General features: G+C 39.5%; 1 protein-coding gene across 1 annotated transcript; it reads left to right on the top strand.

The window, feature by feature from the left end:
* The first annotated feature begins 978 nt into the window (after positions 1–978).
* On the top strand, positions 979–116,592 carry LOC122516591 (homeotic protein ultrabithorax-like). Its single transcript, XM_043634527.1, has 4 exons — positions 979–1,654; positions 45,225–45,266; positions 99,554–99,958; positions 116,150–116,592. Exons 1-3 carry the CDS (start codon positions 979–981, stop codon positions 99,865–99,867), a joined length of 1,032 nt encoding a protein of 343 aa, XP_043490462.1. The 3' UTR covers positions 99,868–99,958; positions 116,150–116,592.
* The last annotated feature ends 27,587 nt before the right edge of the window (positions 116,593–144,179 follow it).

A 144,179-nucleotide genomic window follows, 5' to 3' on the forward strand; every position in this document is an offset into this window, starting at 1 on the left:
TGCGGCGAGCAAGCAAGGGAACGAGCGAGTGAGCGAGAGATGGACGGCGGCGGTACAGAGTGGCGGTACACGGGGCGCGAGAAAAGCGGTAGTGTGCCGTGGACCACCGCACTGGCATACCGTGTTTCGTTACGACACTCTTCGATACGCTCTCCTACGTACTCGTACCACGTCGACTTTCAAACACTTCCCGAACGCACACGGTGTCTCTTGTCTCTCCCTCGTATTCAGTCGATTTCGAATCGCGTCGTTACGACGACGAGTGTTAAGTGTAGTGTGCTGACATCATCGAGACTTACCTTACCGTTGTCGTTACTTATTAGCATCGCTTTTTTAAAATAGAGACGTCGCTAGAAACTTTTCTCTTTTCGTCGCGTGCCACCATAAAGAGAAAGATTGACAGAAGGAGAGAGAGAGAGAGAGAAACGGCCACCACCGGCCACTAACTTTTATAGCCTCGTATTATTACCCTCCCCCTGCTTTATTGCGTCGTAACTATTAAACGATCATCCTTTCGAAGGTGTTCGAAAGCACAGATTGAGTTTAGCGAGATCGCTCGGCTCCTCGACCGACGCGATGAATATCGTTCGGCGTCGTTTACCGCCTACGGCTTACTGACGTCCCGCGCGACAAATACATCCCCTCTTCTTTTCCTCGATGACTTTTACGAGACCCTAAAAGCAGTTTAATGCTACTTCTCTCGTTTAACGTCGTCCCGACGTCGTCTTGCTTTTTGGCGCGAAACTGGCCACAACGGGCTGGTTAAGGATATCTACTGATAGAGAAAGAAAGAGATAAAGAAAGAGGGAAATAAAAGATAGAGAGATTCTCAGACTTTGAATCGTCGTTTGAGTCGGTAGAGAAAAAAAGACTAGAGATAAAGTAGCGAGCGAACGAGGGAGAAAAGTAGAGATTGGGAGAGGACAATTCTCCCGAGTGGCCGTGTTAAAGTGCAAGTGATTCAAAATACCCGGGATAATGAACTCGTACTTTGAGCAGAGCCCGGGTGGCTTCTACGGAAGCCATCATCATCAAACCGGTGCTGCGAGTCAGCATCACGATCCCGCGACAGCGGCAGCCTATCGAAGCTTTCCTCTTGGGTTAGGTATGTCGCCGTACGCTTCCAGTCAGCATCATCATCACACGTCCGGTACTTTGGGTATACACCCAGGAGGTGGTAGCAACACGAGACCACCACAGGATTCGCCGTACGACGCGAGCGTCGCGACGGCTTGCAAGCTCTATTCGACGACGCCAGAGGCGACCGGACACACGACTTCCTCCTATTCGACGACAGCGAGCAAAGATTGCAAACAACAAGATCAAACGACGGCCCATCAGAATGGGTACGCCGCGGCGATGGCCGTGGCCGCCGTCAAGGACGTTTGGCAGTCGGCGACCTCTGCTACCAACGGTCAGACCAATTCGGTTGTACGTCCTTCCGCCTGCACGCCCGAGGGCACGAGGGTCGGTACCTACGGCGGCCTCGTGGGCGGCGATCCGGCATCGAGTCCCGGCAACAACGGCACCTCGAGGTCCCTCGCCTCCACCTGGAACACCTGCAGTCTCAACTCGACCGCGAGCCAACCGGTCGCCACGCAACTCCATCAGCAACCCGCCAATCATACCTTCTACCCCTGGATGGCTATAGCAGGTGAGTCCCTCTCGTTGCCACCAGTAGCCACGTGCTCATCCTTTGACCTCGTTTAACGACAGACGAATCCTTTCCATTCCCGTTTCCCGAATAAAACACTCTATGCGTGATGAAAATGGGACGAGATTTTTTCGCCAGCTCCATTTGTTCAACGTCGATTGAAATACGACGTGTCCGTCACCGAACGACGTCACGATAACGAATTTATACCTACTGACTCCCGGGAAGGTCGTTGGAAATATAACACGACTGTTGTTCTCCAGCAATATCACAAACTCAGCGACGACAAGCACGTTCTTGCGTTACCTCGATAGAGAATGTTTCAACTCGTTTGCTAAAGTTGGATTCGTATTGATATCGCCGTTAACTTTCTAACGTTGGGACCACAATGTTGCCTTTATATCTGAAAGTAGAATAAATTATTATCATATAAATTTGAATCGTATTAAATAGTTTAAATAGAATAAAAAAATATACGAGTGATTATTTAATATTAATTGTGACATCGTGACAGATATAGTAAACAAGTAAAGAAAAATTGATAAAGCATTTATCTCACCATGCCTTTTGGAATAAACTTTTATCGTACACCTCGGCTTTGTCTGCTAAGAGTCGGAGAAAAAGAAAAGAAATAAGGGAGAAAGTAGAAAATAGAAAGAAAATAGAAGAAAAAATAGAAAAGAAAAGAAGAAATAGGTCGTGTAAACTATAGGAAGCTATATACATCCGGTAGATAGGTAGAATGGAGTCAAGTGCGTGTAAAATCGTTGGGTGCGCTGAGTAGAATGAGAGAAGGGGGAAAGGCCTGGTTCAGTCGGGGGTTCAAGTGCCTTCTCGTCGTCGTACTCACCCCTCCGGAACCCCGAATTCCGGTAGTCAGCTGTTTCTAACCGTGTCTTTGTCCCACTCTTGTGTTGAGAGCCTTTTCTGATATAAAACATTCTCTTTCTCACTCGTACTTCTCTAGTCGTTAGTAAATATATGATGAACGTAGCTTCCAAAAGCTTCGTCTCATTTTTCGATTGCGACTCTTTCAACAGACCAGCTCTGGAGTCTCTCTCTTTCTTTTTTTTACTATATCTTTTTCTCAGTCTATCTATCTGCGGTCTCAACCCTCTCCATCGCACGATCTCCTCAGTCCGGTTTTAGGTCCGCCTACTTTTTTTTCTTTTTTTTTCTTCCTCATCTTTCTCCGCGACCACAGAAAGATCCACCTCTCTTTATGCATACAAAGGTGTAAGGATTACTTTATGAGACTTCGTGACGTAGGAAACGGGCTTATTCAAGCTCGGAGAACGGTATTTTACTGAATGAATTCTGTAAAATACCTTACTCGAGAATTACCGGGTTATCGAAAATGTGCTTCGTTTTAAATGTAGCTCTCTCTCTCTCTATATATATATATACATATACCTAGGATATATTAAGCGATGAAGTAAAACAACCCTTTGATCTTTTTCTCTCTTCATCTTCTTCTTCTTCCTTTTTCTTTTCCTTTACTTAAGAAGAAGGAGGCGTAGAACCAGGCCGAAAGTTAGTTAGTTCGTGAACTCTCATCGGTAGGGATGAACTCTCTTCTTCTTCTCTCCCTCTCTCTTTCACTTTCTTATACTTGGAACAACTTGGAAAGGGTCGATGCGAGGGCCCTCGAAGAATGCACCGATCGTAGGTGGGATCGTAGGGAATGAGAAAAAGCAATTGATCGAGGTACATACTCTTTCTTTCTTTTTATTTTATTTTATTTTCTTTTTTTCTCTCTCTCTCTCTCTCTCTATCTTCGCGCGCAAGAAACAGGTTTCATGTACTTGCGAATCGAAAGTCGTTGACTCATTTCGCACGACTCACCGCAAGAGGCAAGTGTTCGTTGGTTCTTCTCAGCCGGCGGTAGGTAGATAGGTAGGTATATGAAGCCGATAGGCCACTCGAACGCGATCCTAGTGAAATTTATCGATACAGGATTGTGGATTATTTCGTCATATATTAAAGTCCGCGGTGCAGAGCAAATATAGAGCCATCAATGACCGCCGTCACTCGTTACCACGATCTACGATGAATAATTTTGCTTTATCGCGATGCCCGCACGATTCCAATCCATCCTTCCTTTCGACTACCGGCGTGCTGTTCTGCATTAATGTATCCCCCATGGAAAGCAGTGGCTTGTCTACAATGAAAAAGTGAGAGAGAGTGAGAGAGAGAGAGAGAGAGAGAGAAACAGATGATAATCATGCTTTATGACATCGTAAGAAGAAGGAAAGTTTATCTCGCTAGTATACCCTTTCTATTGTTTAATACTGTATAAGTATGTGAGAATTCCTAAGACACTATTCTTTTCCACTCACCCACTCGCAATGACATTATTTTTCGAGTCTATCGAGCGAATGACGTTAACGACGGACGAAAGGATTTCAATAAGATAATCGTTTTAAAAATTATATTTTCCTTAACACGCGATAAATATGTATAATACAAATATATATATATTTACTATTTACTTTTAAACATGAACGTTGAGATACATTTTTGGAAAGTCTCGTGAAATCTGATCAAGTAATTTCCTCTCTTTCTCTCTTTCTTTGAACAATGAAACTATCGAAGAAACAAATAGTGAATGTTTTGTCTAGACTTAACAAACGAAGAGAACGATCTCCTTGACGTTCCTTTTCTCATTCGTGATTCGTTACGAGTGTAACGATCTCTCGCAAAGAGTATCGCTGCGAGAATCTCTGTCTATCGTATAATTTATGATGTTTGGAATAGAGAGTATCTACCTATGTAAATGTGTATTCTAAACGTGTCGCGAATGATGTACGATCGATTATGCCTCGATGTTGGGCGATCGAATGGCTCAGAAAGCCGACGGCCAACATCGTCGCTTATATCGTTTAGTTTTGTGTGTCGGTAATGCAACGATGTAAACGGTAACGAGATCGGGCGCGCGAGACTCGATTAGTCATTAATAATCCGTGCACGGTGAAAGAACGAGACTAGAGAATGCAAGAGAGAGGGAGAGAGAGAGAGAGAGAAAGAACGATTGCACGCCGGAACCGTACTAATGACGCGTTTGCAATAAATACTCCTGCGAAATATCTTCTCGTCGAGCTTTTACTAAACGATTACTACCACCGACATTATCGCAACCGCTTCATTTATAAACATTCAAGTTAGCATAATCATGAACACTTTTGTTACGACCTTATCTGGGAACATCTCGATAAAGATACCGTAGAACATTAAACTCGAGACTACTTTTCTTCTTGAATTCCGTTTAAATACGGGGAAAAGTGTGAGGATAATTTTAATTATTATTATTATTTTTTATTTTATTTGATTTATATATCGTTTCTAATAAATCTTTAGTTGTATTTTTATGACTGATCGATTTACGAAATTCTTTAGAGTTTTAAAGGAGACAGAAAATACCTAAACAGCAGCGAGTTTTGTTCCTCTACCCGTAGATAAATTCAAAGTCTTACCACCCGCTAGGAGATACAAAGCTTTACTTTCTTTCACAGTGGATCACTTTCTCCTGCTTTCCCAAATGCTACCGAAATTTACGACCCTCTTCATTGAGGGTTCGCCGTGTCTATAGGGTAATTAGAGGGCGCGAAGGTGTAGGCTCGAATAGTATATATCCGAATGCCGCTTCGATTCACCCCCGTAGAAAAGTGGCTGTTTCGTTGGAGTGGTCCTTCGAGTATACCTTTTTAAAGGGACATTAAGGGTGGCCGATAACTCGAAAACGGGAAAGCAGACGTCTCTCGGTTTAGATTCTTAATTTTCCTTCAACGTTCATCGTTCTTTTTTTACTCTTCCCCACCCGATTAAACTCATAATTTAGAAAGATAGATAAGAATGATTCTTAAGAAAAGTCTTTTGATATTATTTATCTTCATTTCTCTTTATCTCGAAAGAAAAATTAGTTGGCTTTTGAAATGACTGTATTTCTATACATAGAGTCAGCCCACGTGATTAGAATAACCAGTTGTATATATCACTCGTAGCATCGGTAGGAAAATTATACGATCGTGTTTTAGATTTAAATGAAGAAAGTAGGAAGAGAGAGAAGAAAACGAAAGTGATTCACGTTTCTACGTCGTTGAAAGGCACAGAAACGTCGTCTAACGATCGTTCGGTTTGTAGAAGTAAAGGAGTAAAAAGTAAAAGACGGCTAGTCTTCCCGCGCGAAAGGATCCACGTGGATATCTGGAGTCTGGTAAGCGACGAGAAAGAGAAAGAGAAAGAGAAGAGAGTAGTTGGAAACGAGTATGCCGGCTCGGCAATAGGTGTTACGTACCTCGGGGAGCAAGCTCATTCAATATAAAGCAGCTACGAACAACGCTGTAACCGTAACGTTGACGTTTACGACGACGAAATCGTGGTTTTGCTCGTTTACCCCACCTCCTTTATGCGCCTTCACGTTTACCGCTATCGCCGTTTGCGAGACTTGCTTGCGAGCCAGCCGGTAATGCAGGACCCTACCCTACGGCACGCTCCTTCTTCCTTCGTTCCTTCTCTCCCACTCATCGACAAAGATCCTCTCTCCTTCCTTCCGTTTTCTTCGTGTGGGGTAAGAATGGTCCACCCGGTCAGAACTTCTTCGACCGAGACTCGTGTTCCGAGATACGATACTTCGTGTGGAACGATCGTGTCGACGTAAAAGCGGATGGTGTTTCTCCATGAAAGAGAACGTCGATCGTCAAGCATATTTTTTGTCTTCTTTCTCTTTCTCTTTTATTTTTATCGTATTCGTCAATCTATCGAAGATTTATTACCCTTTTGTTACACTCGATCTACGAATTAGAAAGACGATATTACAAATTTTTATTTCAAACGTATCGAAGTAATCGTAAAGTTCATAAATATCTAATTAAAATCTGTTATACAAAAAATTGGCTTGACTTAAAGCCTTGATTAAAAAATTTCATATTCTCTCTCTTTTATTTTCTACTCTTTTCAAGCAACAAACTATTTATGCACATATCTTATAAAGTATCACGGGAGAGTTTGGCTCGCTTGAATGCGTATCAAGGCGTTAGTCGTAGGCAGTATTACAGATAGGTTAGCTAGAACGAGCGCCATCGGCAAAGAAGCTAAAGAGGCAGCCCCGAGTGGGTGCGTTCTTCGCTTACGGAGGGCCGTCGGAGTCCTTTCCATGTGTTGTTGCTCCGTTGGCCCGGATGGAGAATGACGTACGAGCCTCTCCGTATGACTTACTACGCCCTTTTCCCTTCTCTCCACGCCCGCCGCTTCTGCGTACTGTTCGCTCGAAAAACATTCGGTGCCTCTCTCTCTCTTTCTGTCTTTCCTTCACTCTCCGAAGCAAATACGAGCCTACTATACTCTCTACCTTCTATTTTTTATTTTTTATTTTTTACCTTTTCTTTCCACGACAACGAGGACGACGACGAAGACTATGCCACGAGTTCTTCTTTCCAATTCCCTCGCGAATTCACCCCTTCCACTTCTCGGCATATCCGCCTTCTCGACATATAATTCCTGCATAATTCATCTTATCCGCTCCTCCGACTCGCTGAAAACAACGAACGAATTAATTGTTCCTTTCTTCGCATCCCTACGATATTTTTCAATACTTACAGGTATATATATATATCTTATATCTATCCACTGTTACCTTGGAATATATTATTTCGTTATTCACACTATCGTATGCATCGTTAACGAACTCTCTTTTCTCTGCTGCTGTTGCTGCTTCTGCTATTATTTTTTTTTGCTGTTGTTTTTTTTTTTTCGTCATTTTTTATCGGCAGTGGACCTTAACAACCTCTTCATGATCCAACCTCCGACGTCCTTCGACTTTCAAAGAAATTGAACGATCTCGTGCTAAGAGAACTTGATATCATTAACTTTTAATAATAATCGTACGAATAACACGTTTTCCGCGGTCTCAATTTTTAACGGTCTTACGAAATTATTTGGAAAAAATATTTCATTATTCACAACATATTCTACGTCTTGCATCGACGGCTTCCATAGAAAATGAATACCCTCTAGGTAATTCGTGCGTCAGGTAGCTATAATAATAAGCGAGCTAATAAGTATGCGAATCTTGATGGATTGTAGAAGGTTGGCGAGAACGAACGAACAAAAAAATAACGTAGCAAGACGGAGCAGGAGGCGCAGGAAGAGAAGGAAGAGACGAAAGAGGACAAGAAAAAAATAGCAGTACGATATATCGTTGATATCGAGAAGGTTCGATTATGGCAAGGCAGCTGTTGTAGGGGGTCTTTGGAACGTACATAATTTTCATAATCCTTATAATATAATTCTGGTGTAACCCTGGTAGTCTAGATATTAGCGCTTGATCTTGCCAAACCTGACCGTTCCTTCTCGAAACACGTAAGTTGCTTACACTACGTCCTATCTTCTGATTAGATTTTTCCGTCAATGTTTTTTTTTTTCTACTTTTTTCTCTCAAATTCTAAACCTTAGCTGGTAATTTTCGATTAGATTACTGCGACTACTCTTACGATTCGCGTTTAGAACATTTTCGAAGTATTGTGCCATTTTACGTCATCATTCGATCTTTCCTTTTTCGTATTTTATTCGTTTCGCGCGGATCGTATTGTTCGATTAATTTTCTTTTTTACCGTCGTTCCGTGGGGTAAAACAAAAAATTCATCAAATAACGTAGACACCAATGACAAATATTATTTATTGCACTATTCAATGATTTACGATTGGGTTGAGTTATAAACAAAAATAGAAAAGAAGAGTTCGAACGATGCTCGTTTTGAATGATTTTTTAAGCATAAAAATTCGTAGCAACATATAGGGGGCGTAAAATTGCAAGTCGTTCATGCATATACTTATCTTGATACATTACGCACGGCGTGCCTCGAATATTCATGTGTTAAGGGGATAGATACGTGGGACGATAAACGAGTAACGCTTTGTAATTATAATGGAAGAGAGTTCTGGTGCCCTTCAGTTTTTTAGTAAGAGTAGAATTTTTCGCGAGAAAGATCCGAAAAGTTCTTTCTCGATTTCATTTAATCTACCTTCAAAGATCATTAGTGAGATCGAATCGCTGACGTTATCAGTAGGCACGCACTCGGTAACTTTGTTTTAAATTTGTTACGAACGCTATTAATAGTTGAAGGTAATTTAACGAACGATCGTTATAAATATTTGAAATTGTCGTTAAATGTGCAAGTTGGAGGTCTGATGAAAATTGGAAAACCAGTTCGGCGACGACAAGAGTTTAGTTAGTAATTATGTAAATCAAATTGAGACGAGACGTCGAAAAGTGTAAATAAAATTAACGACGAGTACGTATCGGCCAAAAAGGACTTCAAGTTTCTCGGTGCAGTTAAAAAGGATATATACGTTAGGTAATTATACACCAATACGTACGCATACTACACATCATTTAAATTATTATTCCTTTTATCCGTTCGTCGACGTCTTTTAATAAGATTTAAATTCATAACTCGACGAAGCGAAGCGTCGATAACGAGTACAATTCGCATGTTCGAAGAAAAGATATTAGCATAATTATTCGATACCGAGCAATATATCTACGATCATCAATCCCAACATATTAGCGACATATAACTATAAAATACTATTCTTTCTTGCTTGTTTCTCTGAGGATGTGTCGATTGATATTCAATTTGATCGGTTCGTAACATTTATTGAGAAAAAAATTGACTAAATTGACACATTTGCATACTATATTTATACTACCTATTAATTATTTAGCTCAGGTATGTTGCTGATCGACGAGAAAAATGGTGGATTGTCATATAAATCGGTTATTTGTGATGGCAAAGATCAGGAAGACGTGAGTTTGTCGAGGAAAATCAATTCTACGGGAGTAAAGGGTTAAAGTCGTATAGATCGGTAGGGAAAGAGAGAGAGAGAGAGAGGAAAGAGGAGTGAGGAGGAAAAGGGACGCGCGTGCCTCGGCGGTGATCGCACCGGTGGTGTGCAGGGGCTGCCTGGCAGCCTTCTCGATTTGATGGACGAGCTGTTCGCATGTACGACTCGTGCGTCGCTGTTGTTGCTGCTAGCTCGGCTTGATACACACCGACAACATATAGTCTCGACTATAACGCTCGGCTATCTCGCACTAGATGTTTTGCAAATTTCATGCGGCGAAGAATTATCGTTACTCTACTCAGGATTAAATTTCTTTCCCTCTGTCATTTTGTCTCTCTCTCTCTCTCTCTTGTTATTATTTTTTTCATTCACTATAGAATCTACCATCCTTCTCATTATGATCATTGTCTCCTTATTTTCTTTCTACTCTTTTTTCTACAATAAAACAACTCTCTTCTTTATTTAACTAAAGTCGTTAATTACTTTTTCGAGATCATTCGAGACCGTATGAGATTAAATTTGCCCCGTGGTAGGGAGAAGAAATTTACAACGCGAAATTGACGTAATCGATCGTATCGAAAGCATCTTAATGTATTGCTAGAGGAAACATTCGAACATCTTAAGCATATATTTTCTCTAGGGAAGAGAAGTCGACAAGAGATAGATAGATAAAGAGAAAAAAAGAGAGGATGTATTACGTGTATTTTGAAGATCGAGAGAAACGAGTGTCGCGAACATCGTCGAGTTCATAAATTAATGTCTTCCTCGAGGTGATCGACGGTAACTTTCGTTTGGCAAATATATATAGGTATATTGTTGGGTATATGTAGTTAGGAGGTACGCTAATGGATGAATTAATGAAAAGCACGAGCCAGAATAAGTTTTATAGCGATCTTACGAACGATTACTTCGTTAAAGACAAGAGTTACGAGCCAAGAAAGTAGACTTACGGACACCTGATAGAAGACATCGCTCTTTGATGAGACCAGGCCTCCAAGCTGGTCTATATACATACATATATAGAATCTTTCGTTCATGTTGCTTCGGGCTGAGATAATATGTTCCTTCGATCGGACGCGCATCCTAACCACGAGGCAACGTGTTTAGGTGCTCGAAACGACTATAGCATCGAACAAAGGATATAGGTAGATACCTACCTGATCATCTTTCTTCTTAGGAAAAAGAGAAAGAAAGAGAGAGAGAAAGAGGGAGAGAAAGAATAAGCACACGAGGGAGAATAGAATAAAGAGCGATGATAATAATATTATTCAAAAGTTTGTTTATATTTGTATTTTTCTTAAATATTTTATTTGTTCTACTCTCGCATCAGATGCCCTTTCACCTTTTCCGCGTAAAAGAAAACAAGCCGTTTCTTCTCGGTAGCAAGGAAACGACGATGATTGCTTTACGATGTGCAAGAAATGCGGTTTAGTCGTTTCTCAGGTGAAGATCTTCTTTATAGCAATTTTATGGATGATCACCGTTCGAGGATTTCAAACGATGCGACGCGAGTATGTGAAACTCGTTCAAATGCGAATTGTACTTACAGGCTCTATGAACTAGAAACGACTATTCCTATTACCGACACTTCGATAGAACTTGAAAAAAGCCAAGAGTTATCATCTCTTCTCTTTTCTTTCGTCTATTTCTCTACTATTCCATCTCTCTCTCTCTCTCTCTCTCACTCTCGTCACGTAGGAAGTAAGTAGAAGACCATCTGCCCGAGACCGTCGGCGAGTCCGAGTCCGTTGGCCGTATTCAATTAATACGCGGACGACGTAATTGGAACCGTTTATATTGCGAGTACGCTCGGACGTTCATAACTCACAGGAAGCTTTTTGCATCGATGTACCTGCCCACAGTCCCTCCTTTCTCTCTCATTCTCTTGCTCTTACTCTCTCTCTCTCTCTCTCTCTTTTTCTATCTCTCACTCTCTCTCTCTCTCTCTGTCTTTCTCTCGCCCTATCGTTCTATCGCTCTCGCCCTGTTCAGTCCGCCACGATGGGCGGCCATTACGAACAGCACCTGCCATCCTGACCACAATGCTCTCTTACTCCGGTCTTCCTCGTTCGCTAAGGAAACCTCCATGTCTTCCATGAACGTGTTGACTTCTTCAACGCATGAGGATACACCTTGGATGATGAATAAAACATAAGTATATACAATATATTCATAGAATATTATATTTTATCTATTATTATATCAATCGTTTGTTTTTGGATTGGACACGTTCAAGGCATATTTAAATAATCGAAAAAAATGTAAGTGTATTTTTATATTAGATAGGTATTTACAATTACCAACGGCGAATTACGTTGGTGGAAGATTAATGCTCGTTCTCGATCATCGTCCATTTCTCTTTCTTTCTCTATCTCGCGACGAATGTTGTCCTTATCGTCGAAAGTCAAATAATGGGTGGCTCGATCGTAAAAATTGATCGACCTTGAGGATCTCGCGCGTACGCGTTCGAGTTGCCGATCGAATCGTTAAAGGCTTAAGGTGAAATCGTAAATCCCGATCGCGTCAAAGGGAGAGCCTGTAAAATGGAGAGATTTTCATTCGGCCGCGGCGACGTCGAGGCAATTATATTAAAAGGTCAAGAGAAAGAAAGAGGGCGAGAGAAAGAGAAAGAGAAAGAGAGAGAGAGAAAAAAAGAGAGAGAGAGAAAGAAAGAGAAAGATAGAGAGAAGGTTCCTCTCTTACATGAATTATGTCCCGCCGTCTTTTCCAATCGCGCGGCGAAGCTATACGGGAAAGAAACAAACGTCTTGCAACTTGCGTTGCCCCGTAGGATTTATACTTGCGTCATTATACAGGCGAAAATATATATCTTTCGATAATTCGAAGGATGCTGGGACGCGAGACCGGTCGTGGCTTACGGTAACTGGGCTTGAAAATTACTAAAATCAAACGAACGTACCGAGATACGTTAATACATAAGCTCTTAGATTAGTCGATATTAAGTAGAAGAAACCTTAACGATATCTTTATCGATCTTAGTTAATAAACCAAAAATGTGAATGAATAACGATCGGAAGACTGCCGCTCGATCGTTAATTTTCATCCAAAACTTATAAAATCGAATGAATTTATAATTTCAACTGTAAAAAATGACAGTGATAAAAAGGCACCGTTTAAAGGAGAATCGCCATAAATTAGAATGAAATTGTCGGAGCAGCGTGAAACTATGAGCAATGATACGATGAAAGTGCAACGAGTCAATACATCATGGTGTAGCATAGATTCAAATAAGATAAATGTACAAGACTGAAGAAGTAGAAGTAAAAAAAGAAGAAGAACGAGAACAAGAAGATAGAAATGATGATGATGATGAAGAAGAGAAACTGCGGAACTCTTAGGAAGAGAAGAATAGAAGGAGGAAGAGTGAAAGAAAGAAGTGAGAGAAAACAGACAAAAGAGAAAGAGAGACAACACAGAAAGATGCACACACGGTGGAGCGATTAAACAGCTCGGTTAAATTCAACGACATTAAGCCTCGTTTCTCTCTCTCTCTCTCTCTCTCTCTCTCTTTCCTGCTCTCTTTCTCATATCCCCTTCTCAGATATAGGGAAGTCTTCCTCGACTCCCTTCGTATGTTAGTTCGTTGGTTCGTTCGTTCCACGCTCAGGATCGCGACGCGCGGAAAAGTTATGACGTACTGCCCTCGCGACATATTTATTAAGCACCACGAATGATATTAGGCCGGTGCGAACGGACATTACGGGCGTAGGTGCCGACGAGCGTTTGTTGTGCGCCATTAGCCCGGTTAATTTACGATCGCCGTGTTGCTTGTCTCGAAGTAGCACTCGACGCGAACGCTCGCTACTCTGACGGTTACTCGCCTACGCTCGCACTTTTCTCTTCTACGTTTCTCTACCTCTATCCCCTCTTTCACCCTCTCCCTTGTGCCCCTCCTATCCTCCCACCCCTCCTTCCTTCCTTCCTTCCTTCCTCCATTCGTTCTCCTCACGCGATCTTTTCGACATCCGAAACACAACGAAGCTTTGTGTACTTTTTTCCTTTCCTTCTTCCAACTATTTTTGTCGTTAATGTTTTTTTATTTTTCTTTCTTGTTTAATTTATTTTTTTTTCTTTTTTATTTTTATTACCAATTATAGATATGAAAAATTATTCCAATTTATATATATATATAATAACGTTATTTATAGTTCCAATAAGATTATTCATATTGTTTATTAATTTCATTAACCAAGTATCGGCTATGTTCATAAATTCGGATCGTAATAGCATGCATCGAAGATCACGTTTATAGCTCGCACGCTTTATTCACTAGAAGCTGGTCCATATGTAATAAATATTCGTTTACTTTCTCTCTTTCTCTCTCTCTCTCTTTCTCTCTTTTACTCGTTCTTTTTCTTCAAACGCATACTCGCAATTCGCACGCTTCGACGAGCTTACTTGCGATCATCGCTGGATATCTATGCCGGTTGATGTTACAGAAAATTCGAGAGAAGGACGTTTACGTGCCGTACAGAATACGATGTGATAATCTTATCGGGAAATTAGTAGCAACCTTTAAAATTATGAATCAGCGACTCGGCACGTTCATCGAACCGTTTTATCATTCGGATTTATTAGATTACAGGATAGATACGTATTATCTCGAATATGATATACGACTCTAAAGTTATAATGAATTTGTAGTTTTCTATTATAGCAAGGTTAAATTTGTGTAGGAGTAGGAATAAGGATGTTAACTGAACGACGCTTCAAATGGTCGAGATTATGGCAATGGCCTTGAGAAACATTAACCCACGAAATTCTCTTTTCAAAATGGTTCGTCACGTATTACGAGATAGACGTTTGATTTGCTTTATTGTTAGTGTCGAACGTTCACGAGTAGTATACGCATAAAGCATATGTTGTATATAATATATAATCTGCAGTTAAATGCAAGACCGCTTTTAACATTGGTCATAGATCAAATAAACGACTGCGCGCATTCCTAGAGAAAACCTGCTCGACATTAGAAAAAGACTAGCAGCTACTCCTATCCTCCTTCTGTTTCTAATGATCACTTCTCTTTCTCTTTCTCTCTCTCTCTCTCTCTCTTGCTCTCTCTCTTCGTTTCTCCGGTTTGTCCACGTTCGTTTCTCCGTTTTTATGTTTCAATCGATCCCGTCCTATTCCAAATCGTAGATCTCACTTCTCACGTTTGGATCGCTTGGTATTGAGTTCTGGAATTCTTTCTAACCCAACATAGATCTTTCTCTGTCCCTCTCTCTCTCTCTCTCTCTCTTTCTCTCCTTTTTTCCTTTTCTGTTTTTCTATCTCCTTTTATTTCTTTTTCTACAAGGTGGCAATTTGCAGGGTGCGATTATGGCTCGAGTTCGACGAAACTTTCATTTGAAAGTCGTTCTATCCGGTAGCGAATTCAGGCGAGATGAAGAAATGAAAATTATTTCTATGAATTTAATTCAATAAGGTTAAACGAGAACGAGCAATAAACATTTCCATTCAATTACCTTAACTGTTTCTCTTATTTTAAAGATTTAACGTGTGAATCATTTTTCTATATGAAAATTATTAAATATGGGATGAAAAAAAGAAAATGGATAGGAAAAATATTAAGTTGTAGAATAGAACGAATCCTAATCCGTGACGAATCGATATCTTCTCATAAATTTATCCGACAAAGATACTTACCGTCATCTTTCCCATCGTTCGTTCTCTGTTCCTTTATGATTTGTTTCAACTAAATTCTCGCGTGAATACCGGTAGTCTAGCGTGCTTAGTTTATCTTTTTCCCTCTCTCTCTCTCTCTCTTTTTTTTTTACGAATCTCTCGGAGAAGTATAGATTTCAACAGACATGAACTTGAGGTAGTCGTGAAGAGTATAGCAGGACGAGAACCGCAATTCGGTACGGCCGGTAATAAAACTAACTGGACAGAAGCGTAGGGTCAGATTTTCGTCCACCAGCATAGCCTCTTCGCACGAAATAGAAAGATCTCCGTCAAAGAAGAACGTCCTCGCAGAACGATCCTACCCTAAAAAGTGAGACTTTTGCCGAGCGGGGCTATTCTCTCAAAGAATGAAGAAGTACCGTTAACTTCTTTTTTGAGGAAGATGTCATAAAATGGTCAGGGACGATGACAATGAAAATGACCGTTAGTTTTCAACATTCTTCTAATGTCGGTTCTTTGAGGACTACTCTCCGAGCTCCACCGCAGTTGGGCTCGATCCGTCGGTTAGAATCGACGTCTTATCGTAACACTATATCCGATTCTGATCTTTGCAATTTTGTGATTTGAGTCACTTTCACGGGATTGCGCGTTCGATAATATTGTTCGAAGATTAGTCTAATAGTCGTCGCGATTTATTTCATAAACTTCTTCTTCTTTTTCTTCTTCTTGTATTTGTTATATTATTTTTGTGGTTTCATCGATCGTACAATAGAAGTGTCTTGAGAAGTGTTGGATGTTCGATAGAAGAAAAAAAACGGCTAGGAATTCTCGAAGGAAGTCGAATCGCTTCTATTCCTGGACAACGTTGAGGATGTGAACGAAAGAGAAAGAGGACGAGAGAGAGGGCGAGAGAGAGAGAGAGAGAGAAAGAAAGAAAGAAAGAGAGAGAGAAAAGGTTCTCTTTCTCTCTCTCTTTACCGCGAGCTCCGCCCACGAAGATTTACTACTGCGCCCTGTGCTCCACGGCACGGCATGCGAGTGCAGTTGGAATCGCGAGCAACGGTCAACAACACTCGCGCGCACGCGAATGAGAAGTTGAACTACAAAAACGGGTTTTACAAACGAGATTCGAATCGCGCGTCTCGACGCGCGCTTCTTCTCTTCGTTTCTTTTCTCTCCTCTCTCTCCCTCCTTCTCTCTTTCTCTCTATTTTTTTCTCTTGTTTCTACCATATCTTGGACTCGAAGTTCTCTCTTCTCTTTTCTCTTCCGACCTCGAGAACGATGATCGGTTATCGATTTCGAGGATTCACCGATTTCTCTTCACCGTGTTATCCATCCTTTGGGTGGTCCATCGAACGAAAACACCCTCCTCCGAGTCGCGGAAACGAGGAAGATCCTCCCTCGAGATGGTACGATAAAAAAATCAGTAAGTCGATCCGTAGGAGGAAAAATGAAAGTACTTTATCTTTGCCCGAGGATCTGACGATCTCGCTTGGTAAATCGAAACTTTATCGCGATAAGTTAATTGATTTCGACTCCTACTTCCCTTCTCTCTACTTCAGAGTTTCTCTTCAAAGTGATGGTGCTTTGTAATTTTCTTTTATTCCATTTTTCTTTTTGTTTAGATCTTTTTTTTCTCTAAATAATAACATTTCATTACGTTAGTTACTAGCTCGGAAAACGAACGTTCGTTAAATAGAGTCGTGGTTGGAAAAAAATGCTTATCTTTCCAAAATCATCCCTTTTCCTTGCGTAGGTAATTTCAACAAAGTCACGTTCAACCTATAAAGAATATATCGTTTCCGTGAGAATCCGTCTTCTTAAGCAATCATATACATGTATATACTATGTACATGTATATATGTATATATCATATAGGTATACACTTATATTTTGTACGCTCGAAAGAGATGCTTCACGCTTCGCTGAATACACGTTGGTCGATCCTTGATGTCTAGCAGCAGGAAAAAGGTTGGTAAGAAGAGCGTAAATTCCGCCATTTTTCTCATAGTTCCCCATCCTATCTCTCTCTCTTCTCTTTCCTACTCCTCTTCTTCTTTTTCTTTTTCTTTTTCTTCTTCTTCTTCTTCCCTTTCTAAATGATCTCCCCTTTTTGATTCGTTCGCCGAATTCTCTCGTGCCATCGTTCGGTTCAGCGGACTTAACAGACCATCAATTTAGCCGCAGAACTTGAAATTTGCGTGAAATCAAACCGCTGCTTTCCGTAATTCAAATCGCTCGTAAATCCTCTTCGTTGGCCATTCCCCTTTTGTTCTACGCTTGTGTGTTTATATTCGGATAGTTAGTTATCTATGCTTGTTTCAATTGAATCGAATATTTTTGTAGATATTCTCGTTCATTATATTCTTATGATTGTTCTTACAAATCTTTTGTATCATTTCTTTCTTCCTTTCTTACGAGATTTGTTTCTACTGTACGACGACACTTCTTTCGCAAAAAATAAAAAAGAAACTGAATCAAACGCTCTGCGACGATGAAATGTAAACCAGTTAGGCGTTCTACGCCCTTCGGTTAAACGAAAAGCAAGTGTTTTTATGGCTCCGATCCGTCTTGCGGTGCTATAACGAGTTCGTGACTCGACATAATACGATAACCCCTAAATGCGTTTGGACTCGCTGAGAATCGCGGGAGCGAGCTCGTAGAAACGCGTGTGTCCAGAAGCAGAAAGGGAGAAAAAGAGAGATAAAGATAGAGGAAGGGAAATAGGAAGAACGAGATGAAGAACAGAGAGAGAGAAGAAGGAGAGAATGAAAGAGAAAGAGAGTTAGGACAGGGTAATAAAGAGTGCGTGGCGTAAAAGAGGACGAACCGCCGACAGTCCCTCTTACTCCTCTTGCAGGAAGAAAATAGCGTTGAATAAACTATCGTCTGCAGGCCGTACTTCTCGTCCCGGCATTTCGCTTCTCGAATTCCGCGAGATTCTACCAGCAAACTGAATTTTGTTATTCTCGTTCTTTGTGCTTGTCCTTTGTCATTTGTACATATGTTGATAGCAACTATGTAACATCGAATTTGTACGATATTTGTTACATGATTAGTGTCATTGTAGCATTACGTTTAAACATAATGGAAGAAAAAGGATGCAGGAATATAGGAAATAATATAATATCTTTAGAAAGGTATTATTACTAAATGTTCCGTGAACTTTAGCTTACTAACTCCTACACAAATTCATAATATGGAAAGGTTTCGAAGAGCAAGGGTGTAATTATTATTATTTTTCTTGTATTATTAGCACGTAGAGTTTTATTAGATAATGATCTAAGGTAAAATCATTGAGCGTGGTTACCGCTTTAAGCACCAACCCCACGTTTTAAAATCGTTGGAAAATCTTGATTTTCGTCGGACACGAGAAGAATATTTTCTAGATATATGATATAGAATATTCGTGATAGATATGACACGCTTGAGTGCAACTAAATCATGAAATCTTGTTGAAATCTAGTTTTTATGATTCATTGACGGAACTAGATGATTATAAATCATCGTTATGCCGAACGATTTGTCCCCTGGCATGGAATATAAAGCATAACAACAAATTTTCTATTAGAGAGTTACTACGTTGCGGGTTTGTTATATAGATAGTATGCGTACACATCACATGTTGTTGTTCGAATAAATCACTAAGTCGTTGATGGCCATACGAGACACCCTGACGATTCTCGGAACGAGATGAAAAATATTTCGCTGCACGTTATGCTCACGAACGAGATCTTTGAACAGCAAAGGTGGAGAGAAGCACATCGTCGGATGGCTTCTCGCACTCTCGACGACTCGATCTTGGCTCCAAGCAGAATAAGAAACATCGCTCTGCGAGATCATTGAATAACGATGAGAGAGACTCATGCCCGGGGCTACTTTTCAGGATACCTTCACTCCCAGCACCCTTTTCTTCTATCTGCAGCTTCATACTAATTTGGCTAAAAAAACAAACGTTAGGAACGAGTTCAACTATTATTTGTATTTTTTCTTTAGAACAATCGCAGCACGGTCAATTTATACGTTTTATAAATTTCGATCTTTTATTTTGTACAACATGAAATACATTTTTTCAACGAAAACGAATTAATCAAATTAGAACTAGACATAAATTTTTCCTCGAAAAAAAAAAAAAGGAACATTTTTAATCTTTCGAATTTTGGATACTATGAATTTTTGTAGACACATGTAAAACGAGGAACGATCAGCATTTTTGTGCTGACACGCACGAGTGTTGTGGGAATGTGCGTGTAATCGGTAAGTTGCTGGTCCATGGACGCGTGCGCGTTTTACAACCGAAAGAGAAAAAGAGAAGATACCGTAAAGAAAACAAAAAGAAAAGAAAGAGAGAGTGTGTGTTTATGTGTGTGTGAGAGAGAGAGAGAGAGAGAGAAAAAGAAGAGAACACGAGCATAAACATCCTCTGGAAGATACGTTCTCGGAAGACAAAGAGAACCGACACGACGATTTTCGAGTTTTGTCGAGGGAGAAGAGAAAGTGGAGGGGAGGACGTTGAAAGAGGAAGAGGGTGAAACTTGGAAGGGATGCACGCGGTAGGGACATTGAGATGGACGGTGCCAATCGTATGCTAATAGAGTCGTCTCTTATTTTACTTTTTTATCCGAACGGGGAAGTTAACCTGCGGGAACGTTTGTTCGTAAAGGCTATAGCAAATCCATGAAGGACAAAATACCCGATCGGTGTTCGTACGCGAAGGGTCAATTTTTGTACATACCTACTTTGTAAGCCACTTTTCTTTCTCTCGTAAATTTTTTTTCCTATCCCTATTCATTGAGATTGATTGTTTTTAAGTCGATTCCTTGTTTTACGATCGATTTAATTCAAACGGCAATTTGCCGATATCAATTTATTTATTTATATTATATATCTCCCTGTTTACGCAAACGATATTACTTAGAATGTAATGTTACGAGGAATAATAGTATAACCATTGTTAAGCGAATATGTACACAGTTTATATCCATTATATCGTGAAAGTATCTTTGCACAGTAAAACAGTGTATAAGTTTTGCGGTTTACCTCGACCACGGCTCGGCAAATAGGAACGTTTTACTCTCATTATTTTGAACTATCTTTTATAACAAGATTTGCTACCAACATTTAATCTCATCGATACTTACCTTCAGTGATTTTGCGTAACGTGGATCATCGATGCGTCTTTCTTGCATCGATCGTAGTCTCGCTAAATGTAGAGATACAGGTTTCGCGGGACATAAGGAACGCGTATCATATTACGTTGGGTCACGATCCCCATTAAACCCTTTCCCTTCCTATAGCTGGACAAATTATTAGGGTCACATCATTGTGTGGCGCACGCTCACGAACTTTCGAACAAGGTCAAGCAGAAAAAATTTCTCTCTCTCTCTCTCTCTCTTTCTTTGTCTTCCTCTTTTATATGAAAGCACATTTTTCCCATCGTCTAATATCGAATTAATCATTAGTTCCTTTTTACTTTCTTCTTATCTCTTCAATACACTAATTAACACGGATGAGAGACGCGAACACGATATCAATTTGCTAGGTTCGCATCCTCACCAACTAGATGGAAGTCATCTTTTAAACTCATACCAGTGAAAGACTCTCTGTTCATAACTACGAGTTCATTCTCGCGTGTATTAGAGAATCGAACCTACTCTTAGGAAACTCGTTTCAGTGCTTTATGGGTCAAGAGCGTTGCGAACATAACCCATCTATTCTCCTTTTCTCTCATTTTCTTTCTTTTCGTGTTAAATAATTATCTGATTTTGGAAGATCTTTATAGAGGAATAACGCAAATGTTTAAGTAATCTTAACGTAAATTGTTTTTTTTTTGATAAGAACGAAAATTTTCAGCACGGCAAAAAGTTTTTCAATTAATTTTTTATCTTTTCACGGCAAAAACGTACTTAATAATTTGTATCTTACGTTTTTCACATAATGATTTAATGATCATCGTTAGAGACAAACGATAAATAACGAAAAAGCATTTAGACCATGACGAAGCTTAGATCGTAATACTGTAATAGGTATACTAAACGTACCTCTTTACAATGTCAGAAATGTTTTCTAATCGGTGATACGTTGAAGAGGAATCTTCTTGATACTGTGACGTATGTATTGGGGTAATGTTTGCGAAAAGAAATATTCACTTCTGACGCGTAAAACTTCTCTGATAAACCGAACATAGAAAAAAGGAATTATAATGCAATTGATTTAAGACGGAAAGACGTTCTCGATGAAGAAACGGGATCAATGAGAGAGAACCGGCGTCGATATCTCTCCATCCGGAATACCATTTCGGGTCTTGGAAAGTTATTGGACCGGACGAAGCGTCCTGTAGGCGAGTCGAGTCCGTCCATCACTGCTTTTCCCCCACTCCGAGGAAAGAAACGGGCCGGCCGTTCCGGCGCTCAGTTCTCTTTCTCTTTCTTTCTCATTGTAAGGCCCTTTCACCGGTCTGCGCTTCTCATAGGCTTCCCATAGTCTTTCTTTCTTTCTCCTTCTCTCTCTCTCTTTCTCTTTTCTTCATAAGAGAGAAGCATCTTCGAAGGATACCGTGCTCGAGAGCGGCCACGTTTCGCGTCTGCTACGCGTCCACCTTCGACCGTTCGTTCGACCATGGAATCGACCTGCCCTGCCTTAGGGCCCTGCCCTTATTCCCCAACTTTGATCGTCTTATCCACGTTTCTTTTTATCTCAGCATCGATATACTTATTATTATATCTTGCTTATTTATCTTCCAAAATAAAATTTATAAATGTAAAATATATAATGTGTTAACGCGTTCTCGTTTTCATGTAACATCATGAATATAATATAAGAGAGAAGGGAAATTCAGAAGCACCGAAGATAAACGATCGTGTATGATCGGTCCCGACAGAGTGGGTCCGGTAAGTGCGATAGAGGCCCCATCCATAGGCGCGAGTATCGAGGACCGTTTTTTGCATGCCGATTTGTGGTTAGCCATCTTAAAATCCATTCCGCATCTCATTATCCGTCGATGCGAACTTAATGCCCGCGCTTGCTTGGTCCGTTCGGCCCTCGGTGCAACTGCAGTTATCAGAACCTGCAATCTAAGGAATCGAGCAAAGGATCTTTGCATAATTGTAGCCGGTTCGCGAAACCTATCGTTGCTTATGATCTCTTCCTTTTATATCCTCCCTCTCCTTCCTTTTTTTTTTTTATGGCTGTTCTATCTATCGTTTCGGTAAAATATTTTTGTTAATTAAAGAGTTATTTACTTTGATCAGTCATTTTTGCACTTAACTGGTTTTGCTAGTTTTAATGTTAAACAAATACAATACAAATCCGTAGACTTAAAATTAAAAAATACGTCATGATTAAATGTGTATTTGCTTGGGAATAGGAACGTGCTAAGAATATGTAAAATAAATGGACAATGGGATATCCCGTCGATATATTATAGTAATATGTTTTATAATAACGTCGTAAACGTGACGCAAGTCAAACAACTCACTCTCTAAGAATTTCGGATAAGCAACGTTGATGAGCAAAGGGTAGGTCTTTGGGTGAACATGAGTAGCATTATCAGCACGCGTCGCCCCTTTCTATGTATACTCACTAAATTTACGAAATAACCGGCGAAGAGCAAACGGTGTTTCGTTTAAAACTTCTATCTCCGTTTAAACATAAAAGCTATGCATTACGTTCACGAAAATTTCGTTTTAACGGCACACAAAACATTTGCGAGTATTCTAATGTAAGAATAAATCGAGAAGAAACAACGATCGATCCTCATTATCTTGATCAAGGGAAACTTATAATTTTTGCGATATATTCTCCTTTTTTACTTTCTTACTTGTAAAATATTATACGAATATTTATTTTTATTTGAATGGATGGATCACATCTAATTACACAGTTTACCGAATGTATATTATTAGTTACGATTTATAAATATTCTGACATTTTATTTCTGACATGAATTATTATAACTGACAATAAAAAATAAAGTGAAAGAACAATTGAGTTTCTTCGAATCAGCATAATAAAAAAAGCCATGACACAATGGACAATAAGTACGTCGAAGCGAAACGTACGTACGTAATATGAAACGATAGAAATTTTTCGATCTCTCGAACGTGTTTATGGATGCGATCGGACTAAATCTTGGGTAGATTAAAGTACCCATCATGGTAGGGTGTAAAGGGAAGGATGCGACGCCGGCATGTAACGTCGTGTCATGCAACGTCGGTGCGCGCTATGTTAATTGAAACGCATCGATTCTTGCGAGATCGTATATAATCTGAACGCGTTTCACGGTGTAGCAACTCCATGAGCACGCTTGCCTCTGCGTACCTCACTTTCGGCCGTTTCCACGATTTGACGTCGATATGCAAATGCAACTATCGAATAAATCGTTCTCGTACCGGCCGAGCGCGTATTGTCACCGTGGTTTCTGCGGGAAAGGATCGTCCCGAAATAAACTATCGCGTGTGATTAATGTCCCACGTTGAAAAACGACACTCGTTTTTATCTTTCTTTTCTCTTTCTCTCTCTTTTCCTCTCTTCCTCTTTCCCTTGCTCGCTTTTTTTTCTTTTGCACTCGTTATTCGTTCCTACGTACGTATGTATGTATTGCATACGTATGCATTCACGTACGTTCGCTTCGTTGGTTCGTTTAACTTCGTCGACTATGATGCTTCACTTCAAAACATGTTAAATGTCTAATACTTTGTAGTTAAATTCATGGTATATCTATACGAAAAGATAATCAGATTTCTTTTGATGTCGACATATTTTTTCGTTAGGTTAACTCCTTCGATATTATAACTATAGAAAAACAAAAGATTGATATCATATATTTATAATTGAAAGTTTAAATCGGATTTATACAATCGGTCCTATAAAAGGTATACTTGATCGATGTCGGAGAAGTTGAAACTTGAAAGTTAAATAAAAGTCCAAAGGCGCGAACGTTTTCTAGGATCTAAAGGTATACCGTTTAAGGGTCGGATACCTTATTCGGTGAATCGTTGTCAGGTTAGAGACATACATATATCACTAGGAGTGCGAACGTTTGGCCTCCCCTTTCTGTTTCTCGTACGTTCGTTTTCCTTATCTCTCGCACTTTCAATCGCGCGACGTACTTGACAGCCGTACCAACCGGACGATAATTCGCGCGTATATTCGCAAAAATCCGGGGCCATAACTCGCGCGGCCGGTATTAGCGGCTCGTTATCCGCGCTTACGATTGGCCGGGGCTTTGGTATCTGAAACGTGCATCAAATCAGCACCCGAGCTTCTCGAAGGCAACGGGCCTCGGCTGCGAGTCGAGTTCTCGGCTGCGGGCAATGCGCGGGAATGGCAAGAAGAAAAACGAGACGGAAGCGCGCGAAAGCAGCACGGTTGAAGAAGAAGAAGAAGAAGAAAAAGAAGAAGGGGAGGAGGAGGAGGAGGACGAGAAAGGTGGTGGAAGAAAAAGCACGAGGAGAGAGAATTGGGGAGGGGAAGGATTAGCAGGGATGGAGTTGAAACGCGATACGTTACTCCTTCGGTCACAATATTGAGTGCAACTTGGGTCGACGAGATTTAGGTGACCTTCCTGAAAGGAAAGGAAGGGGCTAAATAAATGGCCGTTTACAGCGATCGTATGAACTCTGCGCTAGGTTTAACCCTCTCCCTACACTTCCTTTTCTCTTTCTCTTTCTCTTATTTCCTTCCTTCCTTCCTTCTTTCCTTCCTTCCTTCCTTCCTTCCTTCCTTTATTCGTTAATTCATTTAAAGTTGACTCTATCGTTCTTCGTTGTGGCTTGACGACCTTCGATAAACTCGTTTCAATTTCTTTCGATCTTCCTTTAATTCCTCCTCTTTCGAGTTACGAATAATCGATTTACTCTCAGAGATTCGATATTTGTTATTGCGAAATAACGATAGGTAATAGCAATATTGCTTATCATTTTTCCATGTTGTATCATATTCAAACATTAGAATAACTATTAAGGAATTAAACATCAGATATTTAATTTGACGATAAGAAAAAATTCGTGTCTAAATTAATGGTTCGCGTAATGGTAAATTGATCACGAGCGGTCTACAATGAAGTAACTAAATTCACTGAAGCGTATATCGATGTTAAGAGAATATCCAATTAACGCCGATCGATTCTTGAGTTTGTTGGATTTATTACCCCTCGATCGATAGATAAAAATTCAATTAGCATTGAAGTTATTCGTTATAATGCGTGTCACGTTTCGGCCACTCCGTATAAATTTCAATTAACGACGTAATGGTAAATTGATCACGAGCGGTCTACAATGAAGTAACTAAATTCACTGACGCGTATATCTATGTTAAGAGATATCCAATTAACGCCGATCGATTCTGAGTTTGTTGGATTTATTACCCCTCGATCGATAGATAAAAATTCAATTAGCATTGAAGTTATTCGTTATAATGCGTGTCACGTTTCGGCCACTCCGTATAAATTTCAATTAACGATAGCGTATCATCCTAATCGTTTTTTTCCTCTTTACGGTTATGTAAGCGAATTAAGGATATCTTATGTTTTTCACAAACATGTAAGATCATAGACAATTATTATATCGTCAAATGTGCCCTGATTTAATTCGTTCGTGTATTTCCTTGACGTCGATATTTTTTAAATGAAAATAAAAGTAAAAATTAAAAATTGCCTTTTTATGAAAAAAAAAAGGACTAAAGAAATTACTCGAAATTGTTTTTATAATAAGCCTACTAGTAGCCACCCCCTTTTGTCTATCAAAAAAGGAAAAGCTATAATAGAGATGGAGGCAGGTGCGATCACGTATTTGACTTTTTTAAACGGTTAAAATGTTATTACGCCAATCTATATGGCGGTTGTAAAGTTCGCTCATTGGAGAATTATACGGACGATCGATGCCCAACGTAGCGCCATTACTCCTCTTCTTTTTCTTCGAAGGAAACGCCTAATGGCTTCGAAAACAATAATTTTTGCGATGGAACACGGTTTAAATTGGTACGCTAGTAGCCGCTTACGCGTCTCTCTTTCTCTCTCCCTAAGTTTGGTCGTCGTAATCCTTGAAAAAAATCGAGCGTGAAATTTCGCCGAATTTTTTTTAACTAATCTGTCGAGAAAGCTTATTACGAGTTATATTATTGCATCCGTTTTATTTCTTATTACTAATCCAAATGGCAAAGGAAAGTGTATATATCATGCGTTAATATATTCGTGTACGGTTATATATGATAGAATCAGGTGAAATAAAATTAATTCACGAGAATGAAATAAACTTTCGTGGTTAAATAACAAAGGTAATAATAATTGTCCGTAAAAAAAAAAGATTTGAAGGAAAACTGTAAAGATCAAGATCAGACTGAGACCCACTGAAGTAGGTAGTCCGTACCCCGTGAACGTGTACACGAGGTCACGTTCTTCGATTCTCTGCCACCGATTGGAACGATCGCCCTACTGATTACGGATAATTTAATTCAGTCGGTCATCATTTAATGATTATAGTGCCAGACGTTTCAACCGGAGTATTATCGTATCTTATCCCTCGTTCTTTTCTCATTCGCGGAAAATATCATCAATGGCGATTTGCCTTGCTTAGGATATTATTTCCTTACGGGATAACGAGTTTACCTTTAAACTTAAATTTAAACTCGTTACACTTAGAATTTTTCTTTCCAAACGTTGAATACTATCACGATTTCTATGTTGAAACTTGTTCGACAGAATCATTTGATTTCGATCTTAACCGAAACGAAATTCTTATTCCTACGTGAAATTTCACGAAAGCAAAGTATCTAATACGTTTAATACTCTAAACTCGCGTGGAAATTCTTTGGTTTTACCAATTTATGCGCGGGTTCCGTATGATTTACTATGCAACGCCCGCAGTTAGCCCAATTTCGCGTATCGTGGGTGTATTCATGCGCGATGGAATACGCTCGTGTGTGTCACTATGTGTACAAGAGAGAGAGAGAGAAAGAAAGAAGCGAGTGTAGAGGAGGGGGTGGAGGAGGGGGTGGAGGAGAGGGAGAAAACGCGAGAGAGATTAACCAAATTAGCCCCCAGCCGACAAACAACATTCGAGCACGGTACAAGGTTCGATCACACCAGCGTGAACCAAATTCGCTTGTAAAATATCTCTGTTACGTACGATGATAAAATAACGATAAGGACGAGCATGAGATTATTTTTCTTCGTTCCTTCGTGTTTCTTTTTTATGCGGCGGTTTATCATTCATTACGACGTACGTGACACGTTTTCATAATCTAACTACGTCTTATAAAAATAAGTAAAAAAAGAAAAAATGAAAAAGAGATAAAAACATATTTAATAAATATTTAATAAGACGATAAATCGATGAAATAATTACTACAAACGGCACTTTTTGCTTTTGAGTCATCTTGTATTCAACTTAATGCTTCACTTCTTGTATACATTCTGGTCTCTCGCTTTTTCTACATCTTTCTGAAGAAGATGAATTAATAAATAACGATCATACCGAGATATGATTGTTGCAAGGTCTCGCGCATTTTCTTGAGCGTAACAATAGACTTGAAATTGCAATATCATTTAGTTGGAAGATTAAAAATTATTTATTGTACAATGAGAAATAGTATCTATTATCTGTGCATTTGCAAGATAATCGTTAATTTATAATATCGTTTCTATCTCCTTTGTTTCTCGCTAGGATAATAATTCAGGATAATCCGATCGTACGTAGGGGAATATAGGTACTAATTGCTTTCGCGTTACGCTTGATCGAACGTCCGGCATCCGATCCTGATATTTTTGTCTTGTTTGTTTTTAATTTTATCTGTTTGATCTTTTTTTAAAAATTTGTTCTTTTTTTTCGAAAAAAGGATTAAAAAAAGAATGAACGAACACAAGCAACATGGATTGTGCGGCGAACGGAACTTAGGGCCGGTCAGCCGGCTAGTTGGCCTATAGGGCCGTGCGAGACTACGGTTTAAGGGACTATAACATCAGGAGGATATCAACTTCTCTTGGTCGGGGGCCGTCTCATTACCCGTGCTTCGATGGTACCACGCTGAGAGCTCGCAAACCCCCTATAGTTATACTCACGTTATATTCATATTCCAAGTATAGTCGCGCTTGGTCTACCTTATACGGATTCGCCACGGACAGAAATCGCTGTCGTTTTCACGTTCTCTCTCTCTCTACTTTTGTATCCCAGTATTCGAGATGACATCGGCAGATGAAACGCTCGATTGCTCATACGTAATTTTCATTTTTATGACGATTCAAAGCAAATTACAATTTATTACATTTTATACGATCAAATGATGATGATGATGATGATGATGATAATGATGATGATGATGATGAAAGTGTAATATTAAATATAAATGACAAACTTATGTGTTTGTTCGTTAATATTTAATATTTTATTTCTTTCTTAACATTGAAATTATCAATAAGAAAAAACTTCAGCCAATTTTTGAATAGATAACAAGATAAAAGAGAGAAAGTTACGTTTTATAGTACATTAAAGAAGCTTAAGAAGGAACCCATAGGCAAACGTAGAACTCTAAGGTAACGCACCCTGCGGTGGCCTTTGCTTTCTCCATCGGACGTAAAGGAAGAAGGACGAAGGAAGGAAGGATGATGCATGGCGATACACGCACGTATGTCCTCCTCCCCTCCAACGCGGACCTTCTCGCGTTCAAGTTGTCCTCCTCCTCTCTCCTCTCTCCATCCTTCTTCTACCTAAGAGAAAGAGAAAGAACTACGTAGCATCATCGGCCAACTCCACCTTCCACCCAGAACTTATAAGACCTGACCGCGGCCATCCAAAAATAATAACTATCATAATAATAAGAGTAAAAAAATCGACCTAAGTAGGGAAGGGGAAACTAGAGGGACGACTATTCCTGTTACGTTGCATTCCAGCAAGTAGAAACTCGTTGGACCACCCCGAATACGAAACCGTAGAGCGGCACCCATCGGTCTTTAACAGGAATACCATTTGTCTTTTAGCTCGCTTTTATCTGCTCTAATTGTCGACTTGTTTGTGACTTTTTTGCAAACTTTTCTTTTTATTCACTCTTCCGATGCGATCGAGTTGCATACGAATCCGTCCAGTTTGTAGATCTTTTTTAAACTCGGCTAATTTCTCGTCCTTTGATTTGTACCAGGGTAATTAATTGTTTATACAACACATATATGTTATACAACACGTAGATTTCTACATATGTAGATTTATTCACGTAAGTATAATGATTTTTTGAGGGATAGAAGTTTGCTCTAAACTCATATTCGTTCCATACCGCTAAAGTTAAACTTTAATCGTACAACAACAAGTCGATTCGGACAGAGTTTCGCATTTCCGAGGAACCGCTTGGACGTACTCCTAGAAGGTTTGGAATTATTCCAATTCCCTGAGTTTATTTATCGCGTATTTACTTGACACGACGTGCGAGTGATAATAGCTGACGTTCAAGGAATTCACGCGCAAGTCCGTCCGTGATTTAGTTTAATATTAAGCTAATAATTCGTATTTCCGAATGGAATGAATTTTTCGAAATGAGACGGGAATGACATAAGTAAATTGTCTACTTAGACAAATTTCACACTTTGTGATATTCGCGTTGGTCCGTTTTTAACGAGACGAGTTTCTTGTTCTTTAAAATGGACGAGTATTATAACGCGCTTGCCAAGTAATTCGTTGATTCATTCGTTTAGTTGAATGCGATGATTACAGGGTAAATTCGACAAGTAGAAATAAAGGTTTCCTCATGGGGAATGGTTAGATAGAACTAACAAAGTAAAATTGATTCTCGTCTGTTTTAATCGAGGTGGAGTTACTAGCGAGTGCGCTCTTCTTTGCTACCTCGAGGAAATGCTTGCTTCACGTGACAATGGTTGAACACGTGTACATGCAGAGTTCTTGAACGATATAGGTATAGAGTATGGGTATAGGTATACCAACCTTACTGGCGACACGCGATCGAGCCCTCGCGATATAAATTATTGCGATTTCTTAGGAGTTACCCCTATTTCGAGGGGTTGCGCGTCCGATCAAACGACCCGATACGGGCCGACATCAAAGGGTCTCTCTTCGTGTGCTCCTTCGTTTCTTTCCTCCGACCGGATCTCTCTCGGACGTAAAGTGCATACTTTATGCACTCTCTCTCATGAGACGCGAACAGTCGCCGAGCTATAATCTTAAAATTGCGCTACAGCTTCTTTTACCTTTGAATAACAGAGTTCACGTAGTTGCGCGTAAAAATCATCGCAAGTTTTATTAGAGCTTGCCCCCGGCCAAGATTTCTACAGTGTTTCACGAGAATATCTACGAGATCGTATGCTCTCTCCACCCCCCCTCTCTCTCTCTCTCTCTTTCTCTCTCTCTCTCTTTCAAATTGTTCTATACTTTTTCTCTTGCACCGATTTTACCTTATGATCTGTAACGATTAGAATCAGTTCTTTTAAAAGAGAAAAACTAGTTAAGGTATCCTACGTTTATATGAAATATTATATTTACGCTATACAATGTTAGGGATATAGATGTTTGTTATTTGCTACATAAAGGAATTGATTATTTTCCTTTAAATAAATAAATTCTTAAAAGAGTAATATTTTTAAAAATGTTTACATATATAATACAAAGTTTAATAAATTAATTGAATATTCTATTATTTGTAAATAACACGTTGAATTAATTTTAAATGATAAAGATTCATAATTTTTTATCGAGTATGTTGAAACGAAGTAGGAAGAAAGGTTAACAGATTAAACGTTCCGTTAGGTGATCACGAAAAGGAGGTCCACGTGGATGCGCTTGGTTCACTTTTCAGAGTTTCGGATGGTGAATCGGCAACGTGGAACTGGCAAGATAAGAGCGAGAAAGCGGTCTCAACGTGATGGATTAAAACGATAAGCTTTCCATGAAAAAAAAATGGTACTAGTAAAGTAACTGCACGCATTTTTTCTCGAGGCTACAAAGATCGACAGATAGAACGAGTGGAATCTTGTTTATCGAATTTAAATGAACTTCTGCTGTATAGTTGCTCTCCGATACATTTCAATGATATACGAGCTGTCCCTGATTATCGTTGATTGTTGTATAATCACTTTCTTATTTCCTTAAGATCCTTCAGATGATTTTTATTATTTATTTGTTTTTTTATTTATATAAAACAAGAAAGAAAAAAACAATTATGACTAATCCTAACTAAGAATAAATAATAATTTTATTATTAACAGTTTATATAGCTTGATTTCTAATCAAATTTCTATCCACATTTTTCTCAATTAGGTATCATAAAATAATTAATCGAAGCATCGATCAATAAGAAATCGTTAGAATACGTCGACGCAACCGTTTCCTTGGTCTCCCTAGTGGAGTTAAATCGATATTCCTGAGGGACCAAACCGTGTCATCTCCAAAATCGCTAAACACATACCTTCGATGCTATCGATTGCAGTTGGTTTCGAAGGTTAAGGTTGAATACGTAAGGTTAAATGAAAGAGAATCGATTTAAATCGATTAGAAATTTACAGGGAAAGGAGTCAATTTAAGTCATCGTTAGAGTGAATATTTATGTTTCAGTTTCGAGCTGTAAAAATCTTTCGTGACAAAGGACCATTAAAATTTCTATCTGTTGTTAATCGTCTCGTCTCTGCGATGGTGAAATTAATCACGTCACGAAATTACGGTAAATACCGAAGGTAAAAGCGTTGCTGAGGTTCGCTTGAAGTACTGCTGCTAGCAGCCTTCCTCTCTCGTGGCACTGCGTTTTGACGAGTGAGCGCGAATGTTTTTAAATCTCCCCGGAGTCCGTGGCCAGAGTGCGATTTATCGTCTCCACGCGAGAGTCCCTTCGTAGTCGAAAGCGTGCTCCGCTTTGTTGTTAATTGCGAGACACGAAAAACCGAGAGAGAGTGAGAGAGAGGGAGGGAGAGCAAAAGAACTGGAGAAAAAGGAGGAGTATGACGACGCTTCTACCAAACGATTTGCACTTTTCGAGGGGTCATGAACCCTGTGGAATAATGGCCAAGGTCATGGACATCTAGAAAATCCAAACTAACTACCCTAACTATTCAATGTACTTGGATTCTATTTTTTCGTCTTATTTAATTAATATTATTGCTAATGTTTAAAATAGACTTCAACGTTCAATTACAAAATTCATTTAATTTATGTGACATAAAGATTTCTTTTTTATATGAAGACCTTGAAAGTAAGAAAACTTTTGGTAATATCTTGAGAAGGTTCAATCTAGCGGTATTGGCCAATACCAATAAAATCCGGAAAGTTTTCGATCGAGCAAGCGTTAGATAGGTAGATCTTCGAGCGTACAGTTAATTTATCCGAAATAATCGTAAATCCGATTGCAGCGTAAAGAGCTCTCGCGCGATCGATTGGAGCACGGCCAAGTTGAGAAAAACGACTGGATGAAGGAAGGGAACGGTGCGAAAACAGAAACTATTATGTTTCTTGTGGAATCTTTGCGTTAGAGAAGATAAAGTCGTTCCAATTGGCAGTCTTAACATTTTTTTAAACGATGAAACATCTTTCTTTGTCATATATTTTCGATTAATGATAGCTAATAATTTGCTTTTTCTTTTTTTTTTTTCGAACCTATCAATTTGACGATTCTCAACGCGACGTTACTTCAACGAAGGTTGTGTGTGATTTTAAAAGTATATTTAAGAACGCCGATCGAAGGTCGGAAGAGCGAATACGAGCCAAGTTGTACGTGAATGAACAGGAAAGAAAGAGAGAGAGAGAGAGAGTAAAAAAGGAAGGGAGTCGGTGTTACATTCGTACCTTGGTATGGGTGAGAATGGGCCGGACGGCACGCGGACCCAAGCAAAACTTATGGTTACTGGCATAACCCGGTATGGTCAAGAACACAGTTGCCCAACTAAAAATAATAGCATTAAACTCTTATGGATAGCCTAATTCCAACTTGTATCTTTTATCGCGACGGGAAAAAAGGATCCTTGGCAATTCGTTATCGGGGAAAGCGCGCGATTCTAGATTAAAAAATGTTCGTAACAACGTCCGTTATGCGACCCCATCAACGATTCCACGCCGCTGTAATCAACTACCGGAAGACATTCGAGATCTCCGACCTTCGATCGTGCTTCGTTAAAGAGGAGAGTTCGTTAATGCTCGAGAAAGAAAGTCTACTTTGGAACACGAACCGATAGAATATTTGCGAGAAATTTTTATCACTTTTTCTTTCCTTTTTTATTTTTTAATATGTTGACTGCCGCGCGCATTTCACGTAATTTGCCTGTGGCACTTACATGAATTTTTTATTATGGGATGCATATTTTGTTGAAGTTTCCTATACAGCAGATAAAGGGAGTTGTGTATAATTGTGTTAATGCATTATTTTTAGTGTGGTTACTGGTGGACTCCGAGGCGCTGTAGACCATTTTTATGATTATCAGTTGTGTCGAACTGTCCAAAAATGGTAGTAGATTACAATTTATGGAAATCTGTAGTTAATTTGTTTGATCAATTGACTGCTTATAATTCACCACTGCAAAAAAATGATAAAATATTACAGGAATTAAAAAATCGTCGTTACATGTCATGCATATTTTCTTTGTAATTATAAAATTATTTTTGTATGTACTGTATGTCATTACTTTCTTCAAACCCTTATAAGAACAATGGTATTATTTAAAAATTTATCAGTATCGATATTAATTCTAATTTGGTATTTTTAGTATCGGTTGTGTTGAGGTCACCGGTGACCTACACGACAGTCAACGTGTTAATCACCCTCTCTCTCTTTTTCTTCTCATTTTAATGCACCCAGCGATCTTCATTGTATCCTCGAGTTCATTATTCTCTTAGTAATGCATGGAAGCTCGTAAAACGAAAAAGGAAAACTTGTAACAACGTTTTTATTCATTAGAGATATTCTTAATCAAATTATGTATTTAAATATTATATTATTAAATAAATATGAATATGATAAATCTTTATTGGCATTCGCTCATTCCTATTCCTATAATATTCTTATAATAATATTCTTAAGAATAGAATATTATTAAGAAATTAAATTTTTATAGTATAATTAATTGTTCCGAATCTTGGATCTAATCGGATTTTGTGGATCTTTAAGAGCAATATAATTTATTTTGAAATTTTATTATTTCATTAAAATATCATAAATTTATGAAATTAAACTAAAAATAAATTAATTTACTGTAAGAAAAGAAAAAACGAATTGGGTTAAAAACGAAACGTCGTTCAGAAATGTTCACAGTTAAGTTAAATAACGTTTTCACTCGTATACGTCGTAACTAGCGTTACAACTAGATACTCGACACCGTGTCGTGTCGTCGGACACTCCTAACCCTACCCGAGAGACCAGTAGCACGTGGTTGCTGGTTGTCAACCGTGAAAAGGCTCTCGAAGAGCGGTGAACGAGCGCGAAGAGCAGTACGGGTGTGGCCTCGGGACGAGAGCGCCATCGTACGGTTATTTCGTGTAATAGGAAGTTAGTCGAAAGAAAGTTTCGAGTACGGTCGGTAAGGTTGAGCTCTACATATCTAAAGTTTATGATGTCGCGTTACAGGAGGGCGACGTTACGTTATATCATATACGAACGTGTATAAACTCTCGCGGATCGCTTCATTTTCATTTTTAATAGCGGTCGACGTCGCTGACGTTCAGGAAAATTGAATGGCCCCATTGCACGAATACCCATAAATTCACGCGAGTTACGCGCGAATTCAGGAATTTGATGTACGTACCTACGTACGTTCTCCTGTTACGAAATTAATGTCTCGAATACTAATTACGTCCAACTAATTTGTATTTATGCCTCTCGCATTTTCGATATCGGAACATCGAACAATTATTACTATTGTCCAGTCAAATCGTATCGATGACTACAATAGACGGTACCAAGTGAACGCGATCTCTCATTAACATGCTTTATGTTTTCGCACTCTCCTACGTCGTGTTGTTCGGAATTGTCGGATTAATTATTTAAATATTTATTACCGTATATCACGGAGACTTTATATTTCGTAGTAGGTAGGATTGTATATCTCTCTCTCTCTCTTCTCTCTTCTCCCTCGGGAGATATATTTTATTCAGGAATTAGGAGCAAATATAATCTTGATAAATCGTATTAACTGCTAGACACCTTTTATTACGGTACGCTCGAAGGGGACAAATTTATCAGGAGCAGGACCTTACGTAAAAGACTACGTCTATTCATTTTTACGTTTCAATAGAAAATTCTATAGAAAACAATCAAAGCTCTTCCCCTTAGCGAATATCTCACAGATAGGTAGCAATAGTAGTATCCATCGAAAAGAAAGTCGAAAAATTAAGAAGTTGAGGAGAGAAAGTAGGGAGAATCTTTTTGAAGTCCTTCACGATTCTTCTTAAAAGAGGTCATTGTGAGTAACTGCAGGAGCAAGAGAGACAGGGAAGAAAGAGGCAGGGCTCGAAATGGTGGGAAACACCCTAGTGGCCATACCCTTGGCCCATTATGGCTTCTTCCTACTCGAATGGCATCAGGCAAATGGTAGTTTGGTGCTGCCTCAAAGTTATATTCGTACAGCCTACTAACCGATGAGATTCGTAGGTTGAAATAAAAATCTTGGGACATAAGCTCGACGTAAGAAACCGTTGGAATCGTCGAGGTGAGAGGCGATAGTAGCGGTCGACAGTGCGAGGAAGCGACATGGTGCTTCGTTAGGAGGCTTGTTCTCGAGCCAACTCGATTCGATTTATACGCGTACGTTTTAAGTGGTGCGATCGACTATCGTGACCGTTCCATTATAAGAGTTCAACGGTCGACGTACACTCCAGCGTCGATGTTGCTATTACGAAACTGTCTTCGACGAGAGGAAAGGACGGACCAAGTAGATTCACCGTCGATAAATCTAACATTCTAGAAGGTAAACGATTACTCTTTGATATCTTACCCGATCTCATGTTTATTTTTTTAATGGACTATACTTGGCATCGAATTAGATGAAATTAGGCAAGAGAATGCTAGTACTTTGGATATTAAAAGATACGTATTCCTAACACGATTTAGGCATCAAAGATTTCAAATTAAATTGATAGATCAAGAACTGGGATTATTCGTTTTTATACCAATTTATTATCTCGTTTTTGACGATGTTAGAATGAAATATCGTTATCGAATAGAAATTGCATTAAATGCGTCCCGATCTCGAATGGAAAAGATTGAAAGGAATACGATGGAGTGTATTATAATGACGCGCGACGTTGAAGGAGAAAATAAAACAAACAAAAAAGCAAACAAAAAAATACAGCCAAAACGAACATCGGGGGCGTTATCAGTAGTTGGTCGAGATGATCACTCGCTTGGGAGGTCCGTTATCTAGGTCCCACTGCCCACCACTGCTTGCTTTACGAACACGCTAACTAACTAACCAGCATTTACATTGCTAATTGCGCGGGCATGTGAGTGTAATGGTACCTAACGTGGACAATGCTTCAAGGGAATTAAACCTATCCTCTAGGAGCGCCCACTCTCGAGTTCTCTGCATTTTCCGATTGGAAAGAACGATTTATCTATCGTGCGATAGACCCTTGCGATTTTCTCAACCGTTCTTTTGCTGAATTTTTCTATCCTATCAAATTTACGATTACCTTCCCAAATATTGGGAAAATTTTATTGTCTAAATCATCCAAACAAATAAAAACATCCAAATATATAATAATAATAATAATAATAAAATAATAAGATAAAATTTACACAAAAGTTGAACTTTTATTTTGTTTGAATCAAATACTTACTTCATTAAATAATTCAAAATCATTTAATCGTGTTTTCTTATTAGATATCTAAAGGAAGGAATCCAAAGAATAATTTGGTAGAACAATTGCAAACGTTAGCACAATTATGTGTTAACCCTAAGGTTTCGAAGAAAAGGGGTGTATCCGTTTCGTTCTTAATCGGAGAAGGGACGTCTGTGCCGTCGTAGGGTAGTCTAAGGACATTTACGATTTACAGAGAGACATCCATTTTCTTGCAACGTTAAATTTTACAAATTCTCCTTCGAAAGATATACGAATACCGGTAGGAAGGGACTGTCACGCGAATGACACTCGGTAGAATTCAACCCTACCCTTTGTGTACTTAACTGTCTTACTATCTGCCTAGAATTCGAAATACCTTCTCCCGTTGCTCTTTCTGAGACAATGTCGAGAAAGACGATGAAAACATCAGAAAATCGATACAAGTAGATAAACTTTAAAGATAGATATTATGAAATTCATTCTTCAACTTACTATTTTCAATATTTTTTAATAAACCAGACAACAATATCGAATTTTTCAAAATCAATGTATCCTACTGTAAAATATCAAGTATCGTGAAACGTGCTAAACACGATGACAGACATTACGATACGAACGGTGAACGTACTAAAAGAGACGAAGTCAAGGTATCGTTTAGGAAAATATCAGGAATACTAAGGAGGACGAGCTGATAGTGAACGTAATAATACAGCGGACGGTGGCGTTCCAAAGAAAAGGGGTGGTATCTTTCTGGGCTGGAGGTGGAGCGCCCGTATCCTGGGGTAGCCAAGAAGACGACTACAGTTTACGATAATGCGTAAATATCCCTGGCGTCCCCAACTTTTACAAACCCTTTCCTAGACGATTCTTGGAACGGCTGAAGAGAGAGAAAAAGAGAAGGAGAGGGATAGAGAAAGAAAGGGAAGAATGAGACGATGGTGGTAGGTTGCTGGGGGTGGAGAAGTTTGCGGTGACCGAGCGAGCCGAAGGAAAAGAGGAAAGAAGGGGGACGGGGGTACAGAAGAGGATGAGGTAGAAGAGAAAAAGAGGAGGGTGGAGAGGAAGGCTTTATACACTCCTACGAAGTCTGATGCCCAGTACTTACTTGGGTATATCTTCCCCCTTTCTGTCCCCCTTTATCCCCCTCCCTCTCTCTCGTTTTCTTTCTTTCACCCTCCAACTTGGTGGATACGAGCGTTAACTCTTCCACCGCCAGAGGCCGAGAAATAAAAGATTGCACCCAACGCGAAGAAACTTCGTGGCCGTCGTTTCTTTAGCGTTCTTTCTTCTTTTCCAGTCTTTTTCAATGCCGGTGGTGCATTATAACCGAGCCGTTGCTCGAAACGACCAACAGCTCCTGACGAAGATTCTTAATGGACGAATTCTCCGCTTCTGCTTCTGTTCCGCTTCGTTTTTATGTAGGACCCAGGTATCTAGTATTCCACTAAGAAGGCTTCGCCTTCTTTCACCATCCTTTCTTTCGTTTTTTCGACGACTTCTCCGCTTTCGATTTATCGTCCCATATTTTTTGCACTGGAACGAGAGACGTGTTTTTCTCATTCTCTAATGAGTACCATCGTTTTTCCTAACGACACCGAGATAACGTTAACTGATATATGTATGCAAGATATTTGATTTTATTTTTCCGACTTAATTTCATCAAAATGATCGCATCAATTTTATATTCAAATATTAAACATCAAAATACGCGCGCCGACGAGATATTATATTAACGAAAATAAATATAAGATGATTTTTACTGCAACTAAAATTTCACGTAGGATATGTGTATACATATACATGTATATCTACACATTATGTGAATTATCTTTTCATGAAAACTCGTAGCGACAGGAGAAGAGAGGGGTGAGGCAGAGGACGCCTCACCGGATACATTTTTGTCTACACTGGCAGAAGTTTCAGCCATTCAGCCGGCTTTTCTTTGGACTGTTGGTTGGTCTATGCTTGTTGGATATATAGGAGGAGGGAGGATGAAAGCAAAAAGAAACGTGTACGGCACTCGATACGGGAACGGAGAGACGGGAAGCTGAATGGCTCTTTGCCTTATAGTTACAGCCACCCTACCATATATGTATCCCAAAGTAAAGCGACTTTTATATACTGGGAACGTCTACAGCTACGGGTAATACACTCGATTCCCGCGGTATTACGTCCAATACCGTATCCAGTAGCTTCAACAGCGTCGACAAGCGACGACTTGCTGGCTACGCCTAAGCATCACTGCTTTCTTCATATATAGAGAACCGAACTGATCTGCACAAAACCTCGTGCCAAAATTATATCGACCCTGAATACCTCTAATGGCCGTCCATGTTTATATAAGCTATGTCTTTCCTGCCTGCCTGCCTCTTCTCTCTTTCAGACGTCCCCGTCTACGATTCGGTTCTTATCCTATGACTCATAACACTCAAGAGAAAAAACTAAGTTGCTAAAATAAATTCATCATAAACAATCACAAAATAAAAATATATTTAGATAAGATATTATTTGAATTCAAGAGAATTCCCAGGTTGACAATAATCAATAGTTCGAATAAAATTTAATCATCATTAAGATAACAACAAGACAATTTAACTTTATGTTTCTCTGATTATCATATACGTGTTAATTAACTGGCCAATTAGCTATTAAATATTCGAAGTGTTTAGAAATAGTTGATCGAGGGATTCGTTTTTATCTTTCAGTTGGAGACTTTTTAAAATTGATTTGAGGTCGAAAAAAGAAGCTTGTGTGTGTCGAAAGCGAGTCGATGTTTCTTTATCGAGATCGAAACTCGAGGAGGAGCGTGATACGAATGGAGGGTGTAAAGAGTATGCTCATATTATCGGTAAACCGTCAGAGACATAAGAAACCAACGGAGCGTACGCTTTCTCGCGTACGGGCCGTGCGATTGCGTAAATACAAACGTTAAAGAGACGTGACTGCGTGGCGAGCGAAGAAACGGCACGCGCTGCACGTGCAATGCCTGCTCGCGTATTCTCCGAGTTTTCGATGACTTTGTCGACGAATCGTACCTGCGTGTATGCTTGAATATATGTATATGTTTGCGGGTTGTGTACGTGTGTGCTTCTGACCTACAGATGAAATTATAATTAGACGCTCGTCGGACTAAAGGATACGCGAATCCCGAGTGCCGTTACCAAGGAAACTAACAGGCCTTGTAACTGTTACGTGATTCTCATATAACGTTCTTCCTTCCCATTTCCCATCGATACTCGAATAGGACAACGTAACTGTAGAATATTACATAGGTATATATAATATTTGTATATATACGTATGTTTATCTATTATATATCTTATTATTGAGAGAAAGAGAGAGAGTTTTCATTTATTTTCTAAATTAAGACGTTAACCATCTTTAGCTTTTACATGTAGATTCTATAATTTTAAATTTAATGCATTAATTAAAACATTTTAAATTAAAATAACTTTAAAATGTTATATATAAATGACTAATAAAATGTTGTATATAAATCCTAGTGTGTTACGTATACTTTCTTGATAGGATATTTCTATTGCATTTAGCGATTTTCCTAAAATGAATGACTTTCATCGTATATTATAAAACCCAAGCTTTGTGTGTCCACCGTTATTAGCGATATTCTCGCGTTATGTAATACGTATAAAACTTCCTCGGTTTACCTCCAGAGTACCACCTACCACCGTCCAATAATTTATCCCATACTTTGAACCTGTACGATCTTGATCTAAAAGCGATTAATCGACTGTACGACCCTTCGCGGATACAGATCCAGGGCATTATCGAGGTCGTTTAAATGCGCATTGAGCATAAATTTATTACCCTATTTGGAAATAGCGTGATAAAAGTAAGAGAGAGAAAGAAAAAGAGAGAGAGAGAGAGAGAGAACATTTCTTGGGAGGGTGGTGTAAAGATTCTTCTAAGGGAATGGGAATGGATATAAGGAATGACGCAGGGTGGTAGAATCCCAAGGACCGGTGTACCGCTAGTCAGCCCCTTATGAAGGGTAGGAAGCAATTATAACACTAAATTAAGGGCGAGGAAAATTTGGCAATTACGCTGCTTCCAAAGGGATAAAGTTGCAGGATGGTCGTTTTTTAGTAGTACGTTTGAATACTTCAAGGGGGTGGAACTTCTTACAAGTGTGTCCAAAAAGGAGGGTAGAAACTTTCTGCTCTCTCTAATTGGTCCGGTAAAGAACATAGGAGCGTAAGTAATTATTGCGAACAAAGTTATCCTCTATCGATATTCTCTATTCTGTTTTATATCTATTATTTTGTCGTCGGATAAATATAATTATATTCTTCTTATTCTCCCCGAGTATTCTAAAAAGAAACGTACACGCACATAGAAAGAAATGAAAGGAAATATGGTGGACACCGGAATCAGTAATTAAAACCATTTTGAAATAGTCGAGAACGTGTGCGAGCTTAATTTAAGAGACGCTTAGTGGAGTAGAGGGAAAGAGGAGTAGAATAGAGAGGACTGACTATCGATATCGTAGTGGAACGCATTCGAGGGCGCATTCCAGGCACACGTTCCAACCACGCGTAGAACGCCGATGACGACGGTTTACGGCGTTGACGCGGTGCTGTCCGTCACGAAGCGGACGTTACACAACATCGGATATACTCTGCGAGTGTGAGAGAGAAAAAGAGAGAGAAGAAAGAGAGATGGAGCTCTCACACCCTTTTAGGGAGGTGACCAAATATATATATGTATATATATATATTCGGTTGGATTACATTGGACTACCAATAGCGTATACGTACACATGGAAATCGCACGCAGGACGATCTAGACAGGTTTTAGTGTGAAAGAGAGATAGAATGAGGAGGGGGTGGGTGAGAGGAAAGGGGATGATGTGGCGAGAAACGATAGAAGAGGGCGACGGCTGCGGGTATTGCGATCCGTCAGAGCGGGTAAACCGAAAACATAAATTTAATAGGTTTCACCCCCTTCTTCGAGCTTTATGGCGCCACCGAATTTCCCATTAAATAAACAAGCGCCATGTTCATTACAGGCCAACGGGATCTCTCTCGCCCTCGCTCTCTCTTTCTCTTTCTCTCGGCTGATCGAGCCCGCCTCTATAAAGCTATGTCTGTGTATGTTCGACCTCGAGCTCTACGTTATGCAACGTGCATGCGTCTAGAGGCTTAGACCGCGGCTTGTGGTTAAGGGGTAGGTATCTGTATCTCGTCGCCGAACGAACCTCCTACTTTACCCCGCGAGTATACCCGAAATTACGTACCTACATCCTTTATGACCGAGTTCTCTACCTTTGTCGAATCGCGTGTTTCTTATTTCTTCATTTAAACTTTTTCTACTTATTTGATAATGAATCTTTTTGTTCGACCGTTTCTGATTAAGTCATGGGTTAGTTAACACTCTTTCTACGTGTTATCAAATAAATCTTCCTGAACATTGAATATCTAACGATATAATGAACCAAAGATATTCGAACGCGTTCACTATTCGCTACTGAAAATTCTTCACTATCTTTATAGACGATTTATACCTAGATGAATCCATCGATCTATCCATTAATCCATCAATCCAAGCTTCGTTCGACTCGTTTTTAACTTTTTTTTTTCCCTCGTTCGAAGCATTTCCCGCGTGCAGTTTTATCGGTAACACCGCATAGTCATCGTACGTACAGACGCGAAACACTGTAACTCCTGCTTGCTGATAATTAGCGCATCCATCAGTTGCAGCAAGCCGGCAGCTAATGCCGATCGTACGTTATCGTTATCACAGCCTCCCCATTTTGTCCCCTACCGTTTCCTCGCCCCTCTTCACCGCCTATTTTCCCTCCACCTCTCTCTTCCTATCACCCCCGAAGCTACCCTTTCCCGTCTATTTGTACGCTGTGCGTACGAGACCGAAACACCGTTCGGCGAGTACCGCCATTGCCATCAGCGACACTAACACCAGCATCGTTACTAGGCATTGCCGACAACACTTGCACTCGCGATACCAACGACGCCCAGCCTCGCCATAACCATCGGCGAACTTTCTACCCCCTTCTATCCACCCTTCAAACTCATCCCCTAGATATCGATGGGCAACGCACGAGCTGTCGATGTGACCAATAATCTAATAACCAGTCACCGGCAATGCGTCGTATGTCATATCCTTGCGGACTTTTCCTCATTGCGTATCCAACCAAAAGCAATATCGTCGTTGCTCTTCGATCATCGATTCGTCGAGACGACCTGCAACGACGACAGAAAACCGTCAGACTCAAAGTCCAATGAGAACTCTACCGATACTCGATAAAAATATGATGTCTCATATACGATTTATCGGCTTTCGTTCGTTCGTTCGTTCGTTCGTTTTTCTCTTTAGTTTGAACCTGTCCGTCAAGCTAGCTTTTTCAAATAGAGCTTTCTATCATGTTAGAAATAATCTCAATTTTTCCAGTTTATCGATCAAATTCTAACGCTATTTTTATTATTTACCTTTCTCTTCGTCTTTCGCCATTTTATCCTTTAATATAAAAGCAGTAAATATAAATGTAGCGAAGTGTTGTTAAAATTGTATCCCTCTCTCTTATCGAAGTATTTTATTGACATTTATATTCAGCTTCGAAAAACATAATTGATGAGATACAATTTAGATGACTATTACGCATTCGATAACTTTCTCCTACCACATTAACGTATACCAAACGACTATTTTATATTCATTAAACATAAACACGATATTCTACTTTATGCAAATAGTCATATATTATACCTAGAAAATGATGCATTATTTATAAATATCAAGTAGGTTTGCAATGTTGCAAATAGTTACTAAATTACAGAGACTTCGGTTCGTGAAAGTATAGGTAACACATGAATAAATTAAAATGCTATAAATTTTATCTCGGAGAATATTAAAAAAAAAAAAACTAGGGGAGAAAAAAAATATAGAAAAAAGTGTATGGAAAATCCATGGATTTCATACACAGTACGTAAAAAATAGGATCAGAAAAGAGATTTTTTTTTTCTCTATCCCTATCTTTCTCTATAATCCCAGGCAATGTTTCAATCCGCATTCTGCGATCATGATAGCGCATTGTTGTCGGTGCATGCGCGCATCTCACGGCCGCGGGCCACCAAATGATCCAGAACACCTCTGGGAATTGGTTTGGGGATGGAAGAGGAGAGAGAGAGAGAGAGAGAGAGTGAGAGAATAACAGACAGAGTGAGATAGTGGGTGGGCACGCGTGCTCGAACGCGAGAGAGAGAGAGAGAGAGCAAAGGGCCGGCGTTATAACTAACCAAGCTGATCTACGACCTGTTTAGTAGTTCTATATCAGCGCTATAGCATGCTCCGGTACACGCAATCGAATCGCCTCCTATGTCGATAATATCTAACTTAAGTAGGTAACAACCAACGCGTACGTACACGCACACATGAAATATACATACGCGTTTATGCATATGTGTATACATGCACAAATATACATAAATGCAGGCATATGGTTACGAATGGACAGCCACTCCATTTTACATGACTGAAAATATCCTCGTTATCGACGATGGTATGCGTAGAAGTTGTTCGTTAGCATTGTTCGCCGATACCGAATATACATTTAAGAGGGACTTATTGCATTGACTCCTTTCGGTTTCACCATCCTTACATGTACGCTACAATTAAAGTCTCGTGTGTTGTTGTTAGATTTTTTTAAATATTTTTTTAAATATAATTTTTAGAATTAATACGTAGATTCAAATCGTTGAATAATTTTTAATAATATCATTTTGATTTCAATGGTATGTATGAAGAAAATTTGATAGAAATTACACGATAATGGAGGAATCTTTTAATTCGAATAAGGTTTACGAGAGTGGAAGAATGTAAAACGTTGAAAATCGTAGCCTCGTGACGTATAATGGATTATTAACGGATCCAATACACGGTTATATACGCGTATTCGATAAATCGAGCCGCAATCACGCTACGGGATTTCGTTGTCGTTCCGATACTACCGAACGAAGCGCACGTTAATTTTTTAATCCCTTGGCACAGACCGAGACGATTTTAAATATGAATCCTTCATTCGAAAATGAAACTGCCTAGCGTACTAGAAATATCGTCATGTCGAAAATATCGGCGTTATACGTCACACTTTCGATCAACGTATACATACACGTACAAATGTATATAATATAATATATAGGTAAATCCATACATTAAACCGCGTGCCACTAACGAGTAACAACGCGTCGTTAATCGTATCTCACATTTAAATTCGATTCTCATAAATCGATTGTAAGTATCAAGCTCTCTATCGATATCCAATCCGATTACAATTTTTTCCAACTATTTTTCCAGGTAAGGACGATATTGCTAAGCCACATTGGACATGGTTGCAAGGTGAGTCGTGCTTCATTGAAACTTAAATCGATCTCCATTAATTATCCATTCATTCACGTGTTTGATCCACGCCCCGTTGACGAAACTTCTCAAAGTTTATAGTATTACGTTCTCGCTGATAGGGCACAGATGTTCGATGTTCCTAAAATTTCATAGAATTCACGAGATTCTGTGTGATTCACGAGAAATCTTCGAGGGTTAGAAGTCGAGGGAAGAAGAAGGGAACACATTTCGTTGGGCAATCTTTAAACTCTGTCCCTTTCCATCTCCATCAACAAATAGTAAGAAATAAAGAGGGAGAGAGAGAAACTCAGAGAAATAGAAAGAAAAAGAAGGACGAGCGAAGAACAGCTGTTAGAGTAGTGCCCTGCCACGATGTAAAATCCTTTAAAAAATTCTACGTCAGAGGAAAGGTGTGTGTGAGAGAAAGAAATCGAGGAGGAAAAAAAAAAGGAATAAGGAAAAAGAAAAATATACGAAAGGGAGAAAGAAAAAGAGAGGGAATCGGGATAGAGAAGAGTGGAGAACGATGCCTTCGAGGGTAATCAATAAATATTGGCTCTCGGGGGTGAAATTGGGGTAGCCGAGGTGGGGAAGACGAGGTGGCGGGGGTGAAAGGACAGTCGTGCTGCTGCGGTTGCCGCCCCTTTCCTATGGCACACGACGTATGGCAGATATAACCACTTGGTATAGGCAATGGAGAATCGCTCACGCTCGGTAATTCCCTCAGAGTTTCTCTGATCGATACTCACTTTAGGCCCGTTCTGCTATTGCAAACGATCGCACAGAGGCTCTTTAGAAGACTACCACACCTTCCGATTTATAAGAAAAATGTATTTTGGGTAAACCGACAGTTTCGGTCGTCTAATTTTTCTTCCAGACCAAACTTTTCCACTATTTCCGAAACTCGTAAATCCTAACTCCATGGACATGATTAAGTCGATCTCAGAAAGAAATCTTTTTCTTATTTTTAAGACTAGGAGAATCGAATTCGACTACTTGGCATCGATAATCGAGAGAAGAAGGTGAATTTGAAATTAAGAGGAGAAAGAATAGATCGAGGGTGAGGAAACTCGCTGACGGTGAATTATTCGGGTCGACGAGCCGCATAATGGGAATGTCTTGATTACCAAATCGATCATTTATGTCTTTTCGTGTTCTTTGATCACGTCTTTTATATATTTCTTTTTCTCCATGTTGGACCAAAAATGTCGAAATGTTTTACTTGACACGTAAGACATTATTGTTTGTCTTAACAAATATTTGGTAATTTTTAATGAGAATTAAATCCGATCGATGTGCAAAATTCAGTATCAATTTGGAGCTTTTAACTTTGAACATACGTTTACATTGATTAGCGAGAGCATAATTTTCAGAGCTTAGCGTAGAGTATAACAATTGGATACGGGTTCACGGTTCTTCCTTCCCACCCAACCCTTTTCTAAACAGAAATACTCGAAATCTACACGAGAGAGGGGATTTCCATGGCTTTGGCTAGAATTTGGATGAGGAAGCTGAATGCTTCCCGAGGCGTGAAATGGGTGCGTTAACCGCTTGCACGAGCACACCCTGCATGAGGATAAGAGTGGATAGGGGTAAAGAGGAGGATGCGCTTCAACCCTCCGCTAATCCTTTGATTACTCTATTGTATTCAAAATCTTCTCTGTCAGATTTCGTAATATTCTTTTCGTCATAAAATGTTTTAACTCCTATGACTGTCTTTTTAAATTACAAAAATTTTCTGCCATACTCGCGCATTCCATAACTTCAAAAAAATGTTACATATCTACAGAAGAATAAATATATTTTGGAGATTCATTAAAAAAGAACTCTTACGCGAAAATTCGATCATTGAAGTAGAAAGTTCTTGATGAAAAAGAAACAAAGAAAAGAAAAGACAAGACAAGACAAGAGGAAAAAAAATAAGAAAATAAAAAGAAAGGAAGAAAAGAAATTTTTCGATAGTCGTTTCGAAAGGAGACGAACGGTTTTCCAATGGCAACTTCGAAACACCATATTGTACCCTCCCGAAAGACATCCTCCAGAAGTGTCCGCTCGTATCCTCTGGAGCGTCGATAATGGAAAAAAGGTTGGAGATCGGAGACGAGCCCTTTTCGTAGCTAGAAATGTCGGTCTTCCGCACCCCTTCCACAGCAGCCCTTCGTTCGGCGACCCTTTTTATTTTTGTTTTCTGGGATACGTTTGGAACACGTGGATGGCAATATCGTCGCTAGGATCTCACGAGGAGGTATAAGAGAAGAGTTATGTGCTCCGCTATGCGCGAGGGAATCGTAGATCAGCGGTTGGACGTCTGCGGGGACGTAGAAACGAACGAACGCGAACGAACGAAGAACCACCATCGTCGTTCCGCCTCCCCCCAGCCTTTCCTTCTTCCCTCGATCCCACCCTACTTCGAAGGCAACCAGCCACCACCCGCCCCTGTCCAACCCTCTCTTTCTCTCTTTCTCTTTCGTTCGTTCTCTCACCCTCTCTCCCAACTCGTATCGCCGCTATCTTGGAAAGCCAGCCACGTCGTTCGTGCACGCACACCGTGTTCTCCGACCTTAGGATATATTCTCCACGTGTATGTATCTATATATACATAGATCTATATATATATGTGTGTGCTCTTGTATATTTACTGTGTGTTTGTTTGTGTAGGAGAGTGCGACCGAGCTAGATAGCGTATACATCATCCGCGTATACCTACGTAAAATGCCAAAGCAGGCGCATAAGGCGACGAACGGTCGAGTATCTTTCTACGTATATGTAGAAATGTGTTCAAGTATGTGTATACAATACTGGGTGTGGCAGCCAAGGCGAACTATTATTTCATTCGGTAGAAGCGTTTGGTTGAGAAGGTGGAGGTGTACGACTTATACTTCTCTTCGCGATCCTTTCCTTCATTGTATAGGTATTCCATGTTTCTTCCAAGTCTGAAACATCTATGTTCCATATTTAAATGTAGTAAAAATTATCATTTTCTTTTTTTTCTTGATCAGAACGATAGAAGATTTGTTATCTATCTTCAGATTTTTTCTTTTGCTTTTTATCGGAGTAAATGAGTCAATTGTTACCCTGTTCTTTTACCGTGTCTTTCGAAATGGTAAATAATGAAGAAAAGGAGGTCGATTTCCATCTCAACAGCAGCACTAGCGGGAGCACCATCGTTTCCACCTCTTTCTCCTCTTTTTCCTTCTCATTCTCTTTCTTCTCCTCCTCCTTCTTCTTTCTTTTTTCGTTCGTCGTTGGAACGCGAAGTGAGTCGCCTCGCTATCTTCGGTCCTCACGTAAATTACAGCAGCTCCGCCAGAGAGAAATGGTCGCCTCCTCTCTTTTTCCCTACGCCGCCTCTTTCTGCTTTATTTACATATAGATACGAAACCCATTGAGCTGGCAAGAAAGTACTTCCCTTTTTTATGGCTGTATTCATTCAGCATCTATAAAATTTGCCGGTCTCTCGCATTATCGTTTTCGAGTTCGCGCGTCGAACGTGCGAATTCTACGCCGATCTACGAATATGTTTTTATTTTTTTTTTTTCTTAATGATGTCGATGGCCTTTTTCTCTTTCTCTCTCTCGTATATCAAATTTCTTAGTAAAATGTACTGTAAACAATGCTTAGTGTATGGTCGATGAACATAAAGTATATTATTTTCACCGATAATAGATTTTATTGTTATCGAGAAATAAAGTTAGTTGCGTAAATGCGGAACAGAATTTGTCGGTATACAGTGGTTGCAACGAGGAGAAAATTGGAGGCATTTTCGCGGTAGGTGTAATGGATCGAAGAATTCGGGCATAGCTCGAAACGTATTATGAACACACGCATAAACATCCCTTGGCGTTATCAGTTGTCGGACGCCGGGGCGCCGGATATTGTCGCATCCTCCGTTTTGCTCTCTCTTTCTCTCTCTCTCTCTCTCGCACACACACTAACTCGCTCTGTGTCTCTTTCTCTCTTATCCACTTCCAGCAAATAGGGGTTTGGGAAAACGTTCGTAGATAGAACAAAACGTAGAAAAGGGTAGGTACAGGTTGTAAGGGGTAGAAGTTAAACAAAAAAGTTAACAACCAATGCCTGAAACAATCGTAAATTCTTACGAAACGGAATTATACTCTATGAGAATTAAAGGGCAACTTTGTAAAATGTACTCGCTCGTATGTCGTCCTTTTACGGAAAGACCGAATAATCGTAAAGCAGTTCTACGTTAACTTCGAAAAAACGTAAGGGAAACTACTCGTTTGTACGAGTTTCTTCATTTTTCTTTCTATTTTTTTATACATATACGTATATTTTTTTTCGTCTTCGATTAACGATCTCGAAATATTTCCGAATCTCCGATAACTTGTATTCTCCGTCGAACAGCACGACGCAATATTACTTTCGCGAGTGATGTCATAGTACTTAAATAAAAAAAGAAAAAAGAAATAAAGTGGTAGTCTTTGATCGACACTATATACATGCTTACCTACTACTTACTTACAAACCTGTAACGATGTTTCGTAACAATCAATTTGCTCGTAATTATTACAAATATGCTACTATTAACTCGCGCACAGTAATACTATATTATATTATTTGCAACGTGATATTAGAAGCTCGTTTCTAATAAATCAAATTGCAGAGCTATTTGATCTAAGCATACTGACTCGTAAATTATTCTCTTCTCTTTGATTTTCTGTTTCCTCTCTTTTTTTCCCATGATTTTTTTAGAGTTTACCTTTCTACCATAAAAAAGTCTGACTTTCATGTTTTTTGTGACACCCGAATCGTCCCTGACCCTGTTCAACAAACATAAAAGATTTGATTGTTAAGGTTTTTCCGAAGGGTCTCATAAAAAAGTCTAAAAGAACATATTCTAAGAGAAAGTTAACCTTCTTTGAAACGTTGGATACAAACGTTACTATTTTGTAGTAAAAAATATTTTCGAGAAAGTTTTACGAGTCGTTCGCGGTTATCTATGTATTTTTTTTTTTACTTTCCCGAAACTTTCTTTTTTTTTCTTTTGATCCATCGTTCTCTGTAAAAAAGTCCTCTTTTGTCCCGAGTATAAGAGGACGTGTTCGGAGAAAGTAAAAATGAGATCCTACCTGAGAACAAATCAACTCGTAAAAAACACCATGAGACAAAATCATCCTTAGAATCCAGAAAAAAACTGCTACGAGAAGAATCCTTCGACTTTTGATCCGTTTTATACAATATCTTGGCTTAATGCAAACGCTGTCGCAGTTAACAATGATTATTACAAAAAAGAATGCTACGATGCGATAAAGTAAATACGTATGGAAACACAAAACTTGTCTACGAGCTATTGTACACAAGTCGTTTGGATGTAGTTACGGTTGAAACATTTTATTGCACGGAACAAGCACATCTTATAAATAACCTTAAAAGCCCTTGGCTATCTGAGATAGTTTTGCCTTCCGGATTATCCTTTACGATGCACAGCATCACGATTCGAGTGAGAAAATTGTAACAACGTGGTACGATAAACTTAAAATAAAAACACGATGATAATCGTTCGCGCACACACACGAGGCATTTAAAATAATATTTATTTTTTTTATTTTTATGATCGAGAAGATGAATGATTAAAAATAAAATTAAGTAATAAATAAAGCGCAAACACACAATCGATTAATTTTATATATATATATATATATTTAATAATAAAAGAGAATAGAATAACAAATTTGATATCATTCTCAAGAATTTTATAATCAGCAATTAAAAGTTTTGAATAGCAAGAATTAAGATGGCGAAACGTCGTTCTCATTGGGCGTTGGTCCAAGCGGGACTCGAAGGATATTACACTCTCGACGAATTGTATTCTCGCGTACCCTTGAAGGGTGCCGAAGGGAAACTCGGAAAGAGTTAGAACGACGTGGGGAGAATAGCGACGAGCAAATAATCGAGTTTAATTGCGAAACCGTCGGCATGATTTAATTACGCGGCGTAGCGCGCTCAGAATTAGATGTACATATATACCAAAGACGTTCATATACCTCGCCCTTCTTTCTCACTATCTTTCTTTTATCCTTCTTTTCTATAGCACGAGAAAGTATAAAAATAAACAGAATAGCCCGACGCGACTCGTGCTCTTTTTCTCATCTTTCCTATCGTTTATTTAAAATCTTTTCTCGTTGAGGTTGTTTTCTTTTCTCTCCTAGCAATAGCTTATCTCAGCTTAACTCGTTGTATAATAATTTTTCACTTAAGGTAATTGTGGATACTTAAACGTCACAACAGGATAATAAAATAATTTATAATCTATAAGTTATCAATTCGTTAATATTACAATCGTTGTTAGATAATTTGAAATGAAATGAAATAATTTTATTTAAATAAGAGAATTTTGTTATTTTGATGCTCTTTTACGAAAAAGAACATTTTTCTACAGTACCCAATACTGTATCGAGATACGGAAAGAAGACCGGTACGGTCAGTCCTCGGGATATTGGTCGGGATATTCGAAATGGCCGTAGCAGTAGGACTAGCATTGACAGAGCATAAAACTGGTCGAGCGAGCGCCGCGTCCCTTTATCAAGGCACGTTCGGTCTGGGGAGGAGTTTTGGCGTGCTCGCGTGCTACCAAGTAACGATATCAGGACGAATCTCCTGTCGCAGGTTGGTCTCGCGCGAAACGCTGGCTCGCGTGTTGCCATGCTACTGCAGTCGGACAAAAAGCAAACAGATAAGCGTTCCTCTGTCTTCGAGACTTGGAAAAGGGTGAGGAGAAAGAAGGGTCTCGGTTAAAAGAAGGGGAGGAGAGGGAGGACTCGTGAGGGCTGCCGACCAAGCCGATATACTCTTGTTTGGTTTTCGAACGTACACCAAACGAGTCCACTCAAACAAACTCGCCCTTCTTGGCATTCCCTTCTTTCGTGATTTTCTGCGATATTCACGATTTTACCATGTCTTTCTTTCTCCCTTTCTGTCTTTCTCTCTCTCTCGACACGTTAGCCAACTATAAGTCCTTCTCATTGAGATTCTTCAACATCCGTAGGTATACACCAGACAGGAAAAATTTGTCCGAGGAATGCAAAAATACTGAAAGAACTTTTTACTGATTGCTTATCGGACGGCGCAACTTTTTCTTTATTTCGAGGGAAATCGTGGGCTCGTTAACGAGCAACTGTATCGTTCTCTTTTTATACAGCAACTTTGTCCTTTTTCTTATCCTTGACTTCTACCGATAATTTCATTCTCTCTACTTAATCTTTGTGCTCTAGAAATAACGTCTAGAAACGTTGAACTTTGGAATCTCGTTGAAAGAATTTCTTTCCTCGACCTTTTTTTTCTTTCCTTTTCTTTAAGACTTACAAGTTAAACGGAAGATCGTTATCGCGTTTGACGAGGGAATCGAGTTCTCAAGTGAGTGATAAAGATTTCAAGATACCTACTACGTCTAAAAGTCAGCTGATTCCCTTGAAAGATTACTTTCTCTTTCTTCAAAAGTCCAAGCAGTAATTTGATGTTTCATTCGATGACAACGAAAAGAAAAACTTTTTCTTAGTTGGCCTTGTTGTTCGAAGACAAGGACAATCAAAGAAGAAAAGGGTGAACCAAGTTACATTGGTAAAGTTAGCGGAGAAGGAAGCGAGTTACAAGCGGGACACACGCACGACTCGGCCAACGTATTTTGGTTCGAGAGACGCTGACCTCTCGTGCCTTCCTCTTGTTCTCTTTTTCTCTCTTCCATCTTTACTCCTCCTACCATTCCCGACAACGACGACGTTCTCCTCGCCGCAACGTCTATCGCCTAGCGACGGATCCATTAGAGTATTCGAGATAATCCGTCGCACTCCTTACTATATTCGCTCAGAATAATCTTTCAACTACTTATATACGAAATACTTATCTAATTTTCTTCCTGTTAAACTTCCTTTTACTTCAAATCTATAATATTTATTTTCTACGATATCAATTAAAAGAAAAGAAACAAAATTAATTCGTACTTGTTTTTATTCTAATGTTATGAATCCAATTGGTTAATTGATCAATCTTATAATTGACAGGCAAAAACGTTTAAACGATTCTTAAAACGTCGTTATTATTCCATTCGTTGAGTATCATGAATTGTAAATATCGCAATAACGAATGGTTAGTCGTATCTTTCACGAAGAAACAAGCCTCACCGTCGGATAAAGTCATTGGTAGGAGAAACGGACCGTTAAGTAATCTAATCTCGGCACGCGCATAACTTGAACGTGCTGGTAAGTTTGCTATTATGATACGTCGCTAACGTATCCGATCGTAACCAAGGCATTAATGAAGTTCGTTAAGCTTTAAAAGGCTACCAAATGCATAAGGCTCGACGTAAAGTGGAGAACACTCGTTTTCACATAATAGCTCCTTTGGCATTTCATTGCCATTTCATAACCGAGTTAAGATAATGTTACGAACTCCGCCATTTCTTTATTTCCAACATAGAAATCTGATTTCATGGTATTCTTACCAACGAAAACTGCACATATTTTATTAAGATGTAATCTGTCTTTTTATCTTAAATTCATTAATTTTTATAATTCTCAAACCGTAATTATTATCGCGTGCGAATTTACATTACGATTTAAACGTTTCACATCATGTTAAAATCGCGTAAGAAAATAAACAAACTACACTGTTATAAATATTATTTCAAGAATTTATCGATTTAAAAACGACTGAATATTTCATTAAATTCGTAAAGTTTCTATTTCGATTGTCTCGATTCGACTACGAGGACACTCGTCTTCCTGAATATGCTAAATAATGCGTGCAACGAAATAAGAAGGAACGCGGTTACAATTGTATCTTTCTATCGTGAATCTAGATCGTCACTGTCTGTTTGAGCCGTCAGTAGCGTGACGACAAGCAGAGCACGCACTCGCTTAATTATATCCATTTGTGTGTATGCCAGTGGCAATCTCCGGCTTACTTCAACGATTGCAAACGTTATAAATTTTCAAGAATGAAAGCAAGAAACTCAATTCGATGAAAGGAACAACACTTTTTCTTACAAATTTACATTAATGTTTAATTCTATGGGCAATGAATATTCGCGTAATTCTTTTATTAAGCAAGTAAGTTCTTACATTACCATTGACCAAACAACAGTTCATTAAAGTAAAAAACAAAAACCTACTTTCGTATTACCTCAAAAAAGATTCAATTTTAAATTCGAAGTATTATAACAAGTATAACGAAAGAAGCGTTTACACGTTACCGATGACTTCGATTCTCGCAATTCGCTATAAAATTGAACGAAGTAAAATATAAACGAGTAGGTACCCTTCGATAGGATTTTTCGCCTTTCCCTCGTTATTTTCGCACCCTCCTTCGGGCCACCGAATTCCAGTAAATCGCTGCTAACGGCAATAAACCTGCGAAGCTGCGAACGTCCAGCATTTATTATTGCTCTCGCGCGTGAAGTTTGATATCCCTATGCCGGTGAACGTAGGTAGGTACGTGGTGAACATGCACGCACGCATGCGAGAACGCGCACGCGTATCGAGACGGGAGAGAGAAATACAGGGGGAGAGAGGGAGAGAGAGAGAAGCGGAAGAGGGAAAGAGGGAATGTTGAGGGTGAGGTAGGAGGGTGGGTTTAGAGAGAAGCGAGGGCGCAGCAGTCACCGGTGGTGGTTCGGCAGAGAGCACACGAGAGGGATGAGTAGACTGCGTGAAAGAGAAAGAGAAAGAGGAAGAGAGAGAAGGAGAGAAAGCAAGAGAGATAGAGACAGACGAGGGGTTGAGGAGGGTGGGGCGTGCGCGCCTGCACCTCATAAACTTAAACGCTAATTAACCGGCGCTACGGCTACTGTTGCGTCCTACGTGCGTATGCTTCTCGTTCCTGCACACGAACGCACTTTGTCCTCTCTCTCTCTCTCTCCCTTTCTCTCTCTCTCCCTTTCTCTCTCTCTCTCTCTATTTGCTATCTCTCGCTCTTACTTCCAATGTTACAGCATACTAGAGTATATCCGCGCGAGGTGGCTGGTATTCTCTAGCGAGAGACGCGATGTTTATTGCTCGACTTCCCGTAAATTAGCTACGCCGCGAAACTATCCGCTTGTTTCCATTCGCTAGTGGTAGTACCACTAAGCGTTAACTATACTTTCGAAAGACGGCATCTCGAATTTCCCCTCCTATTTGAAATCCATCGGGACCGACACGCAATTCCTTTTGTTTCGAAAATAACTCTTTGAAAATGTTTTCAAACCTATCTTAAACGTGGAAGAAACAACTGTCCCGTGAGATTAACGATCGGCGCGTTATTTTATTTTTTCAGAATTATTTATAAGACCTTATAATTTTTTTACGGTTGTATTGTTTAATGGAATTGAATATCGTATACGTGATTTGGGTTTTAAATTATTTAGAATTAATGAAAATCTGGACTTTTTGAATTTTTGAATAGATTTATAATACCTATTAGATTAATCAATGTCTAATTAATCTTTACTCATTTCCTGTTCATCTTCGATTGGATGTTTTATTTCATGCGTGCAATAGCGAACTGTTGAATGTATTTAGTTTTTCATAAATGATGACATATTTCAAGTTGATAGATTGATGAGTAAAGTCCAATATCGTTGAGAAAATATCGACATAATTACAAGTCGGTAGAACTAAAGTAATGCAAACCAAACAAGATTGTCAACCTTTTCACTTTCTGTTATTGATATAGCATAAAAATCTATTATATCTATCTTGACAATTTATGGCTGACCCATTGTTACGAATCCCACGTAAATATCTAACATACAACCCATCTCTAGTCATTATCGATAATTATATACTTCCGAAAACTATAATCGCTTTCTTTCAAAATCGATGATATTTCTTATCAAAGAGACAAACCGAAAACAAAAATAAATTAGATGAAGTACATCAATATAAATGTCGTATAGACAAATGCACACCAACACGCACACAATCTTCACGTTTATCGGCTTTGAAAAAGTTCACTTTTAGTATGAATGATCTTTAACACATGGCGAGGATTTTAAGCGGTCTAATTTCTTTACTCTTCCTTCTTCTCCTCTTTCTTTCTTTATTTCTTTCTTGTATTTCTTTTTCATTTTTATTTTTTTTTGCTTTCTTTTTTCTTTCAATTTTTTTATTCTACATCGAAGAACTCGAACGGTCGACGACGTAGAACGTGACTCGTAGCGAGGCGTCAGGCCACGCTTTGTGATTTACGATTCCGGTCTCGTCAACATTGCTCACGTACTTACTTACTTATATACATACTTATATATATATATATGTATAAATATATCTATGTATGCGAAATGTTTCTAAATGTCTTGCGAGTTGACGCACGAAAAGTCTCACGAAAAACGTCGAGGGCTGCGAGCACAGAAGGGAGGAGAGATGAGGATTGGAGGAAGGAAAGGGTTGTGGAAGTTAGAGTCGCGACTTAGATTTATTTACGGCAAGAAGAGTCAAGAGAGTCCGACGACATAGTCGTCTAGCTACTACGGTTAAATCCTTTTAATGCGAACGACTGGGTACATTTATCATGTCGTGTTTCACTCCGGTCACTTCTCTCGATCCTGGAAATAATCTCACGCAACATATTTCACGTGTACTTCAAGTTAGACTTCCTCCGTGTTCCTATGTATATACTTATAGGTATCTACTCTCTTTTAACTACGGCTACGTACCTTATATGGTTGTTCAAGAATAGAAGGAATTCTTAGACGGTTGATTCTAGAATAAGGTAAGTAAATACGAGTAGAAATGCGCGACTACAAAAAGAAGAAAAAGAAAAAGTAGAAGTAGAAGAAGTAGTAAAAAAATCAATATGGCCGCTCGTAAATTTAGTCGGATTGTAATCTTCTTATCTATCTAATCAAATAAAAGTTTCACTTTAATCCGTCGGCAGCGTATAGTAACTAATGTAATAAAAAGATATTTGTATTTTTGTATTGTCTTAAATTACCTTTTTTTCTATAGTATATTTCAAGAATAACATATATCAAAAATCGTCAGGAATCCAAAGATGAATTTTTCAAGTACAACTTAGATGCATAAATGTGGCTAAAAAAGAAAAATTAAAATTATCTTTTAATTCATCAATGATCTATTAAATAGATTGTTTTTAACTTCGCACAATTTAGTTAATACATAGTCTATACAGAATGCGCGCGCGCAGCTCGTGCATGTGCTTTCGAGACGCACGCGTGCGCGTAGAAAGAGAGAGAGAGCAAGAAGTTGAATGGCAGAAGAAGAAGATACACAGGTTCATATATATATATGTATATGTATATATATGAATGTAAATCGTTGAGAGAAAAAAGATACGCTATCTAACATATACACGTGCAACGTGTCACTCTATGCGTACATACTCGCCGGTTTGTCTAGTCATGCAACGTGCAACAACAAACACGAGCTAAAAAAAGACTCCTCTAGTCTTGTATTGTTGATCCCAATAAAGGGATGCAATAATCATGGCTGCCACGCACGTACGCGGGCGCGAGACATCTTTTATTCCAGGCTTACGCATATTTATCTGGATTCGACGCTAGTTTCAAAAATAAATCGTCTTGCGATGGAGCTTCTGGTCACTGACACGTGCTACAATACACCTGTGTTAGATTTTGACAGGTTTTGTTCACGAATTTCCTCAAATAACACACGAAAATGCTTGACGCGTGTCAAGCGCGCGAGAACAGTTCAGCGGACAACATGGCGATTCACGTCGTGCGCGCGTTCCTTGGAGCTCTTCTCTCTCTCTCTCTCTCCCTCTCTGAACTTGGCGCCAACTGAAACTCATGCGTAAGAGGAAGACAAAACGATACGCGTAGCAGAAGAGAGAAAGACAGAGAGTGGGAAAGAGAGAGGGAGCAGCGCCGTTGGTCGATGAGCCGCGTTGCTCGCAACCAACCGCGACGTGGCGCGACAGGCACCCAACTCCCATAGTGGGAGAAAGAAATCCAACATGGCCGTTCGTCTGCGTCGCGTCGAAATCCGAATTGTTGCCGTTCGAGGCACGTTTAATCCTAAATATTCGTCTATTTTCTTACATTCGCGATTCAAGACGATCGCATTGATCCTAAACGATGTCAGCATCTATTCAAATCTGGTACGTAAAGGTTACCAAAGGCTAGTCATTTATCCACAAAATTGTGAGTGCTTACTGTCTGCTTGCTCCCTTCGATGTGCGCGTGTTCGTGCGTGTGTGCCTTTATATATAACATCTCGTTCTCTCTATCTTTCTCTTTCTCTGCCTCTCTCTTATTCACCCTCTCTCTCTATATCTGCCTTTCTGTGTATGCGTCGTATGTGTATGTCCCTAGTGAGTAAGATTAACGTGACTTCTTTCTTTAATGTCTTTCGAGAATTTTATCGATTTTCATTATAACTTACTTCCAACTGCGAATTTGATTTTTTTCTTTTTTTTATAATTATTTTCAAACGATATTTGTGTTCTTTCGAAATAATTATATACGTCGTGTTTTACTGGCGTTCAAACATTCATAATATTTGTTTGATTAAAATGGTAATTTTTACTTATTCGCTAATAATGGATTTTTCTTCAATTAGAAAGTATAGTTGTTCGTGTGTTGCATTAGCTGCAAAGTATTTCGCATGGTTGACTGGATCAACAAGTGTCTTACGTGTATCATGTGTACCTACGTGCTTATCCGAATGCGTATTCTCGTGAATTTGCAAGCGCAGTCTCCGTTTAAAAGTTTAATTTCGCGTTGAAATTCTAAAGAAGAAACGAACCATGAAAATAGCGGAAAACGCAACGTTTTTTCTCTGTATCTCCGTATAGAATATTTCCACCGAATTGTTAGCATGAAGTTTCTCTCTTTTTCTCTTTCTCTCTCTCTCTCTCTTTTTTTCACCGACGCGATTTGTGTAACGTGCGTTAGCATTTTAATTGGCTAGTTATCGCCGTTGCATTCTTAAATTTGCCGATGTAAAAACGAAGGGACATTTTTTTCCTCCATTTTCTTTATTTTCTCCATCGTTACCTTTTCCTTTATTTTCTTGTAAAAATTCAATGGTAATCGCAAACGCGACATCTGGCACGTTTATCTCTTTTATCGGCGATGCTCGCACAATCACAACGAAATTAAATGAAAATCATGCCGCCACAATGCCGTATATATATATACATATACATACATATACTTATATACTTATCTATACCTACTCTTATTTCCATTTAACGGGCTGTACCTATCCGATTAGAATCGCGGTAAGTGCTTCTTGTTTCGCGCGAAATCTTGAAGCTATAAATTATGAAGTAACTATAGACGCTACTAGCGACGAGACGACCGACGACCGGAAGCTATCTCGATAAAGATTAAACGCTTTTACCAATAAAACCGCTCTTACCATTTCCTTAGTTCGTCGTTACAGACGTCTCGCGTGACTTGAAACGGTATAACGAAGTCGAGAGAATAATTTCGTAGGAGGCATGCGGTCGTCGGTTTAATACCATATCATTCTTATTATTCATGAACAATTATGACCTCGGTGAAGCGTTGAGGAACACGAGAACATGTAAAACGAACGAACGAATGAACGAATGCGTGATGTGTAAGCAGACATTGACTTGTAAACTCCCCAAGGATCGTTGGACTTGAGTTTACTTAATTAAATGTAACTCCTCCTTATTTCCCTTCCCATCCTACAAATACAAGCTTCGTAAGAAGGAGCGAATAATGATTTGCGTAAGTGCTTCAATTCTTATGTATTATAGTCCCGAAGTAGAAACGATCTCGTAGTTTGATAAAGTAAATCATTATTGATTTTTAATTTATCGATCTATAAACGATGATTAAAACTATTATTATTAACTATAAACGCATGATTTAATTATTGTGTTGATCTCCAACATGATAAACTTCTACTGACTTATGAATATGCATTTTTATGTCTATTTTTATCCTTTAATATCTGACTTACTTACACGCCTTTGCAGTACCACTCGCGGCCGTCGGACAGCTGACTTTTTCAAACGTATATTCTCCCTATCCGTTTTGATCTCTTCGATTTTTTTCTTTAATATTTGTAAGATTAATTTAAAGGAAAAAAAAGTCGATCATGGAATGATCTAAAAATTTCTATTATTCACTTATTAATTCCTAAAATATTCCAAAAGTGTATTTTCCATTAATATTATCAATACATTTATTGTAAATTGTATACAGATATTTAAAATATACATCAAATAAATATCTAAGTCAACAATATGAGTAAGTAAATGTTTATTTTTAAATTATTTTGAAACTAGAGAGAAAAATTTGAACGAGAATTTGGAAGACATCCGGCAGATTTTCTATTGGAATATTCCAAGTAGCCCTTATTCTCTGTTTTTATTTGTACAAAAAAATATTAAAAGAGAAGTAAAGAAAATTCGTGGAACGCGCGAGAAACTGTTTATGGTCGATGTTCACAAGCGATGCATCGAAAGGCACGCCTGCGGTCAGAAACCGACGCTTAATTGAAAGATTGATCTCCGTGGCGGAACTAAGAACACTCTCTTTTTCTTTCTCTCTCTCTTTCTCTCTTTCTCTCTGTCTTTCTCTTTTTCTCTATCTATCTCTTTCTTTCTCTTTCTTGCTGTAATCGCAAAGCAATGTGCAGTTGTATGTTGAACCGTCGTGTCTTGCTACATCCCCAATGCCTTGGCGTTTCTCTATCTACGAACTATCTCAATAACTCACGCACATGCGGATACTCGTTAGACGAGGAGTAGAAGAAGAAGAACATAGAGAGAAAAAGAGAGAGAAAGAGAGGAATTGCGAGTGGGAGAAAAGGCAAACGGAATAATGGATAGGAGAGAAACGTGAGGGACGTCTCGACGCGGACGAGATAAGACAGCCCTCTTCTGCTCTAGCAAGAGAGGAGGGCTTTTCCAACGACCGAATCTTCTGTGTGGTATAAACGTGTATGTGTTTGTGCGAATGTGTCTATGAATGTGTGCAGTTGTAACTCTCCGAAATCAATTTAGAGAACATTCTGAGATAACTGAATAATATACCTACCTATCGTCTTTTTCTTTATTTTTATCCCAACCTTTTTTTTTTTTTTTTTTAATTTATTATTTCGATCTTAAATGCGAAATCGTTTTTGAGTGCTCTCTAATGTTTTATATATACAGCGAAAAAAAAAATAACCATTCAGATAGCTTGGTTGATATGATGTTACTTTGAATAAAATAAATATTGTCTTTTTAAAAAAAAAGTTTCTTTTTATTACGTAGATAAAACACACACATGACGTAGTATTCTCATTGTCTTTTACTTCCAGTTAAAAGACTCGTAGACAAGCCATACGACTAGACAAGGCCGCGACGAGAATCGCACGATAATGACCCACCATTTACTTGGCAGAACGTCTGTTAGCTTCGTGGTTCGTTAAACCTTAGATAAATTAGCTACATTAAGCACTCTTAACGATAGTCTCGATCAATACGATGGTATCTTCGGAACCTTCTTAGAAATATTTATCATATCAGAGATGGCAATTAATTGTAAAATTTCTTTACTTATTCATATACTTTTTCTCTCCCTCTTTCTCTCTTTTTCTATCTTCCCCTCGCTAACACATTCTCTCTTTCTTTCTTTCTATAGATATATTACAACTCTTGATCCTTCTCGTATATACATCCAATTAAAGCGATATTAAAAGGGAGATATTAAATAAGATCTGTACATAGGATATCTATAGGAATTGAATAAGCAATTACATGCACCTTCTAACCTTTTCTTTCGTTAAAAAATCATCACACATATCTATACCTATAAATTATCCAATATAATCCATCAAACGATCGAAGAAAGACCTATGTCCGGATCACGTAGTCTCGACACATAGTTATTTCGTCTGTTTCTCTCTCTCTCTCTCTCTCTCTTTCTCTATTTCTTTCTCTTTCTTTATCGTAAAACGTGAATGAGCTTCCTCCCTGTAAGAATATAAATGCGCGCAAACAATGTCTCCCATGAGAGGGACGGAGGAGGGTCTACGCGCGCGTACATACGTATTTACGTTGGATAAAACTGGGCCTCTCTTCCTCTCTCTCCTTCTCTTTAGAAGAGGGCGAAGAGGGTAAAAGACAAGGGATAGGAGGTGGAGGAGGAGGAGAGTCAACGCCTGGAGGGGCCTTCGGGGCCTGCATTGAGTTGTAAAAGCGTTCGTTCGGTCTCGCCGCCGGGCGGCATGGTCGCTTATGTAAAGGCCGGCTACATGCCGCGTGATGAGTGGATGCTGTTCCAAGCGTTTCTTCTTTTAACTCTTTGCTCTCGCTTTTGCACTCTTACCTGTCGGTCGGTTATGTACGCGAGGGAAGATCTCGAGCTTTCTTTCTCTTTCTCTCTCTCTTTTTCTTTCTTTTACTATCTTATTTTCTTTCTACTACATATGCGTGAGTACCTATACGTACTTTTACGTACCCCTCTTTCTTTTTACTTAACCCCCTCTCCTCAATCATTCTTCGAAACCCTTTACAGTTTACAACATCGATGATCTTCCCTCTCTCTCTCTCTCTTTTTACGACTGTTTATTACACAGCCACGTTCCTTCCTTCCTCTTCTCGCGTGTCCTACCCTCATAAGCTCTGACATCAGATGCGTTATTATATTTTTTCAGACCGGAAAAATGTTATGTTGATCGTTCAAGGGGGCTAAACGATTCGATGCTCCGGAGAAAACTCCAGCAACGAGAAAGCTTCCGAGAGAAACTAAACGCGTGATCTCTAATGCTATCACGTTGAACGATTGAAAAAATATGTTGTAAAAGTTGCTATAAGTTCTTGTTCATGCTCGATTCAGAGATTTACTTAAATCGTAGATATCTAGGCGTCCGGTAAAACGAGTTTCTATTTTTGAAGCAACGCCATGATCGCTGACAGACGAATAGTATTTTCAAACGGGAGATGTGTTTTTTCACGTGGGGGAAAGAAACGAATCAGCTAACATAATGTAGCCATAACGGAGGGCTAGAATTTTTTCTTGCGAGATCTCCGATTCCTCGGGATATGACTACAAGTCCGATGGTTGACGTTGATTTTGCCGAGGAGTCAACGATCTTTTTTTTCTTTATTTTCTTCTTTCTTTTTTATTTATTTCTTTTCTTTTCCTTTCTTTCGTCTTATGTTTTGCTCGTTTTTTGTCTTTTCATCAATGTGTACGAGCTCGTTCGAGACAAGAGGTATCCTCTGGTTAGACTTTGGACATAAATCTAACGTCCGAGGACGTGAGATTTTTAATGACGAAGTTTCTCTCGGGGGACTATCCTCTCGCGTTGTTTTCGGCTTAACGGTCTGACGCATCTTGTCGAAGGTGAAGAATGCGACGCCAGACGCGAATGTATCCCTATCGCGGTATCCGGTCTTTCAGGAACGAAGCATTTCGTCGTTATCACGATGAGGAACGGCGATGTCGGTTTAAGCAAGATGCCGGGGCCCGCTTCGAATGACCCATGGTGTTTCGAACGTAAGCTGTTTTTACCTTCCCCCGACCTTCATTCTTCTTAACTCTCTTCGAATTTAACGGGTTTGGGGGAAGGGTGAATGAGAAAAAAAAATAGGACACGATTGTCGAATCCAACGATGATACAAATTTTCCTAGAGACCTGAAACGTACATACAAGTAAAGGGAAAGAAAGAGAGGATTTGAGTAATTTCGAATAACAACGGTAGACGTCGTTTTTATCGGCAATTTATCGGGTATCGAATAAAGAGTAGTTACGAGGACGATAGGACGATGGTATCGCCGGTGTCATAGTTGGGCGGGAAATTGGCGTTCTTCCTATATCTCTCCGTGCGGAGCAGGTAGGCAAGTTGGATGGTCGGTGTGGTTAGTCGGAAGGAGAGGGAAAAAAGGATAACCAGAGGAGGGGGAAGCGATGACGAGAGAGAGCGAACCGGTTATGGGCGAGGCCCTTTGGACTTTCTTCGTATTCTTGTTTCCTGTTCTCGGAGTCAGGGAAAGGGTGGGGGAGAGGACAGAGAGGAGGAAGCAGCAGTAGAAGAAAGAGCAGAAGAAAAAGAAGAAGAGAAAGGAGGAGGAGGAACGGTGGAGGGGGGACGAAGGAGATGTGGTTGCCGGAGAAGAAGGCTATACCAAGTATGGTGGCAAAGAGGATGATGGGGCATCGGAAGAAGAGGAAGGAGAGCGAGACTGAGAGCAAAAGAGAGAGAGAAAGAGAGGTAGAGCGAAAGAAAGCAAGAAAGAAAGAAGAGGGCAGCCAAGAGGATGGGATGAGGAATTCTCGTTGGCTTTCGCTTCGATGTCTTTATACGCGCGGCTCTTGTATGGCCGTGGGACATATATCTGTCTCGCGAGAGCGAGGCGCGCCGCCAAAAAATCAGATCGAGTGTAAAAATCGCATAAACTCGTCCTGCAGACTCGAGAGCTATGTCCGCCCGGTTGGCTCTCGTTCGAAGCTGAAGGGCCCCCTTTCCCCTCGACCCCGCACTCCAGCAACCCCCTTCTTCGTTCTCGAACCACCTACCCCCTTCTTCCTCCTCCTCCACCACCTTATTTACCTCCAACTCCTCCCGCAGACTCGCGGCCGCGTAGTCCTTTTTCTCAGTCTTTCTCTTTGCAGCTGGGCCTGCTACACGGGCGAGCTGCTCGCATGACTCCACCTCGAGAGGAGGCCGATCACCTCCCATATTTCCTCTTATTCTCCTTGTCCAGCGCAAACGAGAAAGTTATGCGGTTCGCCGCTCTTATGAAAGATCCACGCTCTTTATCGACGAGCAAAGTGCTCGCGTTCGCGTGCTATCATCGCGGACGGAGTACTCCGAGTTAAATAATTTCCTCTTGGCTGCTGTGTGTATCTTTCTACTCTTTCTCTTTTTCCTTTTCTTTCTTTATCGTTCTCGCTCATGCTACTTTTCCTCCTACATTCTCTCCACCTACGATGCGCGCACGTGTTAACGCTCGACGTTAATGAAGCGGTCGGCATTAATAAGGCGATATTTCAACGTTCGGATTTTATCGCGACCTTGAAGCTACCGGTCTCTCTCGTTTCTCAACTCGCACGATTCACTCCACGTCGTCGTCGTCGTCGTCGTCGTCGTCGTCGTCGTTGTAGCAGTCGTCGGATTTCTTTCTTTAGGATCCTTCGGCGACTCAGCCATTTAATAGCCCCTTCAAACGCTTTCCCACGCGACCAGAAGTATCGCGAAAAATCACGTGGATCTTCGCGTTACTATTAGGAGGTACACATTGCGATTATGCCAAGGATTTACGTCGATAATAGATAGATAAGAAAAGAAAAGAAAAGAAAAGAAAAAAAGAAAGGACAAAAAAAAACAAGTTTAACTATCATCAACGAGGACGACCAGAAGTTCTTCTTTCTCGTCCTCACTTTTCTACTTCCGGCCACGAGAGCAAAGCGTTACAAGGTAGTAGCTCGTTAAAGAGCGTCGATCGAAGCTACCTTTGAATTTAGTTTGATTCGAACGTAACGAGACCGAACGTATATGGCCACTTCCACGGAAGCCGTGCTTCTACTTCCAACCCCTGTAAGAATTCTACCTTATTCTATTTCTCTTTCTCTCTTTCTCTCTCTCTCTCTCTCTCTCTCTCTCTCTCTTCCTCTTCCTCTCTTTCTCGTTCGAGTCAACGTGCACGGCGCACTTTCCACGATCGATCTCACAGTACGATACGCGCCAGTTCCACCAGCCACCAAGGGGAACTATCGAACATTGGCGAGGGACTCGAGGCAATTACCCTTCCCAGGGTAACTCGTAACAGAGGCGCACGAGCAACGCCAAAGCATGTTCAAGTATAACTTTGTGTATCCGAGATAGAGAGAAAGAGAGAAAGGAAACGATAGAAAAAGAGAAAGGAATAGAGAGAGAGAGAGAGGGAGGGAGAAAAAAAAGAGAGAGTTGGGTCCATGGGGCCTCTCCAGCAGCGCAGAAACGCCGGCAGAACTTGCGCTGCCGTTTGCAGAAGCTCCAGCAGGATGTACCGAGGAGCAAAGAGTGCACTCGTTGCGATGCACCTCCTAACGAGCTCGCTTTGTTTTGCGGCGCATGCATGTGCATGGCGAATGCGCGATCCTCCTATAAGCCTTATGCTGTCTCTCTCTTTCTCTCTCTCTCTCTGTCTTTCTTTTTCTCTCTGTATATGTAGGTATACATACATATATATCTACCTACCGACATACAATGTATGCACATACGGAATATAAGCGCTCAGCCCACCTGTACGGGGTGTCCTATTTCGAGTCTACCCTCTGGCTTTAATCGTAGCTTCCGCGTAGGACCCATCTCCCCTTCTCCTTTTTCTTTCTTCCTCTTTGTAATCCGAGAAATCGAGACTCGCTTTGAACTGGTCCGTTTTTTATGTTGTATGTCCCTGGAAGGAGGAACAATGAGTAGGTTTAAAAAATTAATTTGTTTCTAGATGTTTTTTTAAATATTCACAAATGCCTTTTAAGGATTAAACTTAATAAGCTTTGCATTTTTATACAGAATTAAAATAAATTAAATCTATTCCCACATAAATTATTCTGTCGCTTTTGTTGTTCTCATATTGACGAAATCCGTACGTGATTTTGATCTAGAACGTTGGGAGGCTCTCTCATAAATTCTACGTTAACGCTAGTAAGAATCGAGCTTTATCCTTGAATCTTTGAAGTTGAATTTTGCGAGAAGACTTACACGATTTCTCTTCGTCACGGTATACACGTATACATACTCACGTATCTATGTATGTAAGAAGGTATAAGAAAACGTTCCTTTGCGCGGCACTTTCGTCGAAGTAAAAGAAGAAACGAAAAATACGATCGTACGTGGGCGACACCCGGTATATTCACCGCGAGTACGCTGGTGTATAGAGATAGGGAGACAGAGGGAGACCGGTTCCATACATGGCTCCCGAAGGCTTCTTCTTGCGCTAAGACCGCAAGAGAGAGACAAGCATCAGCTGCCGTTTCCCTCCGCTAATGAGATGGAATTGGACGTGGCCGAGATTTTTCTAGAATCGTTCACCGCTGCGAAGAGAGGCGAATCGAGCTGGGTCCTGGTTGCGTGCGTTCAACATACGTGGAAAGGAGGGCGGAGGGGAATCGGTTCCCCGAGTTCTAGTTCGCGACATTCCCGCGAGCCCAAGCGGCGGCGCTCTTTGATACAGATCGTTTAATTGTGCCCCATTAGCCCCCGAGTCTGACCACCCCTCTTTCCTCTTCTTTCTTGCCAATGTTGTTTCTACGTGTACGAGTGAGAGAAAATAAGGAAAGACGGGGCCCGATAGGAAGAAGAAGGAGGAGAAGAAGACGATGAAGAAGAAGAAAAGAAAGAAAGAAAAAATGAAAAGAAAGAAAGAAAGAGAGCCGGGGCCCTTTTGCTCGTTTGCGCTTCTCTTCGTCGTTCGTTTGTTCATTCGCATCGACCACCACCACCACCACTACGATTCGTCCTCAGCTTTTCTTTTCTCGTTCTTCTTTCGCCCTGGTACGCGAAGGGGGCCCTCGTTCAGCTTTTTCTCGCCAACTCTCGACAACGTAACGAACGTTCTCCTTCTTCGTCTTGGTCGCTGTTGTCTTTGTCGTTGTCGGACCAACGGCCATTGGGAATAAGGTACGTGACGAGACGCCGCCATATCCGACAGTCAAGCCCGGCCTACCACTTTTTCCGAGCTGCCCCGAATACCGCATTTCCAAAAGGCCCTCCTCGGTAAAGCCCTCTACACCCCTTTTGCGACCTTTTCAAGATGCTCATTTCTTTTCCTTCTTCTTACGCGCCGCAAGCAAAATTACTCGAATACGCCGCTTATCGTGATTCCATTCGTGTAATTAACGAACACGTAAATGCATACTACGAACTATTCTTCTTCAATAACATAATATACCTACTCTCTAAAGTCACTTGCTACTAATACAAACTATTAACTTTGTTTTAATTGATGATATCATCTAATTAAAGAGATACAAAAAATTGGATAAACAGAAACATTATCCATCTATAAAAACTATCGAAAAAAGAAACCTATAAACAGTTCCTAATAATTAATATCATTAATCCAGAAATAGTAGCAATGATCGATTTAAGCATTCCATTAACGTCGATCATGAGATTTAATCGACATTACGTGGAAAAATCGCAGTCTAAGAATCCATCATTTCTTCGCGAACGATCGCTATCGAGTAGTAACGCCTTTTCGAAACACGTGTTCGTATATACGACGATCGAATAAAAATAAGCACGTTTGAAAGTTTCTTCCTGAAACAGCAATCTCCTTCGATTTCGTCTTCGATCGTACTTCTTCGTACTCTCTCACACTCCCGTCTCTTCTTCGTTAACGACTCGCAGCAGAGCTGCCACGATGAAGCTATGCGCTGTGGAACGCGTAACGAGCGTACGTGCGATCGGTCCAGATAATCTGCCCTACTCCGTATACGTCGCATTAACTTTAACGATCGTCCGAATGGCGTGCGGCCGATCAAGACACCGCACCTGATAGTCCAACACAAAGAACTGAATACTTGATCTTAGCATTCACTTTATACTCTAAATTCTCTTCTTTTCTTCAATAACCATTAACCTTCATTAACTCTAAACGTAATGGGAAAGTATATGTAATTTTGGACAAAAAATCTATTCTTTCTTCTCCCCTTTGAACTCAATTTAACCTAGTAATTTCAACTTTGTCACGTATTCTTTCCTTTCTGTATTACTACCATATAACTTTCAATAGATGCAACTTTTCATATTTTGCTTATAATTATCGTAACAACTCTTTGCTATGTACTAACGTTATTTATTTTTTTTATTGTTACAGGTAAGGACAATTTCTTCTTGTAAAATAAGAAGAATCGAGACGACGCTATTTACGTAAGTAGGGAACTGAGTATTAATGAATTTCAACGGAATCATTTGATCATCTAATATTCAATCAATAATTAATCTTCTTGAGTAGATGAATTATTTTCAATCGATCAGATAAGGAAGAAAATCTAAGTGAAAAGGTGCGAATGAAGGTGGTTAAAGTCGAGAAGGTGGGCTTTATAAAGCGTAAAGCGAGGTATGTTCGTTGAAGGCGGCTGGACGGTAGCTAGTGAAGATTTACTGGCTGCTCTATCTTAGCACGCTTTGGTTGAACGGCGCAACACGTCGGATCCCATCGGCAATGGGATTATATCGCGTTGAAGGTGCCTCCTTGTATCGTATCAAGATAGGTAGATAGCGTATTCTTGACTCTTCTCTCTTTCTCTCTTACTCTTTCTATCTTAAATCCTCTCTGAGAGTGCACGAGCAATCCTCTTGGTTGGAAGAAGCGATGCTGAGAGAGGCAGCAGAGCTCGTGTCTTACCTTCGCTCACGCTGCATGAGTTCCGTGACGCTCATCCTCGATCTCTCTTTCTCTCTTTCTTTTTCTTTCTCTTTCTCTCTTATTCACTCCCTACTTCGCAACCCTCTTTCGTCTCCTCAAGCTCGTTGTCCACCTTCTTCTTTCCAGGTCCTTTTATTTTCTCTCGATTCTGGGAAGCATCGCGCGAACACCAGGTGGTGTGGGAAGGGTACGGAGAAAGAAACACGTACACGAACTCGTACACGATGAGAAGGATGGAAGAAGAGAAAAAAGGAAAGAAAGAGAGAGAGAGAGATAACATAGCGGCAAAATGAAGAGAGGCAGTTGGGACAGTGGGGATCTATAAAACATCTCAGTGATTTAATTGCGTCCGTACGCCTCTGAACGGTCTTTTACTTTCCAGCAATTTGCTGTCCAAGCCAGTGGGAGGGCAAAGAGAAAAGAAGAGAAGAGAGGAGTAAAGAGGAGAAAAGAAGGGCCTGACCGTTCGATGCCCTTCCTCTAACGTGCGAGGACTTCTACCGAAAATCGATTGCTTGACCGCTACTAAAAACTTGATCTCGCGTGTCTCCTTGCTCGGGACGACGATTCAATATCGATTCACCGGACGCTTAATGAGCTATCGTACATGGATCTGTCGTAATTAAGCGGTCTTTTGGATCAGATCGGATCGGTTCGTTTAATAAAAAGCAATACGAGAAAACCAATCTTGTTCTTCTCTTGAAGAAAATTCTTTAAACGAGGCACGTTCGCGTGAGTTTTGCTAAAAACTCAAACTTCTCGTATACCAATATAAAACTTACTTACCTACGTTAGATCGTAGAGAAAGAGAAATTCTATCGTATTGTATCGTATATCGAAGGCGATAATAGAGCCATTTTCACGGATCGGTATCAGTTCAATGGTGACCACGACTTAATTAACGTTCGCCGACTAAACGTTAGATCTTTAACCGCGCTAAATAAATAATAATCATTAGGTCGAAAAATGCCGGAACATCCCTCCGATGATTATCTGCTCGTAAATCCAGGCATAAAGATATCGCGGGTAAATTGCGAGTCGGAAGAAACTTGAGAGAGAAAGAGAAAGTGAGAAAAGGAAAGAGAGTAAAAGAATGAAAGAAAGAAAGAAAGAAAGAAGGAAAAGAACGATAGCTAGTAGGCGACCCAGACGCCACGTTCGGTCCAAGTATTACGATGCGGCCGCGGCTCGTTGGTATTGCGATATCGTCTATATAGACGGGGCGGCAACAGACCAATCACGCGCCGGCTACTAATTTGCTGGGCTCAAACAGCTGCCGTTCTGCCGCCTATGCGAAAGCTCAGGACTCTCGGTTTATGCTCTTCGCTATATCTCTCAACCCTTCTCGATCCTCGATCCTCTATCCTCCTGTTGGATTCGATCCCCTTCGGACTCACGCTGGGCTATTCGATCGCAGTTGTGGCCTTCCTCTTCTTGCTTCTTCTGTTTTTATTTGCTTCTCCTTCTGCTCCTCTTCTTCTTCTTCTTCTTCTTCTTCTTCTCAACATCGTTGTCATCCTTTCTTTCCTCCTCCTCCTCCTTCATCTTTTTTTTCTACTGCTTCTTCTTCTTCTTCTTCTACTTCTTCTTCTTCTTCTTCTCAGCTCGGTACTACCTACTATCTACCCGCTGCTCGGACAAAACATTTCTTAATTGGGTTTCGTTCGTTCGACCAGAGACGTCCATCCGGATCTTTCGGAGTGATCCGACTACCTCCACTACCCTCCAAGATTATTTATTTATTTTTCGTTGTCCTTGGTCTCATCGTGCGTGCGTCGTTGCCCGTCCAAGTATCGTCCTCTAACGATCGACTTATACCAAACGTCTCCTTCTTATTCTCAACTTGTATCTTTTCTCTTTTACCAATTACATATCGTATGACGAATCGTTCCTACCGCACTTTATCCTCACGATCTACCGAAATTAATTTTTTGTCAATTAATCGAAGTTGAATCAGTTTAACGTTCTTTTCTTTTCAAGGGAACTATATTAATCAAAGTAAGGATAATAAATTGAAATTGAAAATGTTAACTAATATTTTCTCGTAACTCGAAATAAATAATAATAAAAACATTCATATTGATTAAGTGCGCGTCTACTTGTTATCTATTAATTACGTTTGGGGTAGCTCCTCCTTGTTTAGTTAGTGAACATTTCTTGGAAATTTGCTAGCTATGGACTGCTTTATACGACGTCGCGCTTGTGACTCACGCGAATTGCATTTCGTGCACCGTGAACTTCGCCGCTCTATGCGATTAACGACCGTTAACAGTTTTGCGTCCCAACGTTCTCGTAATTCAGAATGTCTGACAGTAGCCCTCGCGCAACGCGAACCCACGCAAACTATGGCCGCGTGAATAATGACACCACGGATATCACTCTCGCGATATAATGAAATCCGGAGGCTAAAGGTTTCTTACCTTCGCTCTTTCTATTTTTCTTTTTCTCTCTTTCTCTCATTCTCTTTCACTTCTCTATTTAGAAATGACCTCGCTCGAAACTCGAAGGATATTGATAAATCGTTCTAAAAAAAATATAAATAATTTGATCAATATAGTTGAACATTCACCGAGTTAACATATATATATATATACATAGAAGATGAAACATACCGAAAGGTATTATATTCTATCTAACAAATTACAATTACAAAACCACAAATTCACTTTTCCCGAAATCGAGGGATTGAATATTTTATTAGAAATACAAAATGTAAATGTCGTTATTTGAATGAAATTTATTGTTCCATGAAAACACGTGTGGAGATTTCATTTATACAATCAGAAATACGTTTTATCGCGTTGAATTTGCTCCAGAGCCATCAAACGATGTTCACGTGAATTGGCAATTTTGGTACAAGCGATTACGTTCGAGTCGCGATAATAGAGGCGTGGAATACACGTTGAATTGTCAGCTGCCGTCGATGTTCAGAGTTTTGATGCGTAGAAGGTACATATTCTCGTATAGGGGGGGGGGGTACATTTATATTCCATCCTTGACCCTACCCAACACGATGGGGTTCGAGAAAGCACCTCCTCCATCGAACCAAGTCTATGGCGGCTACCATTGGCTTTCTCCTTTGTTCAATGCATTTTTTTCTTCCTTTTTTATTTCTTTTATTTCTTTCCGTTTTTTCTTTCTCTTTTTCTTTTTCCTTTTTTGTTTTTTATTCTTTTTCCTCCTTACCTTCCACTTTTTGCCGTCTTCTTAAAGCAACAACGTTCCTTGCATTGTTTCGTAACTTTCACCCGTATTTTCGTGCATGTACCTTTGCAGTTCCGAGCTAAAAAGCCGTGAAAAAGAGGGACGAAAAAAGCACGTCACAAAGGATCTTATTTACGACGATGGGTTTTGCGCGAACTCGAGAAACCGTTTCGCGTTTGTACATACTTTACTTTCGTATGACTGAATTACGGTGAGAAAACTGTGTGTATCAACTATCCCTATCCTAAGATTTCATTTTTTACTTTCTTTTTTTTCTCTAAATAATGACATTATTTCTTTCACCTCGATCGATTATCTAATATTTTACGCGTTACTTAAACAAAAATATAAAATATTCGATTTTAACAGGCATTCATAAACTTTCATTACAAAATAAACTAATCGATGAGAAATTTCGCTAGAAGAATGAACTTTATTTCAACAAAAATTAATATCGTCTATAATTTAATCGTCCGTGTCGAATCTTCTAATTTGAGTCGGTGCGCTTAATTGACGCGAAATTTCGTACCGAAATATTAGAGGCGCCTGAGGGATGCGAGTAATCCAATAAACGGCATCGATCTTCTGGACATTTAGACCATTAGAGGCGTTCGTCGGTTTATAGGCCTACTACTACACATATACCTATGTATATCTAAGGTCTCTGTGATACGTCATTACCCATGAGGATTCTCTGCTCGTCTTAGATCTTCTCTCATTCTGTCTTCCCTCTCCCCCTTCCTCTCTGTCTCTCTCTATCTTTTTTTTAATCTCTATTTCTATTTCTCTCTACTATTCAACTTTACTCAAATTATCTTTCCGTAAATACAAGTTATATAAAGAGGTAGGAACACGCGAAAGTTAGTTAACAAAGTTCGACTTATAGAAGTATAACTTCTATATATAAAATATATAGAATTATAACTACTTCTCGTCCGTAACAAAAGCTAATCCTAATCCCTTATTAAATTTTCCTTCCGTAGTACCTACCCACGTACTAACGCTTTTCCAATAAAATTCGTAGAAATAATTTACGATCGGGTTTGTTCGAAAAGAACGTCACGCGTTCGATCAACGCGAACCGTATTTCGGTTTTGCTCTGAAATATAGCCAATCTCGAGAATGCTCTTGCCTGACTTTAGACCCCTTTTCTCGCTCTCTCTTCTCCTCTCTTCTCCTCTCTTTCTCTCTCTTCTACCCTTCCCGGTGTTTCTCTATTTCGCTCTACTACCTCTTCTCTCTACCTCCCTCCCTCCCACTTTCCATACGATAGGACCACTGTACCGTAATGCTTCGCTGGATATGCAAATCAATCCCGCAGTTTCCAATGATTTATCCGCGGGATGCAATTCGTTTAAGTGTATCCTGATTCCATTTGGATTAGAGAGAACCGCTCTGTTTCCGCGTCCGCTCCGCATTCTCTGTTTCTCTTTCTCTCTCTATCCCTCTCTCACACATTCTCCCTTTAGCTCTATATCTCTATCTTTGTTTCTGTCTTTCTACACTTATTCCGCGTGCCGGTAGGCGCGAACGAAATAAGGTGAAGTTCCTTCTCTTCTCGTCCTCAAATTTAAATATAAGTAAAAGGCTCCAGTAACACGATCCAGGGATAGCTTTTCGCCTTCCAGAGGGTTGATTTGCCTTGCATGAAGCTCAGACAGACGCCGTTGAGAATTCGTTTCTCGGCGTACAACTCTCTTACTCTCCTCTTTCCAGTGATGAAAAAAAAACAAAGACAGGGACGGGAGAGATAGAAAAAAAGATGAAGAAAAAGAAGAAGAAAAAAGAGAGAATAACGATCCGGAAAAAGAAGGTTTTGAACGTAGGCGTCGCGACGTACAAACGTAGCTTTCTCTTTTCCCTTTTTGGATACTTGTGTGTGACTTTAGTCCTGTTTTTTTTTTTTTTTTTGAAATTCCTGGAAAAGCAAGCATCCTCTATCTCTCCTACTTTCTCTCTCACTCTCTTTCTCTCTCCCTCTCTCTCTATCTATTCGAATATCGAGCTTATAGTAGTACGAGCCAAACTCGAGCTCACGTATCAACGCCGTATTTGCTGTACGGTTTTATGCAAATGTAATCAGATTGTTTGCCGTTCGTTCGGGCATCGTGTAAACGACCCTTCGGACGTGTTACGTTTAACCATCGAGTATGCGCATGCGTGCGAGCGCATCGCTGAGAGACAGACGGATACCTCGATTCCTTAATCGATCCTACACGCGGCCACTCGCGAAGAACCGCCTCGATAAATTTTCCTCGCGCTAGTGCACGCGCGCAAACCTTCGATTATCGGTTTCTGCGCACGAATCCGACTACTCTCTACCGGTTTTATGCTTAGCCGATAGGCACTCTTTCGAATATTCTTGTATGAGAAAATAGGCTTGTTGGAGTAACAAGGATGAAAGAGATGTCTTTATTAACTCGTACGAGAAATCCGAAGTAATGTTCTAATGTCGATTTTAATCGTCATTTTATATTATGATACGCGGCACAGTTGATTTAATATTTATTAATGATGTAATATATGACAATTTATTGCGCTTTTTATTACGTCTTATAATTTATTTTATTACAAGCATAGTAGAAATTAAATTATAACTTACGTTTTATTACGAAGGATCTTCCTCACCGACGGCAACACGTTAGACTGAGGACATTCCGATATGAGTGATGTATTTGTTTTGACTTTTGAAACAGAACAATTAAACATGTTATTACAAACGATTCTTTCTCACCGACGGTATGCGTTGAACTAATGACTTTCCGATATGCGTGATAGACATATATATATATATTTATATATACGTTTTGATTTTCGAAGAATTCGATTCGGAGAAATTAACTGTGACGTAACCTTTATAACAAGAAAGTAAATTGAAACTGAAAATGGAAATAATATCTTTATATTCGTTAACATCGTAGCTTTATGTACATGCATATGTACGTTGTATTTTTGCTCAATCAATGACCACAATAATTTTATATTTTAAACAACGATAAATTATCCTGTCAAACAATTAATATTTTTTTTCTCTTGATGGTATTTTCGGACGGTTTTTTCAATCGTTGGTCGAAGGTTGAAAACCCCATGACGTTTACCAAGAGCTAAGAGCGTGCTTGTAAAACGCTAACGATGCTACGTGTAATTGGAATGACCCCGTTTGACCGCGATAATAGTAACCTCCCTTGATTCCGACCTCTTGACTTCGAAAGGTAGTCTAGCAACATCATAATGACACCAGTGAGGAATGTAAAAGTATCATCTTAAACTTTTATGAATAATTCTCATAAATATATTCAACCGTTATGAATTTTATGCGTTCAACTGTAGATATTTTCTTTTCCTTTAAAAAACGATTCTCGAAATCCTGTTTATCCGTTAGGGTTGTTGGTAACGCATTTATTATCAGCAATTTAACTACTTCAACGTCAGAGAACGGATCGGCTATAAATCCGAAGTACAGTAGTCGGTAGAACGATCGTTGTCGCGATAGGGATGCGCTAGATCGCGGTTGCACGACTCAGCAATGAGAGGGGAAAGAGGGGATAGTGCTGGTGTTGGTGATGGTAGTGTTGGTACTGGTGTTGGTGGGGGTGGTAGAAGCAACGGCGAGTCGACAGTACAGAGGAGGGATGAGATGTCGAAGAGGGTGGAAAGGTTGGAATCAGAGGGTGAGAGGGAGAGAAAATGGGAAGCTAGACACTGGCTACGAGTACAGTCGGCTCTGCTGCGCCCGGAGCTATACTTATATCTATGGGTGGTGGTGCATGGTATGCCATGATGGCAGTAACTCCGGAATCCCAGGGCTTAAACTCGCCTCGCACCGAGGATCAGCGAGGAAACTTCCCGTACCGCGGCTTAAAGGCTTCGTGCTTGCTGTTCCCTTGCTTTCCAGAGACCGGGGCAACTTTTCCCTATGTTAATGGGGACAATATGATCATACGTGGCTCGCTCGCGCATTTTATAGGCCGTTTCTTCGAGTCTCGCGCACGTGCGAGATCGAGTTCGGTCCTTCGAGAAAGTACTTACCTATTTACCTAACTATCTAAGTACCTACTACACGTAAGTTACGATTTATGTCCTGCCGAGAAATCAAATCTTTTACTAAGTCCATCCAACTGCTCAAAAAATTCGGATTTTTTCAAATAGATATATACGTACATTTAAACACATACGTTCGCGTAGACGTTGATTTTTTTCTATCGATAAAACGTAAAAACGTAATCATAGCATCAGATTCTATAACCAATCTAATAAAAGGCACTCGTTCAACTAGTTTATCGATGCCGCACGAGATGGAAAGTATTCGAGCTTGTCGATTACTTGGATTTATCGTTTGTTCGAATAGAGTTTTATGATGGTCATTATATTCGATCAAAGTCCAAGTACCATCTCGCTCTAGTTATCCACCTGGTTTCAACCGAGTATTTTCTTCTTAGCGATTTAGATTGATATATTTACTTCGTTTACGCTGTAGAACAATGTATCTTTGTTAGCTCAAACTTTCATGACGTTTATTAATTGAAAATAAAAATAATTGAAATTTTCAGTCACCTCTTTTACATAATCCCACCTTCTGTTTTCATCTAAGCATACTCTTATGTATTATAGTAGATATCTGTTCAATATCTCTCATATTCATACGACGATAGATCGCCCCAACCTTCAACGAGTACAACTTTCTTTTACGAAGAGGGCTCGGAGATCGCTAATAAAGACATTAATATTGACGGCAAGAGTATTCCGATGTGTTGTGTGTCTCCAGGAGGGCGAGCATGCGATTCGAGTTTGGGATAACGCTTGGGAATAGAATGTTCGGTCACGACAGAAATAACGTTTAAGCATAAAAGATGAGAGCGAAACGAGAGTATCTACTTATTGCTTATTCATACGGGACTGAAAGAATGCAACCTTCGTGCAGGATTTACTTTTACGTTACAACCTGAAGTATTTTTATGTTTTCTTATCCGTGTGTTTCGATTTTATTTTTGTTATTTCTTATAAATTCAACTACGCAGTTCATTCGAACTAGGAAGAAAAAGTTTTAAGCATCAATACCAATTCTAATCATTGTCTGATATGTTCGTCCATTAACATTCCTATCGAGCGGTAATGATGAATGTTTTTTCTTTTCCTTTCTTCTTCTTTTTTTTTTTGAAAAAAATTTGCATCGCATTTTATCATCGAACCACGTCATTTGGTCGTAAAACTTGGCAAATAGTTTTTTATAAGCGTATGTAATCTTGGCAGCATCTAAAGTATTCCGCAGTCCCCCTTTTTTCAGTTTCATCGAATCGAACGAGAAACTGTAACCATTTTGGGATAAGGGGTTCTGATCTTTTTCCAATTAGGTCGTCCTTCTAAAAGGCAGCCGCACGATTTATTTCAGTGCAGGACAGCGTGTGGTCACCATGGTAGTCGGATTCCTTCAAAATGAGCGGCAGATGTTGATGCCGGCGCCATTCTTTCGAAACGATCCAGCGGGATTTCTGTCTCCGCCATGGCAAGTTTCCACCCTCTAGAACTATCCTCGTTACGAGAAAAGCACACGAACTAAGGAAATTTGAGCCGCAATATGATCTTCTCTACGAGACGTCTTATCCCATTGGTAACACATTTTGACCAAGAAAGACGATTGGATGAATATATCTTGTCTTGAAAATATACTAACACATTATTATACGTTTCATTCGCTAAGATTTATTATCGAGATAATAGAGATATAAGATTCAAAAAATGATTTAATAATTAATTTAGAAAGAAATATTTTCCTTATCGATTTAACGATTGGAATTTTAGAAAATGTTAATCGAAACAACACCTTTATTCATATTGTCTATGTTAACATAAAAGTCACTAACAACATGATCATTTTTGTTTATGAGAAAATTCTTTTTTTGAATTTACTAGCCATTACTCCATTAAAAAGAATCAACAACAGTGTGTTAAAGCATTTACAAGAAACATATTTTTCTTCCCAAATCTGATTTTTCCCATTAAAAATTTGTTTGACCAGCAATAACTCAAATTAGGATAAATGTAAATAGTGACTTTTGGCTGTACATAGACAATATATTCGATAGTACAAGAATTTTGTATTACATAGACTAATGTTAAAAAATAAGGAGAAACATAAAAAGTGTTACAAATGAGAGACAGATGTCAGACATTTTTTCATTCACCAATAGTAAAGTTCTATATTTTAGAATGGTTCCATCGAAGTTCTTCCCATATTATAGTAACGAGAAAGGGCACGGAGGAAACGTCAAAAGTATGCTTTCTCGAGTATCAAATTTCTTTTCGAATTGTACTTACCCTCCTACATGCTGTAACAATTCTTCTGATTAGTTCTCGTATCTGGCTTACAATTTGCCAATTTGGCCGAAAAACTCGTAAACCATTGGCGCCGCGCTGTAACGAACGCTCTGCGCTTTTCGTATTGCCGCCATATGCAGGGAACATCCCTCACATATATATCTCCGTATTTCTTTCCGTACTCGTTTATTTCCCTAACGAAGCTGCTCGATCGAACGATAATATGATAAAGCTTGGCCTCGCTTACGACAATCACGAAATTGTCGCCATTTACGATTATTCGCCTTTTTTTACTTTCTTATATTCGTTGTCTCACCGAAACAAAAAAAAAATGAATGGAATAAAAACTTGCAATTAGTCGAAGAAGAAAGCGAAGGATATGATATTTTGTCACAATAACAAGGATAAATATACTTTGACAAGCGTGTGTGTTCAATCGATACAAAGTCTTGGAGAAAGTTGTACTTTCTTTCGTTACTGCCTAATACGACAACAATTTAATTGGGCAAACATTGCTAAAAACTTTGTGGAAATTTACGACTTTTATCAAAATGGAATATGGCATGGATTTCCCGTTTTGGATGAGCGGCTATAACGAGAGGCCATTTTTTAAAAAGTATGTTTATGTTATAAGATAAAAATACCTAATTATTGTTGCAATCTTTGATTATAGTAATAATGTTATAATGTGAATATATGTGCGTACTTGTATATAAATAAAGACAACGTAAAAAGTAATTAACTTACGTCTCGATCACATGAGAAATGACGAAAGATTCGAGTTAAAAAGCTGTTTGTTTGTCATCCGTGTTATAACTTAGCTTGCCGGCAATTGATTAGAGAATGGGTACACGTGCCTTATCTTCCCCTTACACTCCTGGGGATCAAAATCCCCAGTCTTGAAATATCTCGTACATCCCCGAAATTAATATTTGTTATATCATTCGCGTTGGTGGCTTATGCAAGAATCGAGTCGTTTGCAATGTCGTTGTAAATCATTCGAATTTTATCAAGGTTTTTTTTTTTTACTAAAATAAATAAATAAATTTTGTGGTTTCTGATTCGACGTTATTTTTTTTCATAATAAATTTAGTTATAATTCGTCGAATCGGTTAATAAAAACAATTAGCAAGTTCTGATCGAGGAGTTATATCGATAAAACGAACACTTCGCTTTGTTCTTCGGTAGCTCGTGAAATTTTTTTAACGATTTCAGAGTACATTTACTTTATCGAATAATCGACGATAACCTTTTCAAGATGCACGAGGTGACGCCTTCGGACAAGATCGAAGGATATGCAAAAGCTAGTTTATCGATCTTTCGATTGCGTGTCGCGAGTCTCTCTAGCGAGAACATGCAGATCGCGAAACTCATTGTCGGAACGGGATTGTTCCGAACGCTGGGGATTCCATTGTTCCCCGAGAAAATACCTTCAACGTTCGTCACGAAACATTTCATAGATCGATCGAAGTATCGAGATCTAGCACGGAGTAACTTAGCTTCATTAATCCTATTTTAATTCGTTCCTTTATCTCATTCGAATAAAAAGATCTCGTTAGAAGACTAAATAATGAATACAAAACAAATATAGATATTTAATCTAAAATTAATTAAATCCAATGGAAGTTTATTAATTATCTAAACAAAAAAACCCAATATCAATCTGTTGAAATTATTTTCAAACCAATCAATTAAAAATAACTCAAAAAGATTATAAAGAAAATAGTGATAAAATAATCGTTAAAAAATGTTGGAAAAGATCACCGGAGCGAGGAGAATCTCCGAAAAGTTGTGAACGGAATACGAAATATATCGGAAAGTTTAATAATCGAGAATGAGAAGTTGGCGAGTAGCCCTGTATTCGGCTCACGGATGATGCGACGATGATGATCCGCCATCTCGCCGCAACTTGGGAGGTCCGCTCTTGATATCCCCCCTTCTCCTGCTCCCCGTAGTCCCCTCTAGTGCCCTCACCTGCCCTTCCACCCGTTCCTTCTTCGTGCACGCTTCTCTCACCCCCCTCCCCTTCTTCTTCTTCATCGGTCGCGATACTCATCCCTCCCTTTTACCCTTTCTTCATTCTTTTCACTCTTCTTCTTCTTCTTGCTCTTGGCATCCGTGTTCCTCTCTTTTTCTTTCTATCTTCTTCTTTTCTTCTTCTTCTTCTTCTTCTTCATTCTCCTTCTCTTCCTCTTCCTCGCGCTTTCATCGTCTCCTCGCGGCAAGTAAACTTCTATTCTCCTCGTTCTCGTCCTCATCCTCATCCTCATCCTCATCCTCATCCTCATCCTCATCCTCATCGTCGTCCTCGTCGTTGTTGAGAACAAGACATGCCCACGGGAGAATCGACGAGCTCCGGTAATATTTTTTGCATCGAATACCTCGAAGGAAAATAAGAGAGCTATGAGAAAGTGGCTGGCGGTTTCATTTCTTCGCGACATGCACGATACTACTTGAGATAGGATTAAACAACGACGTTTAAAGAATATTTTTCAAAGTGATGTCTCCTCTTTGTGATAGTCGATAACTCGAGCTCCGTCACTTCATGCCTCTCATTCTATCGACTTCCTGATATTGATTTCCTTTTTGTTCGTGTCGAGAAGACGTTAAGAACGTTTTTAAACTTCGTGTTTCTCTTTCATTACCTTTGACGTTAATTATAAATTCATAGAGTATTAAGGTATAAAAGGTATTTTTCTTCTTTTTCTTCTTGTTTCTTTTCTTTCCTTTTTTTTGCTTATGCAGACGCACAAAACGTTCTTCATTTTCATTCAACTAATTCTTATTATCATAACGCTATAAAAGGTAGAAATTCATGGGTATTAAGAAGTTGAACTTCGCGTTTTCCATAATTTCATTACTCCGAAAGAACAAGATCGACGGGCTGATACAATAAGAACTCACAGGTTGCAACAACTTAGAAGCACGCGTCTCGGAACCGGCTTTATTATCTTCCTTTTTCTTCGCTTTTATCTTCATAAAGCTACGATTCGAAAGATTTCACGGCGCTGAAATTACGAACGTTTTCGCTTAAAACGATAAATTCGTCGTCGTAGAACGTGCAGAAGGAACGGGAAACGATGAAAAGGAAAACGATGACCAGTTTCAAAGAAGAAGAAAAAGAAGAAAAATAAAAAGACGAAGAAAATAAAGAAAAGTTTAAGCGAAGAATAGCAGAGAATGGTAAGATGAGAGAGAAAGAGAACGGGAGAAGAAGGGTAGTGGATGGTTTGTGGTATAAACCGTGCTAAAATGGTTGTGTTGGTGGGAAGAAAAGTGGGATCCGCATGAAAGCCGAGCACACCGCTGCATCGATAAACGTAACGTCCGTAATAACCGGCAATTTGCGAGAAGGACTTTTAGTTAGGCAGCTCGCGTACTCGGCCATTTCACGAGGGAGAGGAGAATCGGCCAAGCGAGAGGTTTGCCGAAGGAGAGGGGTAGGAGGAGTCCTGGCGATGGAAGTAATTGCTGTAAGAGAGGGCTTGCTCCTTGCTCTCTTTCTCATTCTACCTCTTTCTCTTTCTTTCGATCTCACTCTGGTCTTATCGGGGTTTTGCGATGACATTGCTCGTCCTCGGCCGAACCGTTCGTCGTGACTCGAAAGAGATGAGTACAGCATGGAGGACGTGGTGCAAAATGAAATTCGTTCGTTCGCGAGACCGAGACCTCTTTTATTCTGTCGAGGAATTTCCATCTCTTACTACACGATCGCGGCTGCCGCTTTTGAACGATCAAATGAAAAGCATTCGAGCGTGAATGCTTCTCGATCGAAATGTTTCGTCTTATTTGTTTCTTTTTTTTTTAATTCATTTTCTTTTTTTTTTTTTTCATTCCCTACATGTTTTAAAATTGCCGAGAAACCAATTGAATTTCTTAACAATAACGTCTATAAATTTCGAACGTTGAAGAAAAAACTTTGTTACAATGTAATTTTCTTACGAACATCATGACGTTCTCAATTAATGACTAATGACACGGTACTCAAAATTTAGATTAGAATCTAGATCGGCCGAAAAAATCTACTATCTCAAGTGTTATCGAATGTATTCTTGCTAATAACTGCACTAGCACCGTACGATATCGATGATTTATCTCGACGGTTATGACTATCGGCGGCTTTCTAACGTGGCGCTAATTGCGTTAACGCTTTAATCGAGGCCTTAAGCACTAACGCGAATTTTTGTTTGTTGGTCTTCGTTTTGTTTCTTATTTTTTCTTATTTTTTATTATTATAACGTCATTAATCAATGCTACAGGGGTCAACGACGTAATTCGCAAAAGACATCGCTATAAATTTCGTAATACGACGTGGCGAATTAAGAATCGTCTATCTCGGTTGAGGAACTAAACGTCCGTGAGAAATTCTTCGAGTTTCGATTTAAATTGGAGCCGGTTTCTGTTCGAATCCTCTCGTCGATTTAATGCAACCTCGAACGCATTAAGAATCTTAAAGAAATTATCCTTGCGATCCGGTGAATGTAATAATATTTTATTTTTTATTTTTTCATAATAAATGAAGTTTATACGATTAAAATAAATTGAATCGTTGCATCGATGTATAACGTGTTTTATTACGAATAAACGATTAATATCGAATCTGTTCGGTCGACGAACGACTCGTCAAAGGTAACGAATTGTTTGACGTGTTATTCCAATGAGAAAGCGTGAGAATCTCTCACGACGGAACTAATCGTCTTTGAAAAACGAAGAAAAATTCTTCATCGTTCCTCGCACCTGACATTTCACGAGTCGCGAAAGGTAACTAGAGTGAATCACGTCGATCGAAATGGTCTATATCTAAAGCCTATAAACGGCTCGATACGCGTAACCCTCGTCCCCTCTATCCACCTCGTATTTCGCAATCCCATTGTGTATTTACGATAAAGTTCGGAGTGTTCGGAATTTTTTCGAATGCTCTCGAGCAACGTCGAATTTTGCAGCAGCAATAAAACGCGCCTATCTAATCAAGCTCAGACGAAATTGATGGTCTGGCATTATCGCGGTTATGGAATGTTCTATCATCTATCATCGAGTTCGTACAGTAAACTTGCTTCAACATGGAAAAAGGATTCTCCCATTGTGTGTCTCGGATTCCCCTCAAACACCATCTCCTTCTGTTTTTCCTATTCCTCCTCTTCTCCACCCTTTTCGGTACTCGATCGACGTCTCCGAAGATCGATGGACCGAACGGATATTACCACGCTTTTGTTTACCTCGGAGCTTTATTACGTAGAATAAAGCGTAGATACTGGTGAAATTTCATTGATTCGACTATTCGATGTTACCATTTAATGACAATGAATCTATCCTTGCTACTTTTATACAGGCGAAATATAAATGATAATATTTTGAATGAAAAACTTAGTAGATCCTACCTCACTTGCATCTTTAGCAGTAATTACCGAATAAAAAAGAAAAAGTAGAAGTATTTCTCAAAAGTACGGGTATCTGCCTACCTGTACATAGCGAGTAGCAGCGTACTTCAAAATCGTTAATCAGCGGCGTAACGATTCACCGCGTTAAAATTCGATGTGTATCGGACGAAAAGCAAAGGCCTCGAAATTTATTGGCGGAACCTGCATAGCGGCCAATCTGGCTGGCAACATGGCGCGTTGGCGAAAAAGATGGAGCGACGCTGTTGGGGTATGGGGTGGGTGGTGGGGAGTTAGTTTGGCAGGAGGCGGTGGGAACATGACGGGTGGGGAATTGAGGTAGGGATGAAGGGGGAGGGTAAAAAGGGAGAGGACCGAAAAACTCTTTTTCTCTCTCGCTTACTTTCTCTCGTGACGGAGCCTGCCCCGCGGGGACTAATTTTTATTTTTCCTCTTTTCCCGCACAGTGTAGGTAAGAGCTTCGCGTCCAGCTATTTCTCATAAATTTGAATTAATTTACATGCATTTGAATTTAATACATCGCCTGTACTTTATCAAAGCAATTAAGCTTTTAAGCGCGCATTTGCATTAATCCAATGTTTACAATTACGGGTCCTACCAAACCTCTTCTTTCGGGTAGCTAGCAGCTTCCTCGCGAGAAATATCCTTCTTTCTTTCCTTCCTTCCTTCCTTCCTTCCTTCCATCCTTCGAGACGCAACCTCGCAACGACATCATCCAATGAGAGAATTCGAGGCGTTACGAGATTGGACGCGGTTGGGTGGAACGACCACTCGTTACCGAAAACGTGTCGAGGGATTCTTCTTACTCCGATTATACCGCCTCTTGCATTTTTGGTTGAACGCTCGAATTGCAAAGAAATAAGAGGGAAGGTAGTACAATTATGTCGATCGTTCTCGATCATCTTGAGAGAGAGATCGATCCTCGTCGGTCGTTAACTCCATCGATCAGAACTTGTACGTAAATTCGAGTTTCCCAATTTTATTTCTTAGACTTTGCCATTATCCTGGCGAACGTTCGAGACATTTCGTCCTCGATAATTATATCTACGCACGTTTACGTGCTAGCAACGTTCTCGCGTAGAGATAACGGCGCGCGTGTTTTACGAATCTCTCATCGGTGCACGTTCATTATCCAAGAAAGCTCCGAGAGCTAATTAATTCGAGACAGGGAAAAGGTCAGTTTGGAAATCGGTGCCGCTACGAGAGAAGGTTATCGCCAATTAGCGAGCGTGGAAAAATCGTTTAGGGCAACGATGTAAGTTTGTTAACGCGTCGAGAGCTTGGACTTACCATTGCAAATAAAGCGATTAAACGAGCTCCGAGTTAGCCGCTCGTCGCATGTGCTATCAAACGATCAAGCGCGATTAATATTAATCGTTATGCATATGCGTATTTAAATATCTATTATTCGTCAAAGGAATTTGAATATTTGCCAAGCGAAAGTTCAACGAAAAGGTCATCCTCGTTTTATAATATTTCACAAGATACCCCAGACAAATAAGATAACATAGAATACAAATAAAACGTAGACAAAATTTATAATCAAATATTACAAATCAAAAACTATGATTGGACTGAAAATTCTATACCAGAGAGAAAGAGAGGCGATGGAAACTGAACGTAAACCCCGTCCTTTCTCAAAGTGCATAATTCGCAAGCTCGATCGACGAGCATCTTTCAAAGCATAGATTTTACGCAAATTGATGGGGACGTAGAGTTGAAGGGCGATTCGAGGAGCGATTCGAGGAGCGATTCGAGGGCTCTTCTTCGGAGCCTAGAATGATCCAGATTCCAGGGCAGCCGTTTACGATAGGGAAAGAACGGAAAAGGATTGGTCCTTCGCTCGGTTACGTAGTTACAGGTTGGTCAGGCTCATGGTAAGACGAACGAGGCGGCGCGGTACGAGATCTTATCCGAACGCAGCAGCGGCCACTGAATCATCCGCTTTGAATAGGGCTTCGCTTCACTCCCTATATTATACCTATGGGTATCAACCAACCTTATACCACACCTAAGTATAAACGTATATACATATATGTACATATGATATACTTGTATATATGTACATCTATGTGTATACTTACATGTAGCTACGAACACCCTCTTTCTATCTCTCTCTCTCTCTCTCTCTCTCGTTTACTTGCTCGTTCACAGTCTCTGGAGGGAAAGTGCCCGTAGAGAATGACAGAGGACGGTTGTATAAATGCGTTATACAGGAGAAAGCACGGTTCGCAGTAAATTAGCACGCGCGACACCGTCGCACCGTTAGCGCATGGTGTGCGCGTAGCCACCTTGTGACTAGCAACTCTGTCCTACGGCGACGTACCTGCGAACCCATGACTTACAAGCAGGCGATAATGTTCGCTACCAGAGTCTTAATCAGCATATATCATAGCGACAAAGCGACGTTGACCGCCCTCTCAGATTCTACCTCGATCCCATCCTCGATGGATCTGGAACGTTCCCGTACTTGCTATTTGTTTTTATTTTTCTTTTTTTTTTTTGATCAATTTCGGATATAAAATAAATGAAATACATAAATGACGACATATGATTGCGATTTAACATATTAATTGCATAAATCTGTGAGTTCACTTATGTTAGATTTTATTTTATTTTAAATAAGGTAAGAGTTTGTGAATAAACAACACCTTCAGTTAATTGTCTGATCTTTTAATAGACATTTTTCTTAATAAAAAAAAAAAATAACAATTTCTTGAATTTTTAAATGTCCCCATTATTTGCATATAACATAGTTGCAATTCTCGGCGTGGTTAGAGATATTCATAGATTATAGATCATTTTGGTAATATAAATCTTTAGAAGAACATTCAAGGGTCATCCGCCTCTACTATGTATCAACTTTCACACGAGATCGAGCTCGTAGTTGAAAAGGGAGATTTTTTTTCTAGGTTGGTTAAAAAGAAATCACACAGAAACGAGATAAACCTATATACCTGAGTCGAAGAGAAGATTACCTCGAAAAAATGTATCCGTTCGAATGAAAGAGGGTTTTTGAATCTCGAGGTCGATTGTCATACTCGTTCATTTTTCACAAAGTGTTTTTTCAAGTAAATATACCATTGTCGATCGAGAAAATGTATGGAAAACGTAAAAATTGTAACTGGGAACGAGGCCGAATAACATGAAACGATCGGGAAGAAAATGTGAAAAATTTTCAAATCGAATTCGGATTTTTTAATATGTGCCAGTAAAGTTGTAAAAACATTTTTGGCAAAGAGCTCGCATATCGCTAACGTATCGCATGCGAAACAGAAAAAGCGAGAGAAAGAGAGAGAGAGAGAAGAAGTGAGAAGGAAGGAGAGAGTCGCGAATAGAGTAACCACAGAACTAGTAGAGCTCCAACTTTCCTGATTTATACGAGTTCATTATTATTTTCGCACGCGGCGGAATAATCGCGCGGCAAGAAGGCAGAAGAGAAAACTACATAGTGGCGAGCGTGCGTTGAATAATGAAGCTGATTTTTTCTTTCTCTCTTTCCTTCCGCGTCTCCTCGCGACTCCTCATTTCACGGCGATTATTAATGGTGGTCGCGGGGGCGGCGGTAGCCGTGGGGCGGCGGTTGGAGATAGCTTTACGAACGATTTATGATCGGCATCGTTGCCTTCCGTTCTTTTTGACGAGAAATCGTTGAGAAAAGGAAACCACGTCGAGTTCTAACGATTTAATGCCGATTATTCTTTTATTAACTAACATTATTCAAACTTTCCGTAGAAAAGAATAATAGTTTTTTGACAGATTCAAATAGATACATGATAATATAGAATAATTAGAATTAGATATATATATCCCTACAAATCAAAAAGTATAATAGTTGAACAACCTGACCACATATATGAATATTTCTCAGACATCGAGGAAGTCGAGGTGAGAATTAAAATTCACTTTTAAAATGAAGAAATTCTGAAGAACGAAGCTGTTTGGGTTTCGTTCAGCAGCAGGTACGAGTCTCATTCGAGATGAGGAATAAATTAGGTAAGACGAGAGGCTTGAACACAAATTTATCTATTTTCGCGCGACATATCGTGAACGGTGGTAGTGTAGTTAGCATACCGCCATAATGATACGACCGACGTCTCTCTTAGTTTAAATCTGACAATCTTAGTCTCTTCTCGGAGTGCATTGGGCGTTGCTCTTCAGCGCCATTACTTCGCGCCATTACCGAAACGAAGCCGTGGGCATCAGCATAATGCGTATCTCGCGTTGGTACGGACAATTCGACGAGCATCGTTGTTCGCACGAGGAAGACAAAGAAAACGAAGAGGAGGAGACGCGAAAAGTCGAAATAGTGGTCTCCTCGATAATCATAGTCGCTCGTTGAAGGGTATATAAGCGCGATGTTCGGGTCCATCGCGTTTATCTTCGTCGGAACCGGCTCTCCCTGTCTCTCTAGATTGGGCCCGTTTGACTCTTTCTCTCTCTCTCTGATAGTAGTGGTGGTGCGCGCGCGCGCCACCGGAGGCCAAGAGAACCAAACGCGAGCCCCCACGGTGTATGCACGGACGAATCTCCGAGCAAGGGGACTCACTCGGGACCCCTCGGAGGGGTCCGGTTCTCTCCCCACCAGTCCCCACTACACTACTTCTCTACACTCCACTCGACTCGACTCAACCAACCCCTCGCTTTCTCTCTTTCTCTCACGAAAGCAAAGGAAGCCTTGCCCCTGTGCTGCGAGAGAACGCGCAAGAAAGCCACACTAATCCGGTATATCCTACTCCCCGCTCGCAAATTATCGAATCATCTAGCTACAAGTTAAGTCATTACGCCAAAGCGCACCAGCCTCCAGGGTATACTAGCTTATTATATATTTTTGCCTGTCGGAAGCTGGCTCGATATCGTGTCCAACTTCGGCTCTCTGCCCCTCCTTGTTATTTTTTTTTCTCATATTTTCTATCTCTTCGCAAAGTGGAATGCCCTCGTAAATCAATGCTTTGACGAAATAAAGTCTGATATATACCTATATTTGGCGAACTTAAGCATTAGGATATATCTCTATTTATACTATGTTAAGATTCAGTCACACACACTCATGAGCACACACACACACAGAGACACACCATACACAAATACACACATACATACGTTCGATATTCACAGACGTCTCTGTTATTTCTCGAAACGATAACTCGAAAGGAACTCGAGCTCGTACGAAAGTAACGATTCGATTTCGTAGAAAAGGACATCGAGAATGCAATCTCGTCTTGGTCGTTCGAAGGAGGAGGACAAGAAGGTCGGAATTATCGGCGACGAATGGCTCGCATTTAAAATTAGGAGGTCCAACTGAGAGGAGACTTTGGCTTATCCGGAGGACAGGTGACGTCGATGGGCTCATATATGCGCACGAAGGAGCTTACGGAGGCGCAACAAAAACTTAGCGACGCGTTCTGCATTAACCTCGCGTCCGCAAGGCTCCGCACAACTCCGCATGGCTCTACTCGACCCGGTCTCGGCCCTTTGTGCCCAAGCAGGAACGCGTGCGTGTGCTATCTTCGTGGTCTCTCTCCTTCTTCTTCTTCTTCTTCTTCTTCTTCCTCTTCTTCTCTTCTCTTCTCTTCTCTTCTTCTTCGGGATCCGTGCCCATAGAGTTGGAAATAAGGCGGCAATAAAGCATATGTAAAATATATTCTGGAATTCCTTTTAGGACGCAGATATATGTGTGGTTGGTGGGTCGGTTGCCCGTTGGAAACCATGTCCCTCCCCATACCCTCACTTCTCTTTCTCTACTACTTCGTCTTCTTCTTCTTCTTCTTATTCGTCTTCGTCTTTTCTTCAAAGATCAAGAGAGAAGGAAAATCTGACCATCTACAAAACTTATGCTAGAACTTATACTCGCGAGATGAGGTAAATAAAAGAAACAATTTTTCTTTCTTGAAACTTTTTTACCGAGATTACCCACCCACCTGTATCAAACTTCATCTTTAATCAATTATTTAAATTTCTTCTTATCAATTTCAGGCTAGAAATATTTTATTAGACTTCTTCATTTTCTCCTGTCGAACATATTTTAAACGAAAGAAATAAATAATTATTAGAAATATTCTAAACGATAAAGTATAACAATTGAACTGACTAACAATAAGTCGACATTGATATAAAAAGAAGATCGAAAAGCACGGTGGTACGAAAATTTTTAGTCAAGAGGAACACGGAGTACGTTCGGGAGGTGAGAAAAATGGAGAAAGAAGAGAAAGAAACACGAAGCCGCGAGGTGTCGCCTTACAACCGGCTCGGTTCGCTTACCTACGAAAGCCTCTTTTGCATGCCATCTTCTCCACCATCTTGTCTCCCGTTGCTTCTTTTGCTCGCGGCTTCTACCGAGTAGAAGCGTCCTCCTACCTCCTCCTCCTCTTCTTCTTCTTCTTCTTTTTCTTCTCTTTTCACTTCTTCCTCCTCTTCTTCTTTCTACATACTTCTTTTTATTTTCTTCTTCTTCCTCTTCTCCTTCCTTCTTCTCTTTATCTACAGTTGCCCCGTTGCATTCGGTCTTTGCATAATTATTACAGTTACCACAAGTAGCAGCTGGATCGTTGTAGAAAAAAATACCCCCACAACCTCCTCGTTTGCTTCTACTCGTGGTCGTTGTTGTTGTTACCGTTGTTGTTTCCGTTCGTTGGCATCGATGTAAAAAAAACATGGAAAAGAAAGAAGAGCCGCGGGTGAGATTTGCATGTACGCGTTAATTAAATTTCTCAACGGACATCGGTGCTCTGTCCTCGCCGATTCTCGATGCCCCTTTATCCAAAGAGAATCGATAGCTTCGAGAAACAATTTAGACACCGTGAAATTCTTTACGTTCTTGTTATTCTTCGATTTTCGCTTCTTTTTTTTCTATTTTTTTATTATTTTTTTTTATGTACATATATCCTCGCTCGCAGACAAAATTTGGTAAACTCTCGCTATGAACTCAACGTACAGTTTAAATCCTCGTGAGATACCTACGTTGTATGAATATTTTATATCGTGACACGTCCCGTGTGTTTACTTTACGATATATGTGAATATATATATATATATACACATATATATGTGTATATAATACTCACGTAAACTCGAAGACGTCGAATCGTAAAAATAAGAAAAATTGTTTATAAACGAATTAAGTTATCTAAGTGAAGACGTGCGCGCCTCAATTTTCGATAATACGAAATGATGTTTGATTATCGATAGATAAAATGTTAACAATATTAATAATCTTTTAACTAATCTTAACTTCTAAGTATACTCGATCAATTAAATTCTTATCTAAATCGGTTCTCTTTATTAGGCAATGCTTATTCGTATATACACGCGTCGTGACTCGTTCTCTTAACGATCCTGCGTAACGTCGAATGGTTCCATAACTATATAGCTTATTATGCGAATAAGATAGTTCTTTCCATATAGGAGTATAAGCGGACTCGAGTTGACTACAGATATGAGAACGACTTGAAATATACTCGACCTTCGTACAACTCGATTTCGTCAATGCCTCCTACGTTTTGATCGAAACTCTGATTAGAATATATTGTATGTAATTATGTTTTCAATCATAATCTCGAATATTACGTAAAAATATAACTACGTTGATATTTTTCGATCTCATTAGATTACGTAAAAGATTTCTAAAATAAAGAACAATTTCCAAAATAAAGAATAACTTGGAGAAAGTTTGTGCGTCTTTTTAACGAAAAGAAAAGCAAGCAACAAGCGATTATTAACTTTCGAGCAACTAAACGATTTAAATCGAATTTACGATTGTACTTTGTACCGTCGTCGCAGTGTCGAAAACTTTATGATCGCTTTTTGCGACGAAAATTTAGGAAGCAACACGTAAGGCAACGCGAATCCCGAGGATTTAACGGATTAAGCAGGATCAAACGTAAGACCGTAAGTTATTTTTGCATCAAAGTACAAGTATTTATGGACTCGCCAACGTCTCGAAGCTTTCACTTTTTTTTCCTCGTGAGCTTTCGAGGAACAATTTTTGTTCACTAAATTATTATGGTGTAGGTACTGGTACTAATTAAAAATCGTCTCTTCAAAACTAATGTTTCCTTAGATTATTCCTTCTAAATTTAAAATCATTTTATGACTTCTTTTATTTGGATCAAATTGGATATGATTGGTAATGAAATTTTTTTTTTTTTTTGAAATGAAAAGAAAGTTACGCGAACTCTTTAGATTTTTTAAGAGGAAATTTAAAAGAGAAAAAAATGTTGTTTTTCTTTGCACTCTTTAAAGATGATTTTCACGCGTGGGAGTCGCGGTCGCCACCTTGCCCGCGGCAGCAGCCGATCGTGTGCTGAGGCGTTTATTCAAAAGTGCCTGCACGTAAAACCGATATCTTATTCCCGAACGCTCCATTCGTTCTTCTTATGGCCACGCTATATCCTACCGGCTGTGGACGACATTCTTGTCCGCGTCGCGTAACTTCTTCGTCGTTTTAGGGCTACGATCGGTCGGTCGTTCGTTCTTTCGTTCAAACGTCTTCTGACGATATTCTCAGACAGCCTCAAGCTATTCATCTGATCATCGACATTCTACAGAATAAATTTATTGCAAGATTTCGTTCATTTAGAAAAAGTAATCGAGAAAATAAATGTTGTTAGAGTCGTATGTTTTTCGACAGAGAAACAAATAATTGTACTACTGTTCGAATACCTTTTCTACTTTTTACCAAATGTAAATTTTTCGTTGAGAAATAAATTTCATCGAAAGAAATAGTAGAAAGTGTATTCTCTAGCGACCCTCATCGACGTGTTTCCTCTATGAACTTTTTCCCGGGATTTTCTGAGGACTCTTCCAATTTTCTACTCGAACGATAGAAACATGGGTTACTGATTCCAACGTAATAGATTGATATCTCCTTCGATTTCTTTTTTCGCGATACTTTGGAAACGAGAGATCGCGTAGATAAAAGAAAGGAAAAAATAAAAAGTTTGCCTTCAAGTTCCCTTTCGAAGATAAAAAGAAATCGAGTGAAACTCCGAATATAGGCGGAAAAATGGTTAGGATATTTCTTTTCAATAGATTTATGTATTAAAATACGTAAAATTAGCATGAATCATCAGTTTCGAAGCGGTGTTCACAGTATACTAACTAAGTAGATTCATTAACGATATGTTTCAAACAGTAAAATCAGACTTTAAAGGTTCATTAAACAGGCCCAAGTTGTTAGTAACATTAATCTCATTAAATTCCTAAAGAATACGGCATAGATATAACAGTACAGTAAGATCAAGCTTTTGATTCGAGACAATCATTAGGTAGCATTTAAAACGAAACGCAAGGAAGACTTAAAGCGGTCTATTTATCGAGTCAGCCGAAAGCGGAAACCGAGACATCTTTTAAACGCGGCGAATCCCATAAGACTATCGATTCTCGCGAAAGGGGACGCTTACCCCTTCCTCAGCCAACTTCTAATTTATTCACGTCGTAAAGGTGTACCCTTTATTTACGATTTTCCATAGCTTATTTTTCCTCGTGCACGTACATCCACGTGAAGTGCGCGAGAGTTAAGCAAAGGAGAGATAGAGAAAGAGAAAGAAAGAAAGAGAGAGAGAGAGAGAGAGAGAGAGAGAAAGAGTTTCTCGTCTCTCTTCGTTAGTCTCCTCCTGTACATAACTTATTAATTACGGTTGACTAATGCGCTCCAGCTGTGCCATGTTGCAGCGTCTTACGAATCGCCCTTCTCTCTCTCTCTCTCTCTTTCTCTCTCTCTCTTTCTTTCTCTTCGTGTCTTTCTCTTTCTCTTCTTGAAAAGCGAGTCAGTAACTTTCTTTCGGAGCTTTCTCGGCAACGGCAGCAGCCCCTAAGAGAGGAAAGAGAGCACCAAGAGTAGGAGGAGACGACTCACCAGGAGAAAAGAGGAAATCTAAAGAGTGAGTAAGAAAGAAAAAGAAAGAGAGAGAGAGAGGGGTGGAGGTAACAGAGAAGAGAAGAGAAGAGAAATGGCGAGGGAAGCCGAGGGAAGCCGAGGGAAGGCGGGAGATGGCGAGCAGTAACTCACGCCCCCGAGAGGATTACCTACCTTGGTGAAGCTGGAAGAGGGTATACCCCACGTTGAGCTACGATCTTGCTGCGTAGCTACGCGTTTCTCATACCAAGTGTCTCCGGGACTCTCTCTCTCTCTCTCTCTTTCTCTCTCTAGTGAGAAAGGCCTTTCGTTCTCCGTTGTAGCAACGCAAACGCCGCTACGAGCTTCTACAAGCTTGCTTGCGTGAGCTGCCTTTTCTAGCACGTTCTGAGTAAAGGGGAGAGAAAGGACGTGTCGCTCGCTAGGAGTCACCGGAAGCCCGAAACTTATGACACGTGAAAAGGGAGCCACCCGTAGGCTACTCTTGTTTCTCGACGATGGAAGTAAGCGTTCTAATTATCAAGACGACGATTTACTTCTAAGTCGACGATTGGCCGATTTTTATACCACGCTTGAAATCTACCGTTCGGTTCTTTGATGTTTATATATTTTTGGAATTATTTTTTTTTATCTGAAATATTATAATATACTTTATTTTTCTTTTTCATTATTAGCTTGATTTAACGATGCACGTGTAACATACGAATGAGGAATAAATAATATTTATTTCATTGTCACAAAAGGTTCTAGCTCACTTTTCTTAAGTTTACTTATATTAATACTATTAACTAAAAAATATTATACACGTAAAAGTTATTTAAAAAAAGCAAGAAACTTTTGGATGATTTGATATGAATAATAATCCAAGAAATTAGTGACATTTAAAATGAGCTGAACAAAACCGAATAAAATAAAATTAAAAATAAATTCTAACGAATTTCAATCAATAGACAAATTAAATTATACAGCCTATATGTAATATATCGAAAACCGAATTATCGTAAATATCTTTTGGCAAAAAATGAGAAGAGAAATGATCAACGTTTCGACCTTATCGACAAAAACTTGCATGAGGGAGCGCTTTAGAACGTAAGCCTAAGGGAACATCTTATAGTAGTGCATAAACACAGCCTGTAGTTCCTCTTCTTCTTCTTCTTCTACTTCGTGCTTCAGAGCAATTCACTTACTTTGATTTGATTGGTCTTCGCGTATGATAGGAGCTTTCGCCTATGCGAGTTTCAAACAGGAAGCTCGGAGGGAGGCCGAAAGGAGAGCACTGGGAACTCCAAGAGGGAGCTTCGGAATCGTGTTTTGCGAACCGCGAACAGAGTTATACCGCTAAATCCCCGCCAGCAATCAACGTATTGGCTGTTCTTATTAGAGTTGGCAACAACCAAACTCTCCCCATCCTCCTCGCAAAATACCATCCCCTTCGACTTTCCATTTATGCTCGAATACTCCACGAAACTCCCTTCCTACCACCGTACGCTAAGAATCCCTTTTCTGCTTCCTAGATAATTTCAACCGAGTTGAAAAAAAATTTCTGATTACTCGGCGAAATGTCATGGTCGTCCTTAAATCTTTTACTTTGTTACAAATCTTTATATTTTCTATTTTCCTCCGCCCTCGTTCGACAATCGATCGTTTCGTGTTCATTCGTCGTATTTCTTTCTTAAAGAGATATTGCTAACACACAATTCTAAACGTTTGACGAGCTATTTAACATTTTTTCAATATTTATTAAGTTTTTACTATTAAATCATAACTTTGTGGGCGAGTAATTTTATTGACAAAATTTCTTCAAAAATCGCGTTAAAAACACGAACCATTTCGACCATATGCTCGCTCGTTCATGAGGATGAAGAAGAAAAAGGGAAAAAACAATATATATATATATATATCATATATAATGATTCGTATTTCTCGTACCTCTCTCTCTTTCTCTCTTTTGCAAAAACTTTTTCGACGTAGATACGTCATCGACTAAGAAGAACAATTCGTCGGACGAAAGTTTCGTTCGGCTGAAGTTTCAGACGAAATACGAGGAAGCATTTTTCAAGAAAGGCGTGAGTAACGACCGAAATATTTTCCTTCTCCCTAAGCGCGTGCTCTTCTCTTCTCCCGTTTTTCTTATCCACAACGAACGCTCCTCACCTCTCTCTCTCTTTCTCTCCCTATACCCTTCTTCTTTCTTTGCCTTCCCTAAAGGTTCTTCTCCGGATGAAACACGTTTCACGGGCTCAGCATAAAACGTATCCACCCCAGTTGGTTAAACAGCTACGCACGCTTCTCCTACACGCTTGTACAGGAGCATGGCGAACTTAGGATTCCCCTAACTTCGTTTCATCTTCCGATATATCCCAAAGGGCCGAACGAGTGAGCTTGCGGAGCTTGATCGAATTTTGGTGATTCTGAAAGATCTGGCAGAAGAACAGAAAGCCAGACATATGAAAGTGATCCATTGTTCGGAGAACAGATCTCTAGAATGTTCAATGGAAGTTAAATTTAAGATGGGATGATAAGTTTTTCCCAAACAAAAAAATTCTAAATGGAATAAACGATCGAAAAAGGTATTTCACGTTCAAGGGAAAACAGAAGGAAGTTAATGGGATTTTCACATTTTTCGTTTTTCAAGGATAACACTAGAAATGTAAACCGCTATACCCAATAACTTCTCCGTGAATGCACGTGCGATTATACGAACGAGATAATCGGTGAGGTTAAAGAGAGAAACGAAGATGGAAATTTCGCGAAACCTCGAAACTGGAAGAGACTAGAAGAGAGAAAGGAAGGAAGGAAGGAAGGAAGGAGGAAGGAAGAAAAGCACGCGCGATAAGAGACGTGATCCTCCGAGGTTGGTAAGGAGGGTTGGAGGAAAGGCATGAAAAGCACGTCGCATTTTCTACTTTGCAGAAACGTACGAGGGCCGCTTAATTGGGGTAGGGAGGAGAGGTGGCGTGCTTTTATTTATAAGTTTGCTCGAGTCCATCGAGCCCTCGCTAGAAAGCGGTGCTTTCCAAGGAAGAAAGGAAGAAAGAAAAAGAGAAGAAAAAAGGGATAGGAATCGACGAAGGCTTACGGTCCGGGAGAAACAGTGGAAGCGTGTGACAAATAACCCTTATAAACGTTCCTCCATAATTCGAATTGCCCCCTCGACTGTGGGTTGCGAAGTTGTGCGCGAGTTGACGCGCGCAAGAACCTGGAATGAGAATATCGCAAAGTTACTCAGGGAAGAGAAATCAAGCGAGAGTTGGGAGAGAAACGGGGGTGAGTTTGGATGGTGGACCACTTGATTACCTAGCGATAATAAACATCAAGCCGATATGAACTCGGTTTGACCACTGCTCCCTCATACTATCTACTCACTGAAACCAACAGAGAGAAAGAGAGAGAGAGAGAGAGACAGACAGAGATACAGAGAGAGAGTGGACACATGAGCGCGCGCGCGCGTCTGTTGTGCGCCAGCCAACTGGCACGTAGTAGATACGTACGGGAGAACGGTCGTTTCGTCGACCATAGATAGCCGGGGATACGGTTGTAAATATGATGCGTTTATTGGCTACCGTGATTCGTGACCACCGAGAGGAGAGAGAGAGAGAGAGAGAAATGAAGAGGGACTCGAGAGAGTTGCGAGTTCGTGTCATTGCTGTGCTTTCGTACGATTAACTTTAGTCCCGATGATTTCGAGACCTATGGCCGGATTACTTGTGATCTATGAAAAGGTGACCTACATGAATCATGAAAGAAGAAATAGCGGAAAAGAAAAAATTCTAAAATAATACAAACGTCTAGTTTTATCTTCTCACCATTTTTGTCTATTTTTTACTCTAATAATCAATTATTAAATAAATCTCTGTTCAGCAATTTCTGTAAGTATTGACTGGTAGATAAGTTAACTAAATGATTTCGAAGTTTTTTTTTTTGAAAAAAATTAAAAAGTGACGACTCGTTTGCTCGCTCGTGCACCGTGTCAACGATAAAAAGAAGTATATACATGTTTTATATAGGTGCAGGTGGCACGTCGATAAACGATAGTATTATAAACGTTTATGCGACTCGATATAGACCGTATGTGCAAGAGTCGACGTAAAAGGCTGCCTGCTTATGGAGAGAAGAAGCTTGAAAGAAGGAGAGAGAAAAAAGAAAAGAAAAGAGAGAAAGAGAGAAGAAAAGCGAGACGGGGTGGGTGGCTGTTGGACGGTCGTGCCGGTGCGGGGGAGGTGAAACGGGAGGGTTTTTACGAGGCAGTAACGGCCGATAAGGTGAGCTTGCGCCTCCTTCCCCCCTTCGGAGCTTATTCCGTTACTGTACCCAAGTGGATGCTCAAAGTTCTCTCTCTCTCTCTCTCTCATCCAACTCTCTTTTACTTTCTCTTTTCTTTTCTTTTCTTTCTCTTTCTCTCGACTTTTTTGATCCTTCTCATGCTCCTAGTCGTTGTCGTCGTCGTTGTCGTCTCATGAACGACTTCACCATTGCTTTATTTAAAACCGTTTACACCTATCGCTACAAACTTCTCAAAGAAACTCCCGTTTGCGGTAACATCGACGTATCCAAGATTTTTTATCGTCGTTTTTTTTTCTTCAATGTTGTACACGTACAATTAGGTTTAGTTATGCTGAAATTAATCAATCGTCAATAATGTGAAATTGATTAAAATTAGTTCGAACATTTTCATTTAGAAAAAGAAGTAGTTTTATTGCTATTGTTTTATTGTATTATTTTAATTGTTTATTTATTAATTTATTTTATAGTGATTAATATACCCAAAATTAGAATACTTATAGATAAGCCTAAAATGCAATTGTGATTTAACAGTTTAAATATTTGTAAAGTGTAGAAATTGTTCTACAGGTTTCAAATCAAAATCACATAATCATAAATTCCGTACAATGTTTTACTAATTTGTTGTCATTCAGAGCAGGGTGTCTCAAAGTGTTGAGGTCATATGAGGGCTCATATGAGGTCGCATAAATAAGCTTGACACTCGTAGAAATTTCATGTTTAAAATATTAGCTCGTGTAAAAGGGATTGTCAAGTGGATAGATTTGAGAGGCCCTGATTAAGATTGCGAGAGGTAGATTACTGCATAATTTATATTAATTACAAATTAATTGTGCATAATTATATTTGAACATAATGGTAATAATATTAAAGATAAGGAAAGTAAATAAAGATTATATCGCTGATAAGGCCCTTTCGGTGGATGTTGCAGGAGCGAACGGACTGCGCAGGCGCGGCCGACAGACCTACACGCGTTATCAAACGTTGGAACTGGAGAAGGAATTCCACACAAATCACTACCTCACCAGGCGGAGGCGGATCGAGATGGCACACGCGCTATGTTTGACGGAACGGCAGATCAAGATATGGTTTCAGAATCGACGGATGAAGCTGAAGAAGGAAATACAGGCGATAAAAGAATTGAACGAGCAAGAAAAGCAAGCGCAAGCGCAAAAAGCAGCGGCAGCGGCCGCGGCTGCGCATCAGCAACAAGGCGGCGGTGGGGGTCCTGAGGGGGGTAACTAGGGGTACGCCCTACACCGTAGCCCCCCTGACCACCCCACCGCGAATCCACACCACCCTCTGCTAGCGCCTCAATGTACACAACTATACTAAGGTGAGCTTGATATTTATTATTTTTTATACTACCATAATTCATAGACAAATACTTCATTTTCAATTTATAAAATAAAGTAGCTACAATTTCACTTTAATAAAATACAAATTTAATATATTTGTAATAATATGAAAAGTATTAGGATTTCCGTTAAAGTTTTGTCTAAAATATGGAAGTACAATATTTTTAGCATCGGTCTATATGGTTCTCTTTTTATATCGTTTATAGTTTAACACACGATGTTGCTTTGAACATTCACGAAACAAAACGGAAAAGCCTTCGTCAAGTTGAAACACTAACCACGCTCTCGGCTATTTTCTTTTTCGTGAAATAAGTTTCCTCGGCGAATCTAATGAGAATATACCACGCGCGAGCGTGCTTTCATAATTTCATAAGTTATTCCGTTTGTGTATGCTCTTAAGAGAAGGGTAGACGCGTTCACCGGCCGGAGTAAGTCTGTATTCCGTAACGTTGTACAAACTTAATTTTTGTCACACTATTTCCCTGTAAAATGAGAAATATTTATTTTGTCTGTTTATATTCGCCGAGGAATACATTTCTACGTATTCTAAACAGGGCAATTTAAATTAAAATTGCTAAAACAAAATTTCTTCCTAAGTTTTTATTAACGTGTTTTTATTTATATTTTTTTTTTCCAAAATAAAAAAGAACATATAATTTAAATTGTCATTCAAATATAGATGTAATTAGTACGTGACTGAAAAATTCATTTCTCTATTCAATTGTTTATAGCAAGAATGTAACCTGCATATTTAGTGATACCTACATATAATATCAGAATGTTTAATTACTCGAATACACACACGCACGCATTATACGTACTCCACTAATATCTGAAATAACTTTTTGTCGGTAGAAAGAAATCTCGCATACGAGCAAATTGTATTTCATAATTTCAATTTATATTAATAATATCCGTACTTATAAACATACTCGTTGTTTGTCCATTTATAATTGATGAAAGTGATGCATATTCTTCGTCTAGACGAAATTTCATGGGAATCTTTTATCTGTCTAAACTTGTCGCGATAGTGGGCGAAAGTGAAAGTTTATTTCTGTATAGGATATAGGGGGTTGAAAAAAAGAAAGAAAGTAGAAAGTTGCGGTCAGGTAAAAAAGAATAGTAAAAAAAGGTGATGTTTTGGGTGTGCTATCTATCCTAAAGATCCATCCTATAATTCGTATTTTCGTCGTGGGGCGGCTATTCATTCTCGGAAGACGGATGGCCCATCGAATGCGTTGTTCTGTGCACACCAATATTGCCTTTAAAAAAAGGCCTCTACTTTTTTACTATTTTCACGACGTTCCCTTTTTATCCCGCGCGTGTTCCATTTTAACGGCATTTTTATGAAAATTTAACTGAAAAGAACTTTCTAAACACGATTTTCATTCTATTCTGAATGTTTGTTAAACGTTCTGTTTTTTCACGAAAATCTCGTCTAAATCTCTTCAAAATGTTCTACGATCATTTTTTGATTTATTTTATTAAAAAAAAATGAGAGCAAGTGAAATAACGCGTTCATTGTATAGAAATCCCATTGCTAAAGTAACTATCCTCAAAAAATCCTAGAAAGTTATAGAGCGGATATTCCAAAGCCGTTAGTCGATTGTCTCGAAAATAATTCTGTCGACTAGAAGGTACATTGTATTTAAATCTTACATTCTTATCCCACTCTTCGTACTCATGTCTAAATGTAAAATAGTTATCGAATAGTTAATGAAAGAGAATTATTTATTTACTCGTGTTCTCATGAACTCGATATTTCCCAATTTTCGGATCACCGAACATTCGGATAAATTATAAAATAACTTTTTGTCGATACACACTACAGATCAAAATTTAATGTGTAAATTCATGGTAATTTGGATTCTTTTCAAACTCTTTATTTGAAAATCGAATTGTCGTTGTTGTAAAATCATTCGTAACGTTACAATGTTGCTGCCGCGGGTCTTGAAAATCGAGATTTGTTCGAGAGCAACATTCTTCTTAATCTTCTTCCTTTTTCGGATTGCACGGCCAACTTCTCGCATAAATTCTCCCCTCGACCATTCGTAATATTACCCGCGGAACGATTCCTCGATTAACTTCGTGGATTGCACTGTAATTGTACGGGTCGTTCGAGCTCAATTAAATAACGCTTCGAGGACGATATTTATTTAAAACGGCCGAGAGTGTTATTTATTTAATTGACGACATCAAATTCGCAAATATACTAAGCGTTACATTCCGAGTTATCCCGCTTTATCTCGTACGGTTATATAATTAAATCGTTCGACGCTATTAAAGTTCCATTTGGTTGGTTATAAAAGGCTCCGATGATTGAGACATTGATTCTGTAATTGAAACTTTATATCGCTATTGACTTTCTACCTGCATCCACGAAGGTGTCAAGAATTTTTCGTAGTAATTGTTCTAAGTTTACATTTATTTTTTAAACGTTATCTTATATATATATATATATTTTTTGTTACAAATATCTAACAATGTATAACATTTTTATTTCCAATTTGTAAGTAGGATCATATGTATAAATTTATTTAAATTCAATGTACTTCCGTGTATCATTTTTCTTTCGTCTCCTAAAATGGAGGAATGCAAATAAATGTTTTTTCGCTTTTTTTTTCTTCCGAGTAACACAATTGAAAAATACGAGTTTAATAAAAACGAACCTTCGTTCGTAAACATGAAAACGCAATTAACATGAGTAAACCTAGAAGTTAAAGAAAAACATCGTTTTAATATGCGCATAAGAATGTGTGTACCATTGAAAAGTGTAAAAATAAATGAAATCTATTATCGCATCTACTTAATCGGATATAAAAAAAAAGCATTTGAATTACAAAATATAATACTAAACTTAAAAGTGCATAAAATCGATTTAATACAGTAAATAAAACTTTAACGAGATTTGCTTTTAATCAGACTATCCAAATTTGTATAGTGTGTTAAATATAATATGGTGATCCGTATCCATAGTATGACACTGCCATCTAACGGAATTAACGATCTTTGGTATAGTTATGGCTGCTTCACCCTCACAAGTTTGTGGGCGTGGTTAAGGCGGAGACGAAGGAAAATGACTATTTTGTTGCATTAATTCGATATTTAATTTTATCTTTCTAGAAACAATATTGTTACTTTTATTCAATAATTTTCATTAAAATAATATATTCGATACATTTTCAGTATAATTTGAATTTTATTAAGATAAGAATCTAAAGAAGATTTTCAAAGCATTTGCTTTGATGTAATACTCCGCGGGCACTACTTTTCTTGCTAGATCGGACTGTACCAGATGGCAGCATCGGTCAGCTCTATATCAGCATTTATGAGAACGCTCTACTTTACCGACTCTCAATGGGTAAGCACAAATTTACGAAAGCACTCTACCCACTAAGTTCGACAATCGAGGTTGTTAGTTCGATGATCTTCCGTAATGCGTATTGTACTTTGTTTTTATCGACGTGGTAATACAAAAACTATGAGGGACTAAAATGCATGTGAAAGAAAGCTTACACTAATTCTTAAATCTTATTCCCCCTGCGCTATCTATAATGAAAATGTTATAAAAGAAGAGGTGACATTTTTATTAGAAACAACGGATCGCCAGAATGTGATTTTATTGCCCAATAAAACGTAATTTCCATGGATCGATGAAACACTTCGGTCGTTTATCTCTTACTCTCTATCTCTCTGACATAGATGTTCGTCAAACAGTGGGACAAGCTCTTTATTGGCTGTAAAGGAAGACATTTTACGATCCATAAAAACATTTATAGCGCTAGAGTCGACTTACTTCGGTTGTAACACCCCCGTCCCACCCAGTTATATCCATTACCCCTTCCGTGGCCTTTCCAAGGGCGGCCACTGGCACGCGCGCTCTCTTGCCTTGCCTGCCTTTGAGATTTACAGGTTACGCTCCCGGTAACACCTCGTAAACTTGGTTTAACGACTTTAACCGGGCCTAACAGCTTCCTTCCTGCAATCAGACCCTGACCTATCTTTTATACTCGTCCTAGAAAAATCTTGAGCCAACTGTCATGTTTCTCTCATCGATGTAACCCTCATCATTATTTCTCGACTAAATTTATGACCTATAAATCGTTAAATTTTATCTATAATGTTTGACTATCAATTTCTTTTATAATAAACAGACTCTTTTTCAAATGGTTATTGTGCTCGTAATTTATAAATATGTTTGTGCAAGATTCTTATCTTATTTGTTATTTTAAAATGAGTAATTAAACTTGCCGATTGTTTTCTATCATGTTTCTTTAAAGAAAAATGAGCTTCTGAAGAATCTAAATGAAAAGTCTTATTGCTTTCGAGCGTATTAAATCCACCTATACAATAGGAGGCTTGTAACTCTTGAACGTGCGCTACCGGCTCAGAGAATACGGTTCTTTGCTTTATGATTTGTTTTGATTACACTTCATTACCATTTTACGCCTTTCGCTGGCAGCGTAACGGCCTGGCAATAAGTCTTCTTCGTTGATTCTATCGCGACGTTTATGGCCATCATTATTAGCTGATACCACTTGAACTCTCGTAAAGTCTACGCCTGTGCGCGATCTGGCTCGCTGGGACGCTCATCCACTTGCACGTTAGTGGCATCAGTAGAGGGGATAAATTGGAAGGGATAACCACGAAGACGAGTAAGAGAGGGGAGACTTACGAGTTGAGCGATTGTCCGCTAGATTGCGTTCTTATGACTCGGTCATGTTTATATACATATGATGGACTTGATGCATTTTTTTATCTTTCTTAATATAATAAAAATAATTTACGTTTTCTAATTATATTAATATATATATATGTACTTTAACAAATTTTTTGTATACTTAATCTTCAATAATAGTTTATTTTATTGGACGAAAATAACCAATAAATACTAATTAATTATATTAAATTTATTAATAATAATTTATGTCTTCTCTACATGGATTTGTATATTGTATAGATGGAATACAATATGATAAAAGCATCAAAGTAATTGTAAAAAAATTTATTTAGAAATTGCTTTAACGGCTTTAAATATTTTAATACGATTTCATCCAAAAATTGAAGAACTTATTTAACATTTAAATACAGCCAAGTCGGTTAACTTAAAGCGAGCATCAAAGACGCATAAAATTAATCCGAAAGTAATCCGTATCCTAGTTAGTACTACGGAACTAAACGATAGAAATAGAATGTAAACAAAAGATTTCTGTTTGGCAGTGATAATTTAACAGTTCCCTATATACTTACTGGGATCTTCCGCGAGCTACGAATATTCTGAAATCTGGTTTCGCGCGGTGGTATTAGCATTTAAAAGTGAGCAGTACCCGGCCTGCCGGCGCCATTGGTCCACATTTACACAACAATGAGGGTCCGTACTCTAAAAACTCCCAGAATCCCTGGGCTTGAAAGTCAGACGCGAATCAGTGAGAGAAAGAGATAGAAAGAAGAGATGGGGAAGAAGAGAAGCAGAGAATGCTAACGCCATCGGAATCTATCTCTTTCTCTTTCTCCCTTTCTCTGTCTTTTTTTATCTTTTTCTCTCTTTTTCTCTCTCTCTCACTTTCTCTCTTTCTCTGTTTCACTCCCTCATTCAGTCGGTTGCTCTCGCACGCACACAGACAATCTCTCACTTAGAGATAAAGTTTGGTAGAAGGGGAGGATGAGTCGTGGTAGGGAACACGGAGTGAAAAAGAAAGAAATAAAGAAAGAAAAAGAGAGAGAGAAAGAGAGAAGAGGCAACGAGGCAAGCTAACTAGAAACTCGCAACACAAAACCTAAGGTTTGTGCTTTTTTTTTATCCTGTTTTTGGGACCCGACTAGCCTCAGAGAGGATAGCATACGATCCTCTCCACTCGTCTCTCGGCCATGGATATTTCTAACACACACGATCCACCCATCCCAGTGGCAGTGATGGCGTCTGCGACGTTGCCAAATTATCTTACGTAACCACTTAATTTTCTTCCGATTCCGTGCCCGATCCGATCGGTTTAACTTTTAAAACGCTAAATTCCGATACTAACATAAGAGTAACAAAAACGGCTATCACTTTATTTACTTTTACTTAGCTACTACGTGTAACGCTGGAATAAGTAATAAAGTACGTCGAAGGTACAAGATCAACGATAGCGCCGCTCACATTTATGTGACAGTAAACTACTTTGCATTAAATATGTTCAAGCTGTATCATTTAATAACAGAAGAAAAAGCCACTGAATAAGTGATTTTAATAATGTTCGCATTTAATTATGTCTTTTTCTTATTTTTCTTTAGTTTTTCTTCATTTTTAGATACATTTACATTAAATACATACGATGTTATCTCAGTTATTAAAATTAGAGGCTATCATGTATAGATATGCAAGATATCTATTAACGAAAACTTAACTACATTACACAACTTTTATTGTATTAGTCGTTAGCATTCTAGTTATTGGATCTCGTTTATCGCATGATTACATATTAATATATCTCCAAGATTTAACATTGCTAACATGCGTCTTCTAAAGTGTGACTACTCACTCCTTTTAATGTCCCTTTCATTCGAAACGTGCATTCCGTTTGCAAACTTTTAATTAGATATGATAAAATCGAACTGAATAAGGTAAAGAAAATGACGAAATGAATCCCTGTAGAATCACTTAATCCGGTTTTGTGATCGTTTCCAGCTTCTGCGTTCATTTATTTATATGGACCACCCAAGTAAGCCTGGCATGAGTGAAATGTTCCTTGACCATGCGCCTGCGTAATAAATAAATCGCTCGGCAACTGTATTGCGTTTCTATTTATTTTAATCGCAGGCCTCGATAAAGATTTTATTCCGTACGTAGCCATTCAATCGTATCACGTCGTTAATCGCATCGTTGCATTTCTACTCATGAACAATTATATAAGGGACCTTTGCGTGCAGTATATAAAGTCATTTGTAATCGACGACACGCTGTCCTCCATCGATACGACATTGAACGTTTCACTCTGCTGTATTTTATTATATAAAATTGGAAGTATGACGTATACAAATGTTGTATATGTTATGTATTTACAGATAATATCTATTAAAATTGTATAGATCAACAAATAAAAAATAAAACATTAAATAAAAAAAACAAAAGAAAATTCATGCTAGCAGAAGAATTGTCAAGAAAAGAATTTTCAATCGATGATGAAATTCAATCATCATGTACAGTGGCAACAAATGAAAGATGAAAACAATTGAATGAAAAAAATTAAAGAAAAATCGAAATTATCAATCGATGATAGGTACGTTACGAGGGAATGTAAAATTTGTCGTGGTACAAATTTAAGACAATAAATTTTCCGACACGTCGGACTAGGCGCTACGAAGATATATCACTTCCACGGGTGTTCATATAAAGTTAATGCTGCTTCAATTATAAACGGCCAACTCTTCCTCTTTCCTCCTGTAAAAAGTTCGTCCGAACGCGCATCGAGTTTTCTTTTCGTGGCTTTCTTGGGCCATTTATTCATCGTAATATTGAAATAAGCTTTCTAAACTTTTCGCGAGAGTTTGCTCGAAGCCCTGAGTCCGCGTGGATTTTATACGACACGACGAAGGGGAGAGAATTTTACGAAGGACGAGTTAAGGGTAGGGGGTAGAAGTGTAAACTAATTGTGATACACTTCGCGAGAAAATCTACATGGACTCAGAAAAGGTGCTTCTCAAGGATACCGAAAAGAAAAAAGTGTATATTAAGCGTATTGTCTTGCGAGCTTTTCCTGGTCAACTGAAGAGGGATCATTATTCAAATGTAATTATATTACTGTATACTTAACACTATTAAAAAATATTGACATACAATGATTATAATGGATCCATTAATGCCGTGCAACTTAATGTATATAGCTTATTGGATTCTCTTCCTATCGTTCTTCGATGTAATATTGACCCTGAAATAAGTACTTATAATTAGTGAATTTAGTTACGATTAAAAATTACTAAAAAAAAAAAAAAGTGATTGGACGAGGATCGATATACTTGTAGCCACGTAACATTCTTTTGCAGTAAAGGAAAAACCTTAGCAAACCTTAGCAAAGTCGCCGCGTTTTCATCGTGAGACGTGCTCTGAGAACGGTGGGACAGCTAATTGTGATACACTCCGCGGGGAGTTGCGTTGAAAGTGTCGAGGATCTCGAGGTGGCGCGGTTCCGTACTTGCTTATACGAAGTTAAGAAGCAGAAGCGGAAAAGGGTGGGCAACGGGGGTGAAGAGGACACTACGTAGTTAGTTATATACGCTGTGGCTGTGCATGTTGCCAGTAGCGTCGGTGTGTTTTTCATTTTCTTTATATCACCCTTGACGCTCGTAAAACCATTACCCGTGACCGAGCAAATGCAACTCCTATATAAACTCTATCGGTGTGTTATATACCACGCGTACTACGTATCTTCTTCGTTCTTTGACGATACTGCCGACTTCTTTTGGTTCCGCGTTCTTTTACACCACCTTCCACCACCCTCACCGCCACCACTAGTCTAAACTCGTCGTTCTATATTTCGCCAAGACCAACTCAATTTCCTCAGCAATGGTAAACTCGACCCTTCGGCTTTTATCCAAGCCATGCCCACGGGAATGATCCGAGCTTTCTCATCGTCGATTGGATACATTCCGTTTGCTTCGTTATCTACTTGCCAAGTTTGACTTACTAGGTGGGAAGAAAAGAAACGACGGGTCACGCATCGACTTATGTAATACGTAGGTATAACATTTGAAATAGCCGGATCTTATTGTTAGTTGCGTTCCTCTCAGCATCGTTCTCTTATCCTAGTATTATTTGGAATCTTCTATTGTGATTACTATTTAGAATAGTTTTAAATTGTATTTACAAACAGGGACGAATTCTGGAAAGATTAAAAATTAAAGATTAAAGATTAAAATTAAATAAGCAAAATACGAAATACCCGAATAGGTGGAAAGATTCATTTAGTTTTAACAGGCGTTGATATAATAGAATAGCTTCAAGTGAAATATGAATTTTCAATAAGCCATTGATATTACCAAGCGGCTATTTCCCTAGATCCAAAGTTAGTTTCGCAAAGTTTAAGGCGTTCATTACGCACGAGCCACTCTGGAGGCCGTGATGTGTAGATAAGTCAGTTAGCGACTCGCTCTAGCGCGTTCCATCGTGGATCCTTTTTTGTGTAGCGCCCTCTTATTGCTCTTCCCTCTTTCTCTCTTTCTCTTTTCGTTCTCTTGCTCACACTTGTCGGGTGATTCATCATCGGTGTCGTTCTCTCTCTCCTTTCTCTGGCTCGACTGGCTGGTCTGGCTTGGCTGGCTGCTTGGTTGGCTTTGGCTTGGCTGGCTGGCTGGTTGGCTAGCTGGCTGGCTGACTGGCTGGCTCGGTTTCTGGCTTTCTGGCCCTCGAACCCGCGTACACCATCGAGCCGCTTCGTCTTCCTTCTTCTACGTAGGCATCGTTATACACGTTGCTCGTTTTACTCCCACACTGGATCCGTACCAACATGCAGTTCTGGCGCGGCAGGGCGCTCTCTCCGAGTTAACTTAAAGCCAGATATTCTTTGCATTCTTTTCGAACAGTCATATACTTGAGTTCCAAAGATATCGAACTCTTTCTACCAAATTCAAACTTTATTCTCGTCCTTTTTTTATTTCCTGGATATTTCTTAACAACTGATGTATATTGAATTTGTTTTACTAGAAAAGATAAAGTTGATTAAAAGTAATATGCGAAAGAATGTAAAGATAAATATCAATCATTTTTATCTATGATATATATCATTTGGAATAGTAGGAGAATAGTTAACCAAGATTCATGAGCGAATCCTCTTCAGAAGCCACGTGCCCTGGACGTAGAAATCTGCGGGAGGTTAGGAAGGTTTGTTAGCCGTTAGGAGCCGTCGGATCAGCACACCTTCGTTCGCGGAGATATCTCGAATACTTGATACAACACCCACTACGGGCTTCGAGTATGCGATATATCTAAAGCGATACATCACTTGGCAATATCACTCCGTGTCACGAAGAGATACGGTAATATTTTCCTTCCGACATTCGCGAACGTCGGCGTTGTCGGCGGTGTAAACACTGCGGGGGCACGAGTGCGAGATCGGTGCCAAGCCCTTTTTCTTTCGTTCGTCGTTTCGATACGTTGTTCGCTCGTCACTCGCTGGAAATCGATTATGGCGGCTTTCGTGTGTACCGCTTTCAAAGTGTTCCTCGACGATTCAATTATTCACGTACGATTCTCGCAATAACATTCTGACGATATTATTAAAGCACTGTGTCTTGTCAATGTACTTGCCTTCATAACTCAAGATTTACTTGTTAGTTCGATACTGCTCGTACCAAAATTGATATAGGTAATTTGGTATTGTTAAATGATAGAAATTCGTGATGGAAGATCAGACGTTGCGTTGGTAAAGACATTCTCTAAGTTTATGAAGATTCTTTTCGAAAGATTGTACGTTTCCAGGTCGATGGTGGCGGAAGGTGGGATTCCAGTAATTCGGTTATAGAGCGGTTGGGTACTGGAGAGAGAAGTGGGCAGGGTGTCGGACAGTGGTATGGGTCGAGTGGTAGTAAGGGTAGGGGGGAGAGGGCGTTCCATGGCGTACCCTGCATGGGGTAGCTTGCAACCTCACGCGACACTAGAGCCATCTATATCCTCAAAGATTTATGGGTTCCTGGTGCAGCGGCTGCTTGGGCAAGTACACACCGCACAATATCACGTGGTGCGGTGTTGGTGGTGCCCCCTGTCGCGACGGCCGCGCTGTCGCCCTGCGGGGGTTTACGCGCAATTCGCGCTCGTGCACTAACCTCATAAAAAAGTTGCTCCTCGATCTCAATCCGATCGGAACCCTTTCCTTCTTTCTCTTAACTCGACCGATTCTGGAAGTCCAACGATTCTCGCACGTTTGTTACTCGTGATCTAAACTGGATCCTGTTGTATCTCCAAGCCTGAATCGCAACCACTGCTACGGCTCAATCCAAACTTTTTTTTATCTTCATTTGCCTTCTATATTAAGAACTCGCTACAAAATTGTTTTGCACGCGATAGGACGACAGCCTTTTTTTTTTTTATAGAATAACTTCGTCTTAATTAATCCAATTTGATATTTGCCAGAACAATTAATTGGAAAGATCGATGGGCATCCTTTTAACAGAAATAAAAGTTCACATTGAAGTAGAAAAAACGTGTAAAATATTATTACTCTTTCCGGAAGTAATCGCGAGAGTTCTGGAAAAGGAAGATCAATGAGTGGGAAAGGAATTAAATGCTTGAAAAGAAACATTTGATGTATGTACGTATATAGGCAGGACATACATATATGTATCTGTATGTATAACAAGTGATCGCTTTCGTGGTATGGAAAGGACGGAGCAAAAGCAGAGGTTTTATAACAACCCCCTTGACACGGCCGTCAATTCGTACTTCCCACGATATTCTGCGTGAGTAGTAGCGAGGAGATAAAGAGAGAGAGAGAGAAAGATAGGAAGAGAGGGGAAGAGTGAGAGAGAGAAAGTGAGTGGGTCGTTCTAGTATTGGTAGGAGACGAGGGTGAGGACGAGGACGATATGAGTACGGGTATCTACCTACTACCTATGCCAGTGCACTCCAACCCAAGCAAACGGCCCGTTCCACCGATGCGGCCGGTTTACGAGCAACCTGTGGTAACGAGAGCGATAGATAATAACCGCTCCGTGCTTGACTCTCATCCCCTTTCTCTCTCTCTCTCTCTTTCTCTTTCTCTCCTCTCTCTCTCTCTCTCTCTATCTACCTCTTTCTACCCCGTCGGTCTGTGCACGTTTCTGCACGTACGCGTCAGCTTCATTTATTTTTTACCAAGTCCGGAATCGAGCGAGCATCGCGTCAAATGAAGGAATCCCGTCGCTTCCATCCACTCCACGGAATTATTTACATCGGCACCAAGCCCCCGAGAGATTTTGTTTGACAATGCTTATAACAACGATGACTGTCCAATGTCCACCTCCCCTCATATCGTATGCGTTAAGCCTTAATCACGTTGTTGAATACATACACCTAACTTGTACTCGGCTTCTGCTTCTACTCGATTTTACACTTTCATATAAGCTTAATTCTTTCTTTTCTTCATTCGAAAGCTTACACAAAGATGGCGTATGCCGTACACATTTATCGCTCGAAATAAGACTCGCCAGTTAATCTTCGTTATTGTTTTACAAGAGCGAGTAACGTGTCTCGTAACGAGACCTTCGTAGAGTCAAAAGATAATTTATTATAAGTTTGAAAGGAGCACTTGCGTATACAACGCTCTTGTTAAATTATTATCGGCAATGTTCTCCTCGATATACTTCATTACGATATCCGCTTGTTAACTGATAAGATTATTATGTAGCCAATGAACGGTAGAAGATAAAATTGTAATCATAGAAGTAAAATAAATACTTATACGAACAAATGCTATACACAAAATAAAATTAAAATAAAAACATCAAAAGTTGACGAAGTTTGGATATTGATAATTAATGTTGTCTTCAATCGTGTTGGAAATTTATCGATGCGATGCTCATAAATTAATACTTATTATCTGAGAAAATATGATAAAGAATAAAAAGTTTAAGCAAACTCGCATGGATCTGAAGATTTTCTCGGGGAAATATCTAATCAAACGGAATCACATTTTACGATGAACTTTCTTGCAAAGGCTCTGTTCTTCCCTTCTCGTTGTCTCTCTTTCTTCCTTCTTTCCTTCCTTCGGTTTTTACGAGATTTAAGCGTCGCGTTACGTTCTAGACGCGCAGGCGCGCACGATGAAAATTTATTGCGGCTTAAAAACTCTAGCTCCTTTGGAAATCCTGATAAATGTTCAAAGAAGCGCCGGTATTGCGTGTATACGTGTGTACATATACATACATATATATACTTATTATATATTGATGTAGATTGATACAACAGTGTAAATGTACGCATATACATGCATACACACATAGGACATTTACAATCAAAGAAACTCGGAAAGCAAAAGTAAAGGCAAAGTGATACTAGGCCGAAAAGCAAATTATATAAAATACAAGATCGTCGTACAAACAAATGGCGACGACTGAAGGCATAATCGTGCCGACGATTCTACCATTCCTCGTACGCGTCTTTAAGAAGATCCAAAAAACTTGTTTACCCCAGATTTTATCGTTCTTGTTATAAATGATAAGAATTCGGTAATCTTTGAATTATAGCTCGCTACTCTAATGCCGAAACTGGCCGTCGAATAAATTTCAAGTGGCGCAACGGTTTTACGCGTAAGCGTAAACTTTTTATTGGCGTGATCTCGTTAGAAATGAAATTGTAGAAATTCATTGATCGAAATTATTTCAATTTAGAAAGATAATTGACATACATATTTATATTGATGATATAAATATATATACGTTTTAACGATAATTAAATGTCAACAGTATCGATACATTGATATATGTATGTACATTTAAATGCATGTAGAAATAATTCATGCGCCGAGTCAAATTTCCATGCCTATAAAAATAAATTATTAAGTTCTCTAATGATACTATTCTTAAACTTACACAATACGATCATTTATGAAAATGTAATATATTTACGAGCACGACAAGAAAACGTCGATACGTCTCCTCCTCTTCGTGTGAATTCTTTTTACTACACAAAATCCAATTATTTCGCACAAAAGAAGAACGATGGATGTGGGCGAGAAGATTCGTTTTGACAAGACAAAGCGTGGACAAAAAATGGATCCACGGAGAAAAGTACTAAGGGTGGTGCCTGTAGAAATGGCTACGAAAATGGATCTCGCTTCTTCGTAAGAGAAAGAGAAAGAAAAAAAAGAGAGGGAGAAAGAAAGAAAGATAGTTTAAGATATTCCTGCTATTTCTTTTCTTTTTTTTTTCTTGTTCTTCTTCTTTTTCTTGATATTCTTCTTGTACTTTTCTTTCGCTACGCATATCAAGAGGCCCAGGACAAACAAGTTTTTCGCGTACCTTTTAAGGGTGAATTGTGGTATCTCCGCTTTTGCATAAGATATTGGTCGTGGTTCGTTTACTGCGTCGCGTTAGAATCGTGAAAGAATGAGAAAGATCGTATAAGATTCATAAAAGATAACAGAAAGATAAAAGATTGAAGATTCTGATAAACTATAATACTTTTTATATAGAGTCGAAATATGAAACTAATGAAATACCAAAAATAATTACTATTAATTTTTGATTATAATTTATTATAAATTAAATATGTTTACTTTTTTATATCAACAATATAAGCAAAAGTATAAAGAAATAATGAAAAAATATTGAATCCATAAAGATAAAAAGAGAAAGAGAAAAGTAAAATAAAAGAAACGAAAAAACGAAACAATATGAAAATAATATAAAATATTATACGAAATTAGACATTTTTTCGTATGAATTTAAAGTGCCATATAAAAATAATTATTACGTATAAATAAAATATGTTTAATTATCGAAAATTTTAATAGAAGTACGAAACACAGAGTTTCTATTTAAAAATCGGAATGACGGAAAATTTTAAATCCATATGCAATAAAAGAGATAGAAAACGAAGTCAGAGAAGCGAAAACAATGGAAGATTAAATATTATGCGAAATTTGAATTTCTTCTCATACAAAGTTAAAATATTCATTATAATTTAAAAACAAATTATGTTTACTTCCAAAAAAAAAATATAGAAAAAATATGAAGAGACGAGTTTTTGTTTGAAAATTGTAACGTTGGAAATGTAAAATCTATATAGACAGAAAGAGAAATAGAAAGATAGATAGAAACAGAGATAGAAAGAGAAAGAGAAAGAGAAAAGAAAAATAAGGAAGGGAATAGAGAAGATATCGACTGGTCTGTTAAAGCCACAACGTCGGCTCCTCTCTTCCTTTGTCTCGACCGCTTTTCTAACCCCTTTCGCTCTTAACGCGAGCTATCGATATCCGGAGATACAAACACCAGGAAAGCTGAGACTCAACGTGCGTGTGGCCGGACAAGGCACCACGTGCATTCGTTCCATTACAAAAGGAGCTGAACCAGCGCAGCACGACCCGACCCGTCGTCCTGTTCCGTCCCATTCCATCCAATGCCGTCCCGTCTCTTGTCCCCGACACGTTCAACATATGAACGTACAGTACTAGCTCGTATCTTTCAAACGATCCACCCTCTGTTCGATAGATATTTGAAATTTCCGGGTAAAAAAAAAAGAAGAAAAAAAACATCGAATTTTTCGAAATATTACTCGATGTAATTTATCGAAATGTTTAAAAAAAAAAAAAAAGAAGAAGAGAAAAAACAAGGTACGCAAGGAAATTCTTTCCTTCTTTGTTATCATCGTCGATGTTTAAAAGACAAATTGTTCGTTCTTTATTTTTTGGAAGTTTAACTGGACGTTACATGATGCAGCGCGCTTTTCCGAATTCACAACGTTTGCTAGATTGCAGTGTGGCGAGAGTGCGAGTTATATTTCTACCGTGTTGCTGGGGTCGGGGTCGGGGCCGGGGCCGGGGCCGTGGTAGAATCGTTTCGCAATTTTAATATTTCAGTTTTTCGCGAATTCCATTCTAGCTACGCCGAGTCCGGGCCGAGTCCGAATAAATCCATTCAAGAGAGGGCCACACATTGTTCGATTCTCGTGAAAACGTGTTTTTCACATCTTCCTGTATTTCACACGCTGCGAAGGTATCATCTCGTTGAATGAAGAATGGCTCGTGAAATTGGACTTTGCGTTTCGTAAAAATATCATGACTTTTTCAAACACGCCTGCTTGTTATATTTTACTTACATGAACTAAACTAATCTCACGTTCTACCTATCCTCTTTTATTTTTCATGTTGGAATATTTAACGAGATTAAAAAAAAAAAAAATATAACATAGAAGCAAAAGAAGTCGTTGTTTAAAAATCGTTCCGTTTCGTAGCACAAAACGAAGAAGTATTACATCTTCTTCGTTATTCAACTCGTTGAATCTTTACCGAACCAAAACGTGCCATGGCCAACTTTTAATTAACCTTTCTACACTCTCATTTTCTCTCCCTCTCTCTTAATTTAAATATTAAGATCTCAATTATCTTTTTCCCCCTTAACAATAAAGAAAAAAAGAAAACAAAAATTAAAAAAAGAACAACTTTGAAGGTGAAAATAATGGGATACGATTTAACAGGGATTTTGTCTGGTTTCTGTTTCAGGTGAGTGGCAGGCCGCACCCCGCTGTCTCTGTAATGCCAAATAGATGGTCGACGTGCATATCCGTTGATCGTCAATTTATCGGTTGCGGCGAATCAGATGCTGCACCGGTGAGTGACGAACCCCCCGGACCTCCCGTAGCTCACTTTGACCAATATTCTCCCAACGCACATACGTACATATACGAACACATTCACGTATATATAGACACTGAAAATGCGCAAACACATAGACACGTAGAGAAATGGTGAGAGAAAGGAGAGGAGAGAGAGAGAGAGAGAGAGAGAGAGAAATACTTGGACACGACACATAAACATGAAAACTCGATATCCAAAAGGTACGTAGAATGTACGCATCCGTACTATAGTTTAACACTGTCGTAGTTGATATCCCACAGCCAGAATCCCTCTTCGGTCTCTGTCCGTAGCTTCTGCTTTGTCGTAGTAAACTCGTAGAAATGGGCAGAGTGAGCTTTCGACACGGTCACCGTTCTTTTCACGAGACACTCTTGTCTTGATTCTAAGGCGGATCTTTCTTCCGTGTTCGCGACGTCCTTCGTTCGACGTCGTTTTCTTTTCGGCAGCGTATTTTCTCGAGATCGTTCCAAGCGAAACTTTCTTTCTAAGCAATCCGAACTTCCTCGAGATCGTCGTTGTCGTCATCGTCGTCGTCGTCGTTGTCGTTGTCTTGGGGGATCGACGAGATAGCAACGTCTTTGCGTATGCGTTGCGGACGCTGGTAACGACCGGCTCGTCCGTTGCGCCTCTACGAAACCTAAATACGTAATGAAGGCTAAACAAGTATTCGTAAGTTAGTTATAGTGAGTAGAGAGTAAACAATAATAATAACAACAAGAACAACAATAAAACTACAGATGGAAAGTTAAACTTAATGGAAAGGTCGGGGAGCAGTAAAAAATGCCGCGAAAAATAATATGCTCGTATGTGAGCACGATCGATTTTATTTTTTCGCGGCTCGATGTACAAATACCGTAGGTGTACGTTCTTCTTCTTTTTCTTCTAATATTTCCTATTCTTCTATTTCTTATCATTAACGTATTATTGTATGTACCTTCAAATTTGTATCGCCTACTTCGTTGCACGCTCGCAACTCACCCGTTTACTTTCGAATGATCCGTCTGCTAAATGATTACTGTTAACGACGATGTTATGTTTTTGTTATTTTTATTATAATTACGAAACGACACGAGAATACGTTTCCGTCGTCCGTAAATCTGAAATTGAACGCGTGTGAAACGTTTCTGTGTAATCATTGAATAAACGTGACGGACGACGTACAAACGATTCTTTCGATCGGTAAAAAATGTTATATTATGTTGATATTCGCGATAAGAAATTTGTTAATTTTATAAAAAAACTTTTATGAAAATACTAATTAGATAAAAATTCGCTTATAAAAAATAAAAAACGTATAGATAATATCTTTCAGAGCGCGTTCACACACAAAATGTCTCTTAATATTTGTTTTTCTTTTCTTCTTCTCCTTATTTTTTTATTTTTTATTTTTTATTTTTTATTTTTCATTCGTCTAACGTCGTCCTCCAAGAAGCAAGACGATTATAGAGTTATAGAGACAAAAATCTCTATATTTATATATTATATATATATACATATATATTATATAAATATATATAAAAAATATCGTACGTACCTACGTTAGTACCTAGAAAGCCTGCGAGATGAGAAGGAAGAGCGTGTCGGCGCTACCATAAGTAGTAACGCTGTTCTCTAGTTAATGTATGTATACGAATACCTAATCGCTAAGGTTGAACATTTTGCGAGAAGTAAGATTTTAGATAAACCGCAGTATTTCATAAGAATGAAAAAAATTGTAATGTTAATAAATAATTATTTATTTTGTGGATCTCGAAAAGATGGTTTGAACAAAAATAGAAAAGAAAAAAGAAAGAAAGAAAACAAAACTAGAATCTTTTATCTGCTACGCTGTGCTATAAGTTATGAATTTAGGCAAGAGTAGGCATAATTTAGAAGGGTAGACGTTACCCGCGTGCGTAGTGGTGTAGATGTATTTGTGTAAACGTTTCACGTGGCAACGATCCTTTTTTGTAATATATTAGAATATTCGTTGTTTACCAATCCGAATCCTAGATTGCGTGTGGAAGTACGAAAGGGAACGAAAGAGATAACGAGAGAGAAAGAGAATAAAAGAAAATTTGCATGCGTATATGTGTGTTGTGTAAGCATGCGTGTAAGTGTGAGAGATAAAGAGAACATGTGAAGAAAAGAAAAGAAAAGAAAGAATCAGGGCCACACCTGCCGTTTACGTATAACGTTGTAATGGAACGCTCTCTTTTAGGAGCGGTCACCGTTCCGAAGCCTGTTGTAATATTACATTGATTATACGATTGCTAAAAAAATAAATGCTATATAAACTTAATAACGAGTCTTCGCTTCTTTCGCTGCGATTTCCGTCGTAGTACAAAACCTTTCGATATTTATCTCCGCTTCCTGGATCCTTTCCTCTAATCATTAACGATAATTAATTTAACATGAAATTGAATTTGCTTAGTAATTACTTTTTTATTAACTTATTCAAAGTTGATTCGTTAGAACGATCTTATTTAAACATACGTTTCTTTGCCTTTACGTTTATCCATGATCGAGATAAAGGATAGAAAATAGAACGGATATTAGATTTGCAGCGCAAAGAGGATTCACCGAGGAAAGGATAGTTACGTAAGATCGGCTCGCACAGTGTCTAACTCTCTCTCTCTCTCTCTCTCTCTCTCTTTCTCTTTTTCTCCCTCTCTCTCGCCTTCTTTCTCTCTCGTTCTCTCTCAACATAGGTTTTCGAATTCCATCGTAAATTCCGTTAAACGTCCGCAGAATCTTTATCAATTCGACGGCAATATCCGGTGACCGGCAGAGGAACGTGCGAGTGCGGTTTTACGATGCTTAAAAGCGCTCGTCGTCGTCGTCGTTGTCATCGAGGGTGGTGGCATCGGAGGACGAGGAGGATGGCGGCTTTTTCTTGAGAAAAACCGCGCCTTTAAAGGGCCGACGTTGATCTGGGGGTCGAGTTTTCCGCGTACGCTCATAAGTCTCCAAATGCTTCGGGATATTAATATGTTATTGCGGAAAGACTCCCTCATGAAAGTCGACAGGGATCGCAGAAATATGTCGCATGCGCGCGCGCGCGCACTCATACAAAGAGAGACGCATGTACGAGCGAGAAAAAGGGATAGGGTAGAATTTTCCTCGTCGATAGTGTGTCCTGCTATTCTCCAACATAGTCGGGGCTAGCTTCAACGAGCCAACACATCCACGTCGCGTGGACCGTTCCAGTGGAATTCAGCAGACGCCATTTGTATTAATGAAGCCCCCACCTCGCAGTCCACGCCACACTCCGACAATGCTGCACACCCGATGAATTATGTACTTACGCTCGAACCGAACGAAACACCGATATCTAGGCACGAGCTATGCTTTCCCATTTCTATCACGCAAAAGTTCAACCCTGGACCTTCGGCTTTTCTCATCGTTCGACCTGGATATCTCATATTTTCCTTCTCTTTTTCTCTTTCTCTTTCTCTTTATTTTTCTTTATTTCCTTTATACCGGTCGTTCGCTAGTTCGAGTCACGTGTATTCGGACTTACTATTGGGCGATGAATCCTGGACTTTTCGGCTATCTTTGCGGCATATAGATATTTTTATTTTTTATTGCTGGGACCGGTATCTTGAACGTTGAAAAAGATCTATAAGGCTCATAATCCATTCGTTATCTCGTTATAAATGAGAGCAAACACACATAGATGGTGACTCGTACGGTGAATACTATAAAAAGATTAAGCACGACGATGGTTAAGAATTCGTGCTTTTTTCAGACAAAGGGTGCGAAGGGAGTGGCTTGGTAGAAGCTGCGTAAGCACAACCCATTATCCGAAAGACATAGAGAACATCCATCACCTCCTGGCGCGGATAAAACGACCGCTTTACTTTGGATTACAGGGGGTGCAATTTACAGCAGGCGCGAGAGCACCTGTTCGTTCTTCCTGAGATGGAAAGGTGGGGTTGTAAGGAAACGTGGAGGGTTGGATATCTTCGAAGGGGTGTAGGAATAGCGTGCCTCGCAGACGTTGCGGTAATTGAATCTCAGTAAGTCCTTCTATATAGGTGTATCCACTTAAGCAACTGCCCCACCTACCAACCTTCTCCTTTCTTCTTTGCCTTTTCGATCCTTCTTCCTCGTGATTTTCTCTTCTATATCCTTCGCTAAGAGAAGCTTTACGTTCTTGATGAGCAAATTCTCTGCCAAGCTCGACTTATCTCTCGCTTTTGCTCCTGTGAACTATTACCGGCTCGGATGGAATTTTTTCTGGGTAATCTGTTTTATTTTTACGGTCAGAAAACGAAGACTTTTAAATATAATTTTATGTTTCGTTGATCGTAATAACTGATAGTTATACTTTGCAAATGAATGAAATTAGAATTTTATTGTATGAAATTGATCGATACGATGAAAGAATTCAATTGCCATGATTTTCGTGTTCTCATCGATTCGAGAGAACGTACACCAAAGCGTAAAACCCATTTCCAATGGCCTTCCGTAGTAGTCTTCGCAGGCAAAGCTATGAAATCCTGATGTACGGTTCTCACGTTTCAGCGGCTCCTTGGCTCTAGCCGACTTGATATGAATGTGTTAGGTGTAGATGAGCCTAGCGTGCTCCGCCCTCATATAATTACTTCGCTCGCTCTCGGCGTAGCCGAACCCTCGTTCCCGCGCACCTACCATCATCCCACTCCTTCCATTCTTTCTCTCTCTCTCTCTCTCTCTCTCTCTTAGATTTTAGTTTCCGCGGTGTTAGAGAAACGAGAGGTAGCGATGGTTACTGCTCGTTGTGTAGTCGTGGAGAACTTGTGAATGTTTCGGTGTAGCGTGCAAACAACACAACTAAAGGGTAGCTCGTTTGAGAGAGAAAGAGGGCGAGGGAAGAGGGAAAGAGCTGAGGGTTGCGGACGGGGTGAGGGAAACATGGCAGGGGGAGGTTATTAGGCAACGCAGCACCTCATCCCTCATCCACGTAACCGCGGCGCAGCGTGTATTATGTAACAACACGGAAACGAAGCATGGGGTGGCTGCTTGGATGAGAGGCAACGCTGGTAGTGCTGGCTGTGTTGCTGCTACCAACTGGATGAGCTAAGCGGGGAGGGTGAAAGGATACTTGCTCAGTGTGCCGCCGCTGGTATTACATGCTTCCGTAACGGCACGCTCAAAATAAGTGTTTGCTTGTTGTAACTCTCGGACGAGCTCTATTATTTTCACGAAGATTTGATTTTTCTACTTAATCCGTTCTACTCGAGGATTGATCTTATAAGTATTTATTTTTAATTTTCTTTTTTTCTTTTCTTTCCCCTCTCTATCCTTTTTTTATTCTGCTCCGTATGGAAAGTCCGTAGCAACGAATTAAATCATACGAGTTTTAAATCAAGACGAATTCACACCTATAATTGCCTTCGCACGGAGCTTACGCTTTGATGAATGTCAGCGATGACTTCGCAAAATGATCCCCCCACAATTAGTCACGAAAAGTATATTTATCGTGGATCTAGCGATGGTTTAATTTAACGTCCAAGCTCACGCTACAATATCCCGTTTGCGAGCTTTTCGTTCGAGGATGATGGAGTTTGTGCATCGTTCGGGCTTTCCCGCATAAAGTCGAGACTCTTCTTCGATTTCTTTTTTAACTTCCTAGCTTCTAATTCCGTCTGAGAGCCTGCAAAAACGTTGAGGCTAACGTACGACGAGCTGGATTCTCAGTAACGTCTACAGAGATACCATCTCCCCTTACGACCCCGAGATGTCCCTGTTTTGCCTGTAAATATCGAATGCGACTAACGTCACCTGGATCCCACTTTGATCTGTTTATCCCGGCAGTTAAAGTGTCATGCTTCCTTATTAAGATTATTTAAGACTTTCTCGCTAACCCCTTTTCCACGAAATTCAAAAGTACATAGAAAATATACAACCTACCAACTAAATCTATAATATACACTTACGAGTACATTTAAATATAAATCTGGCTCTTGTATATTGACAAAATAGTTATCCTATTTTGATTTATTTTATCTAACGAAGCGATCGAATTTAAATTCTATTCCCTATCGAAAATAATCAGACTCATACAAAATTCAAGAACAGCCACTAACAGCTGGACTAAGTCCTTTTCTTGGATAGGATTGTCCGATGAAGGAATAATACAAATGCGCTAGACAGAGGAGACCGACCTACCCCTTACTATCTGTACACCCGTCGCCCACAAATAAATCTTTCCGCCCTCTAATTGGCCTTCCCTCCATTTCCTCGTCTCATACCCTGGTCGACCTAGTCCTTCTTCTCTTCTCTCTCTCTCTCACTCTCTCTCTTTCTGTTCACTATGCTTTCCTCCTCCTTTCATCTACCCTATCCTCGCTTCTATTCCTCTCTTTCCCCGTTCTCATCTCTTCTCTCTCATCTCATCTCGGCTTTGCTTCCCTCTCACCTAAAGGCGAAACGGGCACGGCTCCAGGAAACGTCCTCATCTCCAACCCCGACTCTCGTCTTTCTCCCACCTTCCCCTTTCTTCTCCTCTTCCTCCTCCTCCTTCTCTTTCTTCTCCATCTCCGTCTCTTTCTCTTTCTTTACATCCTCCGACACCCAGTTTGCTCAAATTATTAGAATTATTAGACGTTATATTGGCCGCAAAGTGTTCGTATCTTCGCCAAAACTCAATTATGAATGAAGTTAGCTGGTAATTTTACACAATTCCATTGTCGGATCTCGTACCAATTTTATTTCTTATTTTCGAATGAAAAATCTTGGATAGTTGACCTATCATACATCTTTTGATAATATTATGAACGTTTACATTTATTTACTGCTCGATGTCTGATGCATATGGGTTATGAATTATTACCAAGAATTGGCATAGATCCAAGCAATAAAATCGATAACACATTATTTGGAATAACCTCAGCTTCTCGAATATAACCTCATAAATATAAGAATAATTTGAACATTCTCGAGAAACTAACTCAAGGTCAACAGATCGTCACGTTTTTTAGACGTCCTTACCTTTCAAAAGGAGACAATAGGGGGAGGGGGGTTAGTCACGTAAGATTTTTAAAGAGAATAAAACCAAAAAATAGGAAATAAATTTTGTCCGAAGGCCAAGACAGGCACCTGTCCTTGTAATTTTTGTTTGTTAACAATGTCGAACGAAATAAGATCAAAGCGCGAGATTTACCTAGGAATAAGGTTCGTCCTCGAAACGACGTCGCACAAGCGTTTTCGTTAATAAAACGAAAAACTCCTCTCCACATCCAAGCGGCTTCGAGATTGTCGTAGATTTTAAACATTCATGTTGGAATTTTCGATCAAAACCGCAGAATCCTTGACTAGGAATCTTTGAAGACGACTAGAAATACCTGATACTTCTCTCTCTCTCTCTCTCTCTCTCAATTTCTCTCTCTCTTTTTTTTTTCTTCCACTTTCTTTCTTCCTTTCTTCCTTTCTTCCTTTCTTCCCTTCTTCCTTTATTCCCTTATTCCTTTCTTTCTTTCATTCTTTATTTTTTTATCTCAAGGTAATGCAGGCTGTTTTCGGAAGTGTAACAATCGAATGACCTAACGGGACTCAGGATCGTCCGAGCTCGTTGTTTGCGGAAACGGCGCCGATGGTTTTTTGACCGGCGGGCTGACTGACGCGTACAGTTTACACACGTTAAGTCTTTTATCGTCTCGTCGACCTAACAAGAAAAAAAGAAAAAAAGTAAAAAGGAAAAAAGGAGATGCAGGTCGTTTTATGTCACAAAAAATAAGAGCAAGTTAGTAGGATGGGCCAAGGACGTTGCCGTCGGATTGTCAAGCGTAGAACCAATGAAGAAACTCGTAAATCTGGAGCAGCACGGGTGGTAACTTTTTGCTTACTTATACTCTTACACATACCATATTCTCTCTTTTATTTACTTTTTTTTATTCTTTCTTTTATTCTTTCTCTTTTTTACGAGAAGCGTCTTCTCGTAGCTTCAAAAAAGCTACTTTTTAAAAGAAAATAAGAAAGAGGAATTATTTTGTTTGTTTGTTTAAGGAAGTCTCGATTTTATTAATAAATCACGTAATATGAATTTAAATGTAAAATATGTTATTCACGTGTCTCTGAAAGTCAAATCTTTCATTTTTTATAACATTGAGAATATTTAAAAAAGTACGATTAAAACACGTGATAGTAGTCATTAAAAAGCGTCTTTAAAAAATCGGACTTAAAGCGACGAAATAAAATCATTCTTTTAAACGATACGATGACTTCTGGAGTTTAATTATAAGAAAAAAAAGAAAGAAAAGAGAGAAAGGGTTCGCCAAGTCTGATTCATAGGTCAGCAATGACAAACGCAACGTCCTCGTTTCGGTAAGCACCGATTCCCGAATACGATATAGATGAGGTGGGGGAGAAAGAGGAGAGAAATAAGTAGAATTCGTTTCACCCTCGAATGTGACGGAGCGAAACGGAATTTTACATGGCGTGCGATCGCGAAACAAAGGACTAGGATAATCACGAACGATCCCACGGGACGATAGGTCGCATTCGGTGTAGGAATGAGAAGGAAAGAAATAAAGAAAGTAAGAGAATAAAAGTGAGAGGGGTAAAAAGGGAGTTCATAATAAAGCGCGAAGAAGAGTGGTACCTACGTTAATTTGTAATCGCTTTTGCGGTTGGCCGATGGGCGCGTCCGTATTGAGTGCTTTTCAGTCTTAAAAAAGGGCCGGTCCGTTAGCGTACCACAGGGGCTTCTCTTTGCTGGGGGAAACCATCATAGTTATGCAGATCAACGAAGGGCGGTATGGTGGCTGACAGCAGTATAATAACTACCTCTAAGGCTACCCTGCCGTGCTAAAATAATGCTCGAGCAAGCCGTATAACGTTTAGTCTTGCTCCTTTACTTTCCTTCTGTCTTTCTAGCAAGTATCATAATAATCACTCTGAGGCAATAAAAATAATAATTTGAAGAGTATTGTCGAGGTTTACCAAAAATTGAATTTATTCTCATTCGTAAGTTTTTAATCTGTTATATTTTCTATATGTTTAATTTAAGATGAGAAATATATATAAATCCCGTTTTTAAGTTGTATTTGGAGTTAAAATAAAAATCAATTTAGTTAGAAATAAATAAAAATGAAAGAAAAATTGAAAGACTATTTGGTAGGTAGGTACTAAGGTAGAATTGCAATGGCTAGGAACGAGTAAGATCAATGAGAGAGAAAAGAAGGCGAGACTCAAGAGAGGCAAGAAACGGAAGAAGAAGTATCAGAAGAAGAAGAAGAAAAAGAAAAATGGAGAAAAAGAAAGAGAATGAAGAAAAGAGAGAGAAAGAAACTGTGAGCGTGATGTATCGTAGCATCGAGCATTCGAGCATCGAGAGGACTTTGGCGGAAGGGTGGAGGAGTAAGGTGGGGTTGGAAGGATTCGTTCGAAAGAGGAGGAAGATGAAGGGTGAGGGGACTCGAGGGTGTGTAGTTACTCGACTAGAGTCGAAGAAGGAGGAAAATAAGGGGTTGCTCGGCGCCGCCGCCCAATGCTTGGCTTGCAAACCGACTTCCGTCCTCCGCGCGACTATTCAGACGCTGCTGCCGTTTTTACCGTCCTACGAGGAGTAACGAAAAAAGAAAGCGAAATATCCTCTCTCACTCTTTTCTTTCTCCAAAGGTATATGTAACTTACCTATATAGGGTGTTTCACAAGTATCCGTAGTAAATTTAAGAACCGATTTTCCACGCTCGCAAAGAAAATCAAATAATAAAAAGGGAAGGTATGTTTGAAAACGATTTTTAAAATTATGTCTCAATTGAAATCGTATCTTTTACTTGAAAATCAATTCGATTGTAAATTATTGACACATCTGTTAGAAAATATAAAAGCAACGTTAATACTTATTTAAAGATATTTAAGAAACACCCTGTAGGTAGGGAATAGAAAGAGGAAAAGTCTAAGCATCGGTCTTTTCCGAGGCTTCCGCGAGCTATGGTCTGTAGGAACATAGAAGTGTTCTAGGATTTTTCGTAGGTGCGCGAGGAACTAGAAGGACGCAAGGAGAAATAGAGTGAGAGAGGGGATGGAAAAAGGAAAGAGAGAGAGAGAAAAAGAGAAAGAGAAAGAGAAAGAGAACAAGCTAGTGTCCAAGAGCGTCCACAATATATCTTCGGTCTTATCTGCCGCTCGCTGTTTACTGCCCGATAGACTCCGCAGATAGGAGAGTCCTGCATCACCCGGTCCGCGAGAGCCGAGTCACTTACTTTTATATATGTTGTTACTTACGTCACCGGTTGTAAGAGGGTCGTGCTTGGCTTGCTTTGGAGATTCGGTGAGACAAGTTGGAAAATGCTGATGGCCCGGTTGAGATACGACCGACAGCAGACGGCGACGCCGACGTCGCGCCTAACCACGATGAAGTCTACTCGAGTCCAACCATCGTGCGCCTACCAGTGCTGCGATTTTCTCAGAAAAAAAAAAAACTTCTATTCCTTCCATCCTGTCGTCGTTTTGTCGGATATAATTTACGTGAATTCCGAAGAAACGTTATCGCAAACTTTCGGATATCTTATTTTTCTTTTTTGAAAGGGAAGGAGAAAGAAAGATTCAACGAAAGCTGGGAAAATGATTCAATTTGATGCTTGCGAAGGGAATCAACTTGGTTTTGATGTGGTTTCTTGAAATAAAGGATAAATCGATTTTAGAACTATAGAGAGTGTCTTATATTTTATTGGAGATCTTATCACTGTTAGAAATAGATACATTGTACGTAGATATACTGTTCGAAAAACGAATGATTAGAGAATTCGATTAGAACTCTTTCTCGGTCCTATCTGGAGTCTGATTGATCTAGAAACTCAGACAAATAGCTGAAAGTTTTCGAACTATTCTCATATATTACTAGAATTCTACTTGTAATACTTGTTCTCTTTTAAATCGATGCATTTGTAAAACATCGAATGCGTGGCAAAGTTTCTAGTCGGGTGACGTTTATCGCAGAGTGTAGAAAAACTTGATGCGCACGAGCGTTCGCCTGACGAAGAGGTAATCGCGCGTGTGAAGCACGTTTTATCGTTTGCAATACCTGTTGGACTTTTTATGTATAGCGTAACGAGAATTTCACATTAAAACAGCCTTTCGCGTTTCTGCCGCCGCTCTGCACCGACTCGAATACCATAAATTTTCAATCTGTCATTCTCGTGTCAAAGAAGGGAGAGTGGCAATTTGAAAAATCTCTTGGACGGACGATCGAATAAATTTCTGCGACACACTAACTTGTAATTAATGAATATTACCTATAGACATGTAAGTAAGTCAAATTAAATGAGATATTTTTTTTTTTGCGATTGACGATATTGTCATTGTTTTCTAATACTATTTTTAATCGCAAAAAATTCGTGGAAATATTTATTACTATTTTGAATTAATACTCAGAAAAGAAAAAAAGAAAGGTATTATAACAGGACGAAGTCCTAATAAAAAAAAGAAGAAGAAGAAGATACTCAGATAAAAAATCGTGTTTGAAATAAATCGAATTTCATCTTAACGACGATTTAAAAAAAAAATTAGAGAAAATTAAGAGAGTACACGAACTAGGCATGAAGAAAGTATTAAAGATACAGAAAGAGAGAGAAATAAAAAGAGAAAGCAAGCGTCGTTCTCGTACCGGAACTTCCTTCCTTCCGTTCGTTGATCGACGAGAAAAGTTTTCTCGTCCCACAGATATGGGTCGGGATCTTTTTCCGTGATGCTTCTTACTATCCCCCACCAAGGCCCTCTTTTCCTTCAATTTCTTTTTCAAAGAAGAAAGGAGAAGCAAGGCGAATCCACCGTAATTTCGAGGTAACTTTTTCTTAGCGTCGAGACGTATCGTTCACAGAAGCTCATGAAAGTTTGATGACGAAAGCAGAAGTTAAGAAATCGCAGGAAGCTAAGGCGAGTCGTTTCGGAGGTGTATTCACCGAACGTTTCGTTTCCGTCGCGACACGAAGAAACTGGACCGCTCGAAGAAAACCTTGTGCCTTTCTAAAGTCGCATATAATGTATTGTACTGCAAGAAATACAGGATATTGCTTACGCTGGCATTAAACGAAACTTCGTTTTATCGTAATTGTAAATGGGTGGTGGGGATCGGAGGGGGTAGTATCGCTAGTAGATAAATAGATACTTTTCAAACTACTACAAAAATAAATCGAATTTTAAATCTCGACTTTTCTGAGCTACTTTTTCAGAAAATCAACCCTACCGTACAAAATGATTGAACTGTATAATGAAGAATCGTATATTTGATAAAATATAAAGTATATAAATAACCTATTATACTTAGCATACTTCGAAAAACTCTGATTCTTAGGAAAATATAAGAAAAGACCGAGAAGGTCGGCCATCTTCGTTGGTTTGAAAAGTAGGAGAAGTGGAGGGTATAGACAAGGAGCCAGTCTACGTCGTTACGTCCCCTCGTTTTTAGCGAAGGAACTGCATGGGACAGCTGTCGACGCACGGTTTACCGTACTTTGTCGAAGTAAAACGGGCCATGGGACGAAGCCAGTTCTTCCAATATAAAATCCCCTCTTTCTTTTACCTTTCCTTTATCGTAACATTTTCAAACCGAACACCTCAGTACGCACTAGGCTAGCGAATAAACTCGAGTAAAACGCGTTCTAGAATATTTATATTTCGAGTCACTGGAAATTCATTTTCATCGGCTACTATGTCGGATAATCGTTGACAGTGTCGTAAATTTTTAACGGCAAACGACAAAAATAAAGTAAGATAATAACTCGGAAAAGAATTCGCGACACTATTGTACAAAAATTTGTGTTAATTATAATAAGAAAATAAGCCAGTCAGTTGAAATATTTCTTATCGTTGAATTTTTCCCAAGAAAAAGAAAAAAGAGAAGAAAAGAAAAAAGAATAAGGAAAAAACAAGGAAAATTCTTTTCCTCGGTATTCGGGATCCTTCGTGTAAGGGCCATTTCGCGACGTCATTAATAACGAGGCGTCCTTATGATGAAATATGGATTGCGAATATCTGAAATATGATAATAAACGTGAAATATCGAGGGAGCACGGAAAGTGGCTGGGCGGCTTGCGATCCCTCATCGTACAAAGCCTTCGATAAGGCCGCTATTGGAATCTCGATGGAGGAGGAAGGAACAGTGGGGGCTAGTGGGAGGGTGGGGGATGCTCGACGATATCGGATTTGAACCGTCTCGAGGGAGAAAGGACGAGGTGGAGCTACCGCGTTCCTGTGTCGTCGTCGTCGTCGTTGTGATGTTAAAGAAAGAAAGAAAAAGAGATGAAGATAAACGAAAGAAAGAAAGAACGAAAGAAAGAAAAAAAAAAAGAAAGGAAGGAAAGAAAGAGAGCAGAATAGTAAAGGAAGCTGGAAACGCGAGTGCGCGCGCGCGCGCGCGCATGACCGTCCATCTACCACTTCTCCGCGGATAAAATTTAGATAGATGAGCTATGGATTTATGGCAACCCCCGTAATATCGTATCTCTATGTGAAGTCGCTAGGGAAAACGCACTGCCGATGGAGGACGCGTACGAAGCGCGAAGTGTGTCCGTAGTCCGGCCCTCTGTCAACGCTACGCGAGATTTGATTAATGCCGATCGTCTGCTGATGGCGCACCGAGAGATTTATTAAAAGAGGTATTTACCGTTTCTACCACCAATCGATTCATCCTTACCAAATTTCCAACCAATTAGTATTATCTTCTTTACCTGCAAACAAAAAATATATTCATTATTATCTATGACTTTACTTGAATTACAATTGTGTGATCTTTTTCGAAATGATTAAATGATTAATATGCTTTGCAGAAGAGGAATACTGATTGCTTTTGTATGGTCAGAGTATAATACATGCAATTAAAAAGTGATTAAGATATCATTTGAGTAGTTTTGCCGTTAGACTACCTTGTTCTTGTTTTACTTCTTTTCGAATATTACCATGCAGATGTTAACTTGTGTAAAATCATTAAAGTATCAATTTAAAAAAAAAAATATACTTATAAGATAGTGTATCCTCTCTGTTGAGATACGACTATGGTTTCTTTATCGCATGGTTTTTCTCACAAACGAAAAAGAGATTCACCCTCCGGTAAATAGGCAGCTCTTGATTACCCTTGAGATTTATAGTACAATTTGTAACACTTTAAAAAAAGACGATGGCCCTTCTCGCCCTGTCCAATAAGATTCATTTCGTGGAACTAATTTTTTTTTTTTTATTGTCTTCTACGCTAATTTTACGAAAATTGTTTACTTTTATTGTTATTATTATTTTTAAAACAGAATATTTAGAAGTTATTACTACAAATTTCATTACGATATTATAAATTACAATGAAAGCAAAAGTATTTGAAATAAAAGTGGTAAAATTTAAGGCTCGTCATGGACGACCGTATTCAACGTATTAAGAACATTTTTCGTTCTCCCCAAGCAACGAATTCAAAACCGATCATAACCATAGATCTTTAAACGAATAGAAAAAGAAAGATCGCATAGATAGATAGGGTATATACGTTTCTACGTTTGCAGAATTTGCAGTTTCTTTTTTTCGAATCGTTTGAAAATTTACGATCAAAGTACGTAGATGCCAAAGCTACCGCAAAATGACGGACGTACGTACGATGAAAGCGCCCGATTCGCAAACGTCGTTAAATAACAACGAGGAGAAAAAGTATGTTCTGCTTGCGCGAGGATGCACATGTAAAGTAATATATTTTACGCGTAGATATACCAATACAGGGTGTGTCGATACATGGGTGTACTAATACATGGGTGTCTCTCTCTAAACGATTATTTCTTAACGTCAATACGATCACGAAAATTCGTCTCTTAATCATTTTCTCTCTCCCTTTCTCTTTCTCTTTTTCTCTATTTTCTTCCAATAGGAGAGAACGTTTAATCCGAAAAGTATACAAAGTAAAACGCGATTCGCATACAAAAATTTCCAAATGGTCGAATGCGAATTCTTTCAGTGACACCCCGTGCGGCTTCTATTCACCTCGATGGATTCATATACACGCCACGATCTATGCACTTTTGCTTCGCACATCGTCGAAAGAGTCGGGAAGTCATTGAAAAAGGGAGGTTTTGTCAGAATACGAGATATACCGACGAGGATTGGGTCGGAATTGGGATGAGTTCGAGAGTTGGAGGCTGAGGGACGGAGGTATAGTGGGTGGTAAAGCTGGAGGTGGAAAGAGGGTTCTAGGCAGAGGGAGGTAGTCGCGGTGGTAGTGGTGACGTTCGTGGAGTACGCCAGGTGGAAGTGGGAGGAGGACGGAGGTAGGGATGGAAACAGATATATATCCATGGCAATGCGTTACGGGTTCAGCTAAATCCGCCATGATGAATGTGTTGGCGGGAATAAATCCGCAATGCACACCCCCACCGCCTTCCTCTAGCTCCCCTACTCTCTTTGACTCCTTCTCTCTCTCTCTCTCTTTTCCTCTCTCTTTCACTCTATCTCTATCTCTAACTCTTTCTCTCTACCTCTATCTAGCCTCTTCCACACCTCGCATCCCTTACGCCATCTTTCCCATCCCCTTAACTGTTCGTTCTCGTACACTCTGGAAACGTGTCTATCTCTCTTTACTTACCCCTTCCTCTTCTCATTCCTTCTGTAGCTTTCCAACCACCTATTCCGGCATTCTCCGAGTTACTATAACGTCGGTGAGGTAGAACTACCGATCCTGGCTTGTTCAGCTGGACAATAATGTTTCAATGGAAAGGATCGAGCATACTGAAAAAGATCATTTTAGATTGTCACTAGTCAAAAATTTTGAAATATCATTTTGTAAATTATTATTATAGTATGTAAAAATCGTAAAATTAAATTATTAACGCTTTACCGAAAAGGTTTGTATTACTATTCGTAAAAATCGATCAAAGTCAAATCAAGAATTTTTTCACAAAAAAAACACAATTTTTATATCGTTTTCATTCTACTTTTTATTTAAAACATAGATAGCATATGTATAAATATATATATATGTATGTATAACCATGTGGAGAGCAGGTAGACGTTTATTAGGATTTATAGGTCGGATAATTTCACGGCTGCCGCGCGTTTTTTATCTACGCTCTCAGCGAAACGCAGCGATCGCGAACTCGAGCAAGAAGTGGAAATGAAAGAGCATCCCGATTGTCGTTCCCTCTCTTCGTCATTACGCTCGATAAAATCTCGGTCGCGAGTTTACCCGCGACTTTGGATTTTTCCAATAAATCTCTTAGGCACGTCATGCTATATCTTTTTACCCATGTCTTTTTTGAATCCTATCTTTGTTCGCAGTAATCTCGATTCTTTGAATTTCACGCTTCGGGTGTATAATGTAATTACTCGGATGAATTAACACACTTAAATGAATAAATACATTCAAGAAATGTTATTTAATAAAAAACCTTGACGAACAGATGGCTATAAATTTGACCTTACAATCGTATATAAAAAATAATATGTCATTTTATTTCTATGGTATTTAAATTTGATGTGAAAAAATATAAATGCAAAATGAATGGATGAAACGATGCCTAAATTTTGTAGGAAAGGTTCTAATCAGACTTGTCGGTAATAACGAGGAAAGCAATCAAGCTTTTTGGAGGTTCCTGATAGGATCTCGATCGGTGGTAGGCCGAGGTAGCGGTTTGTGGACGTTTCGAAGCAGATTTCGTAGGTCGAATTCGAAATCGGAATCCGAGAGCGCGCCGGCGATAGGAATATTCGAGCTTGTGGAGTGCACGCGAGCGGGACACGAAGGATAATCCTCGTGGATTATTGCGGTATCACGTGGGTCCATACGTGCTCACGAGAGGATGCCCTAGGATGTCGTATTTGTATGCCGTAGAATACACCCACGCGTTTGTATCGCACGGCTTCTCCATGGAAACCCTTGCTAGGGGCCGGGCCTGCTGCGATACCCTAATTCCTAAATCTGTCGCCATAAGTCCTCGTTACAATAAATATCCCGACACCGGTGTGTGTCCGGACTTGCGCACCTCTCTCTCCTCCTCCTCATTCTCCTCTCACGTTACATGTTATCTTTCTCTCTCTCTCTCTCTCCGTCTCTTGTTTTCCTCTTACTCTCTTGCCTAGCTTCGGATAAGTTCATCTTGCTTACGTATCTATGGTGAGACTTGAACAAGTACCTTCCGAAGAATATCTATATCTACGTTTTCTAAGAAAATAACTGTTATTAAAGATTTTTGCCATAAATCCAAAGATCTAAATGATACTTTGTCTTAATATAGGATCCTAAGATCTTCTAAAGTCACACGCATACATTTAATAAGATGAGAGCCAAGTTGATAGGACATCGATTCCTTTTTAATTCTATATAGTTACAGGTGTCCATCAAGACCGTACAGCGTGTAAGTAGTAAGATCCAATACTCAATCCTTTCCAAAAAACGAACGGAAAAGATTAACATGCATTCTTATATACCAGTTTGCTACAAGGAAAAATAAATTGTTTGCAGACTAATTAAAAAAGAGTGAATCTGAAGAAATATACATGGTTGACATGAAAAATATTGAGTCTTATAAACGAAGATGAGTTGAAAAGTTTTAAACCTTACACGAGGAGAGTTGAAAAGTATTGAGCCTACTACGAAGTGAATTGCAAAGTTCTGAGCCTATCACGGGAAGGACTGAAAGATTGTAAAGGAAAATTTTCTAAATATAAATACCTACTACAACAAAAAATTATTTCTCGCAAGTCAAACGATATTTATCATTTTAATATAATTTCAAAATTTGAACTAATTGTAAGCTCATGAAAGACGAAATTCGTTGATCGTAATCGCGCATGGATTCAATCGTAAGATCAAATCTATGTACAAAGCACATTTGAGTTTAATCGAGTTCTCTTTCTCTACTCCACCAAGTACCAAGCTCGCGTATCGCCCACGCGCGCTCTTCATCCCCACGAAAGAATAATAATTGAGAGGGTTGGCTCGGGATATAACGTAGGAGATGGAGGACGAGGGCTGACAGGATTCATAATTTCACGCGAGCTTATTGCCGTCAGTTATTTATCCTCTCGAGCTCATTCCACATGCAGCTCGCGCCGACGATTTCTCTCTCTCTCTCTCTCTCTCCCTCTCTCGTTCCCGTCTTTAACGCCGCTCGCGCCATTTTTGCGAGTAAGATGAGTCACGAGGCGTCCGAGCCTATGTCACGATGCAATTTCGAGAGTCGACAGCGCCTGGTTTCCCTTGTGCATCGCTGCGTCCGCGCAATTATAAATCGATTATCCGACATCGACCGGCGGGCCACGTATTACGGAGTAATTTATGAATAATTCCAGAGTACCGACCGATACAGCCGTAGGACAATACCTTCTTCCTAGCAGATAGGATTAAGAGAGAAAGGATAATGACTTCTTTCGTATGAGTATACCGAACGTTGAAAAATGAATAATTTTAATCACTATTTTATCGGCAATCTTTGTATCTCGTAACAGAGTCGATACATATTAAATCTTATGAGTACATATTTTAAAACTTTGATTAAAAATATAAATAGCTTTCAAACTACATAAATTATTAAATTAAAGAGCGGCAATTTGATTACATTTGTACACACTCGTCTATAATTCTTGGATACTGCTTATAAAAAAAAAGAAATATATAATGTATCGTAGCATAAATAGCACAGTTATGATGCGATAGATAGGTAGATAAGATATTTATATTTATCAATAGATAGAAAAGATTGTAAAAATTCAGTAAAAAGTTTAAGCGGAGGAAATAACGGCGTTCAAAATCGAAGCAATGACCGAAGGGTGAGAACCTTGTGGGTGAATGAAAGAAATAGAAAAAAAGGAAGAAAAAAAAAAGAAAAGAAAAGGAAGGGTGATTTGGAGAGAGGAGAAAGTGGGAGGAAAGGGAAGAAGGAAACGAGGGAGATGACATAACGAAGACGCAGTGCTGGCAGAGGAACAGAGAAGATAGGAAGGCATCGAAGCGAGCTTCGGCGAGTGGCAAAGGGGGTTGTGTCGGGGTTGAGTTGGGGGTGGTCGGTGGAGGTTGGGGTGGCGTACCGGCGGCAGGGCGCCGCCGTCGGGGCTCCGTCGAGGCGCCGCCGTTGCTTCCGCCCTCTCCTGCTCTCTCTTTCGCAACGTTCTTCGGGTTCCAGCAGTCCCGCTGGAACTCCGCCGCTTCAGGACAACTCGTGAAATCGTGAAATGCTCGGGGGAAAACCGGAGGAGTATCAGAAAAAGAGAGAGAGAGAAAGAGAGGGAAGAGAATCGGAAGAAAAAGAAAAAGTTGTTCGTAGTCCCGCTTTTGCTCCGCTTCGTTTCCCATCTCTTTTCTTCTTTTCTTTTCTTCTTTTCTATCGTGTTCTCTTCTCTTCTGTTCGCGTGTACACGCGCCAGAATCGTAGCGATTCCAGCCACCGATAAATAAATATGAGATGCACCAACTAAACAGTTCTCGGGTTGTTGATCCTACGACTCGTATAAATCAGTCTCGTTCCTTTGGAAGAGCCAGCTCGTATGATATGGAATACATATACTTGCATATAAATATATATGCATATAAGTATATGTGTACATAGATAAGCAAATCTCTGGACCCCCTATGGTGAAATGACTTTCTCGAATTCCACGACGGGTCAAACGTTCCTCCGCGAAATCGAAAACTGTTCTTTCTTCTCCGGAATCGGAACGGATCGGTTTTACAGCTCGTTTCGTTTACAATGCATAATTATGTTAACGATATTCGTTTTCGCAATAGCTATCGAAGGGAATAGATATAGTTCATTATCGAGATTATCATTCGTTTCACGGATCAAGTATTTATATTTACGTTATTATGATTAATATTACCGGGCGAATAAATTTCCAAATATATGATTTAGCTGCGCGATCGAAAATGGATAATTATATAGTTGATAATCGATTAAATATTCATAACATATAGGAATCAATTTTCCCAGAACTCCTCGGTCACCAAATTTTGTTGTTTGCGCATAAATAAATAAAGAATAAAGTTAGTTCTTTGTAGGACCGACATATCCTACTCGAGCATATCTAGCATAAGTGTTGACTTATGCGAAGAGATGCACGTACGTAGTCAGGTACGTGCGCATACGCAATTTTCCTCATCTCTCTTTCTCTCTCTCTCTCTTCCCCTTCTTGTTTCTCGTTGCTTCCTCTAGCATCCTCAATCCTTCTACTCCAGCAGTGTGTCGTTCGTAGCCGTTTGACGTGCGGAAGATTAACTACAAGCACGTAACCTCATCTGTCTATCTCACAGCGTGTAATCGCATGTACGCGACTAAGTGCATCACAAGAGTAATCAGCACCGGAACGACTTACCTTTGATTAATTGAATATACTCTAAGGAGACGTAGCTATACCGACTTACGTTTCTTAGCCACGCGCAAACTTCATCTCTCTCTCTCTCTTTCTTTATTCTTCTTTTTCTCTTATCTTCTTCCATACACGTATCTCTTATAAATCTTTATTCGTTTCCCTTCAACGTTGTAAACGAACGATTCGCACGTTTTTCACGTACGCTTTAGCTTATATCTTACAATAGCTTATATCCTTGCTTTTATTAACTATATATATAGTTAATTCTATATATATGTATATAACAATATATATAAAATACAAAAATAGAGTTACATTTTCAAAACTAATAATCTTTTCTAATAAACGTTGATAATCTATTTTCCAATCTCTATTTAACACTTTTTGTTTTAATTATCGTGTATGCATTAACGAAGAAATCAATCTATTAATGTTGAATTTCCATATCGAATAAATCATCTACGTAGTCTACTTTCTCACCCAAACCTGCGATAGTCCCTTTCCCAATTTTGCCTCGAATTTGGATCAAATTATCATGGACGAACCGCAACGCGCGGTAGAACGATTTGAAAATGATATGGCGAAGAAGACGCATGTATGTACACGCTGAGAGTATCGCGTGCGATCGTCGAACGAGCTTTAACCTCGTTTGGTGATCGGTACGAGGGGGGGTCGGTAACGTTTTGTCCGGGAGATCGCATTACGCCGTCGCGCTCGGTCGGCCACTTATTAACAGGTAATTATTTATAATGGAACAATGGAATTTAAATTAATAGTTTAGTTTCATTAATAACGCCGCGTAATTTCGCCCCCGTGCGTGTCAGTGCTAAATAAAATATATGAACCGGTGAACCCAACGCCGCATTACGGTCCGGTAATGCGCGTGCTGCATCGCAAAACAGCATCGTCCTCGTCTCCCTCTCTTTCTCTTTCTCTCTCACTCATTCTCTCTCATTCTCTTACTCTTTCTCTTTCTATCTCTCCCTCTTCCTCTCTCTCTCTCACTCCTTTACTAGAAACCCCCTCTCCTCTCGTTGCAAACCCCTCTCCCGGAGACACGCGTACCCCGCCAGGAATATAACCACTCTACGTCACGTCTGTTATAAACGCGTAAACACGTGCTGGTACCTCTGGAACCAGGTTGTCCACTATCGAGTAAATAATGGCGCATTAAGCTTTTTCATTCGCATTCGCATTCATTCGCGCGCTCTCGAATTTCTACCAACCTACCGCATGCGTACGTTTTCCTACTACTCGCTATCGAATAGCAGCGAGCTATCGCATTGTTTAAGTTTCGAAATTATTATACAAAAATATGAGCGATAAGAAATGAAAATTAACGAATGCAATTAAATTTATCTTTTCGAAGAAAAAATTGAACAATAACTAATAGAGTAGATACCAATGAGTCTATTGACAAAAAATAAATTGTCTATTTTACTGAAACTCGTAATTCATTTTAAACTTATATCATCAATATAAAAATTGATCATACAAATAGTCATTCTTATTATCTATTGGAAATAATAATAGTGAATCGATCTAGTCTATTTCCCACAAACGATAAGATCGAATTTCCTTCGCCCTGCACCAGTCCATTACAAGTCCATTAGCCGTCTCGACTTCTTCGAATTACGAATTCCTCGAAATACTAACGGAGTTCGAATTAACACGAATTTACGCTTACAAAGGCTCGTCGCGATCCAAAGCACGGAGGGTAAACCGAAGTTCCTCGAAGAAAAGGTGTATTAAATCACGGGTACTTGCTCTCGAGCCCTTCCTTTGTCCTCGACCGATCGTGAACCAAGGAACACGAAGAGTCGAGGACCTACTTATCTCCCGAAAAGGAAAGAAAGGGAGAATCCTCCCCCTCTTTTTCCCCCCTACTTTCTTCCTTTTTTTTTATCTAGTAACGAAGAGACGCGAAGAAGGAGGCTAGGGGGCGAAGCGGAGGGGGGCAGTAGGGTGGTGGTGAGCTCGTTGTGGAAGCGTTCTTCGGTTCGGTCGAAGACGGCAACGGTGGTAGCAATGATGCTGATGGTGGTGATGGTGGTGTTAGTTGTAGTGGTGATGGTGGTGGTTAAGGTACAGGGTGGGCTCTCGTTGCCGCCGGTAGAGAAGCAAGGGTGTTATCTGGCCGGCGGACGACCGAGTAGCAACATAAATATTAGGCTCCTCGTTAATGCCTCTGCTAGCTACTGGCGTTACGTTTCGCAGTAAGTAAATTATGCGATATGAAATTATTAGCGCCATTAAAGAAATTTATACTTTTTTGGTGGCACTCTTGCGCCAAGCGGCACCCTCCATCGACGGAAGACAGGCGTAGGAGGGTGTAAAGGAACTTGAGTAGATGGGAAAGAAAACACGAAAAAGTGTGTAGAAGAAAGAAAAGGAGTACCCTTGGAAAGTAAGAGAGAACCAAGACGATTTTTCTATTTTATCAGTTTTCCTTCCCTCCTCAACGATATCAAGCGAAACGCCTCCACCCTGTGGCTCCCGAACGTCATATCCCGTCTTTTCCTTCCATCCTCGTTCCTCTTTAGAGCAGTCTCCGTTCCCGTTTCTGTACCCGGTGGTGGTTCCCGTTCCATTGCGGCGGCGCGCATCGTCTAATGTATTTGCAAGAGCCAATTCTCATCGTTATCCCTCCTCTTATGATATACGATTACTGCGCTTTGATTGTCAGATATCTTCGTCGTTTGCCGCGACTCGTAAAATGTTGCTACACCGGGACCGGAAGTGTGCCAGGCTGGATGACCTACAGGTGGTAGCTTTGATTTTCCAATTTAGGGTGGGAAAATCAAAGCTACTCATCTTTTAGATAACTTCTGACTTTTCTTCCCTTCTTACATTTAAAAGCTAATCTCCAAGTAGATATCGTTCCTAATGTTTTTCGGTATATATCACTTTCGAGTAGGTACAGTTTCCTCCGTAGGTTCAGCAACGTTGTCGGAACGAATACTTCTCCTTAAAAAATTCTATCTTCAAAGGATGGTCCGATGATAATTAAAATCTTTCATTACAAATCATAACGATGTGAAGAAACAACTATAATGCAAACCTTTTTAAAAGATAAGATAAAAAGAAGATAACGTAACGAATATCATTGTACGCTTAACGTCTTGTTTGTTGGTCTCTGAGAAACATAAAGATCGAAAAAGATAATCATTGATCGTAAAAGGAAGATACGAGAGAGGAGGATTCGGTGAATCGAGAGACGATCGGTTTGCGCTACCGTGGCATGAATTTTGAGGCGGACTGTAGGCTACATTCTTGCGCCGCGGGCAAATAAAACGAGCCGACGAAGACAACATTATTACGGAGCGCTGCCAGCCATTGCTCATGCTCTGCTTCCTTACGTATTCCCATCGGTGTACGTGTGTACGAAAAGAGACGTGCGCGCATACACAGATAAATAGAGAGAGAGAGAGAAAGAGAGAGAAAAATAAAACGAAAGAGAAAGAAGCAGAGCACGGTGAATTCGTACTCCACCTCCTTCTACGCCTCTGCTTGGTATCGACAATAATTGAGTCTGCCCCCAAGTGAAGTAGCCCCATTAATTAGAAACTACTCTCTCGTGTTTCCGTCACATCTATCACACAACGATTCTTCTCTGTGTGTATCCTACGAAACACGACTCGATTCGATGCGATGAAAAGGTCGAGAACTTGCGACGACGACAACGACGACGACAACGACGACGACATCGATGAGTTTCTATCTCTCTTTTTCTAACAAGATTCTCTTCCTTGAAGTCAATCTTCGTAGTTTGGTTCTCTCGTTCAACATTCACCTGATCGATGGTTTTTTTCTGTCATTGAATCGTAATAAAGCTGATAAAAAAAGTATCGTATAAAAATTCTAAACAAATTTTTAAAAATAATTATTAAAGTAGTTATTCCTATATATATATCATTTATTTTCTGACTTCTGGAAATTTAAAAAAAAAAAAAAATAATAATAAATTATATTATACTCATATCAGCATATTTCTGCCAAGGATACTCTGCACGTCTTTATACTTTCTGCTTCTACTATCGCGTATGTTATAGCAAAAAGGACGTGGGTTTTGGCGAAGGAACAGAAAATTTTCTACAACGACGGCGGAAGGACGCGAAAAGAAGAGAGAGTAAGGAAGAGAAAGAAAGAGAGAAAGAGAGATAGAGACGAAGAAAGTTAATCTACGACGTGACGTGAAAGGATGTCAGCCGACGCCGTTATCATTAGGCTGTATAGGCCCCGAAAGTTAAGGTGCCATGGTGCGATGTACGAGCAGGTTCAGCAGAAGAGAGAATAAGGGAATAAAGTGGTGGAGGACGCTACAATGGAGTTGGCACGCTCTGCGGTCATAGAATCATGGCTGTCTATTCAATGAGCTCGAAAATAGCCTTCTCCTACAGATATCTCTAGGGGATTCCGTTAGAGGAGTATATTTTATGAAGGTGCACGACCTGCTGTACTTCTAATACCACAGATCTGTATTATTAAGTACCGATTCTTTAACAAAATAATGTCGCTTTCTAAATGTTGTACTATGTATTGTATACACCCGTAAGATTATCATAAGACACGCATAGACACCATAAGAGAGAAGGAAAATTTAACTAAAATAATAATTTACGTATATTCGTACCCGTACTTATTAGTTACATCTAGATGAACTTGACCTATATGGATACAATATTTTTCTTAATAGATAATAAAGTAAACTTGTCGTTCGATTTAAAACAATGCTAATTGATTTCAAGATTAATAATTAAAATTCAGTATCCTATAACTATATGCAAAACTGTAAGTTATAATTCGAAACGGTTCGAGCTTAATATACGCGTGTTGCGTTATCCTAGAAAAAATAGTCATGAAAGAATAAAAGAGAATAATAAGAATTGCTAGACGAAAGTGGTACGAGACGTTAAGGTGTGGATCGTGGATTGGTAGAAGGCGGAGAAGCGGAGGTAAAGGGGTCGCCTAAGAGGTCACTGCCGAAGGAATCGTAAGAGAGAAAGAGGTGGTGGCGGCGATGTTGGTGGTGAAGAAGGGAAAAGAGGGAGAGGAGGGTACAGAAGAGTCGAGCGGAGAAAACGAAGGAGAGTGGGAAAAGCAAGGTGGATGGTGAAATGGTGGAACGAGGAGAGGGGCCGGGGGAGGGAGGGAGAGTGTAAAGGGAAAGGAGAGAAGACTCAGAGAAGGGGCAAGAGGTTGCCCTCCATGAATCACGACACGGAGGCTGATTTAGAGGGCCAGAAGTTGCCGCTATAGGTACTAGCTGCCTTCTGTAACCTCCACGTGAACCTACCACTATACTCTCGAGCGTGTCCTGCCGGATATTGCGCTTGAAAACACTGGAGATACAATTAGCTCGAACTCTCGGAAACCCATTTTGACGCGTCTTTTCATTCCTTTTCTGTCCGTGGAAAAAGAGGAAAAGAGAGGGAGACAAAGATTTAAAAAAAAGTCTAAACTGACAATGACAAAAAAATGGTTTAATAAGTAAGATTAGGACTACTCGTTTATCTTATAAGTATAGTACATACGTAGATATTACGTACGTCGACATTCTACTTTGCTGACGTTACCGAACTTTCCGTATTGGGGATTCACTGGGGCGCCTATTGTACGAACCGTATTCTAGACGGTCCGCCATTTGTTACGACTCCTCGACATCCTTCGAATTATGAATCACAGTGGAGAGCGGGTGAAAGCCTGTTCAGTGGGTATATCTTTGCGATCTATCGATATTACGCTAATATAAAATTATAGCGATCTTATGACGTATGAATCTAGTATATCTAAATGATCTACGTAATTCATAGTATATAAAAGTTACGAAAACATATGTATATATATACATATATATATATAATATAATTTCATAGTAAATTAAAAACTATCGAAATTATTTTTTAGAAAAATGATGATACTTTATGAGAGTTTCCATACAAATCGAAATTTGTCATAGTTGAAACGGTAGGGTACCAGGTATATGAAATTAATTCAAGACGTTACTTTGCGCGATGAGACGCTTTTTCACGCGGCTTTAACATCTGATTTATAATATTTTGAGATCTTAAGTAAAGTATGTCTTATCTTCCTAAGTGCATTACCAGTGCCGCATACATTAGAGGCCCGCTCTTCGTCAGACTCCACCCCGGCGTGTATTAGGTACATACAGCTATGAGAAGGTTTACGAGGAGACTCCGAAGCGGAATATTTTAAATATATGCAAGAACACGTTCCGCCCTTCTCCTGGTGTGCGACTCCCGTGGAGTAATCTTCCTTTCATCGTCATGGAGAACCGAGTAATGTCGTTCGAGGGCGTGAACGCGTACGTACAGTACTTACGTTCCTACGTACTTCTGCCTTCTGTACTTTCTCTCTCTATCCCTCTCTCGAGTTCCTCTTCTAACTCTTTCCTTTAATAAAAGTATCCACCTTGGCTAGGTCGGGGTACGTAAATCTTCGAGTCTCCTGATAACTATTCTAAGGATCGCTAACGGTACTTTGACATATTTCTAAAATATTGTTAAGCGTTTATAAAATCGAGATTTTATGTAGTATACACAAAAAAAGAGACAAATTAAAACGCAAATAGTACGAATTAAGACGAGCTGATCGTTCTAGGTCCCAACTCAATAAATTAAGTCATGAGAGAAAGAGAGAGTAAGAGAGAGAGAGAGATAGAGAGAGGGAGAGAAGTTGGCGATACGTTCGCCGATTGAGAACGGCCCTGATAAATCTGAGCGCTCGTCGACGCAGACGCGAACCGCATGTATTTTACATTCTCAATTCGGAATGAGTAGATTTATTGAGCTTCAGCGAGCTCCTCTCACTTCACTCCCTCTCGAATCCCATGGCCTGTTTGGCCACGCGTACTCGCACCGATATCTGCCCTCTGTAGAATCCTACTACCGATGGTGCTAGAAGAGGAGGCTGGAAGGGGAAAGGGAGAGATAGAATTGGAGGGTTGACGTTATTCTACAACAGCTCGACTCGGCAACGAGTCTATGCCGGATTCAGTTCTATCGGTTGGAGCACGGAAACGCTAGAGTTTCGTATCTGGAGAGAGAAAGAGAGAGAGAGAGTGAGATAGAAAGATGGAAAGAGAAGGAAGAGATGAAGGTGGTAAAGAGAGAGAGAGAGAGAGAGAGAAAATCGGTACACACGCACGATGGAAGAGGAGAAGTATGAGAGTGTGCGAGTGCTTCGTTGCTTCTCCATTTCAAGCCTAAGCGCGGCCATTCATCAGGATTTCGGCGCGCAGACGTGCTTTATTACTGCTCGCTCGAAATTGCTATCCTACGACTCCATTCCGGTCTGCGAGCTTGCATGCGCTTACCTCTCTCTTTCTCTCGTTTCCTCTCACCCTCTCACATTCGTCTCTCCGCGAGGGATAATGCGTTAGAACCTTATATAAGGTTCGACCGCTTGCATACCCTTTAACCGACTTTTCTCGATCGAGCAGTAGAATAGTTCGACTATTCACCGATTTTTCTCCGAGTATTTCGCTTGAAGGACGAACCGATATTAAAGAAATTTCTAGACAATTTATGATCGTTATGGATGAGTTTAATAAAATTGAAAAAGGGTTAAATATGTCAAAGAAGAGAAACTTTTGTCGGTAAGAAAAGTTGTTCTTTTTCACTTACCGAATCTTATC

This window comes from Polistes fuscatus, unplaced genomic scaffold, assembly GCF_010416935.1.
Source record: "Polistes fuscatus isolate 324 unplaced genomic scaffold, CU_Pfus_HIC Scaffold2, whole genome shotgun sequence".
Lineage (NCBI taxonomy): Eukaryota > Metazoa > Arthropoda > Insecta > Hymenoptera > Vespidae > Polistes > Polistes fuscatus.

Bases quoted from the DNA above. Each gene is read 5' to 3' on its own strand.
- LOC122516591 (XM_043634527.1), top strand. From the start codon at position 979: ATGAACTCGTACTTTGAGCAGAGCCCGGGTGGCTTCTACGGAAGCCAT. The intron at 1,655-45,224 runs GTGAGTCCCTCT...CTATTTTTCCAG, and splicing joins CCCCTGGATGGCTATAGCAG to GTAAGGACGATATTGCTAAG. The intron at 45,267-99,553 runs GTGAGTCGTGCT...TGGATGTTGCAG, and splicing joins ACATTGGACATGGTTGCAAG to GAGCGAACGGACTGCGCAGG.